This window comes from Dasypus novemcinctus, chromosome 7 (assembly GCF_030445035.2).
Source record: "Dasypus novemcinctus isolate mDasNov1 chromosome 7, mDasNov1.1.hap2, whole genome shotgun sequence".
NCBI classification, from domain to species: Eukaryota; Metazoa; Chordata; class Mammalia; order Cingulata; family Dasypodidae; genus Dasypus; species Dasypus novemcinctus.
The window spans coordinates 126,266,443-126,408,263 of record NC_080679.1 but is presented as its reverse complement, the minus strand read 5'-3'; the positions used below and the strand labels follow the sequence as shown (position 1 = coordinate 126,408,263).

Here is a 141,821-nt window from a genome sequence, read left to right as displayed (position 1 = left end):
CGGGCTGCCCCCCAGCCTAGCCGCCGCTTTCTCTGCGTAAATGATGGGACCTGTTGAGAAACCTGCCTTCCGCCCGATTCCAGTGCCCACACAATCGGAAGAGAGGTTGCCTAGCTCTCCCCAGCGAGGCTTCAGCAATCCTGGCAATCCCACGCGGCCCGGCGATGGAAGCGGCCCGGGGGCCCCTCACGCAGGCGCGCGCGCGCGCGCGCACACACACACACACTCTCCACCGGCCCACGTATTTCAACAAGCACACACATTTCCATCCACACTGCTAAGCCTACACTGCGATCGTGGGAAACAAAAACATTAAGCAATCACCGAGCAAGTGCCCGCGGAGCCAGGGCTGCCTGCATCTGCCAGGAGGGGGGTGGGGGGCGCGCCCCGAAAGACGCTGGAGCCCGACTGCGGAGAGCCGCGCGGAGAGCGGGGCGTTTGGCGGCTGGGGGGCCGGGGCCGGGAAGGGGTCTGCGGCCCGGAGGTAGAGGAAGGCCGCCAGGACGCACAGCGCAGAGCACCGCGCAGCAGATTGCCCCCGGGGCGCGCTGGAGGCGGCAGAGCAGGCAGGGACAGGCAGGGAGCCTGGGCCTCGGCTGGACCCACCTGTCTCAGCGAAGCTGATGATCTCAGACATGCGCTCCTGGCCGTCGGTGCCCGGGCTGGCGTGGCCGTCGAGGTGCGGGATCTCCACGCGGCCGTCCTCGCGCACTTTGCCCGCGTGCAGCTTGCGCAGGGCCGTGACCAAAGCGGCCTTGGGTACGGCGTGCGTGATGTTAGGCCGGCCCCGCATCTGCAGGCGGCTCAAGATGTGCCGCTTCACCGCCTCCAGGAAGTCGCCGTCCACCCGGCCCCGTTCCTCCGGTCGCCGGAAGCCGCCGCACGACGTGCAAGTGTCCTGCGGGCCGCCGGGCACTCCGGGCGACGCGGGCGGCGGCGGCGCGGCGGGTGACGGCGGCGGCGTGGGCGAGCCCCAGGCCTCGGGCCCCAGCCAGCCGGCCGCCAGCAGCAGCAGGCAGGCGGCCCCCAGCGCCCGACCCGGCAGCCCGTCCATGGTGCGCCGCTGGCGACGAGGGCGCCCGCAGCGAGCCGAGCCGAGCGCAGGGCCGGGCTCCGGGCTCCGGGCTGCGGGCTCCGGGTGCGCCGCCCCGCCCCCGCCTCCGCCCCGCGCCGCCCGGGCCTCCGCCCGCCGCCGCCGGCTCGCAGGAAGAGGGGGCCGGCCGGGCCGCGGGGGGCTCCCCGCGCCGGGGAGGGCAGCCGAGGGCCGCGGGGCCGGAGGGGCGCGCCCGGCGGGCCAGGCAGCAGCGGGTGGGCCGCGCGGGCAGGTGGGTCACTGGCGCACGGGCGTCTCGGGGCGCCTGGGCATCCGCAACCTGCTCCCCATCCTCTCTCTCCGCGTCGGGGCCCCGCGGCCCGGCTCCGGGGAAGTGAAAGCGGCGGCGGCTCCTCGTCCGCTGGGCGGGGACGGAGGCGACAGGACCGGCCGAGGCAACTTGGCAGACGACAGAAGAAGACGCCCGAGCCCCCGGAGCGAAGGCCGGGAGCGGCGCTGCGGCGGGCGCTGCGGCGGGCCCCGCGCCCGCACCTGAGCGCCTCGCCCGAGCCCCTCGCGCCCAGGCAGAGCCGGCGGCGGCGGCGCAGCGCGGCGAGCGCAGCTCCGGGAGCGCCGAGGAGCGCCGGCCGCGCGGGCTCGCTCAAAGGCGGCGCCGAGCCCCGGGCCGCGGGCTCTGCAGTCCTCCCCGCGCGTCACACGGCAAAGTTGTCTCCAGGCTCGCGGGGCGCCGCATCCGCGGGCGGGCGGGCCGCCGCGCGCTCCGCAGGGGCCTCCGCTCCACCCGCCTGCGGGCCGCCTCGCTCCCTCCGCCGCCGCGGCGCGGGGCCGGCCGGGGCGCGGGGTGCCGGCAGGGAGGCGAGGCGGAGGCTCGGCCCGCTCGCCCCGCTCTCTTCGGCCTGGCGCGGCAGCGGCGATTTCGGCTGGAGCGCCTCAAAGTCTCGCAGCGGCCCCGGAGCGGGTGCGGCGCCTCCGCTCGCGCTCGCCCTGGCACACGCCGCAGGGCCGGGAGAGAGCGGGCGGTGGCGGCCGCGGCCCCGCGGCCCCGGAGTGCAGCGCCCGCCGAGGAGTTCTTCTCTTTGCCCTCTCTTCTCTTATTCTCCCCGTTTTTCCTCCCAAGGCGGGGGGGGGGGGGGGCGGGGGGGGCGCACAACCTCCGTATGTGCGCGCGCGTGAAGATAGACGTTGGCAGAAAAAAAAAGGGGGGGGGGGAGCGAGTCTCGTCCTGGCGGTGCGGGAGGAGGCGATCCGCGCCTCCCGGCTCCGGCTGCCCGGGGGGGGGGGGGGGGGGGGGGAGGAGGGAAGGGGGAGGCGGAATCTGTTCAGGCCGGGGCTGCCCGCTCCCCCCGCCCCACCCCCGCTTCCCTCCGCGTTTTTTCCTTTCTGCCTTGGCGAGAAGGAGGGGCGAGCCGGCCCTCCTTCCCCTCCCCCCCCCCGCAAGGCCGGGCCACTTTTGCTGCCCCGAAACTTTCCCACCACGTGGGCGCCCGGGACCCTCACCCAGCTGGGCGGCGGGCGGCACCGACGGGCTCCGGGAGGAAAAGCCGGCGCTCGCCCCCGTCCGCCGCCCCCTCCTCGCGGTCGCGCAGCCTCTGCCGCCGCCGTCCCCGGCCGGGAGAAGCGAGTCCCGCGGCGGCGGCCACCCCCGGCCCTCCCGGGGCTCTCCCGCCAAGCCCCGCGGCCGGACGCCGCTCCCGGGCTGCGGCGGCCTCGGCGTGCGCGGGCCTCCCGGCCGCTGGTGCGCTGGGCGAGGCGCGGGCCCCGCGGCCTGGGGGCGCTGGGGGACCGAACGAGGCCCGCCAGCTCTTGCCTCTGCCGGGTCCTGGGCCCCGCGGGCTCCTGGGTTGAGCCGGGACGCAGCCTGGAGACCTCAGAGCCCCGGAGCTTGGCGGCCGTGGTGGGGGGGGAGGTCTAGCATCCCCCAGTCGGGGCCCTGCCACTGCCAGCTCTGGAGACGCGCCCTTCGGCGGGGTCCTCCCCTCCCCTGGGCTCTACCTCCTCATCTGTGATGGGGGAACAGTAACAGCCAGGTCGCACCGAGGGGCGCTGGGCAGGCCCCCGGGGCAGTCTCCTCGCACTCAGAACCGGATACGGGATGGTTCCAGGCGCCAGAGGTATCGCCACCAGGCTTGCCCTGCCGTCCTGGCCGCCAGACGCTGTCCGCGGAGAGCTGACCCCAGCCCCATCCAGAACCTTCGGCCCCTCCTAACGTCCCCACCTGGGTCCGGCGCCAGGAACATGCTCCCACCCCCTTCTCCTCCCTGCTCGCTGGCACCCTAGCCCACCGCGGGCGCCGCCGAGACAGGCCGGACTTCAAAGGGGAGGTGCTGGGAGGGCATCCTAGCTTCCTTAGCGTATCGGGGAACCCGGAGGGCCGCGGAGGAGCAAGGCCTCCGGCGCGGGGCTCTCCTCCCCCCTCGCGAGCCTCTCGGGCCAGCCCTGCGGCGGAGCAGCTCGGCCCTGGACCGCAGTCCCGCCGAGGCCCGCAAAGCTGGAGGCGGAGCGCCCCCTCCCTCCCGGTCAGAGGAACCGACCAGAAGGTGCCCGGGCGGCTCCCGCGGGGCAGAACCGGCGCAGGTCTGGGGTTGCCGACCTGGAGTCAGAAGCAGGGGCCAGGAGTGGCGAGAGAGGAATGCCCTTCTGCCTGGCAGGGCCTCTTCCCACCCCTGCACTCAGTCCTGTCTCCGTGGCCTTCCACCTCGTCCCTGTTCTGAGCCTGGGAGCATCAGGTAGGAAGGAGGGCCGCTCCACCTGGGCAGACCGTGTAAGCAGCTCCCGGCCCAGGCCTTGCCCCCACCCCACCCGTGCTCTGGCTGGCGTCTTCCCAGCGGCCAGGGGGCTCTCCACCCGACAGCCACCAACGCCGGGCAAACTCATCGCCCTCCAGCAAGCCCTCCCCGGCCCTCTCACGCCCTGAGTAGTTCTTTGCCTTATTAGGCCAGTGCCCGGCTGTTACGTGGTCAGCGCTTTGTGTCCTGTGCTGCGTCTCAGGCTCCTGGGCCCTGAAGGGTGCCAGTCTGGGCAGGGGGTGGGGGACTCGATTGAAGGAAGAGTTGATGGAATGAGTGAATGTGAGAAGTCGTGAAGCTGGAGGGGATTTAACCGGCAGGGGAGGTCCCCTCTGCCCAGCCCCAGCCCTTCTTCCTGCTGCCCACCTGGGCTGGCAGGGGCGGGGGGAGAGGGGGGCAAGGCCTCCGCCCCTTTGGGAAGGGGCGGTATCTTACCCACTGACCTGAGCTGGCGGGGCCTGGCCAAAGCCAGGTGTCCTTGTGGGTAGGAGGAGGGGAGGGGAATTGAGGGGAGGGTCGCGCTTTGCTCCCCAGGTGGAAGAGCTGCCAGCCCCGCTGCCGGTCATCTGCCGGGAGGGAACTGGGTCAAGCGGTAGTCAGAAACCATCTGCTCGAGAAGCTGGGATTATCCCGCCCTCCGCTGATCCCCCAGCCCGCAGGAGCCGAGGGTGTAAATTGAGTTCTTCCAGATCACCTTGTGCTTCTGGGGGGAGGGGGCTCCCCGTCCCCTCCTGAGGGGCACGGACCTGTTCCTGGTGCTTCCAAGCCTCATTTAGCCCGGGGCCGCTCCTCCGTCCATCGATGACCTCAGCCCTCAATCTGCTGCGCTGTGAAGGCGCCTGTTGGATTTGAATACGCTGGGGCACATCGTCGTCGGCGCCAGCGCCCACCGCCCGGCACGCGGGGCTGGCGCCCAGCTGCCACCCAGGAGCTCCAGCCCACCTGGGATGACAGGACGCAAGCCTGGCGATCCGAGGGCTCCGGGTGGAGGAGGCTTTCTCTGGGCACTCAACGCAAGTGGTGTGTGTGTGTGTGCATAACCCATCATTGTCAATTTGGGGATGATGAAAATGTCCAAGTGTGACAAGGCAAACCATAAACACAGGAGCCTTCGGGCTCATGTGGGAAAAGGATTGAGCACCCAGGCACGGTTCCCAGATGCCCATGTGGCCTTAGACGGGGGACAAAGAGGAGGATCTCCCACCAGGGGGTGCTCAGGACACGGGTGGGAGAAGGCAAAAAGCAGGGCACAGGGGCCGGTGTTCCCTTTGATGCCACTGCAGGCCATCACATCGCACAGCACGCCTCTCCAGAACAGCCCGATCGCTGGAAGGAAGGAGCAGCACGCCAGGCCTGACCTGGGGTCCTGGGGGGCAGCCCCCGTGTGGATCCAGCTGAGGGTGTCCCCAGGAGTTGAGGGGCCAGGTTTATCTTTGTAAAAACTCCGGCATCAAGGTGGAGCCACACAGAATGGCTCACAGTGACCCCATGCCTTTGAGGTCCCGGAGTCAAATCCTGACATATTGGGGGGGGGGCCGGCTATATTGGTAAGAGACCCCCACACTGCCCACCTCGTGAGGCCACTGCGTGGTTTGTGGACTGTCATCTCTGGCAACCAGTGAGCCCCAGGGACCGAGACGCCCACGCTGGGCTGGGGAATGCACGTGAGCTGCAGTAGAGCCGCCCCGTACAGTGGTGCCTGCGTGGCACCCAAAGGCAGGCCACCGGGCACCAACAGCTTGACACAAAGCACGCACAGCTTTCCACGCTCCCGCTCAGTGCCCTGAGCGAGGCTTCAGGGCGATCCTGCTTTGCCGGGCTTCTCATCCAGCGAGTCACTCTCGAGGGGACCTCCTGGGCACCCCACCCCCGGAAGTCTATCGCCACTCAGAGCACGGGGTACCCGGCCCCGTTCTCAGGAAGACCAAGCTGGAGGGGAGCCCAGGGGAAGGAGGCTGGGCCAGAGGAGCGCCTCAGCGGTTCTGAGCACTCAGGAGATATTTTAACAGCTGGCCCCACGGGGGTGGCTGTCCAAGCTGGTGTATTTTCTAGAGAAAAATAGAGGCGCTAAATACAGCAGTTGGTTAGTGGCCCACTTCCCATTGCTAAGCGCAAACTATTTGTAGCGCGGAAGTCCTTCCCATTCATTCAATACTCGTGCGGAACAAGCCGCTGGGGGTGCAGAGTGAGCGCGTGCAGCCCCTGGCCCAGCAGCCCCCGCAGGCGTCCGTGGCTCAGGGAGATCACTGGGGTGATGAAGGAGCGGTGGGGGCAGGGGGGCGGCGCTGAGCCTGGGCGCGGAGGAGGCGTTTTCCCGGTGGACAGGCGGTCAGGGAGGTGGCCGGGGAGGAGCGCGCTGAAGGGCCGAGGAGTAAAGTGGAGGTGAGCGGCAGGGTGGAGTTGAGGAGAGAGCCCAGGGTATGTGAGGCCTTCGACAGCGTCGTAGGGGCTGAGACACCGCTGGAGGAAGGCGAGGGCCAGGGGTAAGGGCGTGGCGGTGAGGACCCAAGGGCAGGCGGGGGCAGGCCTGGCCCCCTCCCGTCAGGTCACCAGGACAGGGTGGCCAGTGGCAGGTGGGAGCTGAGGAAGAAACCTGGAGGATACTCCCCCCCCCGTTTTTGCTGGGCGAGTCCCATGAATGGCATTCAGGTGCCACGGGCAGCTGAGAACCCCACGGGCTGGCGACTTCGCCAGCCACAAACAACAGGAGAGCATTTCGACGGTCGCGCTGCTCTGGCTCTCCAGCGCCACCTCTGTCCGCTTTGGGAACGCCTGGGTTCAAGTCCCAAACTAGCGTTGCTCGGGGGTGCATGGACTTCAGAGCTGACCCCTGCAGCCCACTCCTTGGAGGACAAGAAACAGCCCGCCTGTCCAAAGAGGCGCCGTCTAAGGACAACGCAAAGCCGACCCACGACAGCGTTTCTTTGGCTCGGAGGCGGGACGGGCACAAGGCAGGAAACGCGAGGAAGTGGCTCTTGTGTGCGGGTAAAGACCAGACACCCGTTTTTGCTTTTTTTCAAGGAAACCAGTCTGCTAGTGCCCATGACAGCTGAGGACCCTAACCCCCGACGGCCAGCGCATCCCGGCCGTGCGTCTTTGGGAGGCTCCCACGGCACAGGAGCTCAGAAACAGGGGCCCCGAACGTCCCCTGCCACGCAAGGGCTCCCCTTCCTTACATAAGACTCTAATTGAATTTTCGCCATCAGTAAAACGGTCTCTGTCGTGCCATTGAAGGAAACTCTGTGGGGGAACCGCTGTGGTTGCAGGAGAAAAAAAGACCCGGGGCCATTACAAACTTAATCTCCCTCCCAGCCCGGGGCCATCACCGGCTCTTAAAGCTGGGCTAATTTGGGCTAATTTCACGTTCTCTCAGGCCTCGGCCCCGGTGGGGGGGGGGGTGCGGGCCGTGGGCGGGCCCTCACTCACACTGGGGTCCCCCTCTTGGCTCCCCACGCCTGCTGCCCACCCCCGCCATCCCCTCCCCTCCCCTCCCCAGGCCGGAACAGTCAGGTGCTGATCTGAGAAAGGAGCCATTTCTCACACATTGAGCTCTTTCAGCGCCTTCCCTTTCCCATCCACTAGATTATGGGTTGAAATGCTGGAGAGGGAGGGGAAAAAAATGAATGAAAAGGGAAGGATCGGATTTTTGCCTGGTGGATAAGTATATTTATATCTAATTAGGAGACCCCACTGGGAAGGGGGTAAAGTGTTTTAGTTCTGGCCTACTGAAGGACAAACACCTATTGTGCAGCTGCTCTCTAAGTTGGTAAAAGATTCCCAGAGTCAGTCTGCGGCCAATGGAGGCGTGAGCAGAGCCCAAGGCCAGGCCACCCCCTCCTCGGGGCTCCATCTGCCAGCCCGCTGCCGAAGGGACCTCAGGGCAAACTGTCTCAGGGCAGAGATTTGAGGATTTGCCCTTAGGCACCTTTCTAAAAGAAAAAAGAAGGGCGGGAGGGAGAAAAGAAAAGAACAGCGCATTTAGGATGAAGACAAACAAACCAGTTGACTTTCATTTCACCCCCTTAGAGGGTCTAAGGCTTCGTATACCCCTAACTTCCTACTCCTTGGAAATAAAAGCACAGAGCCAGGAGCCTAATTAAAAATAACCTGCCAGCGCCTTTTTTTCATCCAGGATCCAGGCACTGAAACACTGACCAGCTTTCCCCACCACTAGCCAACAGAGGGCAAGAATACGCGTTAGTATAAATCTCTGGGAGGCAGGGCTGGCCCCTGTGAGCAATGTTGTAACACTCATCTCCCTGAGCTCGGCTCCCCGAGGGGAAGCAAGGCTCGCTCCTGGACAGCCTGGCTCATCTTGTGCATTTTGGGGTAACCAACCCCGTCCAACCTCGAGGGCAAGTTCTGGGGTCAGGGCCCCACAGCGGGACCCCTGGCCCTTCCAGACCCCTGCTTCTATTGCTCTTACCCAGCGCCGTGAAGCCTCCCCCAGCAGGGACAGGGCTGCCCCTCGGCAGGGAGCCCCCCCGCAGGCTGCAGGAGCAGGGCCCCCAGCCTCCCTGCACCGCGGGATTGGCAGAGGGTGGAGGGAAGAGGTGAGCTCAGAGGAGTGATTCACAGCGCAGCCCTGAGCAGGGAGGCAGCCCGGCAGGGTCGGGGGGGCTGTGTGGCCGGGGCCTCCAGACGGGGCAGGCTCCCCACAGAGAAGGGGCGGCAGCAGCGTGGAAAGGCCGGCCGGGTCACGGTGACTTGGCCGGCGCCCGCCAGCCCTGAGCGTCCTCTGCTCCATGCCTGTGCAAGAGAAGAAAACCTGGGGTGTCTCTGCTGCCCTTATTTGGGTTTTCTCTCATTTGCAGTCACATCTTGATGTGAACTGATACAAGGCGGTGGGGACGGCAGGAATCAGGGGGCAGGGATGCACAGAGCTGCAGTGGCCTCGGGGAGGTCCCCGAGTTAGCACACTGCCAGGGAGAGGGGGACCCAGGCTGCAGAAAGGACCTGCCCCCCTCCTGGCTCAGGTCAACCCGAGCCCAGAGCCTCAAGGCGCAGGGTGTCTTCAGCCGGACAGCCCCAAATGAGTGCCACGGGAAGGCGGCCGCTCAGAAGCAGGGGCGGGCAGGCGCGCGGACGGGGCTTCCTGGGCAGGGCAAGGTACCAGTGCCCGGGGCAGGCAGCAGCCCCGGAGGAGCGGAAGTGGGGCCACGCCGAAGCCTGGCCACGAGCTGGGGTGCACGGGAGGGCGCGAGCCTGAGAAGGACAGTTCAGGGACCGAAGGCAAAGGACCAGAATGGGGGTGTGTTGGTGTGTTGGTGTGTGTGTTGAAGTGTGTTGAGTGTGTGCTTGTTAAGGTGTATGTGTGTGTATTGCATGTGTGTTGAGGTATGTGTGTGTTGAAGTGTGTGTGTTGTGTGTGTTTGCTGAGGTTTTGTGTATTGTGTGTGTGTTTGTTAAGGTGTGTTTATGAGTGTGTTAGGTGTGTGTGTTGATTTGTGTGTGAATTGGGTGTGTCTTGTGTTTCTTGAGATGTGTGTGTTGGGTATGTGTGTTGAGATGTGTGTTGTATGTGTGTGTTGGTTTGTGTGTGTTGGGGTGTGTGTTGGGTGTGTGTGTTGTGTTTGTTGAGGTGTGTGTCAGTTGGTGTGTGTTAGGGTGTGTGTTGATGTGTGTTAGGGTGTGTTGGTGTGTGTGTTGGGTGTGTATGTGTTAAGTGTGTGTTGTGGTGTGTGTGTGTTGGGGTGTGTTGGGGGTATGCGCTGGGGTGTGTGTTGTGTTGTGTTGTGTTGTGTGTGTCAGTTGGTGTGTGTTGGGGTGTGTGTTGGGGGTGTGTTGGGGGTGTGGGTGTGTGTTTGGTATGTGTGTTGATTTGTGCGTGTGTTGGTGTGTGTTAGTTTGTGTTTGTTGAGGTGCGTGTGTTGGGGTGTGTGTGTTGAGGTGTGCGTGTGTTGGTGTGTGTTGAGGTGTGTGTGTTTGGGTGTGTTGGTGTGTGTGGGTTGATTTGTATTTGTTGCAGTGTGTGTGTGTTGGTGTGTGTTGGGTGTGTGTTGGGGCGTGTTGGGGTGTTGGGGTGTGTGTTTGGTGTGTTGGTGTGCGTTGGTGTGTGGTGTATGTTGGGGTGTGTTGGGTGTGTTTTGGGTGTGCGTTGGGTGTGTGTTGGTGTGTGGGGTGTGTTGGGTGTGTGTTGGGTGTGCGTTGGGTGTGTGTTGGTGTGTGGGGTGTGTTGGGTGTGCATTGGGTGTGCGTTGGGTGTGTGTTGGGGTGTGTGTTGGGTGTGCGTTGGTGTGTGTTTGTGTACATTGGAGTGTGTTGGGGTGTGTTTGGTGTGTGTTGGTCTGTTGTGTGTTGGTGTGTGTTGTGTCTTTGGTGTGCGTTGGTTTGTGTTGGTGTGCGTTTGGTGTGTGTTGGTGTGCGTTGGTGTGCGTTGGGTGTGTGTTGGTGTGCGTTGGTGTGTGTTGGTGTGCGTTGGGTGTGTGTTGGTGTGTGTTGGGTTGCGTTGGGTGTGTGTTGGTGTGCGTTGGGTGTGCGTTAGTGTGCGTTGGGTGTGTGTTGGTGTGTGTTGGGTTGCGTTGGGTGTGTGTTGGGTTGCGTTGGGTGTGTATTGGTGTGTGTTGGTGTGTGTTGGGTGTGTGTTGGTGTGCGTTGGTGTGCGTTGGGTGTGCGTTGGTGTGCGTTGGTGTGTGTTGGTGTGTGTTGGGTTGCGTTGGGTGTGTGTTGGGTTGCGTTGGGTGTGTATTGGTGTGTGTTGGTGTGCGTTGGGTGTGTGTTGGTGTGCGTTGGTGTGCGTTGAGTGTGTGTTGGTGTGCGTTGGTGTGTGTTGGTGTGCGTTGGGTGTGTGTTGAGTGTGTGTTGGTGTGCGTTGGGTGTGTGTTGGGTGTGTGTTGGTGTGCGTTGGGTGTGCGTTAGTGTGCGTTGGGTGTGTGTTGGTGTGTGTTGGGTTGCGTTGGGTGTGTGTTGGTGTGTGTTGGGTTGCGTTGGGTGTGTATTGGTATGTGTTGGTGTGTGTTGGGTGTGCGTTGGTGTGCGTTGGTGTGCGTTGGGTGTGTGTTGGTGTGCGTTGGTGTGCGTTGGGTGTGTGTTGGTGTGCGTTGGTGTGCGTTGGTGTGCGTTGGGTGTGTGTTGGTGTGTATTGGTGTGTGTTGGTGTGTGTTGGGTTGCGTTGGTGTGTGTTGGGTATGTGTTGCTGTGTGTTGGGTGTGTGTTGGTGTGCGTTGGTGTGCGTTGGGTGTGTGTTAGTGTGCGTTGGGTGTGTGTTGAGTGTGTGTTGGTGTGCGTTGGGTGTGTGTTGAGTGTGTGTTGGTGTGCGTTGGGTGTGTGTTAGTGTGCGTTGGGTGTGTGTTGGTGTGTGTTGGGTTGCGTTGGGTGTGTATTGGTGTGTGTTGGTGTGCGTTGGGTGTGTGTTGGTGTGTGTTGGTGTGCGTTGGGTGTGTGTTGGTGTGCGTTGGTGTGCGTTGGGTGTGCGTTGGTGTGCGTTGGTGTGTGTTGGTGTGCGTTGGGTGTGTGTTGGGTGTGTGCTGTGTGCATATTGGCCGAGGCACCACAGCCCGGGCTTGGAGAGCTCTTGCCAGTCGGATGAACAGGGCGGGCTGGTGGCTGCCGGCGCCCTGGGCCCTGGAACGTTCGCTCCTGCCCTGCGCTGGACGCAGTGGGCTGACCGGGGCTTGAGAGTGGCGGAGGAGGAGGAGGGGTGCGATGGCGGTCCAGGCCTTGTGTGCCTGTGGGCCCGACCAGGGGCCGGAAAGCCGAGGGCGGGCCGAGGCGCCCCTGCTGTCCCCGCGTGCCCACGGCCACAAGACAGAAGGGTCTCCCGGGCTCCCCTGGGACGACGCTCCCCGGGACCCAAAGGCCGGGGGTCGGCAGAGGGAGGGCCGCAGGAGCCGCTGAGCGACACGGGGGCCTGCGAGACCCGCTGCGTGCGCCGGCCCGAGCGCGGCACCTGTTGGGGCTGCAGTGAGAAGAGCCGTCGGCCCGGGAACGGCGCTGCCTTTCCTCCTGCCGCCCGACGCCCCCCCTGCGGTCGTCTCCCACGACTCTCCACCGCCCAGGAGAAAGTTCCGGCTCCTCGGGATCCCGCCAGGCCCTGGCCGGCTGGCCCCGGCCTCCTCCAGCCCCTTGGTCGCCCCAGCAGCTCCCTCCCTCGCCCCCAGCTGCTCCCCCACTGCTGAGAGCCCCTCCTAGTGCCCCCAGAAGGCCTAGCATGACCACCCGTCCCCGTTTGCTTGGGGCTGGGGGGCTTCCAGGGACGTGGGGCTTTGAGCCGTGACACTGGGACATCCCAGATAAAGAGTGGAGCACATCCCCTCAACACGGGGGACAGTTAGCCCCCCATCTCCCGCCTCCAGGTCTTTACTTGTGCAGTAGCTCAGCCTGCAGCGCCCCTCCCCTGGTCTTTGTGTGCCGGGAAAACACTCTGCTCCGCCCAAAGCTACCTCCAGCACCACGGCCTCCAGGAAGCCTCCCCTGATCAGCTCCCCACCTCCAAGAAACCCAGAGGCCCTGCCGCCTTGTCTTCCACCTCCCGGAAGCCTGCCGAGAGCCCCGCTCAGTGCCTCCATTTCTCACTCTGTAGAGGAGCGAGGACTCGCCTTACCCACTAGACTCCGTGCTTTCTGATACCCACCTCCCCGCAGCTGTCACGAGGCCCGGCAGGTCACGGGTGAGCCGCAGAACTCGGCTGAACAGGTTTCACCTAGGGCGGGAAGGATTCTGTGATGCCTGGTGACACCAAGGCAAAGTTCTTTCCTAAAGGGTCTGAAAGGCCGTGGCGTCCCATTCATTCATTTAACAAATATTTACTAAGTACCTACCGTTTGCCAGGCCTAGATGCAGCAGTGCACAGACAGACAAAATGCCCTGTCCTCGGGGAATTTATAGGCTAAGGGGGAAATGGACAAGAAACATGTTTTTTTAAAATGAATAATTTTTACTTTTTAAAAAGGGAGGTAATTAGGAAGTCGACTGTTTGGGGACAAGACACACCAGGGAGGGCCTCTCTGAAGAGGTGAGATCAAAGGATAGAAGGAGGCATCACAGAGATAGCCAAGGGAAGGGTTCCAAGGTGGGCCTACATTTAGAAAGTCCAAGAAACAGAAAGCAAGCCAGTGCGGCTGGAATGCGGCCCAGCAAGCAGGTAGGAGAGGTGGAGGCCAGACCACACTGAGCTCGATGCATTCTGCTCCCTCGGGAGTAGATATGGCTTCAGTCAGTGGCTTACGAGGAGCCCAGAATTAGGAAGTCTGGGCCTGGCATGCTCAGTTCCCTGGTCATTAGAGAACCCGACACTTTGTCTTTCTCATCATGAAATTTCCATTGTCAAGGTTGCTTCATGATCACAAGATGGCTGCTGGAGAACCATCGATCACATCTCCATTTCATGAAGTAGAAAAGAGGAAAAGTGGAAGAGTCAAACCTTACATCCTCCTAGTTGAGTCAGCTCCCTTTAAAGAGCAGTTCCAGAAGCCCTACTCAACAACTCTGCTTCTTTCTCCTACACCACCCCTGGATGTAAAGGAGATGGGAAGAACAGACATTTTGTTGGGTGTGTCATTGCTTCAAATAAAAGAAATTTCCATCAGAAAATAAGAAACACAGCACCCATACTGGATGGGCACAAAGGGCATGGCCGGGAGTTGGGTTTCGTTCTAAGTGCAGGTTCTACCAAGTGCTGACACGATCTGATTTCCACCGGGAGAAGAAAGTATAAACGGGAAAGAGTGGACGTGGGGAGATGAGCCGGGTGGCTGTCGTGACAATCCAGGCGAGGGATGAAGCGGGCTGGAGGCGTTTCAGGAGCGGGTTGCACGCAGTGGTTGAACTTGCTCCGTTTGGGAGCCGGTGCTGCCAGGACTTGCTGGTGGATTTGGGTGCTGGGTTATGAGGGAAAGAGGGGATCAAGGGAGGCCTCCCGTGCTGGGGGCTAAGCTGCGACGAGCACGGGGTGCCGTTGATGATTTCTGTTTGAATGCATGGCTTTCGAGAGGCCCGTTAGGCAGCAGGAGGAGCGGCTGAGCAGGCGAGGCTGGAGTCGACACACTTGGGAATGTCCAGGGTATAGAAGTTACTGGAAGCCAGCCTTGGGCTCGAGGTGTGCCCCGAGGAGAAGAGGGCCGAGGCCTTTGCTCTGGGGCACGTCCGCCTTCCTTGGCCGAGAAGGCACCAGGAAAAGGGGTGAAGAGGGAGTCACTGAGCAATGCTGCGAGCAGGCAAGTGGGGGGAGCGGGGAGCAGAGCGCTTCCCGGGGATTTGGGGCCTGGAGACCCTCGTGGAAACCGAGAGTCATTTTGCTGGGGAGGTGGGAGGAATGGCTGATGAGAAGGCGGGCAGCCAGAAAACCCCTCCCAGCAGTTTCCCCGTGGAGGAAAGCAGAAAATGGGGCCCTAAAGGGGACCCAAGCTCACAGCATGCCAGCCGAGGGGAGGCAGGGAGCAAAGAAGGTCAGAGCTTGCCTTGTGGCTGAAAGCTTTGGCCCACGGACCCCCCATTTCAGGGCCAGGCCAGCAAAGCCCCCGAGCCCCCCCAGCGCGCGTCCCCATGCTGCCCCATCTCAGTTCCTCTGCATGAGAGGAGAGGGGCCATGCAGAGGGGAGTGGGCCGGGTCCTCTTTTGTTTCACCTTAGTCACAGAAATGCCCACACCCACACAACGGGACAGGGGTAACAGGACCCCTGAGTGGGGCACTCGGTGGACGGGGGGTGGTCCCTGGGGCCTAGAATTCATTTTGCTAACTGCCTACAGCAGAGATTTCCAAACGGCAGGTCGTCAAGCACGAGTGGATCGCCAATCCAATTTAATGGGTTACAGCCTATGTTTTGTTTTTTGTTTTAATACAATAGAAAGGACGGGAAAAGAAAAATAACAGAAAAAAAATCACACATAAAAAGGCAAGTAGGGAAGCAGTTGTGGCTCAAGTAATTGAGCTCCCACCTACCACATGAGAAATCCCGGGTTTAGTTCCCGGTGCCTCCTGGAGAAGACGAGCAAGACAGTGAGCTGGCACAATGGGCAGGTGCGGCGAGCTGATGCAACAAGATGATGCAACAAGGGGACCAAAGAGAAAAGACAATGAGAGACAAGAAAGACAAAGCAGGGAGCTGAGGTGGCTCAAGCGACTGAGCGCCTCTCTCCCACGTGGGAGGTGCCGGGTTTGGTTCCCGGTGCCTCCTAAAGAGAAGACGAGCGGACACAGAGAGCACACAGTGAATGGACCAGGGAGCAGACAGCAAGTGCAAACAATGAGGGAAGGGGCGATAAATAAATAAAAGAAATCTTTAAAAAAAAAAAGGCATGCACTCTTGGGTGGCCTTGGGTCTCAGAGGTGTCTGCGTCTGTCCCCTGGTGCACATGTGTGCGGGGTCACGGTGTCAAGTGGATTTGCCATGTTGAGTGGAAGGTCAAAAAGGTGTGCAAGCCGCTGGCCTCCTCGTGTCCCTGCCCAGCCGTGGTGCCCTCTCCTCAGCAGCCTGCTGGGCTGGTCGCCGCCCGCTGGTCGGGGCAGTTGTTTCGGCACACTGGTGGGAACCTCCTGTGTCATGGATGGACACATTGACGTGCTGGAGAAATCCTGCATCAAAGTCGTGGTAACTCAAGCTGTGTTTATTTGGAGTCTAGTGCAGTTTAACCCAGCGGAAGAGGTCCTGAGAGGACAGGGCCACACAGAGGCCGAGCGGCCGAGCCTGGTCCGATGGTGCCAAGACCAGCAGTCCCCAGGCGTGGCCGTGCACCTGAAGACCGGGGACGCGAAGACTGCTGGGAGCCCTGGGCCCCGGGAGGCCACCTGGGCGCTCGGATTTCCGAAAGCTCCCCGGGTGGCACTAAGGTCCGGCCAAGGACGGAACTGCCAGCTGGAGGGAGCCTGGCGCGCAGGCCCATCGCCAGGTGCCCAGGAGCGCAGCGGGGGCCACCCACCCTGCCCGCCGCGGGAGGCGCGTGCGTCTTGTGGCCTCAGCATTGCCCTGGCCGTGGCGGGAGACGGAGCGAGATCTCGGGCCAGTCATGCAGCCCCCTTTGCCTCATGCCCAGGAACCCAAAAGCATGCCTTTGAGTGAAAACAGCCCAGCTCCCGAGCCTCGCAGCGGCGCAGGGGTAAGCAGGGAGCGGGCTCACCGCGAGCCCTGCTCCGCCGCGTGCCTCCAGCCCCGCGCACATTTAGAACCGCCTCGCTCTCCCAGGCCTGCTGGCAGCCGGAGCTCCTCAGAACTGCACCTCCCACCCCGTCCTGTCTCCCTCGGTACCCCCAAAACAAGGCCGGGGGCTCATCTCCTTCTCCTTTTCGGAGGCACCAGGAACGGAACCCGGGGCCTTGTGCATGGGAAGCCAGCGCTCAGACCATGGAGCTGGCACCTGCTCCCTCATCTTCTTTGGATTGCCTATGAAAGTTTCCAAGCACCCGCAGGGACTCAGGGAGAGCAGTGTGGCGCAGCCCCCGCCCTCGCCTGGCTTCCAGCTGTCAGCACGGGGGGCAGCGTTGGGAACAGCCACAGCTGCATCCCCGCCGAGCCCCGCACCCCGCCCCCCGCGTCCGGGCCCTTTCCACCCGCGTGCACCCTCCGGGGGTCACAGGAGAATGACGGGGCCCTCCTGGGCGCATGCCCGCCCTCGGGTGGGGGCCCGCCCTGCGCTCTGGCTCGGCCAAGAGACACGGGCACCAAGCCCCTGCCGGGTCTGGCCTTAACGCCCTCGAGGAAGGATGGGAACCGAGTTTGCGGGGGAACAGGGAGGCGCTCGCCGCCCGCCTGCAGGGAGGCTGCCGCGGGGTCCCCAGGTCCTCGCTGGGTGCGGGGGGCTTGTTTCCCCCACTCAGCACCCAGCGGGTCGATTCGGCGTTGGCCAACCACCCCGGAAAGCAAACAGAATTGCCTCCAAAGCCTGCGTTGCAGAGGTCAGCGCCTCCGCGGGGGGAGCGCAGGTCCTGAAGCATATTTGTTCTGGCGGGGGGGGGGGGGTGGAGAGAGAGGGGTGCGGCAAAATGGTCCGTTTCGGGCTGGAGGGCCTTTGTCCGGGTTTTGCTCAATCCCAGGCGAACGGCTAAACCGTCTGAACTCCCAACCAAAATAAATACACCTCTGAAGTTAAACAATGTTATTACATCAGGGCTGATGTAATGGCTCCAGCCCGTGAGAACATCGCCTCCCAGCATAATGGGCGCCTCTGTTCAGCCCCGAGAAAGGCCGGCTGCGGCCCTCGCGGCTGAGCTTGGTGGTTTCCGTCAGGTGGCGCTGGGCGTGCGTGCTGCCACCCAGTAACGAGGCCGCGGGAACTGTGGGGTGGGAGCGGAGAGACAGAGATGAACGCCCGACCGAGGGTGCAGCGCAGGTCCCTGGGCCAAAACCAACAAGGCTCCCCAAACGGCCAGCGCCGGCCTCCCCGCCCCCCCGCCCCCCGAGCCCCTGCCGGGCCCGCTCCTGGGGGCAGGGGGCGTTTAGGATCCCAGTGGCCTCAGGGGGGGGGGTTCGAGGACCAGAGAAAGGTGGAGGCAGCTCCAAGGCGACTCGCAGACAATTTCCAGATGATAGAAAGGGACCTGGTCCTCGGCCCCAAGAGCACGTCTGTCCCTGCTCCCCGGGGTCCTTGGGGTCCACTGTCGGGACAGACACTTCCGGGGGCCGCACCAAGTGGGATGCGGGCTGGCAGGGAAGGCCTCGCTGCGCTCTCGGAGCCCACGCTCCCGTGGGGCCTGCCCTGCAGCCCTCCAGCACGGCCTTGGCCATGGGCAGGGCTGGGGACCGGCCCCTCCAGCCTCCGCACCAGGCCCCGGGCTGGCGGAGAAGGACCCAGAGAGCGGCAGCGCGCACCCCGCGTGTCCTCGGGCGCGGCCCTCGGAGCCTTGCGTGCCACCGGCCCCGCGCGCAAAGCCGCGGCCCGGCCCAGGCACCTGCCCTGCGCAGGGACGTGCGGGCAGAGGGCCGCGGGCCGGGCCGCACGAAGCTCCGCAGCCGCCTTCGCTGAGTTCCCCGAGGCCGAGGCGTGGCCGGTGGGGCCTGAGCCCCTGACCCCGCTTCTGCCTCGACTGCACGGGCTTTTGTTTCCTCCAGCGGATCAGCACCAGCTGCCAAACCACGTACAGACCTGAATCACCCGCCGAGGCTCCAGCGGGAACTTGCTGGGTCGGATCGCACGGAGTCCTGATCGCAAACCCCCCGCCGCACCCGCCTGCGCAGGAGGAGGCGGCGCCTCGCCCACCGGCCCAGGGGCCCCGTGCCGAGGCCGCCCGAGCTACCAGCCTCCTCCGTAGGCGAGGCCCGGCCTGCCCGCACTCGAGGGCCGGGTAGGGATGGGGAACAGCCGCTTCCATGGCCCCGCAGCCCGGTGCCGCGTGCCCACCGCTGCGCGCCCCGCGGGGTAGGAAAGGAGGGGGGGTGCAGCAGGAGCCCGCCGAATGGTCCAGGGGAGCCGGGGGGCCAGGGGGGCTCTGCAGATCTGCTCAGCCACGTCGCCGGGGCCGCCTCCAGCAGGCCAGTGGAACCCGGGCCGCGGGCCCCACCGCGCGCGCAGGGCGCACCCGCAGGACGGAAACGATGTGCTGAAGGAGCGAGTGGAGAAATGCCCGTTCTGGCCAGCTCCTGCCCTCATTTCTTCCTGCGGGGAGACTTCGTTTCTTCCAGAACATGAACCCACGCTCGAGATGGGGACTCCCCGTCCCCCAGCAGGGACAGAGCATGACAGAGCAGGGGGTGTCAGCTCACAGGTCCCTGCTTCCCCTCCCAGGCTCCAAGACTAGAAGATCGGGTAGCAAAACCCCCTCACCGCGTAGCCCCTCGAGCTGCTGGCTTGCTCTGCCCTCACAGCCAGGACATGCGGGCATGCGCCTTCCCAAACACACCGGCAGATGTTCAACAGGAGGGCGTCCAAAAGCCCTCTAGGGACAAGTCGAAGCAGGGAGCGGATGAGGCTCAAGCAGCTGAGCGCCCGCCTCCCACACGGGGGGTCCTGGGTTAGGTTCCTGGCATCTCCTAAAGAAGACAAACAACGAACAGACATCGGGGGCGGGTATTAATAAATAAAAGAACAACGAGCAACGAGGAAAAATATAGTCAAAGCAAGGAAGCATGAGGACTTCCTGACTTTGGTCCGGTCTGGAACAAGTCACCTGGGGGGCCTCTCCAGAGGTTGGAGGACCAGCCTGACCCGCAGCTGCACGGATGGGCTCAGGCAAGACAGGGAGGACTCCACGCCCTGCGGGTCCTGCCCTGGGGTGGCGGGCGGACTTAACGTCTGGGGGTGGGCAGTAGCTGAGCGCCTGGATGGCCACACGCCAGGCGCAGCAGGGGGCCCGGGCCGTGCCCCTGGAGCGACCAGCTGGTAGACCTGCAGAGAGCGGCGAGGCTGGCAGCTGCCAGGATTACCCGTTCGACAAGGCCGTCGGGGGTGCGCGGAGCCGCTCAGCTCGGAGGGAACGGTGGCAGGATCTGCGACCGCGTGGCGCAGGCGTGAGCCCGCACCGGGCTCAGGAGGCGCACACAGGGCATGTGGATGCGAAGGTGGTGGAGAGGCCAGCTTGGGAGGTCTGCTTTCCTTCTCGTCCGATGCCGGATGGGAATCGTGGCTTCCCAGCCGGAGGTGTAGCTGCTTTAGCCCTAGCACCTCATTTGTCCTCACAGCATCTTCTAAGCAGCCGAGGCCAGGGCAGACCTCCCCGCTGTCAAGACTGCACATCAAAGAGGCTGCCAGGCCCGCGGGTGCCTGTGGACCACTGCAATCCAAGGCTTTCCTAACTCGCTTCCCCCCTGGCCATCTCTGAAATCAGACTGACTTTTTGCCCGGTAAGCCTGGGGTGTGATAGCACTTTATAAATCACCCACCAGCCTTATCAGTCAGTCAATCAATCATTCGGCCCCCACAGGCATTTTTGAGGGCTCAGAATGCAGACGCTGTGGAAGACACCATCCCTTCCTTTGAAGTGCACAAGACAAACAGAAGAGAATCAACAGCTTGGTTGTTGAGAGAGGGCACCCAGCAGGGCGGGGCAATCAGGGCAGGCTGCACGGAAGAGGCCTTGCAGAAGGCCTTTGGGGTTTAGGAGTTGGGGGCGGAAGGCAGTCTGGGCGAGGTGTGGTGGAGCCGTGGGCAGGGAGGGGCCCCAGAAGAGCACAGGCCTGAAGCGGGGGGCTGCGCAGAGGGGAGCAGGCCCCGCCGGCTACAGAGAAGAGACTCGACTAGAAGGCGTGGCAAGTGGGAGCTACGGCAGGTTTCTGAGCAGAGGAGGCCCTCCTGGAGGCATTTCTGAAGTGACTGTCACGTGCAGCGTGTGCCGTTTTCTGAGCACAGAGTAGGCCTTCAGCAGGTGTGCAAGCCCTGGCCCTCGGAACAAACACCAGCGCTGCAGCAGGTGGGGGCTCCTTCCCAAGCTGGGAACACCTTCACACGAAGCGCGGGGGACGCCCTGCCCGTCTCGTGGACTTCCCAGCGTATTCCTGCCGGGCGTGTACACAGACACAACCGCGGTGAAGGAGGGACACGGGAGTGCATTCCCTGACTTGACATTAGTTGAAACCACGTGTTTAAAATCGAAGCCCCTAATTCGAGCTCCGGGAAAGGGGTCTGCCTCCGGGAGCTCCACTCGCCCGCTCTGACCCTCTCCCCGCGCCTCCCAGGCTGCTTCCCCTCTGCTCGGGAGCCTCCCGTGCTCAGGGTTCACGGCAGCCCCTCGCCCAGCCCCTCTCCCGCGCCCCCTCCAGGTCCCTTGGCTCACCCGCTACCCCCGCAGGCAGCTGTCAAGCCCTTGCTATGGCCTGTGTCGGATTCCCCAGATGATAACTACTGAAACCACCTAATAGGCCCAAAAGGGCAAGTTGTGATCTGTTATTAAGGAACCAAACGAGAGAGAGAGCACAGCTAGGCTCTAGAGACGCCACGTAAGACGAGACCTGAAGGAAAAGCGGCGTGACGTGTGAGGACGAAGATCCACGTACAGGGAGTGGCCTGTGCAAAGGCCCTGGGGTAGAAAGAGCTCGGTGCCATTAAGGGCCTGTGAGCAGCCCAGGGGGCTGGGGCATGATGAGCACGGCCCCCAGAGGCGGTCACGCAGGCTTCGAGGGCCACGGGCTCCCCAGCCCACGCCTCTCCCTTGCCCACGAGCCTCAAGGCTTTGCCCGCCTCCCCTCTCACCTTCAGTTACCCTCAAAATCCTCCTGCCTCCACTGCCGGACTCACCCCCGGCCCTGGGGAGGACAGTCCGTTCCTCTGCCCAGATGGGCACCGAGCCCCAGCACCGCCCCTGCCCCTGCTCCAGCCCTCCCCAAGGGGCCCCACGTGCCACCGCTGGGCCGCTGGAGGCGCAGACGGGACCCATGCGCTCTGCCTGCCAACGCACGTCGGCAGCCGCTGTCAGAGCCAGCGGCAGGGCCTCCGGGTCCACGCAGTCGTGCGCAGTCCCCACAGCGACCAGCACAAACCCACGACAAAAACCACCAGAGCCTGCCCTCGTGCAGGAGGTCTTGTCCTTGGAGAAGCGGCACACGCAGGTTATTTTGTGGGTTTTCCTGTAAACAGACTCCAGAATCCACCTGCTGTGCGTTCTTTGGAGTCTCGTCCCAGCCCCAGCCTGGCACAGCCCGCGCGGCCGCTGCTGCCTCCCACCCCACGCCAGCCCCCTTCAGCCCCTCTGGCTTTCGCGGGTGGGTCCCTCCCTCGGCACGTCCCCTCCCACTCCGCCCTCGAGGGGTTTCTGCTCTTTTGTCCGGCTCGGTTCAGGGTCCTCGGTGAAGGGTCCTGTCCCTCCCCGCCCTTCTCCTCCCTGCTGGCGCCGCCACCAACCCTCCAGCCCAGGGGCCCCCCGCGTCGCGACGGCAGAGCGGGCGTCGGGCCTCGGCGCCAGGGAGCGCGCCAGGGTCTCCCCCCCCCCCAGGGAGGGCGGCACCCGCGTCCCCGCGTCGGGGCAGAGGGTCCCCGGGGCTGGACCGTGCGTGGCCTGGGCGCACCGCCCGCTGGCCCCGTGCTGGCCACGTGCCTTCCTGCCTTCTCCCCCAGCACGGGAAGCGGGGGGGGCGTCCCGCTCCCGACCCGGGGGCCCCCACGCAGCCCCGTGGCCGCGCCCCCGCGAGTCCAGAGGGGAGGGTTGTGTGTTAGGAGTTCCCAAGATCCCACGCCCCCACCGATGTCATCTCCAGGCAATTTAACGTGAGGGCCGTACTTCACCGCGTCCTCTCAAAAAATGAAAGCAAGACCCAAAACCACGGAGGACGGCGCCCCGACTTGCCCCTGATGTAACGTTAACCACACCCACTGCTGTACTGTTCCCGTTTGTTTTAAAAATGTTTTTCAGAAGAGCTCATGTTAAAAAAAAACCATCTTAAGGTATAATTTCTCCCCTGTGCTGCAGCTGAGCGTTCCGGAGGCTACGGATGAGGATGACAACAGCGCCCGACACCTCCCCCCGACCCACCCGTGCCAGTGGCTTCCCACGGCGGCAGCTCTTTGTAAGCAGAAACGCGGGCTGGCGACGGAGTGGCCCAAAGCCAGCTACAGGTGACACCAAATGCAAAGACTTTCTCCCAGCCTCGTGTTAAGCTGGTGCAAACCCCTCTGAAAACAAGCACGGCCAGTGGAGTCTTCCTTCTTTTTTTGAATGGTCCCCGGGCCGGGAAATGAGCCCGGGACCTTGCGTGTGGGAAGCCCGGCTGCGATCCCTGAGCCACATGAGCTCCCATAAGTTGGTTTTTGTTCTTTGTTTGCTTGTTGTTTATTCATTTTAGGAGGCACGGGGTCCGAACCTGGGGCGGCCCGTGTGGGAAGCAGGCGCTCAACCGCTTGAGCCACATCCGCTCCCCTGGATTCCCTTACTGCCGCCCGCACGGAGCCTGTCCCCATGGAGACCCCGTGGCTTCTAAACCCCTGTCCTCCCGCTGTCACGTCTCTCCTGGCACTTTCCCTCGGGCACCTGCTGCTGGTGGCAGGCTCTGAGTTGGGGATGACTCTGGAGAACGAAGCCCCGGAGTCTGGAAGCAGCTGGGTTCTGGGATTACAGAAACCCGCTCTGTGCCAGGGGAGAGGCGAAAACTCCAACGAGCAGCAGGCGGTGCCTAAACCACAAAGGCCGCTCACCTTTCCATCCGGGCGTCTGGTTTTGCTCTTGGCTTTGAAGCTTTCCTGGAAATCCGAAGGTAGGGAGGAGCGAGGGGGGCTGGTGGCAGGAGGGCTGCGGCCGCCCTGGCGGGTAGCGCTGGGATTAAGATCAGTGACGGCATCGAGCCTCGCCCGCCCTGGGGGAGAGGGGGGGATTGGGACAGCGAGGCACTGGGCACCCGGGGGCTGGGCCCGAGGCAGATGGGGGTGCCTCGCCGCAAAACGGGGGTCGCCAGCCCTTCCCCTGCACGGGGCTGTCGTGGGGTGCCCGGCCCGCCAGCCCACGTGAAAGGGGGAGATCCTTGGGCTTCCAAGGTGGGGGTGTCCTGGGCCAGAAAGCCCTGCAGTGTTTACACCCCGAAGGCCGGACCTCCTCGGCGGCTGGGAGGACGAGCAGGCCGGCCAGCGAGCGGGTGCCCATGTGACAGGCAAAGGCCTGAGAGGTGCAGGGCCTTCTCTGCCAGCTGGGCCCCTTTGCAGCGGGCGCCGCGGCCGTGCTCGATGCTCGTCACCATTTAGTCCCTCGGTGGGCCTGGCTCGGGGAGATGGACTTCCCCAGGCTCTTGAGAGGCGGGCCCCACGGCCCGCAGTGTGACCGTCGCCCCGGCCTGGCCCCAGCCACGCCCCAGGGCCCCGCAGGCTCCTGCCGGCCTCGCCGCTGCGGTGGCTGGAAGGTGATTCCGTGGCCTAAGTTTCTCCCAGGGAGTAAGACGTCGGGCTTAGAAGAACCTACCATTAGGAGAAACAAGAGACAGGAAGAAGGGATGAAAAGAGAAGCGCTTCGGGCCGTGGGGCCCTGGACAGGTGAGCGGGGAGTGGGACGCTGCGGCCACCTGAAGGGCAGGGAGAGCGGGCTTGCTTCCTGACCCCCCATGGCTCAGCTTTCCCTCAGCAATCCCCCCCCCCCCACCCCCGCGCTTCTAAGGGGCAGGCGCACGGCAGCTGGTGCCCGGGGGCTCCGAGTACCTCCCTGGTTGGATTGCCACAGCAGCCCTGTAAAAGCAGGTGCTAGCACCATTTTACAGATCAAAAGCCAAGCCTCGGAAAGATCACGGAAGGGCCGAAGTCAACAGGAACCCAGGCCACCGCGCCCTCGGCCCACGCACACGCAGTCCCGGGGCTGCGCCCAGGAGCGTGGTGCACTCACACGTTCTCCCGGCCCAGGGGGCCTGGGCTGCTCCGGACCTTCAGTAAAGACACCTGGAGAGGGACGGGCCAGGAAAGCGCCGAGTGGTTGAGGACAGCCGGCTGGAGGGGGCGCCAGGCCAGAGGCCTCGGGGGCCGCAGAGAGGAGAGGGCGTGGGACCCGTGAAGGGGACCTGGGAGCTGGTCGCCAACAAAGCCGTGGGCGCGCGAGGACGGCAACAAGCCGAGTGAGGGGGGCTGAATCTGAGGAGCGGCAGGGGAGACCCGCTTCAAAACCTCTGACGTTGACAAGAAACAGACACACGAGTAACACAATCAAGGCGGGGGATGTTAATGCTAATCCTCGAAGCCAAGGAGGAAGGGAGCCAGTGAAAGATAAAGATGTGACCTGTACGAGAGGAACAGGATTCGTTCGGGCCAGTTGAAGACGAGTTGGGGGTGAGTGGGATCAGAATCAAGGGCACGAGCAGATGAGCTTGGACTTGAGAGGAAAGGAGACTTCATCCTCTAAGATCGGAGAGAAGGGGCGTTAGAAAGGGAGAGATAATAAAGTGAAGGGGCTGAGAGTCACCTAGATGACACCAAGCAACCTAATAAAGCGTGAGACAAGGCCACCCGTAGAAAGTAAGGCGCTGTGGGTGGGTAGAGGATTTGATGGGTCTGTATTAGTCAGAGTAAGCAGTGCTAGCTGCTGTAAAGACAATCCCCCAACCTCAGGAACCCAGCCCAGTCAAGGTTATTGCTCTTTCATTCCTCCAACAATAATGTTCCTGGACAGTAGCAGGCTTCCACAGGGACCCAGGCTCCCCACCTGGGGATGGCGTGGGCAGGTTTATGGGCCATGCCTGGAGGCTGTGCTCAAGGCGACAACCGACATTTCATTGCGGAGGCCCCAGTTGCATAGCCATGCCCAATTCCAGGGTTCCCAAGAGGAAAAGGAAACAGGTTTTGGTAGAAACCCAGTCACTTCTGCTGACTGGGTGAGGGATGAAATAAAGAAGGGAAGCCCCTCCCAAAATGGATTCACCCTGTGGGTAACACGAAATGAACTACATGCCCCCCGACCCCAGTCTTGGCAAATCTTCTGAAAAACTCATAAGATGTTGAGTATTTTATTCTCCAGGCTGGATCTATGCTTCTTCCTCTCCACCCCCTGAAACAGCTCCCTTGTCTGTCTGCTCGTTGTCTACTTGCTGTCTCTGCTTGTTGTCTCTGCTTGTCTTCATTTAGGAGGCACTGGGAACCAAACCCGGGACCTCCCATGTGGGAGGTGTGTGCCCAACCTCTTGAGCCACATCCACTCCCTACTTGCTGTGTCTGCTCATTGCATCAGCTTGTTGCGTCTGCTCATTGTTTTTAGGAGGCAACTGGAAAAGAACCCAGGACCTCCCATGTGGGAGGTGGGCACCCAACTGTTTGAGCCACATCTACTGCCTGGACCTATGCTTCTGACATCTGAAACACAAAGGCTTTCTCAGGGTCTCTTTCCTAGGACAACCCCCAGTGTGGTTTGTGGGTGGCCAGGACTGGAGACATTCCACAGCCGTGGTGAGGCCTCACCCCACCTTCACCCCATGGGAATAGAGGGCCACGTCCTGCTGGTCTACCACAGCCCAACACCTACGTGTAGAACGGCGGCCGCGCAAGACCAGCGGCTCTGCAGGGGAGCTCAGTGCCCTTCCCTCGACGCTTGCGCTGGAGATCGGCTCTTTTCAACCTGAAACCCTAAGTCCCCCGTACCCTCCATTCCACACAAGAAAGATACTGGACACTGTCCTCCCTAAAAGGTGAGTGAAGCTTCCCCAGGCCTGTTCCAAGAAGGTTCCGTGCTCCCTCCTCTCGTTTGCCCGCAGGGGAGGCTGCCTGAGCCCTGTTCAACCCTGGTACTTTAACCCAGCAGCTCCGTCCCGGGCAGCCCGTTAGCACTGAAGAGAGCCTGGCCTGACAGCTCCAAATGACCCCGAGGGAGCCGGGCCACCAACACGTGGCGTGTGCATCTTGCAACATCTGTGGCTGTGGGAAGAGAGGGGTGGAGAAGGAAGACGGCCGCCGAGCCCCGAGGCACCTGGAGGTGAGCGCCAGCCTGGGCCTGGCTGCCGCCAGCGGGGACTGCCTTCCCAGGGGCCTCGCCAGGCACAGAGAGGGCCAGGCCCCTGCTGGAAGGAACACGGGGGGCTGGGTCCAGGTGGCGGGGTCCTCGGTGCGGCAAAAGCTGCGGCGGATGCCAGGGCGCGAGAAGGGCATCTCCTCCCTGCGCGCACGGTGAGCAGACAAGCAGCTACCTGCACAGGCGTGTTTACGGGAGGGAAGTTGCCTCAGACACGTGTGGTTGGGTCAGAGAACAGAAGCTCATTCATTCCCGACATGCCCCGAGGCCTCCTCCTCCTCGGTTACCTAGAGCCAGGGCTGCCTCCCAGCGGGGCCCGGGAGTGGTGGTCTCGGCACAGCCCCCTTTGCCCTGGAGAGAGCAGACAGGCTCCCAGACATGCCCCCCAGAGCCCCTCTCTGCCACGCCTCGGCCACCCTGACCCAGCCTGCCGCACACTCCACCTGCTGCCCTCCTAGCAGCCCAAGCGGAGGCCAGCAAAGGGGAAGCTGAGGCCAGGCCGTCGGGCGGCATGAGTCCTGGCAGGAGTGGTGGGTCTAAGGGGGCTGTCAACACGGGCCGGAGGTGTGCAGGAAGCGGCCACCCTCCCGGCGGCTTTGAACTCGGTGGGCCTGCTCGGCAGTCTCGGCGGTCAGGGAACCACGAATGCCTCTTCTCGTTTTAGCCAGGCCCGAGCTGGCGTGGCCGGGCTCCTGGCACGGGTGGGGGCTTGCTGGGCAGAGCAGAGTCCCCCGTCCTCCAGGGATCCCACCCCAGGGGAGCTGGGCACAGCCTGGACACGGCGGTTGGTGGCCCCTGCTCCACACTGGGCTTTGATTCGCTGTCTCGGGGACTCCAGGCAGAGTACTTGGCTCGGTTTCTTTATCTATCGAGGGGAAACAACGAACAGGCGCTGGGCTGCCCCGTGAGATGACCGGGGCTGGATCCTGCCTCTGGAGCTGAGCCTGTGGACTGTGGTCCCCAGAGGCGCAGGCGGCTCTGCCCCGTCCCGGGCCGTTCCTCTGAGTGCCAAACCACACGCCCCTCCTCGCTCATCCCCACCGTCTCCACCGTCTCCCGCCACTCTCAGCCAGACGACAGGTAAAAGTGGGGCTAGTCCTGGCCCCAGGAGCTCGAGATGCAGCAGGAGGCACAGGCGAGGGGGTGGGGGCAGGGGGGGTGGAGGGGCCGCGGCGGGGTGTTTGCGTGTGAACAGGGCCATCTCTCACCACGGGAAACACAGGGCCCAGGCCCCAGGGGCCGCTGGCACCCCAGCTCTTGGTTTCCAGGACAAACACGCACAAAAGGCCACCAGCCGTGGTTTGGCCAGGTCTGTTTCCACACAACCCTCCCATTATATTTGAAAACAGTTTCCCATCTCCGCACAGTTTCTCAATCTGCTTTTGAGCTCCTCCTCGAGGGCGGGGTGCGGGGTGTGTGCCAGGAGGGGGGCTGGGCCGCTGGGCGAGGGTCTGGGGAGGGTGGGGAAGGGGGGCAAGAAGGACCTGATGTCCCCACCCCAGGCTCCCCACCCCCGGCTCTTCCCCCCCAGGGAGCAGCCTCCTCCACCCCTCCCAGCCCTGCCTCTCGCACTCAACTTTGTCTCCCCTGCACCCCCTGACCGGTGCATCTGCACACAGCCCCCCGCCCCCCAGCCTGCTTTCGGCTCCTGAGACGTAAAGTTCTGGAACCCACAGAGCACGGCCTTCTGCGGGGGGCCAGGGGCAGGCTCGGGGAGGAGGGCGCTGGGCTCTGGACCCCCACCCGCCTGGCTTCACAGCCCTGCCCTGCGCCTTTCCCGGGACAAAGAATGTAACGCCCTGAGCCGCCAGCTTCCATCTCCTGGCTTTGCAGAGATTTCGCAAGAAGGCCACGGCGCCCTGTTTCTGGAGGGGGTGGCACTTAGTTGGGATTTAGGAAGCGGCAGCTATTTTTATTGTCACCTTCCCATGCAGGATAGGACTTAGGTACATTTAACAGGGGCCATCTGGAGATAAGCTCCAACCCCAAGGACGGAGAGGGAAGGTGTTTTGGGGACGGGGCCGGCAGGGTCCTTTACTCCCAGGGGAAGTGGTGGCCGGCCTAGTAAAAGCTCAGAGGCCCTGGACGAGAGGGCGGTGGGTGCGTGCTGGAGACAAAGGCGGTGCAGGGGCTGCGTGCATCTGCGTGAATACAGAGGCAAGGGGGGAAGGCCAGAGCTGCCGCCCTTGGCCTCCGAGCCACGGGCCTCGCCTTGCCCTCCCTCCCGCACCCAGGGCCCCACTGGAGCCCAGGGCAGGGCCCGGGGGCGGTCGTCTTCAGTGCCCGGCATGCAGGTGCCCTCCCGTCCAGCCCACAGTGAGGTGGGACGCCTCTCCTGGGACAGGAGGACGAGGGAGGCCACCCGCCGTGTAGACGCTGGATGCTGAATTGCTAAGAAGGGAGGGGTAGGAAGAGGGAGCTGGAGGCCCGTTTTCCGTGCAGGGGAAGCGGGCTTGCCGGCCTGGGGTCTGGGGAGAGGGGGGCGGGCAGCGGGGCCTCCGTGCCCGGCACGAGCGCGGAACGGGCTCTGGTGGAGCGCGGGCTGAGGGAGGACGGCTGGACGGCGCAGGGCGGGCCGGGCTCCGGGTCGGGACAGGGCGGCAGGGCCCAGCAGGCCAGCGCGGCTCTGGACAGGGCAGCTGCGCTATGGACATGCCAAGTGGGAAAGGCTCCCAGAGAGAGCCAGGCCTGGGGCTATTAGGCTGTGAGAGTTTTGATGGGCAGGAGCGAGGGCGGCCGTGAGGGGACCCCCCAACCCCGCGCCCCCTCAGGCCTCCCTCCTGCCCGCCCCGGGAACCCCCCTTCGCAGCCGCAGCTTAGCTGCTCCGGCCGCATGTCTCCCCGGGGGGCCGCGGTGCCCTCGGAGGCCCCCGCCCGCCCCCAGGCCAGCCTCCCGCTCTCGTGTGGTCCACACTCGGTCCATCCGACCCCAGGGAGAGCAGCGTCTCCTGAGCCAGCAGCAGCTCTCGAGGCGCCTCCCGGGGAGCCAGGCCTCAGCCTTGGCATTGGGGACGCCCTCCCTGGCCTGCCGCCCCTCGCCTGCTCCCGCCTTCTGCAGAACGTTCCGAGCGGAAGCTCTGGAGTCAGACCCACCGGTCCTGGGAACTTGGGCAGCTGACCCAACCTCCAGAGCCTCAGTTTCCTCGGCTTTAGGGTCGTGCTGCAGCGAGTCCGTGCCGAGGCAGCTGCGGGACAGGGGGTGGGGGGCCGGCACGTGGAAGCCCGTGGCAGGCGCCCCATAAGCGTTAACCGTCCTGATCACATCCCCCTGCTCGGGCTGCTGGGCTCGCTTTTGTCCCGTCCCCTAAGACTCAGGGAGAGGAAGGCCAGCCCTGCCCAGGCACTTGGGAGTAGGGAAAGGCCTTGGGTGAGCTTGAGCCAAGAATCACATTACAAGGTGACGATGCTGGAGGCGTTTGCCAAGCACCGTGGCAGCAGAGGAACTGGGGTCCAGTTTTGCCTGGGGAAACAGAGAGAGCGGACAGCTGGTGAGCTGTGGGGCAGGAGCAGGGAGGGGGGCGGAGGGGCAGATGCCTCCCCCGCCTGCAGATGCCCCGTCCTCCACACGCGAGCTCTCACCTACCCAAGCGCAGGGCACGGGCGCGGGGGCAGGCTGTGGCGGTCTGGCTGGCCGGGTGGTGGAGCAGAGCTCCACGGCCTTTTCAGGGTCGGGGACACGCAGGAAAGGATGCTTTTCTAGGGCACTCTGGAGACCTTCCACGAGAAGAAGGGCCTGAGCACACCTGAGCTTCAGGAAGCTTGCTCTAGCTCTAGTGTAAGAGGCTGCTGGAGAGGCAACGCACAGAAAGAGAAGCTGCTGGTTGCCTGGGATGAAAGTCGCGCAGCCCAGGACGAAGGTGGCAGAGGTGACACCGGGAAAGGACAGCAAGATCAGTGACCAGCCTCGGGGGGCGGGGATGAGGGAAAAGTCAGGGTGCCTCCCCTGCCCCCCGGGATGGCTGACCCTGGCGCCGTGGCGCTCACGGGGCAGGAGGCTGCTCTGAGTTGCAGGGAAGAGAGAGATGATTCCAGAACCCTGGGCTGGAGGAGAGGAAGGAAAGGATTATGGTTCAAAAGAGATGGCATAATGATGGAGAAAGAAGCTGGGTCGTTCTCTGGGTGTGCGAGTACTGGGGTTAAGGGGGGGGGAAGTAGGTGACCACTGCAGGGCACCCCAGGAGGAAGTCCTTGGGCAGGAGAACATTCGAGATAGAGATGGAGAAGATTTGAGGGTGAGGAAAGACTGTGGTCAGTTGTTTAAGGACAGAAGAAGTTAGGAAAACACTGCCCTGGGTTATTTGCCTCCTCCACAACAAATGTTTTATCCAAGGTGAGTGAGCACTGGCCCGGAGCCCTGGGCGCTCTCATTAGCTCAGCCGCACCGGCTTGCGCGGTTTTATTACCTTGACGTTGCCTCAGAAGAGCTCGCTCCATCTGGCTGCGGCTGTTAAAAATGTGCTTGGCTTTCTTCTTAAAAATAAAACCCCAATCAGGGGATGAAAGGAAGTGCTTTGGAGACAGTCCAGGGAACCGTTGCCCACAGGTGGGGAAAGAGGTGGTGGAAGGAGAAGTGATGGAGGAGGGGGAGAGGGCGGAGGGGGCGCTGGGGGTGCTGGGGCGGGCAGCGTGACACGGGCCCTCCCACCGGGTGACCGGGCTGGACCAAGGCGTGCCTTTTGGATGCGCCAACCCGGAGAGGAGCAGCCGGGTAGGGAGCGCAGAAGGAGCGGCCCGGGGGCAAGGGAGAGAGGTGTGAAAGTATTCCGGCAAGAAGCACGCAGCTACTTTTAGCTAGGTAACAAGAAACTATTAAAAGTCTGCTTTGAAATTTAAGACAGCATATGGTCACAATTTAATTATGCGCGAGCGGGTTTCCTCTGCCAGCCAAGGCCCGAGCCACGGAAGGCAAGGCCGGCTGCCGGGGCGAGAAGGCCGGCAGGTTTCCCGGAGCCCACCCCCTGCCACTCGCTCTGACACGGCCTGTCGGGGCTCGGGACGCGGGTGACCCCAACGTTGGGGGCGATTCCGGATGGCTCCCTCACCTCCCCACACCGCCTCCCGAGGCCGCGGGCCTGAGCAGCGCAGCGTGGGGACTGCCGCCTCGGCCCCCTCCACCCGGCTTGTGGGGACTAAGAAGGGGAGGCCTTGACGTAAAGGCCGGCGCGGCTGCAGCCTGTGTGGCCCGCGGCAGGGGCGGGAGTTCTTGAACCAAGGTCTGGGTGCCCCTGGGGGGCGCTGGCTCCTTTCCGCCAGGCTCCCGAGGGCTGGTTTGCTCAGGGCGAAGGGAGAGTTTGCCCGGGAAAGGGCCAAGGCTGCCCTTGACTTTCCAAATCTTTTCTCAATCCACAAAACTCAGTGTGGGAACGGAGTTCCTGTAAATTGCGATACAAATTGATGAATGCTATAAAAATGTGGCTGAAACCGCCGGCCCTTACCAACAGTGCGGCTTGTGTTGTCTGCTCCTCTCTCTGAAGGAAAATATCACTTAGGAGTGTGCATTGTTCACCCTTCTTCTTGGCACACGCGCAAAATTCAAAGCCTGTAATAATGCAGGTCATTAAACTAAACAGCGGTGTTTGGACCTTTTTCAAGGGAGTGATTCAGACAAGGGCTGCCTCACATGATCATCACGCGGTGAGTTATCAGATGTTGCCCTTCACTGGAAAGGGGAGACGGGCCACGCAGCTTGCTGGATGAAAGCGGCTTTCTCGACGCCGCTAGGTGGAGCTGTTCACCAAAAAGGGCCGTTTGGGCCCTGGCGCTGCCCAGGATTTACCAAAATGTTATGCTTTGCACCTAAGTATAAATGGGAGAGGGGCCCTGGGTTATGACCAGCCCCTGGAAGTGGCACGCTGGGGGCTTTCTGTCCTCTCTCACGTTATCTGCGCAGACAGGAAGGAAGAGCCAGGAGCCTCTTCAGAGGCTTCAGCCCCCTCCCAGCGGGAGCATTTCTGGGAACCTGAGCCCACCTGGAAAGGGGCTGCCTGGCCTGTGCTGGGTGCCCGTGCCCACGGGCCTGCCTGCTGCCCAGAGCTGCCGGAGGGCCCCACGGGGCAATCCAGAACAAACTTTTCTGAAAGATAAAACAGATTTCAAACATACGCTATTGCTGTAATTTTCTTCCATTTTTTAATTTTTTTTTTTCTGAAGCTGCATAGATCACACAAAATGTTACATTAAAAAAATATGAGGTTCCTATATACCCTACTGCCCCCTCTCCCCACTCCTCCCACATCGACAACTTCCTTCATTAGTGTGATATTCATTGCACTTGATGAGCACATCTTGGAGCACTGCCATACAGCATAGACTATAGTTTATGTTGTAGTTTACACTCTCTCCCGGTCCATTCAGTGGGTTATGGCAAGATATACAATGTCCTGCAGCTGTCCCTGCAATATCATTCAGGACAACTGCAATACCCCAAAATGCCCCAATATCATGCCTCTTCTTCCCTCTCCCTGCCTCCAGCATCTCCCTTGGCCACTGTCTCCACATCAATGACACAATCTCTTCCATTGCTAGAGTCACAATAATTCCACAACAAAATACCAGGAAGTCTACTCCAATCCATATTTTATTCCTCCATCCTTAGGACCCTGGGACGGTGATGTTCACTCCACCTCCAAATCAAGAGGGGGCCTGGATCCCACATGGCTGATGGATGGAACTCTCCCACCCACAGCTGTAGACTCTCTTGGCTCCCTGGCACAGCAGTTGATCATCCTCACCTCCCCGCCAGCTGACCTGGGTAAACCTAACAAATTGGAGAGTAGGTGTTGCAACTTCACTGAGGCCCAGAGCCCAGCTGGCACACAGACAATCCAGAGAGTCAAGTTTCCTGAGCATATACCAATCCTAGCGCCAACCACAGTTCAGTAAAAGTGACAGAAAAGGCATGTGTAGATAGATCATATCTGAGTCCAACTCCATCACACTCAGGAGCACAAATTCTAAAGTAAGGCCTACTGGCAAAGCACTGAACCCCAGAACCATCTGTCATGACTGTAGGACCTGGGTGTCTCCATAGCCCTCAGGAGCATCCCTTCCTGGGGTTGTATCTGTTTTGGCTGTCTCTCCTGCTGAGATGTGCATAAGCGCAACCCCTCTGATGAACTCCCAACTCATTTTGAGGTCTCTTAGCCATATAAACTCATTTGTCTTCACCAATATCCCCTTTTATTCAAGGTCTTTTCTAGTTGCATCACCAGATGGTGCTTGGTATTAATCCCTTGGCACCAGGGAGGCTCATTTCTGGGAGTCATGTCCCACTCTGGGGGGAAAGGTGCTGAGTTTGGCTTAGAAAGTGGCCACATTCGAGCAACATGGAGGCTCTCAGGAGGTAACTCTTAGGCACCCTGCAGCTCTGGGCCTAGTTGAAATTTCAAGCAGACAGGCTCATCAGCATAGTCATCAGTCTCAAGGGCCCATCATTGAACCATCCTTCTTCACAGGTCTTTGCACTTGTACTCTGGCTATGAAAGGTAAGTCATTTCCAGACTCTTGTTTTCTGATGCTTTTAACCTAAATTCTCCTCTTCTGATCAAATTCATTTTTTAGGTATCTTTTAAAAAATAAATCATGGCAAAGCACTTAAATATGTGACCATCTCAAGTATACAAGATAACCAAGGCTGAGAAAACCCTATGCCACAGGCTCACTAGGTGCTGGAGTCTGGGGAGACAGCAGGGCCAGGTGTAGGGTGTCTGTCTGTGGTAAGATAAGGGGAAGGGTTAGATGACCTTGAAATAGCTTCCAATTTAAGGATCTCTGGCTCGGTTTTAATCATGAACTGAAGGGAAAGCTAAGGTTCCAACCTAGCTGTGAAAATATAAGGTGTTTATTAATGTAGTGTATGAACATATTTTTAAAAGCAAGATAATGTTAAAGGAATCAGATCATTGAATTTAAGCAGCAGACTCTGGTTTCTTTTAAGGCAAATGTTCAAAAGAAAGTAATTCTGTGTCCACAAACAGTATTTGCCAAACCACTGTCCAGAGCTATAGGATGTTATGTGTTTTGTTAAAGCAAATGTTTATGAGAAAAATAAAATGTTTCTTGTTCAAATAAGCACAGAAAACACTTACAAATAGTTAAAGTGCACTAAGTAGCACTCTGAAGCTCTAAAAGATGCAATCTAGCAGGTAGTATTTTTTTTAAAGACTTACTGGTTTATTTCCTGCCCCGCCCCCCACCCATTGTCTGCTTTCTGTGTCCATTCGCTGCATGTTCTTCTGTGTCTGCTTGTCTTCTCTTTAGGCAGCTCCAGGAACCGATTCTGGAAACTTCCAGAGTGGGAGAGAGGTGCTTATTCTCTTACGCCACCTCAGCTCCCTGGTCTGTTGCATCTCTTGTTATCTCTTCTCTGCGTCTCTTTCTGTTGCATCATCTTGCTGTGTCAGCTCTCCACATGGGCCAGCACTCCTGGCGGGCGGCACTCCTGCACGGGGCAGCACTCCTGTGTGGGAGGGCAGCTCTCTGCGTGGGCCAGCACGCCTTCACCAGGAGGCCCCGGGAATCGAGCCCTGGGCCTCCTATATGGTAGATGGGAGCCCAATGTCTTGAGCCACATCCGTTTAAAAAAGGAAATTTTAGGTTGTATATATGTTACAATTTTTCAAAATTAGGACTGCCTCCCCCCCCACCAAAAAAAAAACGATATAAAAAAGTCAATAAGAGTGCTATTTGGAAATTGGGGATGATGGAAGATGAGAAAGGCTTAGAGAATGTCCAAAATTATCCACTTTACTCATTAAACAGATTATCCAAAGTGCCTGTGTAACTGAACAAGCAAGCCCCTAGAGTGTCGCAGTCCTGGCCCCGCGTCTTCCCACAACGTCCCTGGAGGGAACCCCTGCGCCCCGCTGGGCCTCCACTCCCAGGACAGGAGCGCAGCCCGGGGCTCCCTGGCCCTCTGGAGCCAAGCCCAGAGGCAGTCCGCGGGCGGCCGCCACCTGCAGGGAAGAGTGGCTTTGCCATCAAGCCCACAGAGTACGGCCTGGCCTTGGGGACCCTCTGGGGGCCACCTTCCTGCCAGCTCCTTTCCTTGCACGTGAACAGGACTGGGGACTTGGCAAAGGGGAGGGGACCTCACCCCGACTTGCCCGCGCTCTCGGAACCCGAGGGCGCCTCTGGCAGCTGCAGGCAGCCTCTGGTCAACGGCCCACAAAGCCCGTGGCTCTCGGTCCCACAGCTCAAGGAAAGGGCTCCCACCAACAGCCCGAGGCAGCGTCCCCAGCGGAGCCACCAGATAAGAACACAGCGAGTGCCGAGGGCCAAGCTGAGCTGGCTTCCGCCCACGACCCACAGAGGCTGGGAGGTGGCACATGGGTGCTTTTTAAGCAGCCACCCAAGTCCAGCGTTAGAGTCTGGAGGTGAGAAGCACAGGGAGCGGGTCCCAACACAGTCAACATGGAGATGCGCTCAGTCACAAGAGAAGAGGTGCTGGCAGCGGAGGGCCCGGCGCGCGGTCCCCAGGGGAGACGCAACCACTGTGCCCCGGAGCCCCGGGCGTCTGGGGGGCCCCGGGCAGGATTCAGGGTCTCCACAGCAGCCTGCCTCCCCATCTTCCCCTGAAGCCTGCACCTTCTCCAACGTGCCATCTGCCTTCCCTTCACCCGCGGGGGACACCAAGGCGCCTTGGCTTCCTCCACCTTCACTCTGCCCATCACAAAGTCTGTCTAATTTTTACCTCTCAAAAATTCCTCAATCCCAACAACAATTTCTCAACTCCAAGCCCTTCTCTGCCTCTCCGTGGTCACTGTTCTGAGTCAAACCCTCATCATCAAATGTCTCAGTTAGTCAAGGGTAAGACTGACCTGATTTTCTCCAGTCTTATATGCCTTCTAAAATATTACTAATAGATTAACAGCAGTGAATTATATGTGAATATGGTTTAAAGGGGAAATTTTAGGCCAAATACATGTTATTAGAATAAAAATTACAAGACAAGGACTGTACCACACAATGTACCCTATTGTAGATGATGGACTATAGTTAATAGTTCAACTATAAAAATGTTCTTTCATGAATTGTTTCAAATGTACCACACTAATGCAAGGTGCTAATAATAGGGTGGTATGGGAACTCTGTATTTTATTTATTCTATGCATTCTATTTCTGTAAACCTACAACTTCTCTAACCAAAAAAAAAAAACTATTAGTAAAAAAAAACCTTGAATTGATAGAGATGAGTATCATCATATACAATTTTACTTATCATCTACTATATGCTAAACACTGAACATATATTTTTCACACTCACATATTGATTAAATCTTCCCAAAGGCCCTCAGGAGAAAAATGTCATTTTCTCCATTTTAAAGATGAAAAAATGAGGTACAGAGAGATTCGGCGACTCCACAGGGCACAGAGCTTGTTACAGAGCCAGGACTTGACACTCCTCTCAAGACCCACATTCCTCCAGAAGGTGCCCCCAAAAGAGAAAACCCTCACCCCAGCTTGGCAGGCAGGCAGCAGGAGGCGGAGGGGGGGCTGGCTGAAGGCTCAGGGGCGCCCGCTGCCCCAGGACAGCCACCCAGGCCCCCGACAGGTAACGGAACCCAGCCCCTGCCCTCAGCCTCCCACGATCTGGCGTCTCCACCTGCCTCCTCTTCACTGGCCTCCCCATTTTCCTGCCAGAAACATGCAACTGTTTGGGCAGCTCCCTGTACACTGCTGAGTGGCGTCTCTAATTCCGCTGTTTTCCCGTTGCCCCTGACACACGCCCTTCCTTCTTTGCCTGGCGCGCTCCTCTCTCATCGTCCAAGGCTCATCTCATTGCCACCTCCTCCAAAAAGCCTTCCTTGTCTTCCCAGACCGGCCATTTATCCCTCTGGCCTTTCGCCTTAACACAGAACACCACGTTAGCTTCCATTCCATGCCTTCACCGCCCACACGTCAGCCTCCTGCAGCCGTGTGGGAGGCTGCGGGCAGGGCTGTGCGCTCTTCAGTTGCGTGCCAGGGGCTCGGCCCGAAGCTTGGGGCGGCGCCGGTCGTTGGCCGAGGTGGAGTACCTCTGCCCCCAAAATAAGCACCAGCACCAGCCACCGCCACCGCCACCGCTCCCCGAATTAGGAGGCTGCCGACAGGCAAGGCGTGTGGTCATTGAGTTTTGAATCCCTACTGTCACCCCCTTCAGCTCCTGGCGCAGGTAAAACTGGAAATATTTGTTGAATGACTGCGGGTCCTCTGCCTTCCCTGGAGCCTGCTGATCTCCTGGTCCTCCTTCCAGGGAAGGCGAGTCCACAGCGGGCCTGGCTGGCTGGCCGGCGCCCACGCACCCTGCACAGGTGAGAGCCCTTCCGGGAAGGCAGCTGGCCGAGGCACAAGGCTGGCCCCTAGTGGTCCTCTCTGGACTTGCTGGTCCATGAAGCAACGGAACACGGAAGAGTTTTCCGTGGGAAAAGATGCAGTCATTCAAAGACTTTACTGTCTACAAAGAACACTTAAAAAAGGATTCTGGCGGGGTGCTCGGATGTCGCTCAGTGGTTGAGCACCAGCTCCCCGTGTACTAAGTCCTGGGCTCAATTCCTGGAACCTACTAAAAAAAAAAAAGATTCTGGCAATTGTAATAGATTATGGGGCCGCGGAACTGTGTAGTAAGTACTAAACTTCTCTATTATTGGTAATATACCCATTTAATGTGGCAGGCTCATACAATCGATTTTATAAATGTTTTTAAGTCTATGAAAGTACTTTTAAAAACCCTGTTGAACATTCCAAATAACAGATACAGACAGCAAATCTACTTAAAACAGGATTCTAGTTCTACAAAACCCATCCAGAGGACCTGTATACACCCTTTCTAAAAATAACTTAGCCCAGCTGCCATCTTCCCACCGGCAGTTTGTTACCATGTAAATTCAAAGTTGATCAAAGCAGTCTTATACTCATTTTCTGATTCGTTTGTGTCTGTTTCCTTTGCAGGAAAGTGGATGTGCTTGTTCTGATGAACAGAGTAGAAAAAAGTCGAGTTCCTTTTGTTAAACAGGTCTCCCAGAATTCCTTGCTCCATGATTCAAGGAGGAAATAAGATTCGTAACTAGCTCATGTGGCAACGGTGAAAGGTGTTTGCTGCGCTGTGTGCTTAGAGACCAGGGCCTCGGAAGAACGGAGGCACACACTCTTCACCACGAGGCTCTCTTTCGGTAGCTGACCTGCCCCGGGCTTCTCCACCACCCACTCAGTCCTCGCAGAAACCCCGGGCCCAGCGCCCCTGTACCATCAGGGCAAGGGCTCTGGCCCCTCGATGGCCCCGGAGAGCAGCAAAGCCAGCCCCTGCCCCTCCCTGGACTAGGAACCTACCGAGTGGAGAGGATCCATATAAAAGGTAATACCACGCCTGCCCTGCCCAGGAATAACTCCTATTCTTTGCAGATTTGCACAGATGGGGACGCTCAACCATCTTTCCCCTCTTAGGCGCTAGGCACCCTGCCAGTTTATTCTTAGGGTAAGACACGTATGGTACACACGCATTTCAAGAGTGGCCTTAGAAAGAATTTTCAACTTTTAAAACTGCTTTCCAGTCACAGTTGAGTGGTGGCTTTGAAATATAAATTTCCTTCGTCCCATAAAAATGGAAAGATGGTTAGAAAACATTTTATAGAAGAGCCAGGCTGTGGTGCCTACAGCTCTGTCTCCATTCAGCCCATTTCCTGGGAAAGGGCCAGTGGCACCGGCGCCACCTTTCCAGACGTGTCGCAGGCTTCTCCAGAAGATGCTGGGTAAGGTGCCATGTGGGGGCCAGGAGTGGCCCAGCCTGGCCCACAGATGGTCAGAAGGAAAGAGGGGCACAAAGGGGGCGTGGGGTGAGGGGAGGTGCAAAGGGGGAGACTGGGCAGACCTGTGTGGGCCTGGACAGGCGCTCGGCGGGCGGGGGCCGGGGCGAGAGGAGCAGCTTGGAAGGGTGGGGTCCTGGACGGATGGGTGGCCCCTGGCCATCGCCAATTACAGAGGTGCCCAGGTCCCGAAGCTAACGGCGGGCAGAGCCAAAATTCCACCACAAGGGTGTCTGGTTGCCAGGCCAGACCAAGCCCGAGGGCAAGGACGGGGGCTTCTCGGGAAGCGTGGGGGTCTGAATTAAGGGTGCAGCGCGAGGCGCGGCGTGGGCGTCGACATGGCTGGGGGTATGCCGGCTTTGACAAGCAGCTCCATAATTTTACCGGGGGAAGGGGGGTTCTTACAGCTGCATTTTCCTAGCACTGAAGTAGGGTGATTTCAACTCAGGTGGCTCCATCAACAGCTCTGAATGCTGGTTAAACCACTTGTCCTTACTTCCGTGGGCAATGGGAGGGCCACGGTGCCGGTGGCTTTGAGCCAGCTGCCCAGGCAGGGAGAGGAGTGGGGAGACCATGAGACCACTGTGGACTGGTTATTCCCGAAGTGTGTGAGGTCAGAGGGGGAAAAAAACAGGAAAGCAGAAGGCACAAGAATGGAGAGGAGAGGTAGAGGTGGGTTAAAAATCACAATTGAGAACTTCTACATTTTGGAGGCTACTGGGGAGAAAGCAGAGCAAGCAAAAAGAACAGGGCAGAAAAGAGGAAGGCTAGCCCACTAGCACAGAAGCCAGGGGTGGCACTCAGCTAGGCAGAAAGCTCACAGGTGCGGACTGAGAAAACTGAAGTCTGGATTTAGAGAAACGTATCCTTGCCAGACTTTCCAAGATAACTGCTCTTGCCCTTATTTCACTTTGCTTCTTGGTACCAGTCTTTAAAAGATGCGAGCCACTTTATAAAGAAACTCTGATGGCATGCCTCATCAAGCCTATTTGGCTTTACATTTAGGCTTCTTAATTCCATTTAGCAAATACTGATTAGGATCCTGCAATGATTAACTCAAAATGGACCAAAGACATAAATATAGAACTAAAACTCTTAGAAGAAAACATAGGGAAACATCTTCAGGACCTTGTGTTAGGTAATGATTTCTTAGACTTTACACCAAAAGCACAAGTGACAAGATAAAAAATGGATAAATGGGACTTCGTCAAAATTAAAAACTTTACTGCATCAAAGGAAATTGTCAAGAAAGTGAAATGACAACCTATAGAATGGGAGAAAATATATGGAGACTATATATCTGATAAAGGTTTTAATATCCAGAATAAATAAAGAACTGCTGCAACTCAACAATAAAAAGGCAAATTAAAAAGGGGGTAAAGGACTTGAATAGACATTTCTCCAAAGAAGATATATGAAGGGCCAGTAAACAAAGGAAAAGATGCTCAACATCATTAGCTATTAGGGAAATGCAAAACAAGATACTATTTCATTCCTACTAGAATGGCTTATATTAAAAACAAAGTTAAACGGCAAGCATTGGTGAGGAAGCAGATAGAGAAGAACCCTTGTACACTGTTGGTAGAAACGTAAAATGGTGTAGCTGCTGTGGAAAGCATTTTAGCAAGTTCTTAGAAAGTTAAAGAATTACCACATGACCTGGAGATCCCACTTCTATGTATATACCCAAAAGAATCAAAAGCAGGCACCTGAACAGTATTCACACACCAACATTCATCGTGGCATATTCACTGTCGCCAAAAGGTGGAAGCAACCCATGTGTCCATCATCAGAAGAATGGACAGAGAAAACACAATGGAATATTATCAAGTTGCCAAAGGAACGAAGTTCGGATACATGCCACAACCTGGATGAGCCTTGAAGACATCGTGTTGAGTGAAATAAACCAGGCACAAAAGGACAAACAAAGTATGTTTCCACTTAGTAGAATAATTAGAATATGCAAATTCATGGTTAGAAACCAGAATACAGGTTACCAGGGGCTGGGGAGAGGGGAGGGAATGGAGAGTTAATGCTTGACAGGTACAGAGTTTCTCTTCGGGGTGAAAGCTTGGTACTGGACCGTGGTGATGGTAGCACTACACAGTGAATGTAATTAATACCAGTGACTTAGCTATTTGAATGTTGTTAAAAGGCAAAACGATAGATTTATATATATTACCAGAATAAAAATTTTTAAAAGCACCCATAGAACTGCATAACACAAAGAGTGAATGCTAGTGTAAACCATGGACGATAGTTATAATATTGCTTTATCTATTGTAACAAAGACACCACCAGCACGCGACATTTTAAGAAGAGGGAAAACTGTGTGAGTGCACGTGGGGGACGTACACAGGAACTCCATTTTCTGCACAGTTTTTCTGTAAGCCTACAACTCCTCTAATAAAAAATTTTTATCCTACAATGAGCTGGAAACTTCATCAGTTCTAGAGATGAGAAGTTGAACAGTGTAGTCTTTGGGATCGCACAGCTCCTGACAGTTTCCATGATTAAGGGAACGGAAAGAATGAAGCAATTAATCATTAATTGTGTGAGAGGGACAATAATGAATGTCAAGAAAAACCATGAAGAAGTGAGTGGTACTGGCAAGACCTGGGCATGTCCAGGATGCACTTGTGATCAGGAGACCCCGGAGAGCGAGGAACGGCCGGGAGAAGGTGGGGGGACGGCCACGGGCAGGCCAGTGTGCCAGGCCTGGGCGCGTCCTGCAGCGCCAGGCAGTGAAGGGCGAGAAGAGGGTCAGATCTGGGCCTGCGAGAGACACCTGGAGCAGAAAGCGACCTGGTAGAACTATCCTGTGTCTCGCCTGCGGTGGTAGTACACGACTGGATGCATCTGTCAAGACCCATGTACCCAAACGGGGGGATTCTATTATTTGTATATTAAACCTCGATAAACCTGAATTTTGAAAAATGAGTGGGCAAGGCGAAGCCAGTTGTGGGGGATTGAACCACACCCCATACACACCAGATGCATTCCAGTCTCTACGTGTGGTGCTGTGGTGTGAACCCGTTGGTAACTAGGACCTTGGAAGATGTTATTAGTTAAAGTGTGGACTCATCTGTGGACTGACTCTTTAAAGATGAGGCCAAGTTGAATCAGGAGTGGGCCTTAATCCATGTGTGAGTCCTTATAAGGCAGAGGAAATTCAGACGCAGTCTGAGAGAGCCATGAGAGGAAGCCAAAGGGCCAGACCTCCATGTGATGGTGGCAGATGCCAGCCAAGGAAGCCAAGGAGGGTGGCAGACAGCGCCAGAATGCTGCAGACTCGGGGAGAAAGCGTGGCCTGTCAAGGCCTCGATTTGGGGCTCTAGCCTCCCAAACCATGAGAAGTAAATTCCTGTTCTTTAAACCAATGCATTGGGTAGTATTTGTCATAGCGGCCCTGGCAAACTGAGACACCAGAGAAGGGATGAGACCAGAGAAATCAAAGGAGAACCTGGAGAAAGCAGAGTCATGGAGATGAAAAATGGCCCTCTGGTTTTGCAAGTAGGAAGTCACCAGCGACTGGGCCCAAAACGGCTTGGCAGAAACAGAAGTAGATTGTGCTGGGCTACAGATTGGTGTTTCTGGAATACTAAGCTCCCTTCTTCCTGCACAAAGTAAATTATACAGTTTAACCATTAACAACCAAAAGAAAAAAGGGAGCAACATTTTCTATACCAATATAATCCAAGCATCTCTGCAGAAAAACACCCAGAAGCATATCAAAAGCAATTTATCCCTGGGGAGTGGATGTATTTCAAGTGGTTGAGTGCCTGCTTCACATGAATGAGGTCCTGGGTTCAATCCCTGCTCCTAAAAACAAACAAATGAAAAAGCCAAGTCTCATTGGGGAGCAGATGTAGCTCAGTGGATGAGCACCTGTTCCCCATGTACAAGGTCCTGGGTTCAATCCCCAGTACCTCCTAAAAACAACACAAAACAAAAAAAGCAATTTATCCCTGGTAAGGAAAATTATGTGCACAGCATGAGGGGAAGAGATGGCCAGTCTCATCTGGGCAAACGCTGGCTTAAAGTCAGGCAGGCATCGTGACCACGGGATGGCAGAGCCCGTATGGAAGCCGCACTGTGCTGCCCACAGCACGTCCCACCCTCGCTGGGCACTGCCCGACACTGCACCACTCTGTCCCAACACCCTGAGGAACACTGAGCTGGCACTACCTTCTCAGTTGTGCTGAAACGAAGAAGTTTTACAGGCCAAGGCAGCATCTTGTCTTAGTGGTCTCACTACGACCAAGTTGTGATTAATTAGTGTAGATCACAGGCTACGTAAACATATAGACTTAAAGTAATACGCATTTATCTTCACTGGGCAAATCAGATGTGGGGGAAGCTTTTCCACTTGTTACTTCTGACAATACACAATTATTTTGGGACTGAGCCGTTAAATTAACTAGAAAGTGGATGTGGCTCAAGCAGTTGAGTGCCTGCTTCCCACATGAAAGATCTCAGGTTCAGTTCCTGGTGCCTCCTTAAAACAACAACAAGCAAAACAAATGGAAAAACCAAGTAGGGGGGGCCAATGTGGCTCAGTGGTTGAGCACTGGCTTCCCACATACACAATCCTGGGTTCGATACCCAGTCCCTGGTACCTCAAAAAAAAAAAAATTTAACTAGCTCATCCCTTTGATTCCTGGCAGTACTCTACTCACCTTGAAAAGAGGTGTTGGCTTAACTTCTAGGAATAATTACATTTGTTTTTAAAGATGAAGTTGAGAGAAGCTAATTTCCTAAAGAGTTTGGAACTTAGCACCTGGTCCTTCTTCGATCCTACCTGAGAAGTGACATCTTGCAGAGAAAAGACCTTCCCTTCCCACCCTTCCTCCCCCCAGGCATGAGGGGCCACCCACGCTCTGAGGGCTGGGCAGGGTTTGCAGCGCCTTCACCAGACAGATGGGGTTTGGATCCTCAGCTCTGCCAGGTTCCTGAGCTTCTCAGATGCCATCACAGACCCTGTTCTGACTTCACAAATTCCGTGTGTGGCCATGAATCACTCTGGCAATGCTTCTGACACTGCTGCCAGAATAACTGAAGATACCTAGCTTGGTGGCACTCTGCTGAATGAGCAGAAATGAAGAGCGTGCTCTGCTAAGTTAGAACATGCACTTGCATTCAAAGGAGGCAAAGACTTGGGAGGGGGCTTCATTTGCATCTACTCCAACAGAGATCAGCCATCAACACATTTAAATTTTACTACATCCTTTCCAAAAGTCATGCATACAGTGGAACTTATGTAACACTTCATAAAAAGAGTAAGTCAGGTGGTCTATATTAGCCATACACATTACAAAAGGAGTGTTGCAAAGGAGCAGGTAAGACACTGGCTACAACTAGCAAGCAGAATATTCCAGAGCCCAGTAACAAAAAAATATTCCAGAGCCCAGTAACAAACTATCTAAAAAATCACCAATAGCAGAATTAGGTTAATTCAGATTCTTGGACTATACTAAAACAAGGAAACATCCAAACCTAACCATATTTCAAAAAAAAGATAGGCCAAAGAAGGAATTACTATGTTACACAACAGGTAATAAACCCATCACCCAAGAGGTAAAGGTAAAAGGTCTAAATAGAATCAAACCAGGCTTTATCTCAGTTTCCTCTCTTAAAGGAGGGTGGAGAGGACAGATGAGGATTTCCGCTCCTGCAGAACAGGGAATGCAGCAGGCCCCCAAGTTCAAAGGGAACCCTTCCTAAGGTCAAATCAATAGTTTCACTCTAACCTTTATTCAACAGTGATCGGCAAAAAATAAAACAAAACAAAACCACTCAATGAAATAAAAAGGAAACACTGGTATTTAAGAAAACAAATCCACATTTACCAGATCAAAACGGGAAACTGAGTTCAAACATTAGTCTTTCCTACTCCCTGGAGCCTCCATTCAAGTAAGAGTAAAGAAAACCCCAAAGGGCCAAGAGAATGGGAGGGGGCCCCTAACTGATAAGTAAATTTAACAAACCCAGAACAGAGCTGGTACATGAAAAGGGGTTGCAGGGAGAAGAGGATGGTTTCCCCAGCAAGGCCCACGAATGGACAGGCTGAACAGCAGGCCTGTGGGAGCTGACCGAAGACACTGAGACCAATTAGCGGTGCGCCCAGGAGCTCCACTCTACCCCTGCAGGCTGCGTGGGGCCTGCCGCCAGCACTCTTCTCTCTAAAGAAGCTGAGGGTCAGGAGAGAGGCCCCAGAGCAGCCCTGCCCTCCGTCAGCGCGAGGCCTGGCGCCACGCCCCATCCCCCCACCCTTCACCCAGAGCCCAGCCTTCCATCCCGCACTGCTCCTGTACACAGCGCTCCCGGCCCATCTTCCTCTTCCCTTATAATTATACCGCTGAACAACCAGGAAGCACTAGACATATGAGGAAAACATGTAGCTTAGAAGAGAACAAAGAACAGGGTAGAGAGGAAAACAGAATAAAAATTAAAAGGTGAGGGAAACGGACTTTGGCCCAGGGGTTAGGGCTTCCGTCTACCACATGGGAGGTCCGCGGTTCAAGCCCCGGGCCTCCTTGACCCGTGTGGAGCTGGCCCATGCGCAGTGCTGATGCGCGCAAGGAGTGCCCTGCTACACAGGGGTGTCCCCCGCGTAGGGGAGCCCCACGCGCAAGGAGTGCACCCATAAGGAGAGCCGCCCAGCGCGAAGGAGGGAGCAGCCTGCCGAGGAATGGCGCCGCCCACACTTCCCGTGCAGCTGACGACAACAGAAGCGGACAAAGAAACAAGACGCAGCAAAAAGACACAGAAAACAGACAACCGGGGGAGGGGAGGGGAATTAAATAAATAAAAATAAATCTTTAAAAAAAAAAAAAATTAACAGGTGATTCTAGGAACGGAACTTGTTGAAGATCTAACATCCTCAGAAAGTCAGGAAGACATTGAAACTATAAAGCTAAGAACAGTGGAAAAGGAACAATTAGAGGCAAAGCTTTTATATTCTCCCTCTCTCAGACACACACACACAATGAATTAGAAGATAAAGTTGGTACCGCTAGTAAGTTACAGGAGGGCAAGGAGGTGTGTCCGTTTTGTTCACTATGTACCTGCAGAACCTGCAACAGTGCTTGGCAAATAGTAGGCAAGAGAAAGAGAAAGAGGAAGGAGGAAAAGACAAGGAGGAGGAAGGAAGGGAGGATAAAAAAAGCAGGGGAAGAGGATTTGGCTCAATTGATAGGGCATCTGCCTACCACATGGGAGGTCAAGGGTTCAAACCCAGAGCCTCCTGACCCATGTGGTAAGCTGGCCCACACGCAGTGCTGATGTACGCAAGAAGTGCCGTGGCACGCAAGGAGTGCTGTGCTGTGCAGCAGAGCCCCACGTGCAAGGAGTGTGCCTGGTAAGGAGACCCACCCTGTGCAAACAAAGTACAATCTGCCCAGGAGTGGCGCCACACACATGGAGAGCTGATGCAACAAGATGACACAACAAAAAGAGACACAGATTCCCAGTGCCACTGACAAGAATATAAGCGGACACAGAACACACAGCGAACGGTCAAAGAGAGCAGACAACTAGGGTGGGGAGAAATAAATAATAAATCTTTTTTTAAAAATTTGATGAGCAGCATTAAAAAAAAAAAGCAGGAGGGATCATAGGTAAGTTTAAAAGAAAATAAAAATGGAAAAAAATAGGAAAATAGATGAGGCAGATAGGAATCTTAGAGATCCAAAGCTCATAAGACACATTTCTAGAAAGAAAGAACAGAAAATAGAAGAGGACTAAACAAAGAAATTTCAGAAATACATTTTCTAGAGCTGAAGAGAGGCAAGCTTCATTGAAAGAATCTACTGAGTGCCAAATAGAATGAATCATGAAAAACCTTCATTTAGCTCCATCACTATGCCAATTCAGAATACTGCAGATAAGGAGAAGATCCTCAGTGATTCCAGAGAGAGAGAGGGGACAGGGGGTGGGGTGGGGGGGTCAAACACCCTCTATGAAAAATGGGAATCAGAACAGCACTACTTTTATCAGCAACAACAGTGTTAGAAGATAGCGGAGGAAAGATGAAAAGATGATTCTGAATCCAGATTTCTATTCTAAACCAAACCAGCAATTAAATAAAGGATAAAAGTAACAGCCCTTTCATACACTGCAACAGGTGGCAAGATTCTGAAAGTTCCCCTCCAATGTACTCTCCTTCCTAAAAATGTGCTTCAGGAAAAAGAGAGTAAAAACCGAGAGAGAGGGAGATGTGGGGCTCAGGAAACAGAATTAACCCAGGTATCCCCAAAACAAGTCTCGGCTCAGCAGTTGTGCAGGAGACCTAGAAAGTAATCAGTCCCAGTGAGATCCGGCAATCAGTAACCTGTAAGCAGAATGTTTTCAGAAGGGTGGCACCACATTCCAAGCAACAGAAAGAGAGCTAGAAACCAGAGTCAAGAATAATAAAAAGGCCATCAAACTAGGGACAACCGGGAAAGGTGGGGACCACGGAGGAGTCACATGCAAAGATGAAAGGAAAGCATGTCAGCTGTGGATCACATTTACATAAGGCATGGTACGCAAATCCTTGTGGCCTGGAATCACATTTTAGAATTGATCCATAGATAGAGTATGAAAGTCTTAATTATGGTTACAGGCTGGAATGAACTTGACATTCACCTTGGTCATGAATGTCAAGGAAGTGTGGACAAGCTGGGAGGGCGAAGGGGAAAAGAGAGGAGGGAAGGGGTGCCAACAGCTTCAGCTTTCAGAGTGGGGAGTCAAGAGAGGCTGCCGAAGCGTGACAGAAGTTTAAATAAGGAGTTGTTAGAGTTTACAAGAGGCAGTAAGAGTGGAAGCAAAATTGGGCATGTCATCACTGGTAAGGTCTGGATTGAAAAATCAAGAAATAAAGGCATAAGGATCTCTTTTAGATATACACCTAATGAATGGCTTGACTGCAGAATTGGTTAAACGGGACTTTGTTCTAACGGGAGGAGAAAAGGTCCAAATGGGTCATGACGAGGAAATATGAAAAAAATTGGAATACAGCCTGGATTGTAAGCTCTCTATCAATGTTAAGTTGCTTGACGCGGACAACTGCACTTGCACGGTTACGTGACTATTCTCGTCCTTAGGAAATGTACATGGAAGTGTTAAGTGTTCAAGGAGCATGATGGATACAATCAGAAAATAGATTGATAAACAGATATATAGATGGATAGATCGGACAAATGTTGCAAAATGTTAAAATTGGTGGATCTGGGTACCCAGGGGTGTAGTAGGGGTATGTTCCATTTCTATGTATAGGGTTTGTATTATTTTTGTAACTGTTCTGTAAGTTTGAAAGTACTTCAAGATAAAAAGTTTAAAATGTGACTATGGGAAAATGAACACTTTTAAAGTATTGGAATTTTAAACCACGTACATTTATAACTTTAATGAGTAGTAAAAAATAAAAATATCCAAATCAAATTTACTACCATAACACTAGCTGTATATAATAGCACTTCTCCACTGGAATTATCCACTATTAAGCTTCTATGATGCTTTATTATAATGAGATCCTAGACCAACAGAGGTGGATTTTTGTATTTTAGTTGCTGCCGTTTATTTAAATTCATATAGCATAATTCAGCAGTCCTAAAACATTTTTTTACATTTTTATGTCACTGAAATCAGGACGGATTAATTTAATTTTTTGGCAGTGGCAGTTTTCTTAGTGGTATGTAAATTACGGTGATGTCTCTGTAATCAACAGAGGTCTTGAACTTTATGAAATGCGATACTAACAGAGAATTACGAATACAGAATGTTACATCATTTGCTAACACTCTGCCCCTCCCTCATTAGGCCCCAGCCATATACTAGGGTTCTGTTTGCTTTTTCGTTTTCTCCTGAACACCTCAGAGCCTTTGGACCAGCTGTTTCCTGGCCTGGAAAACTCCCCCCACCCCCCATCCCCACCTATTCCTCCAGGGCTGGCTCCTTCTAATCAAGCGGTCTCTGCTTATCTGGGCTTAAACACTGTCCCTTGGAGAAGGCTATTGAGCAACCCATCTACATTAGCTTCACCCCCAGAGACCCTGCCCAGCTCACCACTCAGTTTTATTTTCTCAGAGCACTTACCACTCCCAGGTATTCGCAAACCTCCATCTTCTTCCTTGGTAAAGCCCACGCTCCGGGCATGTAGATATCTTGCATGTCTTGTCCATGCTCGGTCCCAGGCACCCAGAAGAGTCTGACACAGAGCAGGGACTCAAATGGCTCTCTAGCAGACACTTTAGAGAAATAACGCTAAGCCACGGATATAATGCCGAATCGCTTAGCAAGTAGCTATGTTTCAGACTGATGAACAATGTAACTTTCTTATTTTTTATGCAAAAGAATCTCACAAATATAAATCATTTTGATAGAAGAGCCATTGCTGACTGCTATCCAGTTAAATATAATTTTGGAAATATATTACTAGCATATACCAAGAATAATTTCTGCAGCATAAAAAAAAAAATCATACTATCTTTAAATCATTTGTGCATATTACAAATCTACTTCCTTTTGACCAGAACTGAGATAAAACAGGTAGTGACCTAAGATGAAAAGAAAAAAGGTTGCTTCAGAAAACTCATGAGGCTATCTATTTTGGCTTTTAAATTTTTAAGTAAGAAGAGTAGCCAGCTCTCCCAAAGGAAAGACAAAATTAAAATTACTTTTTATACTTATACTCTTATTTCCTGAAGCCCAAGTCAAAGGAATAATTGAAATAAGGCTTGTCTGATATTGTACAGCTCCAACAAGAATGGCAGTCAGTATGTGACTGTCAACTCCTTTAGTACCCGCATTTGTGTATGTGATAAAAGGATCAAATAAAAAGGCTGAAATCCTGAAAAGTGTTTGTTTGCTTTTTTTATTCAAAACAGCCCATGATTCTTTGGGAAGTGATACAAGATTGTTTTCCAACCCGATCATAATATCTACAATCTCTGTCATTAACCACAAATTCAAAAGGTCCTGCTCTCCCCACCCCAGTTCCCTTTTGGCACCTATATGTGAAATGTCAATTCTGAAAAATGAGGGAAAAATATGCTGTGTACTGGGCTTTTATCATACTACTCTGATGAAAAATTTTCTGCTTGTTAAATTTAGACCACTGATACAACAAGAAGGATTAGCGATATCTCCTTAATAAAAATCTTTTTTCTAACTAACTCTATGGCTATCTCAGAAGAAAACTCTATTAAAAACAGCAGCCAATTCTCAGAGGCAAGGGGGCCATGGCCTGTTTTGCTTTCCCCACTTCTTTTCAATTTAACCTTAGAATTACTGAGCAATTCTATGAGAGGTAGCAGAATGTCTGGCATAGGCTCTGCCTTCATGATTTTAGAATACAATTTTAACTCATCACATTCTCCAGAAGAATTTGCATTACACGTCAAGAAACAAGAGAAGAGGATCACTTGAACTCGGCCCGCAGAGAGAAGTCTGTTGGATGATAGTGTGTTCTTAACTAGTGGAGCAGGTGCACCGGCAGAAGACGGCAGTGTTAGGAGAGGACTTGGCCATGGGACGGAAACACGAGAACTATACCCGGATTAGAAAAGAGTGTCATTTATAAAGTATATGACTCGAGTCTTCACTTAGTCTACAGAAAATAAGGTCCTACACAAAGTCAAGAGGCTACAGGAGAAAGAAAGAGCCAACACAGACTATAATTGGCCAATATTTAAATATGAAGAAAATAACAGAACTTTCGCTTTTCATGAGAAGGATTTATGAGCTTGGTGACCTATTGGCCCCATTCAAACTCATGTTTTCAGCTGTGCTTCCAGTCTACAGGGTACTGAAACTTTTAAAAATCTCTGAATTTTTCAGTGTCAGTAGAGCTTAATATTCTGAGTAGTAAGGGGGAGAGAAGAGTCTTCTCTAAAACCTAATAAAATAAGACTGTTTTATTTCAAAACAAAAGAGGGTGAGGTTATAAAACTAGGGGAAAATAAAATGCTATGCCAGTCTTTCTTTTTGTAATTAACACTTGACTATTTCCTACCCGTAGCATTGCATATGTGGCTAAGCTTTTGGAAGAGAGGGAAGGAAGGTGGAAGGAAAAACAGAACTCTGAAAACCTCCTGATAAAGCAGCTGTTCCATTGCATGGATAAGGGCTCATTTCCTCTGCCAGCCACTGATTCACAGAAACTTTTTTTCCATTTAAAGACAGATGCGTGGATGCGGTTGGGGAGAGCGCCCGGCACAGCCAAGGAGTGGAGCAGTCTTCTCTCTACAAACCCAGTCCTGTGTCCTCAGTGGCCACTTCGCCACATCTGCTGGCTCAGTATTCACAGCAAGCAACATCTTTCTTTGAAACTTTTCTTGTTCTTGCTGCTTTTCTTGCCATTCTTGTCTTTGTTCTCTGACATCTTCTTTGCTCTGATTTCTCTCATTAGGTCAAAAAACACCTGGGGATGGGGAGGAAGGTAGTGAAAAGAACAGGGAGGAAAAAGCCATTTAATGATAAGGAAACAATTTAAGGGGGAAAGGTAGTGATACTTTAATGCATAAAGCCACATTTATTTTTATTAACCATGTACCATCGAGCCCAAAGAATCTGGAGTAAATAAGATTAATTAACCGAAAAATGCTCACTTCACAAAGCAAGCATCTCGGTTCATACCATTGCACTGGTCAAGCTCAAGAAAGAATTTACCATTCCACAGTTTATTTCAATATGATAAAAATCTTCTCTTACAGTAAGTATGATGGAGGCTAAAAAATATTTTAAGCATAGGACAGATGCAGTAGTGTGTAAAATTTACAAATATGGAGACTGACAGAAGCAATCAGCCTTCCTAGCATTTCCAATCAGCAGAGAAGAAAAGGATGGTACACGGGCACCTGCTATAAGGTGTTGTGTTATACAGTGTCTCATCTACTCCTCACATCAACTCTGAAAGGGCAGGACACATGCAGGACAAGCACGACAGCTTCCCCAGCCTAACTTCATAAGAGCAGGCCTTGGAACGTGGGGGAGGAGGGGGTAAAGCATAAATAAAAGAATGCTCCTGTAGGGTGAAATCAGGAACAACCACCCCTCCATTCCTTGCAAGGTTAACTGAAAGGAACTTTATCAAGAACTGATGAGACTTGTCCTTTGAATGCCAGTTTGCTATTTCGATATGGATTATCATTTGTCACAGCAGTTTGCACTTTGCCCTCTGCTGCTGGCAATCATGGCTGAATACTGATTACACCCAAGCAGACAAAATATGCGTCTTAACAAAGAGACAGCTGAGATTTCTCATGGAGAATGACGGAGACTGAAATTGGGAGATTAAGCATACATAGGCTTTTATCTCTAGACATTCAGGCAAAACCAGGAGCCCCTATCTTTTATTTTCATAGATACTTTCTTCTTGGTGAAAAAGCAAGCTCAAGCTCGGGTGTGGGCATGCAACTGCAACTACCACCAGCTCCAGACACCGAAAAGGACTTCCCCATCGGATCAGGCTGACCTAAGCACTTCTTACCACGCTACCCAGGACAGCGCCCCTGAGCAGCTCCAGCTATCACAGGTTTTCCTTTGTGTACTAACAGCGAAAGGCAGGAGGAAGGGAATGCAGTGCAATTTAAATGAGTCATCTGCTGATCTTATCAACAACCTTCTTGTAAATTGTTTACCGATGAAAACAATGCTGCCAGTCACAGGTTTCTGCTGGTTCTGGTTTGGCAGGTCCAGCCGGCCCAGCAGAAGGGGTGGGGGGGATGAGCCACTGTGGCCCCTCTCCTCTCCATTCCCACCCTGTCAAAAAAACACACAGCTATCCCTGCTGAGGAAGGTCGTCCTGGTTTGTTAAAAATGAAGCCTCTGCCTGGATCTCCTGTGTGTCTTCCATAGCTAGGAAACAAGTGGATGGAAAGAAAGAGATCTGGAATAGCATGAGAATCACCATGAGAGCTGAGGCCAACAAGAGGCAGCTGCCCACCAGCCGCCACCCATTGCAGACCTGTGTTCTTGCAGCTGCTGCAAACACCTCTAAGATGAATCCCAACTTACATCAATATTGCAGACAGCACTGCTCTCCCAGAATCATTTCAAGCGAGAGTAAAACCTGCTTAAAAATTTCTTCCTTCAAGTCAGAAGTGAAGAATTATTTTTTCCTTAAGAAAGAGAAACTTCTGTGGAGCTACACAGGTGTAGCTCAGTATGAGGCCCCGGGTTCAATCCCCCATAGCTCAAAAAAAAAAAAAAAAAAGAAAAGAAAGAAAGAGAAGCTTCCATAATATAAGAAGAGATTTCAAACACTGATGTTGCAAGAAGACACGGCAGACAGCCACTGTTGGGCAGCCAAAGCGATATGCATTTTTCTTCACAGGAACATGGATTAGGAAGGAAAAGCTAGGAAACTGAATGAAGGCAGAAGGGAAAACTTTACCTTCTAGGTTTCCTATTTAAGTTATGTGGCAAGAAACGTGAACCTTAACTTACCTAACATTAGCAATCTCTGATAGGTGGATTTTCAGACTGTCAAAATTCATCATTGCCAAGGTCAGCCTTTCTTTAGTTTCAGAGATTTGAATGAAAAAGTATGCTGGGGATGGAGCAAGAGAGAAAAAAATCCCTGGAGAATTGGTTCTTGAGTACAAATGCTTTTTATTACCTAAGTTATTCAGCCTTGGCTCTGGCAGTGAGGTCAAACAATAAATCTAACCAACAACTAAATGAGGGGAAAAAAAATTTTAAGCCATGTTTTTTTCTGGGCCCCTTTTGGGGAACCTCCTAAAAAGCAGCCTGAGACAGTGGCCTGAAGGACTAGAGGTCAAGGAAAATGAGAATGATGTCATCAACATGGCAATGTAAGGCATCCCCTGAATAACACGTCCCCAGAGAGACAGAGAATTTAAGAACAAATCCCACTTGCTTAGAACTTTAGAGGACAGCAGAAGACTGGAGGAGGACTCCACAAACACTGACTAGAAGAAAGAGAAAAATATCAAGTAGGAAACTTTCACCCCACACCAGCCAGTCCACTCCCTCTACCTCACTAGGTCCTGTGCAACTTGGCAGTTGCTCAGACAGGGTCCTGGGTCCCCCCACCTCCCACAGGGGACACAGACTATAGAGCCCACAGCAGGAAGTTAGAATCGCACACATATTCAGGAACAGGGACCACGTCCACAGAGACCCAGGGCGGAACACAAGCTGCTGAGGAGTGCTGCATATAAAAAGCCCCAGGAAAAAATTTTAAAAATGAAAAAACAAAAAGACCCCAGGAAGGAAAAAGAGAGCGACAGAGAGATAGATCACGGTGAAACTGCATCTGGAAAGTGCTGTGCTCAATCCACTTTCTGGATCACCTAAATGCAAAAGGGACTTCTCTGGAGTGACCCATCTTTATGGATTGACCCTACCTGGCTCCCCGGAGGGGAAACCTAATGGGGAAGAAACAAAAAAATAAAAGGGGTGGGGGCTTAAGCTGCAAGATAGGAGGGTCCCAGAACTTTAAAGAATGAGGAAAACAGGGCACAGGTTGAAGAGAGAACTTAAAGACATTGTGGGCACTGGGGAGGAAATTCTGCACTAACACAAAGCAGATCAAGACTTCCAGAGACAGAACAGAGGAGAGAAGTTTTCTCCTGGAGGCAAAACAACTGTACAAAAAGTGCAATCTTAAGAATTGTACCACATATCAAGGATAAGAATCAGATGATGAAGAGGTGAGAAAATCTGATCAGTTAAACACAGGCTGTGATAAAGATCATGAACAGGTTGGACCAAGCATCAAAAAAGAGACATAATATAAAGTCAATCATCAATAAAACCATAGACAAGGAGAAACTGACTTCCAGAGTTAACTCATCAAGAAAAGCAGATGCGGAGATATTAGCAAAAAATTACAAGCCATACCAAGAAACAGGAAGATATGGCTCAATCAAGGCAACACATTAAAACTTCAGAGGAGACACAGAAGTTGGAACAACTAATCAAAGTTCAAACAGATCTCCTAAGTCAACTGAAAGAGATGAAGCAATATATGCATAAAGAGATAAAGGATAGGGAAACGGATGTGGCTCAAGCAATTGGGCCTCCGCCTATACCACATGCAAGGTCCTGGGTTCGGTTCCCAGTACCTCCTGGAGAAGGCAAGCTGGTGCAGTAGGCAGGCACGGCAGGCTGAAGCAACAAAAGAGACACAAAGAGGAAAGACAATGAGATATAACAAGAGACACAACAAAGCAGGGAGCTGAGGAGACTCAGGTGATTGAGTGCCTCTCTTCTACATGGGAGGTCAGGGTTCGGTTCCTGGTGCCCCCTAAAGAGAAGGCAAGCAGACACAGAAAGCAAATGGACACGGGGAGCAGAAAGGAACTGCAAACAATGAGGTGGGGAGGATAAACAGATCAAATTAATTTTATTAAAAAATGAGAGAGATAAAGAATATTAAGACAAAGTGTGAGCATTAAGAATTTGAAAGTATAAAAATATGTAACAGAAATTATGGAGATGATTGGCACAATAGTAGAGATTAAAAATACACTAGAGGTATACAATAGCAGATTTGAACAGGCAAAAGAAAGAATCAGCGAATGAAAAGACAGGACAATTGAAATCATACAGTCAGAAGAACATATAGAGAAAAGGATAGAAAAAATTCAACAGTGTCTCACAGATTTGAATGACAACGCAACACAAAGCACACAAACATATGCATCATGGGTGTCCCAGAAGGAGAAGAGAAGGGAAAGGAGCAGAAAATATTTGACTAAATAATGGGTGAAAATTTCCCAACTTTTATAAAAGATATAAATATACAATATCCAAGAAGCACAACATACTCCAAACAGAATAAATCTAATAGACCTACTCTGAGACACATAGTAATCAGAACGTCAAATGCCAATGATAAAGAGAGAATTCTGAAAGCAGGGAAAAAAAAAAAAGATAATTCATCACATAAAAAGATCTTCAATAAGACCAAGTGTCAATTTCTTATCAGAAATCATAGAGGCAAGAAGGCAATGGTATAATTAAGGTATTGAAAGAAAAACTACCAGCCAAAAATTCTTTATCCAGCAAAACTGTTCTTCAAAAATGAGGGACAGTTTGAAATAGTCCCAGATAAATAAAAACTGAGTTTGTCAACAATAGACCCACCCTTTAAGAATTACTAAAAGGAGTTCTTCAGGTTGAAAGGAAAAGATAGGAAAGAGTGGCTTGGAGTAATGTGAAGAAATGAAGATTATCAGTAGGGATAACTAAAGGGGTAAATTTAAAATCCAATAGTTCTATATCTTTAATATACAACACTACTCTGTAATTCCTGTAAAAGTCAGAATACAAGTGAGGGAAGTGGATGTGGCTCAACTGTTAGAGCTTCTGCCTACCATATGGGAGGACCTGGATTCGATCCCTGGAGCCTCCGGGTGAAAAAGAAGAAGAGAAAGCGTGCCCATGTGGAAAGCCAGTTCCTGCGCGAGTGCCTGTGTGCTGAGCCAGTGCCCTGCACAAGTGAGTCACGCAGGAAGATGATGACGCATCAAAAGAGACAAGGGGAGAGTCAAGGTGAAGTGCAGCAGAAACCAGGAACTGAGGTGCCGCAATTGACAGGGAACCTCTCTCCCCATCAGAGGTCTCCAGGATCAAATCCTGGTGAATCCTGGAAGACAGAAAATGAGAAGAGAAGACAACATAGACTGAAAAAAACAGCAGGGCGGGAGAAGGGGAAGGGGGAAAATGAATAACTAAATTTTAAAAAACCACAAAAAACAATTGAACAAGAAAAAAGAATATCTCCCGATAATGAACATGCTAAACATAAAATGGTAAAATGGGGAGGGGGGCTACAATGTAAGGAGGGGAAACAGAGGGATATAGCAGGAGAGATGTGTTGGCTATCGAAGCTAACTTGGCATATTTTCAAATTAGTAGCTTACAGATGAAGGTATATAATATAAACCCCAGGGTAACCACAAAGAAAGTATTTTTAAAATATTCGGAAAGAGAAATGAGAAAGCGGTCGGATATATCACAAAAGATCAATTATATATATAAGGAAAGGAGGTTGCAATAAAGGAAAAGAGATGAAAAAGAGATATGATATACAAAAATCAAAGGACAAAATGGCTAAAGTACTGCCTTTATAATAACACTGAATGTTAATGGATTAAACTCCCCATGCAAAAGATGCAGAGTGGCAGAATGGATAAAAAAGCACAATCCAGCTATAAGCTGTTTACCGGAGACTCACCTTAAACCCAAAGATACATATAGGTTGAAAATGAATGTAGAAAAAAAGAAATTCCATGCAAATAGCAACTAAAAAAAAAGCTGGAGTAGCTATACTAATATCAGACAAAACAGACTTCAAGTCAAATACTATTATAAGAGATGAAGGACACTATATATTAATAAAAGGGGCAATCCACCAAGAAGAAACAACAATCCTGAGTATTTATGTACCTAAGCAGAGTGCCCCAAAATACACTGCAAGTTAAACTCTGGCAAAATTGAAGGGAGAAATGATGCCTCTGAAATAATAGTTGGAGATGTCAATATACCACTCTCATTAACAGATAAAACATCCAGATAAAAGATCTATAAGGAAACAGAGAACTTGAATAATATGATAAATGAGTCAGACCTAACAGACATTTATAGAGCATTATACCCCAAACAGCAAGATATACATTCTTTTCACGTACTCATGGATCCTTCTCCAGGATAGACTATATGTTGGGTCACAAGACAGGTCTCAATAAATTTAAAAAGACTGAGATTATACAAAGCATCTCCTCTGACCATAATGGAATGAAGCTGGAAATCATTAACAGAAAGAGAACTGGAAAATCCACAAATATATGGAAGTTAAATAACACACACTTAATCAGTAGATCAAAGCAGAAATTGCAATATCTTGAGAAGAATGGAAACGAGAACACAACGTATCAAAATTTATTGAATGCAGCAAAGGCAATGCTGAGAGAGAAGTTTATAGCCCTCAATGCTTACATTAAAAAAGAAGAAAGCTAAAATCAAAGACCTAACTAACTGCACACCTGGAGAAACTAGAGAAGAACAGCAAACTAATCCCAGACGTAAAGAAATATAAAAGGTTAGAGGAGAAATAAATGAAATTGAGAATAAAATTTTAAAAATAGAGAATTAACAAAACCAAAAGTTGACTCTTTGAAAAGATCAATAAAATTGACAAATCCTTAGCTAGACTGAGAATGAAAAAAAGAGAGATATAAATAAAATCAGAAATGAAAGGGGGAATATTACTACTGACCCCACAGAAATAAAAAGGATCATAAGAGGATAATAAGAACAACTGTATACCAATAAATTAGACAACTTCGATGAAAGGGACAATTTCCTAGAAACACATGAACAACCTACACTGACTCTAGAAGACCCCAACAGAACAATTACAAGTAAAGAGATTGAATCAGTCATCAAAAACCTCCCAACACCCCCATTCCCCCTGCCCTCAGCACTGGCTGTTACTCAGGCCATTTTATTTTCTGATTTCCAGGACTCAAAGTCCCTGCCACATCGCCTGAAGAAGGGGAACTCTTCGAGGGAGGGCTCAGCTTCAACACGGGTAAGCAGGTACTACAGGACCACTTCAGCTCGGGCTATTGTCCAGGACCGGGCGCCTCAGCGGTCCTGGGGTTTTGGCTTTGTGGCAGTTTGATATTATCTGTGAATTCCAAAAAAGATGTTATGTTTGTAAATGGTCGGTTCTTCTGAGCGTGATGCCCCCTGAATGTATCAGATTTGGCTGCCATGTCTTTGATTAAACTACATTAAGAATGAGGCTTTGTCAGCCATGTCATGAGGGTGTGCAGGGCTGAGTCCCTACCCCTTGGTGGGAAAAGACGCTCCCATGAAAGTAGACAGACGGAGAAAATATACAGAGGATGCTATGGCCCTGAGAAGAGCCTGGCAGTCTACAGCTGACCTTGTGAAGAGAACAGAGCAGCTGAGCCTGGAGAAGAACGAGCCCCAGGAAGAGTCGGGTGTTATCCCGGCCTACAGCTGGGACCACGGAGCCTGAAGAGGAAGAGGGAAGGCTGAACCCTCACAGACACAAGTGACTTTGGGTGAGAAAGTACCTCTCATGGTACCTTGAGTTGGACTCTTTAGGGCTTTGTGACTGTAAACTTCTACCCCAAACAAATACCCTTTTAAAAGCCAACCAGGGAAGCAGATGTGGCTCAACTGATAGAGCGTCTGCCTACCACACGGGAGGTTCAGGGTTCAATCCCCAGGGCCTCCTGACCTGTGTGGTGAGCTGGCCCACACGCAGTGCTGCCCACGCAAGGAGTGCCATGCCATGCAGAGGCGCCCCCGTGTAGGGGTGCCCCACGCACAAGGAGTGCGCCCCGCAAGGAGAGCCACCCCATGTGAAAAAAGCACAGCCCGCCCAGGAGTGGCGCCACACACAGAGAGCTGACGCAGCAAGGTGACACAACAAAAAGGAGACGCAGTTTCCTGGTGCCACCTGATAATGCAAGTGGACACAGAACACACAGTGAAGGGACAGAGAGCAGACAACAGGGAGGGAAAGGGAGAGAAATAAATAAAATAAATCTTTAAAAAAAAAAAAAAACCAACCAATTTCCAGTACTTTGCACCAGCACCCTTTGGCTGATAGGGGCTTCATCGCCTTCACTAACCCAGGGCATGTCTCGAAACCATAAAGGTCTTGAATGGAGAGTCCCTGGACGGCTGCTAGATGCATGTGGACCACACAGGCAAGGCAGCCCGGGGAACCAAAGGGCGTGCACTTGGGGGCCGTGAGCATGGCCGCAGCTACTGTAGAGGTGTTGGGGACAAGGGATAGGGGAGCAGCCAGCCTGACAGTCGCCTTGAGGATAGAGATATGGATACGGACGCTCTAGAGACAATGGTGGCAAAAGCTAGGGAAGTTACAACTGCAACTCTGTAAGGAATTATAGAAACGATTTCAATGATTAAAATGAGGCATGCACACATTACATAGATACATAAGGAAAAAAATTCTTCTGATCCAGCATCATCCTTCCAAATGGCTTGTATTTATAAAGATTTTTGGAGCTGCACTGAATCATCTGTTAGAACATCAACTTCTATTTTTGATTGAGCTCCCAGGGTAGCCTGTCAAAGACCTTTTAGAAAGCTCCATGTGTTTCAAGATTTTTCTTTCCACTTAAAGACAACTTCTGAGATATTGTAAAGTCTGGGTATTTTTCTTTTGCTAGTTTTTTTAGTTTCAGCTCTCAAGATTATGGGTTCTGGCCAAAAAAAAAAAAACGTTGGTCAGAGATATTTTTTTTTCAATTAATGTGCATCAAGGGACATTTAAAAAATATGTAAACAATGTTTTCTTGCCACAGTTAGGGAACAACTTCCAAACTACACACAAGTACTCTCCATCAAGAACATGACTGCTAAGAAGTGTTTTTTACAATATGTTATGAGACACAGGAAACGGACTTGGCCCAGGGATAGGGCGTCCCCCTACCACATGGGAGGTCTGCAGCTCAAACCCCAGGCCTCCTTGACCCATGTGGAGCTGGCCCATGTGCAGTGCTGATGTGCGCAAGGAGTGCCGGGCCACAAAGGGGTGTCCCCCGCGTAGGGGAGCCCCACGCGCAAGGAGTGCGCCCCATAAGGAGAGCCGCCCAGTGCGAAAGAAAGTGCAGCCTGCCTAAGAATGGAGCCACCCACACAGGAGAGCTGACACAACAAGATGACGCAACAAAAAGAGACACAGATTCCCGTGCCGCTGACAATAACAGAAGCGGACAAAGAAACAAGATGCAGCAAATAGACACAGAGAACAGACAACCGGGGTTGCGGGGGGAGGGGAGAGAAATAAATAAATAAATCTTTTTAAAAAAATGTTATGAAGACTACCACCCTGATTACATAGAAGAGCTTCTTAAAAATGTTTGTGAATGTCATCTTTTTAATACTGGAAGAAATATTCTGTTGTGTCTCACATAGTGTTTAGGATATCCTTCATGAAACTGATTAAAAAGATGGAATTTGGGGGAAGCAGATGTGGCTCAAGCAATTGGGCTCCTGTCTACCATATAGGAGGTACAGGTTCGATGTCCAGGGCCTCCTGGTGAAGGCAAGCTAGCCCGCGTGGAGTACTGGCCTGCACAGAATACTGGTGCAGAGTACTGCCCCACGCAGAAATGCTGCCCCATGCAGGAGTAGTGGCCCACGTGGAGAGCTGTCTCAGCAAGATGACACAACAAAAAGACACAGAGGAGAGATAATAAGAGATGCAGTGGATCAGAGAGCTGAGGTGGCACAAGAGAATGATCACCTCACTCCCACTCTGGAAGGTCCCAGGATCGGTTCCCAACGTCGCCTAATGAGAATGCAAGCAGACACAGAAGAACACGCAGCCAACGGACAGAGAGAACAGACAATGGGGGGGAGGGGCAGCAGAATAAATAAATAAATCTTTAGGAAAAAAAAAGGTGGAATTTGGGAAGCAGATGTGGCTCAACCATTTGGGCACCCACCTATCACATGGGAGGTCCCAGGTTCAGTCCCGGTGCCTCCTGAAGAAGACAAGCAAATGCCCACACCCCACCACAACGAAAGCTAGACACCCGCAACTGCTGCAAGGAAAGCTAGAAGCCACACCCCACCACAATGAGAGCTAGATGCCGACACTTGCCACAATGAAAGCTAGACGCCCACTCCCTGCTGCAACAGGAGTTAGATGCCACACCCCACCACAACGGGAGTTAGATGCCGTTACCTCCCAGCAATGAGAGCTAGGCGCCTACCCGCTGCAATGAGAGCTAGATGTCGCACCCCATAACAACGAGCAGACTCCCAAAGGGCAGATGCCACCAGCAGACCCCACGCCTGCGGAGAGCAGAGTAGCTCAGGCCGTTAAGCATACGCCACCCATGTGGGAAGTCCTGGGCTTCGTTCAGGGTGCCTCCTGGAGAAGGTGAGCAAACAATGAGCCGACAGACAAGAGTACCATCTGGGAAAGGAGGGGATACATTAAAATAAACAAACAAAGTTAAATTAATAAACCTTTTTTCAAAAAGATGGAATTTGACTTTGGGAATTTTAGTGTTTGTATACAGAAAATGTTAACTCACTGTGGTTCTGATTTGTTTGTATTCATTCTTTCTTAAAACTCTTGCATGTATTTTTTATAATAAAAATATAAAAATAAGCCCAGCACATGACTGTTTGCTTGGTAAGGAGTAACCCTTGGTATGACTTCTCTGCCCAGTGGTGAAGGGAGTTAGAGGAAAGTGTGCTCCACGGGAGAGTCACGTGCTGGTGATGTGAGCCTACTGCAGGGGCAGCGCCTTACAGAGTTTGCTTATTTTCCAGATGCTTTAGTGATATCAGATAACATGAAGTGCCAATTAGTCCTTACAATTGGATATTTTATTTATAATTACTGTCCTTTAAAAATTACATTTGACAACTATTTTATCACTCCTCGTTTCTTTTTAATTAACTATGACAAACATAACTGATATTTATAAACAACTCTGTCTTGCCCTTCTTTAAAAAAAAGAAGGAATTGGAAAACAAAATAAAACAAAAAAACTCCCAACAAAGAAAAGCCCAGGACCAGATAGATGGCTTCACAGGTGAATCTATTCTATTAATCATTCCAGGAAATATTAATATTAATCTTGCTCAAACTCTACCAAAAAATTAGAGAGGAAGAAACACACTAATTCATTTTATGAGACCAACATCACCCTAATACCAAAGCTAAAAGAAAAATAAATTACAGAACAATTTTTTTATGAATACAGATGTAAAAATTCTCAACAAAAATACCTGCATCTCAAATCCAACAGCACATTAAAAGAATTATACACCATGACCAAGTGGGTTTTATCCCAGGTATGCAAGGGTGGTTCAACATAAGAAAATCAATCAATGTAATATACCACTATTCACAAAATGACAGGAAAAGAAGTCCTTTTACAGTTCCATTGATGCAGAAAAAGCATTTGACAAAATCCAGCCTCCTTTCTTGATATAATAAAAACCCTTTCAAAAACAGGAATAGAAGGAAACTTCTTCAACAAGATAAAAGGCATATTATGAAAAACCCACAGCTAACATCATACTCAATGGTGGAAGACTGAAAGCTTTCCCTTTAAGATCAGGAACAAGACGAGGATGCCCACTGTCACCACTGTCATTCAACATTGTACAGGAAGTTGTAACCAGGCGTCCAGATTAGAAAGGAAGAAGTAAAATGTTCACTATTTGCAGATGGCATGATCCTATATATAGAAAGTCACGAAAAATTACAACAAAGCCTAGTAGAGCTAATAAATGAATTCAGCAAAGTGGCAGGGTACAAGATCAACATGCAAAAATCAGTAGTGTTTCTATAATGGAATGACTACTCTAAGAAAGCAAGAAAAAATTTCATTTACAATAGCAAATAAAGAATCAAATATCCAGCAATAAATTTAACCAAGGATGTAAAGAATTTGTACATCGAAAATTATAAATCATTGCTAAAAAAAAGTTCTTAAAGACCTCAGTAAATGGAAGGACATCCCATGTTCATGGATTAGAAGACCAAATATCATTAAGATGTCAATTCTATCCAAAATGATTTTACAGATTCAATATAATCCCAATCAAAATTCAAACAGCCTTTTTGCAGAAATGGAAAAGCCATTTCAAATTTATATGAAAGAGTAAGGAGCCCCAAATAGCCAAAAACATTGTGAAAAAGAACCAAGTTAGAGGACTCACTTCCCGACTTTAAAGCATATTACAAAACCAGTGGTCAAGCATGGTATGGGCACAAGGATAGCTATATTGACCAATGGAATCAAATTCAGAGTTCAGAAATAGACCTCACATCTATGGCTAATTGATTTTTTTTTTTTTTAAGATTTTTAAAAAATTTTTATTTATTTCTCCCCCCTCCCTCCATTGTCTGCTCTCTGTGTCCATTCACTGTGTGTTCTTCTGTGTCTGCTTGTATTCTCATTAGGCGGCTCCGGAAACAGATCCTGGGACCTTCTGGAATGGGAGAGAGGTGATCATTCTCTTGCGCCACCTCAGCTCCCTGGTCTGCTGTGTCTCTTATTGTCTCTCCTCTGTGTCTCTTTTTGTTGAGTCATCTTGCTGCACCAGCTCTCCACATGGCCAGTTCACTACATGGGCCAGCTCGCCTTCACCAGGAGTCCCTGGGTATCAAACCCTGGACCCCCTATATGTTGGACAGAAGCCCAATTGCTTGAGCCACATCCACTTCCCACCAACTGATTTTTGACAAGCCTGCCAAGCCCACATAACTGGGAAAGAACAGTCTCTTCAACAAATGGTGTTGGGAAAATTGGATATCCATATACAAAAGAACGAAAGAGGACCCCTATCTCACACCATATACAAAAATTAACTCAAAATGCATCAAAGACCTAAACATGAGAACAAGGACTATAAAACTCCTGAAGAAAATGTAAGCGAACATCTTCAGCATCTTGTGTTCAGCAATAATAGTTTCTTGGACTTTACACCCAGAGCACAAGCAACAAAAGAAAAAATAAATAGGACCTGCTCAAAATTCAAAGTGTTTGTGCACCAAAAGAATTTGTAACAAAAGTCAAAAAGACCAACTCAATGGGAGAAAATATTTGGAAACCACATAACAATAAGGACTCAATATCCAGAATATATAAAGAAATCCTACAACTCAACAATAGAAAGACAAACCACCCAATTAAAAAATGGGTGAAAGACTTGAACAGACTTGAAGACCCACTACAATGGCTACTTTAAAAAAAACAAACAGAAAACTACAAGTGTTGGGAGAGGATGTGTAGAATAGGAACACTCATTCATTGCTGCTGGGAATGGAAAATGCCATAGGCACTGCGAAGACAGTTTGACAGCTCCTCAAATGTTCATAGCGGCATTATCTACAATTGCCAAAGCATGGAAGCAACCCAGGTGTCCTTCAGCCAATGAAGAGACAAACACAATATGGTCTATGCATACAAGGAAATATTACTCGGGTCTGAAAAGGAATGAAGTCCTAATGCTACAACATAGATGAACCTTGAGGACATTATGTGGAGTAAAATAAGCCAGACACAAAAGGACAAATATTTCATGATCTCACTAATATGAGCTAATTAAAATAAAGTAAAATCATAGAGTTGGGATCTAAAGTATAGGCTACCAGGTGACAGATTGGGTTTAGAGAACGAGGAGTTGATGCTTAATTTGAACAGAATTTCTACTTAGGTTGACTGTAAAGGTCTGGAAATAGATGGTGATAATAGCACATAATTGTAAGTGTAATTAACAATACTGAATTATTTACATGAATGTGGTTAAAAGGAAAAACTTTAGGTTGTATATGTTACTAAAATAAAAATTAAAAGATAAAACATAGCCCTGTAAAACACAGTGAACCCTGCTGCAGACTAAGGACTATATTTAACACTACAAGAACGTTCTTTCATGAATTATAACAAATGTGTGGCAATAACACAGGTGTTAATAATAGGGTGGTATATGGTAAAAATACACCTAATGTAAACTATGGATGATAGTTAACAGTACCGTTTTAACAATTTTTCATCGATTGTAACAAAGGTAACAACTTTTTAAAAAATGAGAACAATTACCAAAAAAATGCTGTTATCACTTGTAATAAACGATCCATGCCAATGTAAGCTGTTGGTTGTGGGGTGGTATATGGGAATCCTGCATTTTATGCATGATTGGTAGGTAAACCAATCACACCCTACCTCCAAAGGTAATGTCTACCTGAAACATACTCTGACAAAACCTGATCACAAAGCAAAAGGATTCTGGGTACTTTTAACTTCAGAGTCAAATCCTCCCAAATATTTCCCATTGTAAGTCTTCAGACCTCTGGAGAAATCAGCCCTTGCCTCGTTCCCATAAATGGCTCCCATGAAACCAAACAGGGAACAGCCTGCCTTCTGCGGCACCTCACCGCGAGCCTCTTCCTACCTTGTCCACGTTGGCGCGGGTCTTGGCCGACGTCTCCACATACTGCACGCCCCACTCTTCAGCTTTACTCCTGGCCTCCTCGATGGGCACCTGCCTCCGCTCCTCTAAGTCAGACTTGTTCCCCACCACGAGCAGTGGGATTTTATCTTCTTCAGCCTTAACGCGGAGGATCTGTTCCCTTCAGGATTACATCCAAAATAAAGCAGCTAAGAAAGTCATCTTAAGAACCCAGTTTTGTCAGCACACCTAAAACAAAAGGCTTTCCTAAGGCATAAGAAGAAAGTTCTACATTCGGGCATGTTTCAAAGAAGCACTCCCGAAATGCAGCCATACACCAGACAAGTGCTTTTCAGCATCTGGTTCTCAGACTGCCTACATTAGTATCATCTGGGTGGCTGTTACAAATGCAGATGCATGGGCCCAACAGTGTCTGGATAGGGGCCCTGGAATCTGCATTTCAACAAAGCCTCCAATTTATGCTTAAGCACCAAAAGAATTTTGCTCGAGCCTCTGGGGTAAAAACAGGTTAAAAGAAATATCTCCATAAAGTGCTTAATAATTCCTGAAGAAAAAAAAAAGATTTTTCCTGAGAGTAAAAGCTAGGAAATCCAATGTTTTTCATATGGAGGGTAGCAGCCTATTAGTGGATCATGAAATCAATTCAATGGATCACAACCAGGTCTTGTTTTGTTCTTTAGTGAAATAGAGTATTATAGAACAGAAGAGAAACATCCGAGAGAATCTAAAGTAGTAAAGATAAATATTGCTATGTGAAACTTCTGTTTCAATTATTTAGGTATGTGTGTAGACTCCCCCTCCCGCCCCATCCCCACCCCCACACAGAGTTTGCACTTAGACACAAAGACACGGTAAATGTTACATTCAACACAATGGGGACAGATATGTTAGGCAATAATCATATTTCAACGTGCAGTATTTTTCTACAAAATAAGAGTGAATAAAAGAAGGGACATGCTCCAAGCTTTACGGAAAAGTACTTCAAAATGCTCTTAAAAAAAAAAGTTTCTTGCAGCATATCAAATTTTATCTCTACTAAAATAAAAATAACCAACTATCTAAAATTATTTATCAAAAACCGAATACTAGGGAAGTGGATGTTGCTCAAGCAGCTGGGTACCCACCTACCACATGGGAAGTCCCAGGTTTGGTTCCCGGTGCCTCCTGGAGAAGATGAGCAAGACAGTGAGCTGAGACAACAAGATGATGCAACGAGAAAACAAAATGAGAGACACAACAAGCAGGGAGCAGAGGTGGCTCAGGCAATTGGGTACCTCTCTCCCACATGGGAGGTCCTGGGTTTGGTTCCCAGAGCCTCCTAAAAAGAAGACAAGCAGACAGACACAGCACACAATGAATAGACACAGAGAGCAGACAGTGAGCACAAACAATGGGGGGAGGGAGGGGGAATAAATAAAATAAATCTTAAAAAAAAACACAAATATTAAATATTCTGCTTCCAAAATTTTGGTCAATAGGGACATTTTCACTTCTACATTGCAACACATTCTGAAAAGAGTGCTCTTAAAAAAGTGTATGTTATGGAGATTTGCATTAATTTTTATATGATACAGGGTAACATTTCACAATGATAAAAATATACAAAATTACCCCAGGTAGTCAATTTAAATATTAGATTTAATAAATAAATAACAAATATCAAATATTTTAAGACAAACAAAAAAAAAAGGAAAAAAGGAAATAGATATTTGAAATACCAGATAGCAAATATTTTAAGACAAGTGAAAAAGGAGAAAAGCAATTAATTAGACACTTGGAATTTGCCTCTCAAATGGCTTTATGTTTCCCTACATTTCCACAGGGGTCAAAGAACCTGATGTATTTAGAAGTTATGTGATCAATAGAAGCTATGGAAAATAAAAACCAATTGCTTCTGGCTCCTTAGTCCTGTAGAGGCCTGTCAAATCTACCTCATTAGTAAGCATGCCAGTCCCAAAAGTGGTAGTGCTGAGTTCTGGTTTCTGGGACAAGTCTGTTCCCCTAGTTCATGGAATGCTGTCCAGGAAAAGTTTCAGGGAAGATAGAATGAATTAAAATTCCTCTATATTGGGGCCTCTCCCTTTGGCAAGATAAACACAAAAAGGCTGCATTTTAACAAAGGTTCAGGTGCTCCACCTTCTAGCCTTCTGTTTCTAATGAGATGAGAAAGTGGGGCAGCTCTGAAACTTTGATCTAAACCTCAAGAGTGCAAGTCAGAAGAACTAATTTCCTCTTCTTTTTGTTTTGCTTTCATATGTCTGTACTTTTGCTTCTAAGGACCTCTCCTGTTTTAGTTTCCTAGCTGCTAAAACAAATACCATACAATGGGTATTGGTTTAACAGGAATTTCTTGGCTCATGGTTTCAGGGACTAGAAGGCTGCCTTCCACTTGGGGCTGGTCTCTTCCGGCTGCCAGCAATCTTCGGGTTCCCTGGCTTTTCTATCACATGGCAATGCACATGGCAGGATCTTCTCCTTTCTCTTCCTGGTTTTGTTGACATCCAGTTTTGGCTACTCCCCATGGCTTCTCTCTCTATGACCTTCTCTAGAAGACCTCTAGGAATAGGATGTAGGGAATCTTAACCAGGGGTCCATGGACTCAAAGGTTTCAGGGGGTCCGTGAGCTTGAGTTGAAAAAAATCAATGATCTTTATTTTCTCTGACCTCTAGCTGAAATCTAACATTTCCTCTACTTATGAACACATACAATAAATAAATTACAGAAGTATTCATTTCACCTGACTGGTAAAAGGGACCGTGGGACAAAAAAGGTTAAAAACTCTAAATTTTTAAATTTTAGACCCATCCTGATTCAGGTGGACCACACCTTAACTGAAGTAACCCCCACATGCAAAATGCATTCATTCCATCACAACAAAGCCTTAGCCACTTTAGAACTTTAGAGCAATGCTAAGTTCAAAGTCTCATCAAAATCAGTTTATGGACATTATCTGTCCTGGGTGATGGACCCATGAAACCTAAAAACGAGTTATTGCTTCCAATACACAAATGTTGGGATAGGCATAGGATAAACATTCCCTTCTAGAAGGGAGAACTGGAAGGAAAACAGAAGTCAGGGGCCCCAACCAAGTCCAAAACCCAGCAGGGCAAACTCCATTAGATTTCAAGGTCTGTGGGATCACTGTTTTGTCCTCTGGACCAGATGGAGTGGCAGCCCACCCCTTCCAAAGGCCTGCCCAGCAGCCACACCCCCAGGGCCCACCATCTCTAAAAAATGAGGAGGCAGCACTCTCTCTAACAACAGGAGGCAAGACCTGCCCCTCCAAGCGCAGGGGAGGACCCGCCCTTTCTACACCATGGGTGGGTCAGCTCTCCTGGCATGAAGAGATCTTTTCTTCTGAGGTATGTCCCTGAAGCCATTCTTCCTTCAGTTCATCTCTTCTCTGTCCCATTCAGTCCAGGCTGGCAATGGTCCTGCTCATATAAATTCTGTAAAAATGTTATTTGGCTTTGCATCTAGTATAAGCAAGTTTAAACCATCAGATAATAGCACTTTCCACAGATCCTTTGTGAATAACTGCATTTCCAGTCCTGACTCCCCTGAAACAGTTGACTGGCTTTATGTTCAATCCCACCCTCTTCAGCAAAGGGCTTTTCAGTTAAACCCTCATATGGAACCCTGTTCTCGGGGGAGTTAGCTTCCTGAAAGCTCAGGAAGGACCCTGAGAGAGCCGCTTCTGGTCCCAGTTTCAGAGCACACTATCAGGAGAGCTGAGAATTTTCAAAATGATCAATTGCTGGTTCCTTTGTGCTCAAGAATTTAATTCTCAGCTTACCCATTACCTCTCACATTTCACTATAAGCTGCCAGGAGAAGCCAGGCTACCCCTTCCACACATACTTAGAATACCTTCAGCTAAATATCCAAGGCATAAGGTCATCGCTTACAAGGTCTACCTTCCATTCAATATCAGAATACAGTTTTGCCAACTTCTCTGCCATCTTATACCAAAGACCACCTTTCCTCTAGCTTTCAATAACATATAACATAGTCATCATTTCCTTCTAAGGTGTCATCATAAGTACATGTAGCATCCATATCTCTACCAACAGTCTCCACAAAGCAATCTAGGCTTTTTCTATCAAGCATCTCACTTCTTCCAGTCTCCACCCAATTCCAAAGTTATTTACACATTTACTTGTCATAGCAGCACCCCACTTTCCAGTACCAAAAACTTAGTTCTCTAGCTGCTAAAACTAATACCACACAATGGTCAGTTTAACAACAGGAATTTACTGGCTCACACTTTCACAAGCTAAAGGGCTGGCTTCCCCCCTGGCCGGTATCTGCAGGCTGGCTGGCAGTCTTTGGGGTGCTTTGGCTTTAACATCTCATGGCAATGCACATGGCAGCATCTTCTTCCTTCTCCTCCGGGTTCCACTTCCAGCTTCTGGCTGTTTCTCATGGCTTCTCTCTCTGTGGCCTTCTCTGTAAGGCCTCCAGGAATAGGAGTAAGACCCATCCTGATTCAGTTGGGCCACACCTTAACTGGAATAACTCCCTTGAAAGTTCCTATTTACAGTAGGTTCACACCCACAGAAATAAAGATTGAAAACATGTTTTGTTGTTGGTGGTGGTGTTTTTGTTGTTTTCTCAGGGGTAGGGGGTAGGGGGCGGGGAGTGCACAACTCCAAGCCACCACATCTCTTCTCACATAATACACAAATCCCTTCTCCCAAGACACTATGAGACTGCTCTGGTTCTTTTAAAGCGTGTGAATATTATCTGTGTGTGTGTGTCCCGGGGGGTAGGACATGGGCAGCATTCTCAGTTCTCTGGAGAGAACTCTGCTACTGCCCAACACTTCCTTTTTTGGCAAGTGCTGGGACAATGAGAAATCAAAAGCTCAGGACAGGGAAGACAAGGCAGTGGGCCCATTTGTCGTATTCCCCACCCCCCCACACACACACACACCCAGATGTCTGCTTTCTGTGTCCATTCACTTTGTGTTCTTTTGTGTCTGCTTGTCTTCTCTTTCAGTGGCACTGAGAACCAATCCTGCAACCTCCCAGAGTGGGAGAGAGGTGCTCAATCTCTTGCTCCACCTCAGCTCCCTGGTCTGCTGCATCTCCTATTGTCTCTCCTCTGTGTCTCCTTTTGTTGCATCATCTTGCTGCACCAGCTCTCTGCTCAGGCCAGCTCGTCACGCAGGCCAGCACTCCACATGGGCCAGCTCTCCACTCAGGCCAGTTCACCATGCAGGCCAGCTTGCCTTCACCAGGAGGCCCTGGGAATTGAACCCTGAACCTCCCATATGGTAGACAGGAGCCCAATCGCCTGAGCCACATCCGCTTCCCCATTTTTCCTGTTTCAGTCTCAAGGAGGCAGGCAAATAGGATTCAAAATCTATACATTATATAGCTGCAGACACAGTTATGAAGATATGGGCTACATCCAAATAAAGAAACCTCCTAGATATGTCCAGAAAGTCTAAAGAACAATAGGACCTCTCATAACAAGTCCTACTGATTTAACTCATCACCTCGCCACATGCACAATAGTTTCAGAGAATTAAGACAGTCCACTTCTGAGACATAAAACCCAGCATAACGACTGTTACCTTCCACTCACTCTGCTGATTTACCTGAGTTCACCCCTTGAGGCCTCCCTGGCTCAATAATGCTTCTTTCCAAAGCTTGGGGGTATATTAGCTTTCTCATTTTTATCTTTGGTTGATCACCTCACTTTCTGACCAGACTTGCTAAGAAATGGGGAAAAGATTACTGTTGTTTTGGACTTTTTTCCTGCCTTTTTAGTTCCATGTTAGACTCTATATCTGATTCTTAAAATAATTTCAGGATTACTCAAAGTCATCTGGATAGATTTATAAGGAGGGTAAAGAAAAAATACAATTGTGTTTAAGAGAAATGGGAAATTAGAGAGATACAGAAGATAAAGATTATATCTTAAAGGCTTAGTATTTCTTCTTAAAAAGAACTTTTAAGATCTTTAAGAATGGACGCTAACAGTGAATATTCTACTTGCCACATAAAAGCACCATGTGCCCTGGGCTTAGAGAGGGCCTAGGGACACAACACAGTGGCAGGTGGCTGCAGTCCTGCCTCTACAGGGTTTCCAGTCTCATGCAGCATTCCATTTCATTACCAATAAGCACATTTTCAGATAAGAAACAGAATTTCCCAAGTTAAGGCCTCAGCCACAAGGCTGGCTAGTGGCAGAGCAGTGACCCATTCTGTCTGATTCAGAGCCCAAGCGTGCTCCACCTGAGAACCTGGGCTTTGAATCGAAGTTCTTATAGCAGCAAAATGTCATTCTGACTTTTCTTTCATTCTCCTGACACTGTGCCATAAACCTCACAACACATAAAAATTCTTACTTTTCTAGTAAGTTTTTTTAAAAAAGATAAATACCATTAAGTCTTAATGATCATTGTACCTCATGATTTATGTGAAAACAAAATTACAGTTTCTTCAGTATATGGAATATCTTCGTCTTCTTTCAGAGACAAGATTTTAATCATAAGGTAGGGACTTATGATTACAAACAACTGGTAGAAGACAATGTGACAAGATTTCAAAAGTTCCCCAAAAAAATTTTTTTTTTAATTCTTCCTAATAACAAGCTCAATCTTCTTGGTGGTCCACAAAATTCCTTCTAAATCCACGATATATAAAAAGAAGGCAAAAAGTCACCCCTTCGTGGCACTGGCTGCTTTCAGTTGAACTCACCTGAACTCGGCAGTCGCTGTGAAGGATTCGTGTTCCGTGATCGAGAACACCAAGAGGAACCCTTCCCCGCTTCGGAAGTAGTTGTCGCGAATGGCTGCGTAGTCCTCCTGCCCGGCCGTGTCCAGGATGTCTATCTGCACTTCTTCCCCATCAAGGACCACCTTCTTCCTATAGCTGTCAGCCTTGGTAGGTTCATAGTCTTCTACGAACTGAGGAAGGAGAGCACATCTTCAGTCAGCAACAGTGTTTGAAGGGGACTAAAATCTGCCAAAACATACTACTCCATTACGGATACCTTGCCTGTAAGAAAATAGTCTTTATTGTGTGCCCCTAATTAGCACACTACATGCAAGGAACCATAAAATAAAAATAACGCTTAAACACTTTCAGTTCTTTATTGCTATAGGTTCTATCTTTTTTTTTTTCAATTTTTTATATTTTATTTTTATTTATTTTTTTTAATTATCTTTTTTTTTTTTAAAGATACATAGATCACATTCACTTTGGTTTTAAAGCATGGGCAGATAAGCCCATTTCACAGATGAGGAAATAAAGCACAAGGCAGAACATTTGGCAAGATTATGATCAGTATAAAATTATAATACAAATACCAGCACAGGTAAGAAACAGGACCTTTTATTCATAAATAGAAGTATAAGACTCATCTCAAAAGTAGTTTAGCAAGAGGTACCAAGAGGCTTAAATATCTGCACAACATGATAAACTCCAACTGGATCAAAAAAGTAAATGTAACAATTAAAACCACTCAAGTATTTGAAAAAAACATGGGGGTATCCCTTTATTATCTTGAAATGAGGAAGGCATTTTTAACAATGACTCAAAATCTAGAAGCCACATAAAAAATTGATATATTAGACTATGTGAAAATTTTTTTAAATTAAAAAAACACTTCCATATGGTACCACATACCATAAACGAAGATAAATGACAGAGAAAACATATTTGAACCCATATCAAAAGAGCTAATCTCTTTAATATAGAGAGTTCCTAGAAACAGGAAAGGAAAAAAAAAAGTGGCCATCTGACATAAACAGCTGACAGAAAAAATAAATCCACATGACCTCATAGTAAAACTACAATAAGACACCATTTTTCACCACCAAACTGATAAAAATCCAAAAGCCTGACAACATACTCTGGGGAGAACATAAAAGGTTATTCCTCAAGGTACTACGTGTGATAACAAAAGGTGAAAAATCACCCAAATGGCCGACCACAGGGACCCACACGATGGAACACCACGCAGCGCTGAACACAGAGGAAGACAGCCTTGGCCAGACAGGGAGAGACCTCCAGGACGTAAGCCAGCCTTCTGCACAAGGAAAGCAGGGAACGTGAGAGTAAGCGTGTGTGTGTGTGCACGCACACCCACGTGCATGGGCAGGTGTGAAAAACACACCCCAGAAGAATAAACAAAACAAAACAAATGTAAAAGCTATTAAATTGAAAAGCTGAGGCAAAAGAGTCTAACTGCATGTTAAACTGATAATGTGGCCACAGGGAAAGAATTCGATTCAGAGACTTTAGAACAGGGTATTCTAAGAATGCCTTCCACTAAGGAAGATGAAGGACAAGAAAACTTCAAAAAATCTTAAACTTCCCTCAGAGATTGTATTACTTAGTAGTAATGATATTAAAATTTAAAAGGCATTTTTATATTGTATTGCAAATCAAATAATTATGTTAATGATGTTAGGAATCTAGGTATTAAAGAAAAAAGTAAATTAATAATAACAATGTACTATTAAAATTGTATTAGGGAAGCAGACTTGGTCCAGTGGTTAGGGCGTCCGTCTACCACACGGGAGGTCTGAGGTTCAAACCCCGGGCCTCCTTGACCCGTGTGGAGCTGGCCCATGCACAGTGCTGATGCACACATGGAGTGCCGTGCCACACAGGGGTATCCCCCGCTTAGGGGAGCCCCACGTGCAAGGAGTGCACCCCGTAAGAAGAGCCGCCCAGCGCGAAAGAAAGTGCAGCCTGCCCAGGAATGGCACCGCACACACCGAGAGGTGACACAGCAAGATGACACAGCAAGATGACACAACAAAAAGAAACAGATTCCCGGTGCCGCTAATAAGGATAGAAGCGGCCACAGAAGAACACACAGCGAATGGACACAGAGAGCAGACAACTGGGGGGAGGGAAAGAGGGGAAGGGGAGAGAAATTAATTAATTAATTAATTAAATTGAATTAGTATTGGAATATCTGGATACCCATATGCAAAAGAATGAGGTTGGACCCCTATCTCATACCACATACAAAAAGTAATTCAAAATGGTTAAAAGACCTAAATATAAGGGTTAAACTATAAATCTCTTAGAATAAAACACAGGCACAAATCATGGCCTTTCATTTGGCAATGGTTTCTTAGATATGACACCAAAGGTACACGTGACAAAAGAAAAGGTAGATAAATATGACTTCATCAAAATTTAAAACTCTCATGCTTCAAGGGGACACAACTAAGAAAGTGAAAAGACTACTCACAGAACAGGAGAAAATATTTGCAAATCATATCTCTGATAAGGGATACCTCCATGGAAAGTGTGCCAATTATTACAGCATTACGTTACAACCCTGATGCGTACGTTTTCTTCAGTGAGGAGGAGAAATCACCAGAGTCTCTGCACCATTAGCACTGACCACACTGACCTTCTTTTGGCCAAGCAGAGCTGCATGGAATTCAGTTTCCCACACCCACAACCCACAAAGCAAAGACACTGCGCCAGCCCCCTTGTCAGTGAGGCCTACTTGGCCAGCAACTGGATGTTTGAAGTGGCTGCTGCCAGAGCTTCACCAGCACCGAAACTTCACTTTCCCAGAAAGACAAAAAGTTAAGAAAAAGCTTCAAGTATCTTAGGCCAAAGATTTAAAGGTTAAAATTCCCCTCTGCTGCACTGGCAATTCCCTCCAATCTTCTCAAAGTCAGCACTAAAACAAAAATAAAGTCTTCTGGGACCATGGCTCCTTCCATAACCCAATTTTCAGGAAAAATCTACCATCTAAGCTAAAATTCTTTTTATTTATTTATTTTTTTTTTTAAAGATTTATTTATTTAATCCGCCCCCCCCCCCAGTTGTCTGTTCTCTGTGTCTATTTCCTGCATCTTGTTTCTTTGTCTGCTTCTGTTGTCATCAGCTGAACAGGAAGTGTGGGCGGCGCCATTTCTGGGCAGGCTGCACTTTTCTTTCGCGCTGGGCGGCTCTCCTTATGGGGCGCACTCCTTGTGCGTGGGGCTCCCCTACGCGGGGGACACCCCTACATGACGCGGCACTCCTTGCGCGCATCAGCACTGCACATGGGCCAGCTCCACACGGGTCAAGGAGGCCCGGGGTTTGAACCGCGGACCTCCCATGTGGTAGACGGACGCCCTAACCACTGGGCCAAGTCCGTTTCCCTAAAATTCTTTTTAAAACTAAGGGTGAGACATTGGGCCAGGATCAAAGTCCTAATGGCCCATGAGACTTTAGACAACTGGCATCCCCTAGCCTATGACTCAGTTTCCTTTTCTGCATCAGCCTTGACAAGATGATCTCTTAGGCAGGAATTACCACATGTCAGAATTACCAGGAAAGTTTCATCAAAATAAAGATTCCCAGTTCTCAATTCCATCCAGAAATGTGATTCAGAAGGACTTGCAAAAAAAAAAAAAAAGAAAGAAAGAAAGAAAAGAAAAAAAATTCCCAGGTGATCATGTAAGATTCCCAAACCCAGCTGAGGTCTCTTCAAGCTCCAAAATGATGCCTTTAGAGCTATACTGCCCAAGACGGCAGCCACTAGCTACTTCTCAAGGACATGATACCCGCATGAAGCTGATGGAAAAGCGTGAAGCTTGACCGTTTTCATCATTGCGGGAGGTTCTGTTAGACAGCAACGTTGCAGAAAGTCAATTAAGAGCCCTCAAACACACACCATTTCATCCTATTCCTTCCTGGCCCTGCTTTTATTTTATCATCTCTCCAATAACTGTTGACTTCTGGTCCTCAAATATGTTGGCCCCTGAGAAAATTATACTAAAGTCATTTTTGCTTCAGTGAAGAAACTAGGAAGGAAAAGAGAGAAAAAAAAACTTATTGACTTGTCTGCATGCACCTTTTTCCTGCCCTTCTTGCCATATATGAACATACATAATAAAAACGAAAATTCCTCACCAGCCTCTCCCAATCTCCGGTGGTGTCAGCAAAAGTGCTGAGCAGAAGGGATTCTGGTCTCAAAGCAGAGATGGGCTCAGTTTCTGAGCTTGCTCTTGGGTTTAGTATCCTGGGGCTGCTCACTCACCAGCACTGCCACGGCATTTTCCCTCCTCAGATCTGCCAAAGCTCTGCCTCTTATCCAGGGTTTTTCAACAGCAGCATGATTACATTTTGGATGGGGTAACTCTTTGTTATGGGGGGCTGCCCTGTGCATTACAGAATGCTGTGGTGGACCCCAGAAAATTATGTTCTTAAGTTGGTCCCTTCCCGTGGGTGTGACCCTACAATAAACCTTTGAGTAGATTAGATTCAGTATAGGCTGTCTTATTAGATGATGCCAGTAAGGCATAGCCCAAGGTGGGTCTTAATTCTCTTACTGGAGTCCTTTATAAACTGGAAACAGAGGCAAACTCCTAGAAGCTGAGAGAGGAAGCCCTGGAAACCAGAAGCTGCAATCAGTGGAGCTGGAGAAGACAGAGTCCGGCAGACGCGCCACTGTGCCCCACCACGTGCTGACTGCCCACAGCTGCAGCTCGGAGAGGACGCATGCTCTGACGATGCCTTGATCAGGCCACTTTCAAACCTCAGAACTGTAAGCTTCTAAGTTAATAAACCCCTACTGTGAAAGCTGACCCATTTCTGGGGTATTGTCTTGGCAGCCTTTAACAAACTACAACAGCATTTAGCAGAATCCCTGGTTTCTACCCTCTAAATGCCAGTAGCATCCTCCTCAAAACTGTGACCACCAACAATGTTTCCAGACACTGCCAAATGCTCCCTGGGAGCAAAATCCATCACGAATTTTTAAAAACTGACAAATACTGTGGCAGACACACCTTCAAGTAAGCTCAACAAGCCTGGTATATTATCCTCTCCTTGAGTTAACAGAACCTGTGACTTGCCTCCAGTCAAGAGAATAGGACAAAGGTGATGGGATTGTCCCACGATTAAGTTTTTCTAGAAGATTCTGTCATAGCAGACTTAGAGACTTGCCTGCTGGTTTTGAAAAAGCAAGCTGCTACGTATGAACTGCCTACAGAAAGGGCCATGAGGCAGGGAGTAGAGGGAGACCTCTCGGAGCTGAGGGCCTCTGTCCTGCAACTACAAGGAACTGACTTCTCACAAGCAGGAAGCCAGGAAGAAGACCCCAAGGGAGAGCACGTCCTGCCGATACCTGACTGCAAGCGAGTGAGCCAAGGGCCCAGCTGATCCACACCCAAACTGGTGGCCCGCGGAAACTGTGAGATGAAAAACGTCTGCTGTTTTAAGCTGCTAAGTTTCTGGTGATTTGCTACACAGCACAAAAGCTAATAGGAATAACACGAACACCACAAAACCCAGCCAAATAACACTAACTGTCTGACATATCTCTAGAATACCTTTCTTTTCTTTTTCTTCTTTTTTTCTGTATATTCTCTGATTACCTTGCCATATGTCAAGGATTTGGTAATATTTTCTGAAGAGACTAAAATAATTCAGACTTTCCTCTGAAGCATGGTTGGTTGAAAGTTTTCTTACACTGACAGTTTAGAAAAGATTTCTTTCAGCTTTACAACTGTATGACATTGCTAGTAATGAAAGTTTTAGGACTCTCATCAAATTAAGGAAACCTCTACCACATTTCACTGTAAGAGCTGTAAGATCCAGAAGAACTTTCCAGACCAGCCCGTTTCAACCCTGGCTTCTCACTGCCCACACTCTCTCAGTGCCAGGGGCCACAGGACATGTTCATACAGGGATCCAACCCCGGCCTTGCACCTGTCACAGCAACAGTAGATGGCAGGAGGCTTTCTGGAAGGCATTCCTACACCAGAAGGCGAGTGATAACTACACACAAAAGTGACTGCAAACCATATAAATATATGCCCTAAACCCAAACTGTAGGTGTCTTTAATTTAGCTCCTCTCAGCTACATCCTCAAGATGCCTATGGCCACTACAACGCCCCACAGCAGGGGAAGTTAGAGGGAGGGAAGGTCCACCAAAAAGAAATGGCGGTCTTAACCGACCATGGCCAGGATACCTTTCTGCAAATTTTACAAAACACATGTCCATGTGCATGAAAGGCAAGTGAGAAGCCTTGCAATTCCGTTCTTGTGTGAACACTCTGCCCGTAGTACCCGCAAATGACAGTCAAGCAGAGACTCTTGTTGCCACAGGAATCAAGGCTGTGCCGTTGGACTCGACTCAATATTAGTTACATCTCCATGTTAAGAAAAGGAGGTAAATACTGTCAGGGAGGGCGAGAAGATACAAGCCAAGCTTGATCCTGCCGTAAGGGAGAAGGGGAAGAATTTGACGTCTATCACTTGAGAGAAGATAAGTACTTAAAACAGCTCAGCTCCCCAAACTGATGAGTCACAAAGCAAAATATCTGATCTGTTCTTCAGAAATACCTGTACAATGTTGCCTTCTTGCCTCCATGCTCCTGTCAGAAAGCAAGCTCAAAGGACAACAATGGTACAATGGGAGCAGGGACATTACTTACCTAAAATCAGCAGTCCCGATCTTAGGCTGGCTAAGAGCCACAGAAACCTGTGAAGGAGTCCAGAAGCCACCTTAACACAAGTTTTCCCCACGACCTTCTACACACACGGGAAGGCGGACAGAAGCAGAGCGGGAGAGGGGACCCTGCCTGAGGAGGCGCCGCGGAGCCGGCTGTCTTACCTCGTCATACATGAACTGAAGCGTCAGGGCCGACTTGCCCACCCCGCCGCTGCCCACCATGATCACCTTGTGCAGGGCCAGGGAGCCCTGGCTCTTACTCTTGTTGGCCGCCATGGCGCTGTGTCCTTGGGCGGCCCGCGGGCAGGAGAGCCAGGTGAAGAGCTGCCGGGGAAAGAGACGAAGACTTAGAGGCAGTTTGGTTTCGACCACACGAGAGCAAATGAAATCTGTACCCTTCAAAAACATCTGAACCCAGACATTCCAACAGAGTAATCCTTCTGGGCTCTGGGCAGAGGTAAAAGCCCTGTAATACGCCTGGAGGTCCTTCGAGGCCAGACCAGAGTGAAGCCAAGACATGAGAGAAGAAATGGCAACGAGCATCCAAAGCCTGCACACGGCGGAGAATGGGAGGACCCGTCACTAAGAAGCAGCGCGTCTTCCGCAGCACTTCACTAAGGCAGAATGATCCAACAGCTCTGAGTCTCGTTTCCTAGTCCTCCCCTAGTCACCCAAGGCCACAGAAAACAGCTCCGAGGCCCCCCCTCCATCTGCTTCTCTCTTGCCTCACCTAGCCTCGCCTCCTACCCTCTACCACACACACACACGCGCGGGGATGAAGGAGACGATCTGAAGAGGGATAAGGAAATGTGTTTTTTATATTAGATACCCCTACCTGGGACTTAAAGGAATGAGAACTAAATGGTTTACTCCAGGTTTACTGAAAGTGATAAACTAAAATGAGTTAAACTTGTCTAAAACCACAATCCACTAGTCAAAATCAGTTTAATTTCATCAGAAATGAGATAAAATGAGTCGTGCCCCTGGCACTGTGGAAAGAGGAAGTATTCTGGGAAGTAAATTGAACAGACGCTTGCCAAATTTTATTGTAACCAACATGTATGGGAAACTCTCTCTCATATAACACAGCCTAAGGAAAATGGACATACGCTCAGCCATCTCACGGGTCCGAGCCTGGTTCAGTCGCTTGTGAGCTGGGTAACTTAGAACTAATTACTCAATTTCTCCAAGCCAATCTGTTTATCTGCAAAAATGAGGGGAAAAATTTAAAAAAATAAAATGAGGAAACCACCTGTTGATTTGCAAGATTTTTCTGAGGATTAAATGAGATAAAACGTGAAAGGCCCCAGCACACAGGAGGAGCTTAATACGTGCTGGTTTCCTTTCTACCTAACTTCAAGAGGATTTTTTCCCCCTAATTACAACATGACTGGCTATTTCCATTATTGCTGACAAATAACTTGAAAACACTCACATGTATAAATATACACACTTAACACTGGGTAAAATAAAACCAGCATCATTTTAAAGCAGTGGTTCCCAACCTTGGTGGCATACTGGAATCACCTAGGGAGATTTGATTTTTTTTTTTTTTAAGTTACGAGGGTCTGGGATTGAACCCTGGACCTCGTGTGGGAAGCCAGTGCTCACCCACTGCAGATTAGCTTCCCTGAGTTGGTTTTGTCGTTTGTTTTGCTTGTTATTTGTTGTTTTTAGGAGGCACTGGAACTGAACCAGGGACCTCTCATGTGGGAAGCAGGTGCTCAACCACTTGAGCCACATCTGCTCCCTGGGGAAATTTTTAAATTACAAATTCCTAAGTTCCACCCCATAGATTTTGATTTAACTGCTCTGGGGTATGGCTCAGGCATGAGAACTTTACTGTACAACACAGAAAATCACATGGTAGACGACGGACTGTGGTTAACAGCACAAATATGAGTGTTCTCTCATGAACTATAACAAAAGTACAATACTAATATATAGTGTTAATAGGGGGTGTGTGGAAAAAATACACCAAGTGTACTCCCTGGATCACAGTTAGTAGTAATGGTCTGTCTGATCATATTCTTCCATAACCTGTAACAAATGTTCCACAACAGTGTACCTTGTTGGTGGAGAGGTAATGTATGGGGATTTTGTACATTATGCATGATTGTTTTATAAGCTGACAACTTCTCCAATTAAAAAATAAATAAATGCACAGCTGAACTTACACAAAAGTAAGAAATCTCCCAAGTAGGGGAGAAAACAAAACAAAGCCAGGCAAAACAGCAGAAAGCACTGCTGTGCCTATACCCTGGATGGCTTGTTAGTCGTGGAACCCAGGGGTTAAAAGGCACATGGGGTAGGAGACTACCACTGATACACAGTGGAGTCAGAACTAAGACACCCACCCCCCTGCAGCCTGTAAAAGGAGCACACCTGCAGGTGAAGGATGAAAGAGGAAAAAAAAATCTGTCACCAGCAGAGGAAGGTAACAAGGACACCTGTGTGCCTGAGCTCAGGAGTATCCCCTGAAAATCTGTAACTACAGCACTCAGGCCAAGCCAAGAAAGGACCATGGAAATGGACCACAGAAGTGGACCCAGACTGGCCGAAGCCATGGAGCACCAGGCAGACAGCTGAGCAAAACCACCTGGGGGGGGAAGGAGGCGGGGGTGCAAAGAGGATAGCACAGGAACCTCGGAGCTAGCGCCCTCTACTCCAAAGTCTCCAACAAGTGAGAAAATCACCATAAACCAGAGTCAGCACCCCAAAGTAGGACACTTGCAGATAGATATTATAAAAAGTATCATTTATCAATTTTAACAAAGACAAAATCAAAATATGAGAAAAATGACGTTATCCAAAGACCAGGTAGATGTGGAAAAGAGTCACTCTTAATGCCTACATTTTTAGGTATTTAAAATGAAAAGCAGTGATGCTCATTGTGGAAAATCCCTAAACTATACAAGAACTATGTTTAAAGAAGAAAAAAATAAGTATGATCTCAACCATCAGGGGTATTCAATTTTGACAGTGTATTTCCTCCAGTATTTGAATCTACAGATGCCTGTATTTAAAACCTGCTTGAGGTCATACTCATGTGAACTTTTGCACATTAATTTTCACTTATTATACCTACCTGCCTTCTTAAAGAGAGGAGACTGAACATACCCAACCTTTTCTTGGGACCATCAACACAGGTACATCATGGATTGGGTAAATGGTCTTGGGCTACCTCAGTGGGGACTCTGCATCTGGCGGGTTCTGTTTTCCTTCCTCACAGCTGACCATCAGTTTAACCAGCTAGACCGAGCAGTCTTACCACTCCCCCTTTTCTAATCCTGTGCTTTTTATAATAAGTGAGCTAAGCAATTAATTAGATAATTAAGCACATTTGTATTGGGACTAAAATAGATTAAATGGGATCAGGGCTGGCCTCCCCAAAAGGCTTTTGTTGAAGGAATGTGAAACTACTTTTGGCCTAATTTCTGGCCCACAACTGCTTTCTGGAAAAGGGAAGTTGGTGAAAGAGGTCGGGGCCACCGCCTGTCAATCTGCCGCATAGAATTCTTTCAAGCAACCTTGCTTCTAGGAATTACTGTAGTTGTATGAAAAGAGGTAAGTATTTTTCCAGGAAGGGTCAGGGGGTATTTTTGTTTGCTAAAGTGGTGCCGATGCAAAGTATGAGAAATCTATTGCCTCTTATGGAGGGGATTTATTTGGGAGTAAAAGCTTACAGTTCCAAGGCTGTGAAAAGCCCAAATGAAGCACCATTTCTCACCAAAGTCAGCTACTGTTGATCCAGCATACTACCACGTGGTGGAGCAAGATGGCCACTGAACGCTACAAAGTTTCAGCCTGCCTTCCTGGCTCACCATCATCTCTGGAGCTGCTTCCCCGGCCCAGCCTCTTAGCACTTTGTGCTTAAACAACCCTGTAGTCCTCTCTCAGGGCAGGATCAAACATGGTAGCCTCCTTTTCCTGTCTCTGTCTGAGTGAGTCTCTGTGTTTCAGGTTTTATCAGACCCAGTAAGGAGGCAGAGACTCAACCTGAGTCCCACTTCACTGACATAGTCCAATCAAAAGCAATCTTATCAAGCCATCTAATCAGAGACCCCAAAACTGAATTTGATGCAATCAAAGGGTATCACATCCAGAGGAACAGAGAACAGATTAGTTTATAAACAGAATCTTTCTCTTTTGGGGATTCATAAAATAATTTCAAACTGAACACTAGAGGAACAACTGAGTTAGCAGTTGGAATTAGATGAGCTCAAAGTGCCTGAAAAATAACTTTTTACGAGTAATGTTTCCATAACTTGTTTAGCTGCTTTTTTACATTTTTTAAATTTTTGTGAATTTGAAATAAAGTTAATTAAAAAAAAAAAAAAGATTAAGAACAGGTCTAAGCTGGAGCACATCATTCAACCAACCACAATGGGGACGACAGAAGGACTACAATGCCAAGTCACTGAACCCATCCAGGTAATAAATCCCTGTTTGTTTAAGCCACTTAAGTCTGCTTTCTTGTTGTTTTTATTTGTAGCTGAAAGCATTCCAGAAACATATTCCTTGCCCATATGAAGAAATGTGAATTCTAGCAGCTCAGGCTGATTAGTAGAGTAAATGATTAGTAGAGTACAGGGTGGTAAGTTTTATGGCAGAAGAATGCAGGACGTGCTCTGAGAACATGGAGGAGAGGTTTCTAAGTCAGAGTAGGTCAGAGAGTTTCCAGGAGCGAGTGACATATAAACTGAGACATGGAGGAGTTGACTAGATAGAGAGAGAAGAAACACCAGGAAGAAAAAGAATCGGTGAAGCTTAGGAAGTTCACATTGATGACTTAATGTTTACAATGAATCTGCCTAGCCAATAAATGCGATCTTAACACAGTCATCCTTTATTCCAAACTTTTATTATGAGGAGTTTCAAACATTCAAAAGATGAAAGAGCTGTACAGTGAACTATATATTCACCACTTGGTTTCTACACTTAACAATTTTGCTACATCACATATCCATTCATCAATCTGTCCATCAGCCCATTTTATTCTTGCTGCATTTCAGTAAGAAGCTGCATATAGCATTCCCAAATTCAGCATAGACATTTTTCACAAAGCAGTTATACTTCCCCACTGACTTCACAAACAATTTCACAGCTAAATCTTTGGATTAAATATCTCATCTATTCAATGAACTGTTTGGGTTTATAGCTAATATATGGCAGCCATAGTACAGACCTTACAACAAGGGGAATTTTAGCCCCTCACAACAAATTCTGGGATGACCCTCAGGCCCACCTTAGAGTTAGAAGTCTTTTACAGGGGATTCAAGAAACATACCAACAGGCATCCTTTACTATGTGTCCATCCACTAGAGGGGGTGGGGTTCATTTTTGTTCAAAAATCACTTATGCACGACTCTGAGCCTAGCTCTGCCCTCAGAAAACTCCATCTCCTAGGAAAGGCTATATAAATGAAACCTTCCAATATCATTTTTTTTTTGAAGATTTTATTTAGTTCTCCCCCCCCAGCCCCTTGTTGTTTGCATTTGCTACGTCTGTTCATCTTTCGTCTTTCTTTAGGAAATACCAGGAACCCATCCCAGGACCTCACTTGTGGGAGGGAGGTGCCTCATCACTTGAGCCATCCCCATTCCCTGCTTTGTTGAGTCTCTCATTATGTTTTCTTCTTGTGTCTCTTGGTGCATCATCTGATTGCATTAGCTTGCTGCGCCTGGTCATCGCGCCAGCCTGCTGTCTTCTTTAGGAGGAACCAGGAATAAAACCAGGGACCTCCCATGTGGTAGGTGGGAGCCCAATTACTTGAGCCATATCTGCTTCCTCCAATATAATTTCTTAGGTGCAATGATAAAGATAATGCAAAGCATAACATAAATAATAATAGACTCTGGGTAAAGCAGCTCAGGAAAGGCTTCAAAGCTGAATAAGAGTCAGCTCAGCACATGGGGATGAGAGAGGAAAGCATGCCAGGCACACTGGAGCCAAAGCAAAGTAACAGAGGCAGGCCACACCACAGGGGTTCAAGAACCAGGTAATACGGGAGCAGAAGGTCTGGAGTGGGGAAGTGATTGGGTAACGGGGCTCGAAAGATATGTTCATATACAAATGGGCCCAAATTGCTGACTTAAGAAACTCTTTTAGCCAAGAGAAAATGGGGAGTCTTTGCAGGTCTCACTGAGCTCATAAAGCATTATTTCAATAAGAAGTAATGCCCTCAGATAGACACTTCAGCTTCACTGAGACAGCTTGGTGGGAAGACAAGAGAGCTGGGAAATGGTTTCTCTATCTAATATTCTCTAATATAGTAACATTAGCCAAGGCTCTCTACCACTTAGCATAAAGCCAAATGCCAGAACACATACTTGCCTAAAAAGTAACATGTATTTTAAAAGCAAATCACAGTATATAAAACCATGCAAATGTGGAAGGGAGTAACTTCTACGGAATTTCAGACCCCTAGTGTAGCAGTTTAATATTATTGATGAATTCCAAAAAGAACTATTTGATTATGCTTGTACTCTGATCTGTACCTGGGCATGATTGAGTTATGATTAGGGTGTTAAGTCCCCACCCTTTGGTGGGTGGGGACTCACAGACAAAAGGCATGGCAAAGGACAGAGTTGTGGGTTTCTGATGTTGGAGTTTGATGCTGAAGCTGGAGCCCCAGGGAAAGAGACAGAGCCATTTGCCTAATAGTCTACAGCTGACCTTGTGGAGGAACCAGAGACGCTGAGCCCAGAGTAACCCGGAAAGCCTGAACCCTCACAGACGTCAGCAGCCATCTTGCTCCAATACGTGGAAAGAGACTTTGATGAGGGAAGAAACATATGCTTTATGGCCTGGTATAACTGTAAGCTCCTACCCCAAATAAATACCTTTTATAAAAACCTACCAGCGGCGGACTTGGCCCAGTGGTTAGGGCGTCCGTCTACCACATGGGAGGTCCGCGGTTCAAACCCCGGGCCTCCTTGACCCGTGTGGAGCTGGCCCATGAGCAGCGCTGATGCGCGCAAGGGTGTCCCCCGCGTAGGGGAGCCCTACACGCAAGGAGTGCACCCTGTAAGGCACACACAGAGAGCTGACATAACAAGATGACACAACGGAAGGAAACACAGATTCCCGTGCCGCTGACAACAACAGAAGCAGACAGAGAAGACGCAGCAAATAGACACAGAGAACAGACAACCAGGGTCGGGGGGGGGGGAGGGGAGATACATAAATAAATAAATAAATCTTTAAAATAAATAAATAAATAAAAACCTACCAATTTCTGGTATTTTGCGTCATCATCCCTTTGGCTGAATAATATGGCTAGGCTAATACAGTTATTAGTCTTCTGTTAATCTTGTGTTTGGAGAAAATGGGTTCATAGATAGATTCCAAATGCCACCTTGCCTCTATCATAGGGTTGTCATGAAAATCAAATGCACAGAACAAACTGTCACTAGACACATGCAAAGAATTATATTTAGCACTTTTTCCTCCAGACAGTACAACTTAAAGGTAACCTAAATATTACTAATAGTCCATAATCATATATCCATGTTTTTAATTCTTTAACTAACAATCAAAAAGGAAGGCAATCCTAAAGCTGGGAAAATATAATCACCAAAATAATTAAGGACTAATGAAAATAAACCATTGAAAAAAAATTAGAAATCCATGAGTCCATACCTAAAAGAAATATTAAACAAACAGGGGAGAAAGGAGGATAAAATGTAGAGGGTATGTCTGAGTCGGAAAGTTTTCATTTTGCCACTATTATAGTAAAGATTAGTTGGGGCAGGAATCATTAATGAACGCTAACTCAAGAGGGGGGGGGTTGGAGGAAGAACAGGGTTTGCAGGTCTTAAAGTATCTCCCATAGGTTACTTATTAGTTGCAAGGGGGAAAATATTTTGTCCAGCAGCAAAATTGGATAATTCGTGATCAAATGATCAAACAACGTTACTGATGAAGATGGACACCATATGCCTCCAGATATGATGCTCTGAGAAGGGCATCTAACCATGCAGAAACATCAGACAAACCCAAAATGATGAGCAGTCTAGAAACGGGTGAGGGGTGAACTGTAGCCTTTAAAAATGTCAATGTCATAGAGTGTATGGAATTGAAAACGTTCCAATTAATGGACACTAAAGAGACTGACAGGGAAGCAGATGTGGCTCAAGCAATTGAGCTCCCGCCTACCATGTAGGAGGTCCATGGTTCAGTTCCTGGTGCCTCCTAAAGAAGACAAGCTGGTGTGATGGGCAGGCATGGCAAGCTGACACAAGATGATGCAACAAGAAGAAAAACATAATGAGAGACACAACAAAGCAGGGAATGGAGGTGGCTCAAGTGATTAGGCACCTCCCTCCCATATTGGAGGTCCCGGGTTCAGTCACTGCAGTATAACAGAGATACTGCAAATACGCCCTGTTCCACCCATTCATTCCTCCCTCCCTTCTCAACCCCTGGCAACCACTATCTTTATATCAATATTACAAGTTCTTCTATTCACACAACTACAATAACAATAAAGCTACTTTGGTCTGTGGTTACAGTACCTCCTTACGTTTATTCATTCCTCAATCTTGAGGGATTTGGGATGATGTCTGCTCTGACTCCTTCAGGCTGAGAGGGGTCTTAGATATTACGGGGCAGATGGAGGGAGCTGTTTTGCTTGCAGTTGTAGATATCTCTTGTTTTTGGGGATGGGATTTGTCCATCATCAAAATTTTGTTGGTGTCCAGGGCATGCCCAAAGAATTGGAGAGTAGGTATTGGCTGCTACTCTGCTGGGATTCAGGGCTCAATGGCATATGAACAATCCAAAGACATAAGTTTCTGAGAGATATATTTTACAAGTACATTGAGAATTACAGGTTCAAACAAAAGAAAAGAATCCTGAGTAGGGAATTACAAATGAGTATAACTATGTTACGTTGGGGAAATACACCAGCATATATTCCCAACTAGGGCCCATTGAGGGGTGCTGATGTCATGAGGCCATGTGCCTTGCCTCTGGTATCCGGGCGTCCCTAGAGCCCTCAACCCAGGTGATTCTTTATCACATTAAAAGTGATTAACTGGAACGCGTGTGGCTCAAGTGATAGAGCTTCAGCCTACCATACAGGAGGAGCCAAATATGGTCCCTGGGGTCTCCTGGTGAAAAGAAGAGAAAATGTGCCTGAGCAGAGAGCCAGTAACTGTGTGGCGAGCTAAGTGCCTGCGTGGTGAGCCAGTGCCCACACAAGTGAATCACGCAGCAAGATGATGACGCAACAAAAGAGAGACAAAGGGGAGAGTCAAGGTGAAACGCATAGAAACCAGGAACTGAGGTGGCACAGTTGACAGGGAACCTCTCTCCACGTCAGAGGTCCCCAGGATCAAATCCCAGTGAATCCTAGAGGAGAAAAAGTGAAAAAGAGAAGACGAAAAAAATAGATACAGAAGATCACATAGCGAATGAACACAGGCAACAAAAACAGCAGGGCAAGGAGAGGGGGAAAAATAAAAATAAATCTTGAAAAAAAAAGTGATTAACAAGGGAGCATATGTGGCTCGAGAGGTTGAGCGCCTGCTTCCCACACAGGAGGTCCCAGGTTGGTTTCCAGTACCTCCTAAAAAAAAAAAAACAAAGACAGGGGAGCCAAGGTGGCTCAGTGGTGGAGTTCCAGCTTCCCACATAGGAGGTGATTAACAAGGTCTGGATGACCTTTGCAGGGACCGGCCAACCTCTGGTGCTGGAAATCTCATCGCTCACCCACCTTCCATAACACTCAATTACCAAGGGCGTGGGAAAACAGATGGGAAGAGCCCAGAGGAAACTTACTTCTCTAGTCCTCTCATAAAATACCAGCATCCTAGGGAATATGGTAGGTTTTCCCGCTTTCACAAGGTTTAATTAATTGCCCCTGGTGTGCCCACAGCCCCGAAAATGTTACATGTTACTCTGCAGAAGTTTAAGGAACCATTTCTTTGCCCTGCCCAGTGTACCAAGAACATGGTATGGGGCGAGAAGGCGTTTCTTAAGCAATTGCTTTCAATTATTTCAAGTTCAGTAATATCTCATGTAGACTGTATTTGTCAGACTATAAGAGCAAGCAATGTATTGAAATATTTTAAAAGGAGACTACAAGGAAAATTCGGGTCTACTTAGGAAAGCTCAAATTCAACACAGGAAATAAAAGCTCAACTTTCTGTATTTTTCTTTCTTTTTCAAATAAGCATTCCCAACAGGAAGCAATAATGGAAAAATGTAGAAAATCAAACATGGTAAAAAAAAATGTTTTTTTCAAAATAAACAGCTAAAAGAGTGAAAAATGTTTTAATAGGAGAGACTTATTAGAAGGACTGAAAGACAGATTGGGAGAATTTGCAACACATCACAAAGTAATATCTGTAATATATTTAAAAAGCTGCTGCAAAGCAGAAGGTCAAACATCCCATTTTTTAAATGGGCAAAAATTGAAGAAGTAACTGAAAGAAAAGGAATTGAACATGGATAATAAATAAATATATGCAATCATACTCAATTTCTCAAGTACTCAAGGAGATGCCAATAAAACATGAGCCTGACCAAAATTTAAAAGTACAGTCAAGAGTTTAAGGAAATAGATACTGCTGGTAATATTAACTGCTACAACCTTTTGGAAAAATAAGATCTATTAAAATTTAAAACTCTTCTATCAACAAAAAGAGATGCAACAAAAAGAGACACAGATTCCCAGTACCACTGATAAGGATAGAAGCGGTCACAGAAGAACACACAGCAAATGGACATAGAGAGCAGACAACTGGGGGCGGGGGAGAGAAATAAATAATTTTTTTAAAAAATCTTTAAAACTCTTCTATGAACTTATTCTATAAAAAGCACTAATATATAAGGATAGACTTGTAATGATTTTGTTATTATACAGAATGCTATAATGATCTGGAAAATATATATTCATCAAAAGGGGATGCTTGCAGAAATTATGGCAGAACCAAATTTTAGATTATACAACTATTGGAAATAATAAGGAAGAGCTATATGTACTACTTAGACACATGCCCAGGGTATGTTATTAAGTGAAAAAAATCAAGTTGCAGAAGACATACGATTTTTTTAAAATTATATGTATTTATTAATAAAGAAAAAATTATGATAGGACACATATTGGTAAGATTGGTACCAAGGAATCAGACTTCAAGTGGGTTAACTTTAATTTTACTTTGCACACCTCAACTGTATCTATACTTTTATGACACGAATTAGATTAGAAATTTAACAAAATCAATAGATAAAGTTGGTTTAAAAATTAAACAGCTGAACTGCATGTGAAGGTAGGATTTTTTTTTCCATACCTCCCCTGAAATAAGACGATGTTTATATTTGGAGCTTGGTCTGTGTTTTCTAAGTCCTTGCCACTCAAAGTGTGATCCACCCACCAGCAACATCAGCAACACCCAGGCACTTGTGAGGAATGCAGAACCTCTGACCCTACCCCGGGCCTACCAAGCAGAACCTGCATTTTTAACAAGATCCATAGGGGACTGCTCTGCACAACAGGGTTGAAGCAACCCCGTTCTAAGTGCCAAGGATATTCCCAATCACTCATACCACCCACCTCCTGACTCAATACAAATTAGGAACACCCCAATCTAAAACAGGGTCATGAAGGACCCTCCCCCAAAAGCAGTTCTTTCCAAAATGAAGTGACACAGGAAACAGATGGACCACAGGGTTCGTGAGTGTTGAATAATGAGAGTTAAACGTAGTGAGAGCCTATTGAGATATCATTCCCCATTGGTATTGAGAGTCATCACGGAGGCCTTCTATTTCTTAGCAACGAACACCACATTATGAAATACTTGTGACCAGATATACAAACTGACGGGCTGTGTATACATCTGCTGCCATTTCCTCCTCCCGCCCGGAATCGCTATGACCCTCCCATTAGAATGACCCACACAAACCCTGTAGTTATTGGTAAGAGAGGATGGGTCTTATTCATATGCATGACCTACAGTGTGTTACAGACATAGAAATTCCCAGAGAATGCATTAAGTTTAAGAAATAAAAATGAGGGCATAGTTAAACAATTTTCCATAACCCACACTATATCACATTTCTCACTGATGTTCCATTAAGGAAATGTCTCTTGAGTGTTCTGGTGTGAACACTGATTCTGAAAGACAAAGCAGTCTTCCTTAGAGGTTGTTGGTGTGGCTAACAATAAAATGTTAGCTATGAAAATAACAATTAATAATACACATACACACACACGCACATGCTCGGGAGCCAATTTGAAGAGACTGGTCAAAGATGGACAGAATCAGTGAAGATAACTGCAATGGAATGAAACATCAAATTTGTGTATATTGATACTTTAAAAAAGCACCTGGTTGGTCAGCTCTGAAGGACTAGTGAACCAATTCATTATTTTAAAAATTGGTATATAAAAAGAAAGAATAAAAAATGTATCTTGTCTACTATACAAATTGTACTACTGGGTAACCAAATAATAGATGAGGCAAAGTTTCCATATACAGAAAGATTTCAACAAGGAAAAGGAATGATGGAATTTGGGCTATTATCATTTTGTGATTCCTTATGAATTAAAAAATCTAGGCATTGAGCATCAATGGCTACTAACATCACACGCAAAAAAGAGACAACCTAACATTATGTGCATCTTGAAAAAAACACAAAACCACAATGATGCAGCTTTGCCAAAAAAACTTCTAAATCTAACTACTGATTTACAGGAACTACAAGGGACAAAGATTTACCATCAGTGATAAGTAAACTGTAGGAAACTCTATAGGACAAATGGTTCCGCTTATTAAATAAATTGAAAGAGAGAGAATGGAGAGGGAATCTATAAATTTTGAGACCTAAAGAAATATATCAACTAATTAAAACACATGGATCTTATTTGGACCCAAATTTGAACAAATACTTTTATAAGAAAAGTGGGAAATCTTGAACACTGACTGGATTCTACATTTGGTAATTCTGAGGAAATATTGCTTTAAAAATTTGAAGTATGTGGTTTTATCTTTTAGAGGTAGAAACGTACTTATTTCAAATGAAGTTAAATGATATATAGGATTTGCTTCAAAATAGTAAAGAGGAGGACGTGGATGTGGCTCAACAGATAGAGCATCCACCTACCATATAGGAGGTCCAAGGGTTCGATACCCAGGGCCTCCTGGCTCATGTGATGAGCTGACCCACACACAGTGCTGCTGCACACAAGGAGTGCTGGCCCCCGCAGGGTTTCCCACTGCATAAGGGTGCCCCCCCCCACGCAAGGAGTGGCCCCTGCACAAGGACAGCCACCCCGCGCAAAACCACAGCCCGCCCAGGAGTGGTGCCACACACATGGAGAGCTGACACAGCAAAATAACAGAACAAAAAGAGACATAGATCCCTAAGTGCTGCCTGATGAGAATACAAGCAGACACAGAGGAACACACAGCAAATGGACAGAGAACATACAACGAGGGCGGGGGGCAGGGGAAGAAATAAATAAATCTTAAAAAAAGAAAATAGTCAGGTGAAAGAACGATGTACGATTAGCCAGAAATTATTGAAGCTGAGTGAGAGTACAAGGTAGCTCATTATATTATTCTCTGTGTTTTCATATATGTTTGAAATTTTCCACAAAAAATTATGAAAAATAATAAAGACAAATATATAGGAGTCTGGGTCCTTCTCCCCTGGAAATTCCAGTTTAGAAGTGTGAACCCCTGGCCTATGGTTTCTCAGGCTGCCCAAATGATTCTGATTCATGCCTGGATTGAAAGTCATTGTGTTAGACTTTTATGAAATTTGTGAATAGATTCTGTATTTTGTAAACCCTGTTTCACCTCATTTCCTGTTAGAGAAAACATACTTAAACATTAATTGAATTAACTAACGTTGGAGCCATTTTCTAACCCTAATTCTGTAAGAAGCAAAATTCTCACCTGACAGACGTAGGAGGCTAACCTCAGGTGGGAACTTACTTTCTAATACCCAGTAGCTGACAGTCCCACAATCAACATTTTGAAAGGGAAGTGGTACTTTGCCATCTTAAGAAAACTGATACGCTTTTCAAAATCTGTGTTTTTTGGCTTGCTTCCTAGATGTAGACAATGAAACACCATCGCTCAATTCTTTGATGCCATCTCTTTATCTTTCAAGAGGATCTCTTTAGCTTTAGCTTTTCATCCAGTCCTCTTTATATTTACCTCCTAATACTAAGAACCTTTTATTAATCATGACAATATTATAATTATCTTCTGTCCTTCAAATTTAGGTATAAGCATTTCCATATATTTACTACGCAGCTTTAGAATCTTCAGAAATAAGGTAGCCCCAAGGAGCTGATAAAGAATTTTTTTAAAAACAATAGTTTGTCTTGAGGACATTTAGATATTTAACTAAAGACAAAGAAAAGCAATGAAGTTATTTAAAACAGAATCCTCACTTCAGGTAATGAAATAAATTTAAAGAAGGAAAAAAGCAATTCTAATTTGAAAATGTATTATTGGATTTTCACATTTTAAAACTGAATAGAAACCCCAGAAATTAGAAGACAAGTTTTTGTTTTTAAGGTACTTTACCAAATTCTATCAATACCTAAATTTTAATTTTAACTAAATAAGGTTTGGTGGATTATTCGCATATTTGTTACAACTTTTTACAATTCTAGCTTGCCTTCCATTAAAAATTCATAGATCAGCCATGTCATAACCTCCCACTGAAATGTTTATTTTTGATGGACATAGTTCCAGGGCTGAAGTATTACTTTGGTTTCTCGAGGATCTGAACAGAAGGCCCATATGGCAGTTTGAGATTATTTATGAATTCCAAAAAGTGAGATTTTGTTTGTAAACTGGTCTGTTCCTCTGAGGCATGATACCCTTTGATTCTATTAGATTCACCTTAGATGTCTTTGATTAAATTATGTTAAGATTAGGGCTTTGATTTGACCATGCCAGCTGCGAGAAAAGAGAACACACCATATAGGACTTGGATCCTGCTGCCCCAGGAAGAGATGAGCCATTCATCTGACAATTTGCAGCTGAAGAGACGAGAGCCCTGAGCAGCTAAGAAGTCCCAGAAAGAAATGAGTCCTGCAGCCTACAGCTGAGATCAGAAGAAGCTGGGCCCCAGGAGCCTTAAGAGAGGAAGGCTGAACCCTCGACCGCCATCTTGCTTCAAAGCATGGCAAAAGACTTCAGTGAGGAAAGTCACCTTGAGCTGGGCTCTTTAGGGCCTTGTAACTATTAGCTTTTACCCCAAATATACACCCTTTATAAAAGCCAACAGATTTCTGGTACTTTGCATCAGTACCCCTTTGGCTGACTAATACAGCCCAATTACCTTCTTTACATTGAGAAAAATAGTACAAATTGCTCCATCTTCTATCAACAAACCTGGATATTCAATTCAGAAAAAACATTTTCAAGTTTGCTTAAACTCTCCAAATCTTCCACATGATGTAGCAGGGATTCTTGATCCTGGATTAGGTGTTGTCAAACCATATTTCTATAACCCCATAAAGAATAGGCACATATTTTCATATATTATTTCATTTCATGCCCTACATCACTAAAGCTTCTCTGAAGTCCTCCCAAAACTCCTCCAAAATCAAAAAGCAGATGCCTACTTAAACAGCATCTCATCTACACATTAAGAACAACAGCAGGGAAGCAGTTGTGGCTCAACTGATAGATCGTCTGGGTTCAAACCCAGGGCCTCCTGACCCTATGGTGAGATGGCCCACGTGCAGTGCTCCTGCGCGCAAAGAGCGCTGTGCCATGCAGGGGTGTCCCCCGCGTAGGGCAGCCGCATGCGCAAGGAGTGCACTCCACAAGGAGAGCTGCCCCACATCAAAAAGCGCAGCCCACCCAGGAGTGGCACCAACACACAAAGAGCTGACGCAGCAAGATGACGCAACCAAAAAAAAGCAACACCACTTCCTGGTCCCACATGACAAGAATGCAAGCAGACACAGAAGAACACATAGCGAATGGACACAAAGAGCAGACAACGGGGGGAAGGAGAGAGAAATAAATAAAATAAATCTTAAAAAAATAAAAAAGAACAACAGTAGACCCTTGCAGCAGAGGTTCACCTGGGAAAAATGAGTTGAAAACAGACCTCACTAAGGAATACAGTTTTCCAAATACCTCATTTAAGGCACTGTCTCCTAGCATCCCATTTTCAGGACTGGCTCCTGTCCCCCTTCCTCACAGTTTTGAGGGATGGGGGTAAAAGTGGGGGGAGATAAGACTCACCAGGTTAGGGAGTGGCCCCTTTCCCTTGCAGAAACTGACCCTAAGGAGGGCGCTTGACTGCAGCCAGGGTGATGAGTCTTTTCTGTAGCTGGGGTAGCAGCTGGTCAAGCAAGGAGGGACACAGGCCAGGGTGAGAGCATGGCAGGACTTCAGTGGCCTTTTAGATAAGGTATGCCCCTTCTAAAAGGGACCGCCGCTCCCCAGCACCAGGTGACCACTGGGATTCAGGAGCTGCAGACCCTCGGATGTTTTTAAGAAACACCAGAAATTTAGACTTTAATGTCCCTTTTTTAAAGGCTAAAACTAAATCAGTTTATTTTTTTATTATTTTATTTTTATTTTATTTTTACTTCAAATTGATACACAAAATTCAGATTTTAAAGAAGTGCAATTTCAAAAGACTATATTGTATGTAAACCTCAAAAAGGGTTTTGAAATTGCCTAAGAAAACAGGGGTCTTTCCATTACTTTCATCAAGTTTTAAAGAAAAATAAGTCAAATTTCAACAAAATTACTCATCTTTATCTTGCAGCCTATGACGTCGAGGCTGTAGCTTGTGTTGTAGGCAACAATGTAGCCTGGTGGAAGAAAGCATTTGAGCTCTAAGACACAAAGGAATTGAGGTCTGTGCTCTGCTTTGGCATTCTCTAGCCAAGGGGCATTGGTCAATTTATCCAAACTTAGGTTTAGTTTCCTTATCTGCAAGAGGGTGTCCTTCACACTTTTAAAACATTCTCTCTTTAATAAAATACATTAAAATAAAATTAAAATATTAACCTACAGAATATCACTTCCATGCAATGCTTAATGTACAGTACTTCCCATTGAGCACCAGCAGTATTATATTTTCTCTCTAGTATTATCCCTTTTTTCTTGCCTTCTTGAGCTTACAGATGACAGTGAGTGAAAAGATCAGGAGGGTAAACACTAGTTTCAAGTATAAATATTGTATCAGTTAAAGGATTTATATTGGTTTCCCGGCTGTTAAAGCAAATACTATACAATGACAGTGGGAAATAATTGACTAATGCTTTTGGAACGATAGAAGGCCAAAACTGAGGCATCGGCAAAGTGATGCTGTCTCACATCTCTGGAAGATGTTACTTCAGTTAAATCAGTTTCTACTAGCATGGTGTGAGCAAACAAAGCATGCTACCTGGTTTTACAAATGGGCAGCTATGTTTCCTGCCAAGCAGTCAAGGTTGATCCTCAGCGAAAGAGAGCCCCAGGGCCAGCACACGGAGAGGTGCGAGGGTGGGCTTTGCAGTGTCTGGGTCGCTGGCCGGGTTCCTGCTGCAGCCTCTGTGCCTTCCTGTGGCTTGGCTTTTCGTTTATTCTTTGCGTCAAGGACATACACAGGTGTCCTCCCAACAAATCCCCTGTCTAAGCCCGTTTACCTTCCATTGCTATCACCTTCAACAAAGTGAGCCATATGGCTTTGAATATGCACATCCCATTCAAGTTCAAGTAATTGGACACAGGCAGAGGCGGAGAGGATAAAGTGTCACCAAAATGCTTCATTCTGAATGAATACAGCAAGAACACAGGATAGGGAAGCTGCCCTAGTATATAGTTAAGACTCCTGCCCACAATGAAAGAAACCCCAGATCAACATGGGTTCAGAAAAAAAGCTCTTGACAGATTCACATACCTCAATGTTCAGGAATGCAGTCTGTCTCTGGGGCTCAAAGGATGTCCCCAGGACCCTATCTTCCTCTCTCCACACTTTTAGTCTCCACCTCTCCACTTCACCCCTAACCACTCTTCAGGCTACCCCACTTCCCCCTCCAACCCAAGCCTTTCCACAGCTGGGCTGCTTTAATGCCTCAGAGACATCAGAGCAAGCACGTCACTGTTCTGAAAGATTTCGTGGATGACTGAGTGATGGGAACAAAACAGCAACAGCTCTCAGCGCCCAAAGCTCAGCATCGTGCCCTTGCACTGGATGGACAGTTAGCTGGCCACTCTTTTGGCAGACACAAACTCACTCAGGTTACTGCGGAATCTTGGTTTAACCTCTGTATTAATGAAGCTATTTGGTAAATTTGTATTTTCTTATTGCTTTTCATTAAAGGGAACATTCCTGTAGTGACTGTCCTGGCAAAAAACAACTACAACAAATCATCACTGTTCTCCAAGCTTCTCCTTCTGTTAGTTCAGCCTTTCCTATACACATTCACTTAAAGAAGGAAGGACAATTTTCCCATTCCCTTGTCCAGCTGATATTGTCATGAGCAAAGAAGAGATTATTTTTATATTCTCATGCAAATATGACTCAAGTTCTATATCTATAAAAATAAGGAAGTTGAATTAAATGATCGAAGTTCCTTTCCAGTTGTTTGCTGGGTTGTTTTTTCCCAGAAATTTGGTCTATAAAACAAATTAGTGCTCCTGTGTGTCTAAGGAAACTTGTTTTAGGTATTTCTGTTGCCTAATTAATAATTTATCTGCCCCCCCCAAAAAAAAAACAACACTAAATTAGCTAAAATAAAAACCTGAAGCACGCATCCTGCGGTAAGGACCTGCGTCTGGTTTGTACCTCCATGTATGGCACTGCCCTTTGCCCTGATCAAGTGTCTCCTGCCAGTTAGCTGAAGTATTTCTCCACCACCATCTGAGCGCTCCCCAAGATGGTTGTCCCCAGTCTAGGGGGACCCCCATGCCTGTCAACAGCACCCACTGTTGCACTTCAATTAACCTGTCTTTCCATTCCCAGGAGGTCTGTGAGCTGGCTATTCCTCTTTGTGTGTTCTGTGAGCCTTGTAGATGCTCAATAAATGCTGCGTTAAAAAACATAGCTCTCCATCTGGGCTGTGAGGCTTCAAGAAGGCACGTGAGAGCTGCTAGGCTTTGTAATGTTCATTCCCATATGTGATGATTTTTCTGAACTACAGAGCAACAATAAGAGGTGGGAGGTCATCTGCAAGCTCTGATTTTTTAAGATGTATAGTATTTCTTCTTAAATATTAACTCCCCTCTCCCCATGTTACCAGGGGAATTCTCTAGCCTTAGAGAGGGTCACTGATTTACGCAGACTCACCGCGAGGTGCCTTCCACGTGCGCAGGTGCCGGGCTGCTTTAATGCTTCAGAGACATCAGGGCAAGCACTCGTGTCACTGTTCTAAAAGGCTTATCCAGATACAGTCCTGTGGAGAGGTCTGCGTCTCAGTGTCTGCAAGACTACTGTCTGCACTCAAGCAGGGCTTGTCTAACTTGTCCAAGATCATTTAGTGAATGGCAGGGCTGGGATTGGAACCCCAGCAGCCCTGCTTCAGAGTCCACCCTCTGCTGCTTCCTTGGTGGGCTGGAGTGAGATGGGGAGGAGCTTCAAATATGGTGCTAAATTCTAAAACATTTCTCAAGGACAGGGACTTGCAGGTCAGAAGCTCATTAAAGAGGCAGAAATGCTACAGGAATCATACAGCTCAAGAGCTAAAACAAAGACCTGGGAGGAAAGGGACAACCATCAGTAATTATTTACAACTGCAGTGGGGAGCAGGATGAAAAACACTCAACTCAGGCCTGGGTTAAGTTACCTAAACTTTCTTGACTTCTATTTGATTTGTAAAATAACAGACCTATATCCTCAGCATCAGTGTGCAGATGTATGAGGAAACACCCACCTGGCACCGAGGAAGCCCGTCCCTGCTTTCTGAATGTCATTCTAGTGTTCCAGAAAGCCTTGAGGAAGAAAGTAGCCCAGGAGTCCCCTGTGCTAAGGCAGTCCCCGAAAGAAGGAAGTCGAAGGCAGGAGCCATTTCCCTGCTCAGGGGCAAGCTGAGGGAATAGCTGGCCAGGATGCTGCACCAGGAGGAGGCCGCCTGGGCTCCAGCCTGCATCTGGCCAGCTCACCACATGACGTGGCAGGTCTCGCGGCCCCTGGGCCTCAGTACAGCTTCAAAGGACAGGGCAAAACTGGCCTTTCCATTCTCACAGGGCAATTGGGGAAGCAGGTACTAAAGGCTTTGGCGGTCTCAGAGAGCATTTCAACGTGAAAACAATGCAGAAGAGCTATCATCTTCAGCGGGCCTTTAGAACCGTTTTCCTTCTCTGTCACCCCACATTGACATGCCATTCGCCTCCAGAGGCACTGCCAATGGGCATTTCAGGAACTTCTGAATTCTAATAGAAACAGCCTTTCATTCTCTTCCCTGCTGTGTCAGTGCTGAAGCCAGAAATCGGCTGGAGGAAGTTGCCACCAACACCACCAGGGAGCCCCTCCTCTGCTAGGGCAGCGCCCTGCTAAGCAGTTCTACTTCCCAAGCTGCCACCTGCAGGGCAGCCTCCCTGCTCCCCATCAGGTCGAGGACTCTCATCCCATTGCCAGGGCATCCGGGCATCCAGCCCAGAAAGGACTCATCTGCCACACCCTTGGGGCCATCAGCAAACTCTTCAAGATGCTCCAGGCCTCTTCTAAGAATGTTCCTCAACCTCTGGCTTTGCCTGAGACCTAAGTTTGCCCTGGGGACACTTCTGAAGCAGAGGCCGTTTTTCCTCCCATGCAATGTGCTTTCTCACTCCACTGTCACTTTCAACTCAGTATTCCCTTACTCCACTAATCGCCCCATTTCCTTGAGGCTTATGTTTTCTGGCTGGAATGCAGCATCCCCCAAATCCCCTTTTCCAGTTGCTATTATTTACAGACACTTCCCTCATTTATGGAAGGCATCTGCTTGTGGTTCAGACTTGCTCTCTGACCTAACTCCTGTCATCCTCTTCGGTGACTTCTAGGTTCTTACAGATGACCCATCCAGTAGCCTGGCCTTTCAATTCCTTGACCTTCATTCTGCCTGACACTGCCATGGTTGTTTCATGAACTTCATCTTCAACAGAAGTGGTATCCCCTCTAACCCTCTCATCCCTGCCTGCCATCCTCCCAGCTCACTCGCTCAAACACCCCACTGGGCAATCCTCTGACCTCTTGACCCCCCACAAGCATTGACCCCCAGCATTACTCTCTGTACATCAACCCCTTCTGGGCTCCACATCCCTCCTGACCCAGTGTGATGGTCTGAAGCTGTATGTACCCCAGAAAAGCACGTTCTTAAACTCTAACCATTCCTGTGAGTGTGAACCACAGTACGGAAGACCCTTAGATGAGGTTACTTCAGTTAAGGGGTGGCCCAGCTTGGGATTTATTCCTATTACTGGAGTCCTTCTAAATAGAACGAAATTGAGAAAGAAAAAGAGAAAGCCATAGGAAGCAAGAGACTGAAATTCAAGAGAACCCAGAGTCCAGAAGAGAATGGAGAAGCCAGGAGACACCACCATGTGCACTAACACGTGACAGAGGAGCCAGGACCAAGGATTGCCGGCAACAGACCCAGAACACCAGTCTTCAGAAAGAAAGCATCACCTTGACGACATCTCTATTCAGTCATTTTCCTGGCCTCAAAATCATGAGACATTTAATTCCCATTGTTTAAGCCAGATCTTCGCAGGGTATTTGCTTAAACAAGCCGAGGAAACTAAAAGCCCACCTTAGATTCCTCAGCCGACATTATGAAAGCCCTCTTGCAGGTCCCCTCGCCTCCTTGCTCCTTTCTCCTGTCACACCCCCTAGTCCTTTTCAGGGCCTGCACTCAACAAGCAAATTATGATTGGGGTGGGGGGGGAAGATCACACAACAGGCCTTATGGAACTTCGCTTTAAAATCACTTCCGATCACAAATCTGGAATGGGCGCTCAAGCTGCACTTCCTGGATATCTTACTGTGACTCTTCCTTCCCTGCCCCCAGGCTGGCTCTCACCAGATGACCTTACCTCATTTTCCCCTCGGGAAAACAGAAGCCATCCGGTACAAACTGCTTATGTGGCTGTACAAACCTATGGGCATTTACACCCACCTGCTGCTCCATTTCTCTGGGCAAAAGCTCTAGACCCACCCCATCTTCCAGACCCACCCAAAGAATTTCCTTCCTGCCATTATTCTCTTTTTCCCGCATCACTAATCAGTCTTTATGGCTGCCATGACAAATACCACAAACTGGTTGGCTTAAACAGCAGGAAATTGTGTCGTGTTTTGAAGGCTGTAAGTCCAAATTCAAGGTCTTGCCTGATGCTGGCCTCATCCCCGCCTCCGTCACATGGTGAACTCCATCTCCTGGCATCGCCCTCTCTGGCTTCTCCTGACTCACTGCACTCAAACTCCCTCTGCTTATCCTTATAAGGAGAAGCCTTCAGCTGTACTGGATTAAGGTCCTCATTCAGTTTGGCTTCATCCAAATAAGATCCCTGGAGGTCCTATTTACAGATGAGTTTGCACTCCAGAACCAGGAGTGAGGACCTGAACAGGAGTCAACCTCCCATGGCCTCTCTACAGCACACACACTCCACAGTCTTCATCTTGGCTCCACACACGCATGCACGCACACCCTCCTTTACTCCCACATATCCTTCCAGCTAATGACCCGAGTCCACTATAGTCCTGGTTACTATACCAGTACTTCTCAAATTTTAATGGAGATACAAGTTGCCTGGAAAATCCTGCTAAAATGCATCTTCTGATTCCGTAGGTCTAGGTGGTAACTTCTGCATCTCTAACACATTCCCAGGCGGTGCTCTTGGGCCCAAGATCCCACTTTGCCTAGCAAGGCCCTGTGTTTTCTCCCCCTCACTTCATTCCAGCCTGGCTTCCTCCCCCCGTATAACTTCATGGAGACGATCCTGTCAAGGTCACCAACAAACTCCATGTTGCAAACACCAATAAAAACTTTTCTCTTTCTTGTCTTCCACCTTCCCCTTTTTAAAAATGAACATGTAGCAGTTGTGATCAAAAACTCTGCCTGGAAAGTGTGAGGCCCCTGTTGGCCAATTCCAAGATCCCCACCTCTGGGCTCTCCCTCTGGGTAAAGATAACCCCACATTCTCCCACAGTTCCTGGGACGTCTCTGGCAGCTCTTTCTTGGCATCTTTGCCAAGCTTCCTAAATGCCAGTACTCCGCAGAACTAGGTCCTACACACTTCTCATCTCTACCTTCTGCCCCTGGGTGATCTCGCCCGCTCCAGTGGCTTTATACAGCTTCCAAACCTTTAAACACAGCCCAGACCCCTCCCCTGGACTCCAGTCTCCTCTCCCTCTGCCCAGTTGCCAGCTCACCTACTTGGGTGTCCCCCAGGAATCTCAAATTTAACATTCCGAGACAGAACTCTTGGTTCTCCCAGACTCCTTAAAATCTGCTCCCTCTCCACCATTCCCCATCAAGTAGTTACTAAAGTAACTAGAGGGCATGCAAGTTGTTACTAGAGCCAGAAGCCAGGGCATAAGCCATTCATCCCTTGCCATTCCCCTATCACAATTCATGACCACCTCCATGGATTCCATCATGCAAATTATCTTCAACTCCTCTTCCACAAGCCTCCCCTGGACTACAGCCACAGCTTCCTAACTGACCTCCTCAGTGCACACCAGCCTCTCTTTAATCTCTTCCTCACGCTCCGCCCCAGTGACTTCTCCAAACACATAAATGAAAGCATGGTCCCCTGGAAGAAATCCAGGTCCGCTGGTCGCCATGGCTAACAGGACCGGGATGTGCCTGGCCTTCACCAGCTGGGCCTTCTCTCTCTGGGCATGCCTCCCCTCTTCCTGAGCTGTGTCTATGGAGACTGGAGGCAGGAGGCAGCAATGCCTGGGCAGGAGATACAAGCCAGCCCTCTGAGCTGCCCATGCAAAGAGGACTGGGGAGGGGCCTGGGCAAGATGAGACCAGAGAGGGAAGAAGGCAAGATTACTGGTTGGGAAAGTCAAGTTTAAGGATTTCAGATTTTCTCCTGAGAGCACTAGAAAGCCACTAGAGTGTGTGGAGCAAATAGGTGACATAATTACACTTGCATAATGGAAAGATCATTCTGGCTACCATGTGGAGAAAGAGAAGAATGCAGAAGTAGAAGAGGCAGCAAGCCAGGCCACAGACAACAGAAGCTCGGGGCTCAGATGAGTGGATGACAGTGGGCATGGGGAAAGAGGATGGAGTTTGAACTATTTCGGAGGTTAGAAAACGGCAGGCCTTACTGAACGAGCCTGAACGAGCAGGTACAATCTGCAATCAAGGCACTCAACATGCTGAGGTCCCGCACTGACTAGAATCCATTCCTAACAACAGGATATGTAAGCGGCCTCCAGTCCTTTCCTGTTTGTATTGGGGGGGGTGATTATGGAAGAAGGACGAAAGGAAAGAAAGGCACTAGTTCATAAATCAGGACAGCAGATGGGAAAAGGACTGAAAATAGGAAGCAGAGGAAAGGCAAATGTGCTGATTTTTCAACTCTGCCTAGCGGTGACTAACGACCTTCAACTGGGTTGGGACTAACAAAAGCCATTCTCAGAAGGCTTGGTCATCTGAGGTTGCAAACTGTCATGATTTATGAACCTTTTCTTAGAGCTATGCTTGACTCAAAGGAGAATTGATAATATGAAAAAAAAAATAAAATATTAAAGTCAAAGAACTTTTAAAGATGAAACTTGGAGGGAATTTAGCCAAAAACCCTCCTTTTACAGATGAGGAAACTAAGGCTGGAGGACAGGGGTTGTGTTACACAACTTACCCAAGGTCAGATGAAAAGCCAGGCTTCAGGCTCAGGATCCCAGCACTTAATCCTAAACCTTTCTCTAGATTTCACCTAGAGGCTAAAAGAATAAAACCCTTCTATCAGGGTGGATAATTAAAAGGTATGCTGGTTTCAAAAGAGAGCTGAAGAACTGCTAATCAACTAAATTTTAAAAATAATAATAATGGGGAGTGTGGGGGAGGGCAGGGTTGAGGTTCTCCACAATTTTTTCATCCATTTGCCAATGAGTTCTATTCTGAAGAATACACAAATGATTACTGAATAATTTTAAGCTGTTCATCATAGAGGTCATGTTGGCAATAATTTTTTACCAATTTGTTTTTGGGTGAAAAAAAAACAAAATCCATTTGGTTTAGGAACCATCAAGATTTAAATTTCTAATTCCCAAAGCTATTGCATATTTGGCTAATTAATCCTAGCATCTGACTATGAAGAACCGTAAGAAAGAACATAAAGTCACAAGTAGAATATTAAAAGTTTCTAGAAGAGTAAAAACTCCAGCTGTATTTTAATCTCCAACAGTACAACATACTTTGGCAAGCATCTGATAAAAGTTTCTCAATAATGACTAGTCTAAACCTTAAAAAAAATAAAATAAAATAAAAGATGGCCCTCAGTCTCCCTCTTGTGTAGTCCCCTCCCATATTGTACCAGGGTTGGCTGGTGTGGCAGGAGAAAGGGACCATATGTCACTTCCAAGATCAGGTTATAAATGACACTGCAGCTTCCATCTTGCTCCTTTCACTCTCAAATCGCTGGCTCTGGAGTAAAGGTTAGCTACTGTGTTGTGGACAGTTATATGGACCGCCCCTCTGTGGGGAGACTGAGGCTCCGGCCAACAGCCTGTGAGGCAGCCTTCTTGGGAGCCCAGCCTGCAGACTATGGCAGCCAGGACAGCCCTGGAGCAGATGCACCAGCTAAACTGCTGCCAGTTTCCGGAACCTCGGGAACTGCTTGCAATACGGTCTGTTGTTTTAGCAGAAGTAGCCAGCCACACGGGATGAAACTACTGTACTTCCTTCAACTCATGCAGCATACCAAGTAAAATTATGTAGCTTAGACTATGTTAATTTGAATAAGGCCTAACTTAACATGTTCTATGTCAATTCCCAATCTAGCGAGCCTGTACATCAGTATCCTGTATACCAGCTGCCCACGAAGTATAGACAAAAGCCAACAATATATTAGTAACTATCAACAGCAACTTTTCCTGCATTTAGGTTTCAATTTTTTGAAAAATCTTTAAAAACTCCATCAAGATTCATCTACAACCATAACAGAGTACACTCAGGAGAGTTATTAGCAGTCACTTTTTCTAAAGGACATAAATGAGTAATGGAACCCTAACTGGCATTTTGCACTTGCTGGACTTAACCACATGCATCTGCACTCTTTGACACTAAGCCTCTTCATTCTCTTCTTTTTTTTTTTTTTTTAATTTCTCTTTCCTTCCCCTCCCCCCACCCCCAGTTGTCTATTCTCTGAGTCCATTTGCTGCGTGTTCTTGTTTTTGTCCACGTCTGTTGTTGTCAGCGCCACGGGAATCTGTTTCTTTTTGTTGCGTCATCTTGTTGTGTCAGCTCTCCGTGTGGGCGGTGCCATTCCTGGGCAGGCTGCACTTTCTTTAGCGCTGGGTGGCTCTTTTTATGGGGGGCACTCCTTGTGCGTGGGGCTCCCCTGTGTGGGGACACCCCTTCATGGCACAGCGCTCTGTGTGCGCATCAGCACTGCGCATGGGCCAGCTCCACACAGGTCAAGGACACCCAGGGTTTGAACCGCGGACCTCCGGACACCCTATCCATTGGGCCAAGTCCGCTTCCCTATTCTTCTCATCTTTGTATCCATCCAAAAACACCCTCTTCCTTCAGCCCCCTCTACTTTTTGGAGCACCTATGAGTATGTGCACATATATACCCATATTAATGTTCCAATACATATACATATATACTATACACTACCAAAATAACCGAGGTGCTAAAAGAGACAGCTAATGGTCAAATCCCCAGAGCCAAATAATCATCTTGTATTGGTCATTCGGTGGGTCTGTGCCAAGTGGATGGCTGATGCTCCATAAATGTTAGGCTTCCCCTGAGCCAGCAGCTTCAGGAAGAGCCCCATTTTCCCTGGTTACTTTCCACCTTTGATGTAACACTAAGACTTGTGAGCAACACACATTTTTTTTTTTAAATCTGCCATATATCTATAAGAAGGGGCTGTTGGTTTTGAAGTCATTGAAGCCAGTGAAAAGTAGGACTTTAAGATATCTTCTTGAGACAAGTTACACTGGAACCTTAGGAGCATTCACCAAGATCTCTTCCAACCTGGAGTTCTAGGTTGTTACAATGTCTCCAAATCCAGTTTTCCAGGCAAGGTCACCAATGATGTTCCTAGCTTCTGTAAATTAGAGGAGTTGTAAGAATTTAGCAACTGAAAGCAGAAAGGCCTAGTGGGATTGGGTGATGCAGTACAAAGGATTATCTCAACCCTAAGATTTTAGAAATGTGTTGCTTTTTGTATTCATTTTCTAGGTCTGCTGTAACAAATTATCTCAAACTGGTTGGCTTAAAATAACAGAAATCTATGGTCTCCCAGAATCAAGGTGTCAGCAATGTCATGTTCCCTTTGACATCTGTAGGGAAGGATGTGTCCCGTGCCTCCCCCCACTTCTGGTGGCCCCTAGATTTCTCGGCTTGTGAAGCAGCGCTGCCATCTGCCTCTTTGTCACGTGGCCACCTTCCCTCCACGTCTCTCTTCACCTTCCCTCCATGTCTCTCTTCACATGGCACGCTCCTCTCCATGTCTCTCTCTGTCTCTTCTCTTCTCTTAAGGACACCAGTCCATATCCTGGGGAAGACTAATGCCGTCGAATAGAGAGAACTGTATCTCTCGTGAGAAAGGACGGCTCCCAGGGTATTAGATTGGCAGGCGTTGTGGGCCCTAAGGGGAGGGGAAAATGGATGTGGAATGGATGGAACAAAGGTAAATAAGGGGGCAAAAGAGGAGTTATGTGAGAGTACACGAGGATGAATATAAAACAGCTAATATTACACCAAAAACATATAGGGGACGACAGACTAATAATGAAAACCATAAGACAAAACATAGGATAACTAAAAAATTTAGAAAACTGTACAGCCTAAAATATGGACCACATAGTAAGCACAAATGTCACCTTGTTTGAAAACTATAGTGTTGGAATCTGTACATCAGTTTCAGGAAATATGATATGAATAAGTTAAAAGATTATTGCTGTGCAAGGGAAAAGGTTTTATGGTGGATCTGGGGAAATACTGTATATTGTATATATGAATTTCAGTGATCTAAGACTCTTCTGAAGCTGACATTATGTTGGGATTCACTTTACGGGAAGTTTTGGATCACAGAGTGGTTCAACAATGGCAGCGGAGGAATACTGATATGGGATGTTATTGACAGGATATATATGGTTGACAGGGAGTTATACAGGGCATATGCCCAGGGTATATGGTAATGTCTATATATACTCATAGTGGAAACAAAAACAACAGCTGGGGGGGTACTGGGCTCCTGGCCGGGGGGTCACTGTTGTGGGCCCTGGGAGAACAGCGGCAATCCTCCAGGTGCAACGGCAAGAACCAGGAAGGAAGGAGGGCCCAACAGTGGGCTCGTGATACTATTGGTTACACTTTTGAGCCTATACACCTGCAATAAGAACAAGGCCTAGAGTAGCATTGTGCCTGGGGGTTTCCTCCTGACAGCCTGCATGTTACTCAAATGTGGCCACTCTCACAGCCAAACTCAGCGTGTAGATGCGATGCATTCCCCCCAGCGTGGGACATGACACCCGGGGATGAGCCTCCCTGGCACCGAGGGATCACTACCACATACCAGCTGAAGAAGCAACTATAAAATAACCTTGAATTAAAGATTCAATGCGGAACAGCAGAATATACCTATCTACATATAATAACATGACTTCGGGAAGCTGTTTGACCTAATGTAAGGGGGAAATGGAAAGGAGAAATGAGATTATAAGGCTGTGAGTCTCTAAAAAAGAGTCTGGAGGTTGTCAGAAGGAATACCCCTATGTACAACTGAACAGAGTCTAAGAGACAGATAAGGTAGATACAACCCCAGGTATTGGTTCTTTTGAGGGATAAAGAGACCCACGGGTTCTATGGTCATGGCAGAAGGGGTTCACTGCCATGACAGATAGCCCTTCTTTGGACCTGGTGTTTCTGCGTGATGGAATTGGACTCAGAGGGGATCTCTTTTCACAAGACTTGCATGCTACTTTATTGGAATTGTAGTCGGTGCTGGGTTTAAGATATATGTAGGGGATTTGAATCTCTGGACTGATAATATGACACCCAGGCCCAGAGCCTCAACAGACTTCAGCTCCTACACTTTGATTTATTGGACTTACTCCACTCAGCTAACATGGAGTTGAAGAAGGTCAGCCACCACAACATAGAGTGTCTACAACTGGAAGCGGGAGGAGTGCATCCAGTACCCATATGGAATCTAAGCCCTCACTTGACATAGATGTGCAATGGACACAACCAATCCAATGTCCACAGAGAAAATGTGGAATGGGTGTGGGAACGGTAGCCATGGTGGCTGCTGGGTGTGGGGAACGGGAGGAAGAGATGAGATGTGGAGGCGTTTTCGGGACGTGGAGTTGTCCTGGATAGTGCTTCACGGACAATTACGGGACATTATAGATCCCCCCAGGGCCCACTAGATGGAACGTGAGAGAGTCTGGGCTATGATGTGGACCATTGACTATGGGGTGCAGTGATGCTCAGAGATGAACTTACCAGGTGCAATGGATGTGTCATGATGATGGGAGAGAGTGTTGCTGTGGGGGGAGTGGGGGGTGGGGGCGGTGGGGTTGAATGGGACCTCATATTTTTCATAATGTAATTTAAAAAAATAAATAAATAATTAAAAATAAAATAAAATAAAATAAAAATTAAAAAAGATAATAAAATTTAAAAATAAATAAACAAGAAAAAAAAAAAAAAAGGACACCAGTCATACTGGATTAAGAGTCTATTCTGGGAAACGGACTTGGCCCAGTGGTTAGGGCGTCCGTCTATCACATGGGAGGTCCGCAGTTCAAACCCCGGGCCTCCTTGACCCGTGTGGAGCTGGCCCGCGCGCAAGGAGTGCCCTGCCACGCAGGGGTGTCCCCCGCGTAGGGGAGCCCCATGCGCAAGGAGCGCGCCCCATAAGGAGAGCCGCCCAGCGCGAAGGAAAGTGCAGCCTGCCCAGGAATGGGGCAGCACACACTTCCGGTGCAGTTGATGCTGACGACAACAGAAGCCGACAAAGAAACAAGATGCAGCAAATAGACACAGAGAACAAACAAACGGGGGGGGGGGGCGGGGGAATTAAATAAATAAAAAAATCTTTAAAAAAAGAAACGAAAAACAAGATATTAAAAAAAAAAAAAAGAGTCTATTCTACTCCAGTATGACCTCATTATAACTATTTGCTTCCACAACGACCCCATTTCAAAATAGGGTCACATTCTGAGATAGAGGGATTAGGACTCCAATCTTTTGGGGGGACAAAGTTCAACCTTTGACAGTTTTCATGGAATCTCAAGCCTTCTTCAGCCAAGGCCAGAACCTAATAGGTAGATTTTAGAACTTTCACTTCTTCTACCCACTACCAAGACCTCTTTAGACCCCATTTAATGATCTAATTCATGTTTTTCTGTTTTCAGGTCCCATATTTCAAAAAGAAACCTAATCTCCTATACCTACACTTTCTCCACACAAAATCCTGGGGAAAGGTTTGACTCATCAGGCATGAAGATTTCTTGCCGAAATCTCAGAAAAAAGTACCCGCTGTCTCCAGTGGGAAATAAGGTGACCAGAAAAGGAAGGAAAGACCCACTTGTAGTGAGAAGAAAGTAGATTAGTTGACAGGACTTCCATCACACACAAGGAAACACCACGAAGCTGCCCCACTCCCAGTCTTCTTCCCCCCCCTACCCCCTACACCATTTTAAACAGTCCTTACCTTAACTGTATAACCATTATCACCTTTCCAGAGTTGTGAAATCCTGGGCTCAGAGAACTGAAAACCCATGCTCAAGATGACATCCTGAGCGTAACTTCAAAGCCACCGAATCCAGCATTCCCGGGCTTCCCAGTGTCCAGTGCTACCTCTCCTGGCCACACCATCTCTGAGAACTTCCATAGTTTCATCCCCTTTGCCCCAGCTTTAAGGAATATGCTTTCACCTGTTCCCAGCTGTGACACCCAAGAATCTCACTGCTCTGCCTAAAACAGGGGTCATTCACACCCCTCTTATAAAAGACACTCTCCCCTCTGACACTCGGTGCCCACTACCCATCCCCAAAGCTTCAGAAAAGGAAGTGAGGTTAGGAAACTAGGACGAAGCAGGAAGTTCACTGCTCTACCAGGGAGCGGCTCCAGCCCTCGGCCAAGTCTCCTCTCGGGCACAGGAGACTCACCTGACGAGTTTAAAGTCCCAACATTTCTAGCATTCACCTGGAAACTAGCAGAGAGGAGCAGCCTGAGCCCAGCTCTGCCTGCGGTCGGCGGATCCCCTGAAAGCACCCAAGCGGGCGGAGGGGGGGTGGGGTGGGGGGAGCCTGGTCGCGGAAACAGGTCAAGGCGTCCCCAGAAAGAGGCCGCAGACCAGAGAGCGGCGGGGAGGAGGCAGCTCGACCTCCCTCTGCAAGGCGGGGCCGAACAAAACTTTCCGAGCGCGACCCCGCCGGCCGCCGGCCCAAGTTCCCAGGCGGCTCAGAAGTTTGGGCAGCTCCCCGCGCGGCGGCGCGAGGCCGAGGAAGTGCGCCTCGCTCGGGCGGGAGGCCCCGGGCAGGAAGTGCGGGCGGAGGCCGGCGGTGGGGAGGGCAGGGGCCGCGCCGGGGGCACCCGCCTCTCCGACCCGGCCGCCAGCGAGGCCGCGGCCCCTCGGGGGACCCCGGGCCCGGGGCTCACCTCACGCCCCCGCCCGCGCTCCCCCCTTCCCGCCCGCGCCAGGGCCCCGCGGGCCGCGGCCTCACCTGACCGTCCCGCGGCTCCTCGCCGTGCGCGCCCGCTCTAGGTTTCCCCCGCGCCCACCGCCGCCTCCCGGGGCCGGACCCCTGCCGGCTCCCCGCCCCACCCCTGAGCGCGCCCCCGGCGTCGCCTAGGCAACCCTCCAGTCGAGAGCGCGCCCTCCCTTCCGTTCCCGCCCTCCTTCCGCAGGCCACGCCCGAAAGGACGCACTAGCCAATCCGAGCGGCAGGGGAAGGGGGAGGCCGAGCCAATGAAAAGCCTCCTCGGGCGGGAGGGGCGGTCTCAGCAAGTCGGCCCCGCCCACCCCGCGTCCTCCCCGGGGCTGGGAGGGCAGTCCGTGACCGCTGCTGCGGTGGAGGCGCGAGGGCTGGTGCCGGGCTACTCCCGTCGTGGGGTCTGGGCCCCGGCGCGGCCGAGGTCGCGGAAAGCAAAAGGGAACTGATAATGAAACCGGGGCAGATGACGTAGCGGCGAGGTGTGCTTGCGCGCGGGGCGGGCGTGGGCGGGCGTGGGCGGCAGGAGGGAGGCCAGCTGAGGGCCCTGGGGCCACCCGCCCGCCGCCGCGACGCGCTCAGCGGGTGACACCCCATTAGCGGTGGTGCAGCCGCGCCCTGGTCTCACACTGGAGGCAGGAAGTGCAGCGGGCAGGCGCTTGGCCCACAGGTTTTCTCCCACAGCCTGCCCCCCCTTTGCCCTGACCATCCGAAGCCCCGAAACTTGTTGTTTTCTATCCAAATGGGGCTTCCCCTCGGGTTGACTTTTTCTTTTAAGAAACCAGTTTTTCAGTTTTTATTAAGGAGGCATTTCAGACACAAACAAGTGGGATGCGCCTACTGCCCAGCTTCCCTTAATCCGGCCCTAACCACCGCTCACCCCCCCTCACCCCCTTTTTTAAACTTTATTTTGTACATTTAATAATTTAAAATATAAGCAAAAACTAAAAAGAAAACACAGTTGAATAAAAGTATTCCTCAAATGTACTGGATACCTATAATTTTTTAAATCATACTATGTTACACAATATATTTGGTTCATAGTAACACAATCACAGTGTCCTTTTGTGTCTGGCTTGCTTTGCTCACCATATTGTCCTCCAGGTTCCTCCATGTTGTCATATGTTTTACGACTTCATTTCTCCTTACAGCTGCATAATAGTCCATCATGTCACTAGGCCACAGTTTGTTTATCCATTGATCTGTTGATGGACACCTGGGGCTGGTTGACTTTCTGAACTGCCCTTTCTTAGAGTTGACTTTTTACACCCTCACCTCAACCAGCTTGTGGCCCCACTGCCCCCTACTACACAAACCTCTTGGTGTGTCACTCTGAGTCACAATGATTTGATCAAAGGTCTGCCTCTATAATCTCTAGGGAAGGGAACTAGCTCCTATTCAATTGTATATCCACAGCAGCTAGCTCTGAGTCTGGCATAAAAATATTAAATTAATCCATCCTTTGATCATTGATAGTGACACAGTAAGGTACATAAGGTTTTGTGCCTTGATTAGAAGCAATTAACCAATCTAGCCATCCACCAACACCTATGTCAAAAAGTTCAAAAGCTTCACCTTCATCTTAAGTAATGGGCTTAACAAAAACAGAGCCAGAAGAATATGTTAGCGTTCTCCTAGCCTAACTATTCTCTTTGTACCCGTCTCATTCATAGTAAAGACTTATTCACCGTGCTTCTCAAGAGTATCTCTAAAAGGGGAATTAATCGTTTTCCTATGGAGGAACATAATTAAATGCACAGGTTTGGAGTCATGAAGCATAGGTTCAAAAAATGGCTCTACCTTATAACTAGCAGGTACTTCACTAGGAAGTTAACCTTTCAGGGCCTCAGTCTTCCCAGCTGCCCAGTAAGGGCAGTACTTTCCTCATAGGCTGCAAGTAAGGCTCTGGGTAGAGTGCTGGGAACTCGGCAAGTGCTCAGTAAATGTTTGTTGGAAGATACCTGCCACCAGTGGCCACAACGTACACCCATGTGTGTCAGAACCACCCAGCATTTCCTCCCAAGGCCCACTTCTACCTGGGAGCGTACAGCACCATCATTACAAATGATAATGCTGCCTGCCGCCTGCTGGAAGGGCCTGCAGCGATAAGCTTTTATCAAACACACGTTCAGGCAGGAGGGCTGCCCACTGCAGCCTGCCCCAGGGAACAGGAGCAGGCTCACAGACAGACCAGGATTTTCCTGTGCCCAGCCCCTCCAGTGTCCACAGCAGGCACAGGCAGTTTCCTCACCTTTCCTGGCGTGCATGCTTGCCATTCCTTAGTACAGTAACAGGACGCGACACGGATGCATTGGGCTTTTAGAGACATGCTACACTTATTCCCTGCCCACCCTTCCACCCTGTCCCCGACTACCCACCTCAACCCCTAAACTCCAATGGACCCTACTGGGACTCCGCCAAGACCCACTCAGCTCTTGGAACAGGACAGGGCCCGAGCTGATCATAGCAGACTCAGAGAGCACTGGCAGGACCCTGGGAGGGTTGTCTCTCAGAGGACGTCAGCCTGGGCAGCAGGAGAGCAAGATCCCAGCAAGACCCTGGGAGGGTCTTCTACCCCACAGCAGCTGAGGAAAAGCCTTCTAGATACTCCCTCCTCCAGGAGTATGGACCGAGGACGGTGCGAGTCCTCGGTGCCGCTTGTTACGTATTTCCTCCTCGTCCTTCTGAGCACTGGGTAGGATTGGCCTTCTTAGCCCATGTGGGTGGGTAGGGTCAGGCAATTGACTCTGCCCAATACATTGTGAGTCAAAGTGACACATAAAGCATTTCTGGCCGGACAGTGTAATTGCCAGTGTGGTTTTCTCTCCCAAGTGGCCACTGGGAATGCCTGAGAGGATGGCTACTCCGTCAGCCTGGGTTCCTCCAACGAGCAGAGCCCCCTGCCAAGCTGTGATGGCCATTTAGCACGACTGAGAAATAAGTCTCTCTTTTTTATTAGAGAAGTTGCGGGGGGAGAGGTTACAAAAAGTCATGCCTAAAATACAGGGTTCCCGTATAACCCCCTATTATTAACACTTTGCATTGGTGTGGTACATTTCTTACAGCTGAAATGAGAAATAAATCACTGTGGTTTGAAACACTATGACTTGGATGCCATTTGTTACCAGAGCGTAGCTTAGCCTGCTCTGACCATTAGTCCTAAGGCGTGGTAAGCCTGGAGCTGGGGACACAGCAGTGAACGACTCAGTTAAGTAGACGGGCGATAAACCAGGAGCTGATTTACCCGTTACTGCCACTGACTTACCCATGTGTAATTACAAATGACTTAAGAATGACTGGTCAAAAAGTGCTCTCTTTGTTGGTGACTTTTAAGCTGAAACCTAAAGTAGGAGAAGGAGTTCATTTTAGAAAGAATTAGGGTGGGGGTGCAGGAGAGCACTCGTCTGGCAGAGGAATGAGCATGTGCAAAGCCCTAAGGCATAAAAAATGTGGCACTCTGGGAAACAGACAGGGTGGGGCGGGATGGAGCAGCTGGGTGCAAGGGTGAAGTGAGGCCCCAAACCGGAGAGAGTGAAGCAGTGATGATAAAGAGTCTGGAATTTATCCAAGTGTGACAGGTATCTACTGTGGGGGCTCAAGCCAGGAAGGCAATGAGATTTTAGTTTTTAAAACATCGCTCTACTCTGTGGAGACTGGGCTGTAGGGCAGAAGATGTGCGAACCTAGGTTAGGAGGCCCAGGCAAAGCTGGGCTGGAGGCCAGGTAGGGCAATCTGCCCCCAGGCACAGGAAATCTCCTGGGAGCCTGCAGGAGGAGGGAGTAAGAAAACTGAAGACTAAACCAGGAAGCCCCTCCCGCCCCATGCGGAGGAACCTGGGGCAGGGTCTGCCACTGGAACCCCAGGGGTGCTTTGGCACCGGGGAGATGCAGATGTGTGCCTTTGACGAGGGGGTGGAGAGGGATGGCTGACCAATTTCCTAGAGTATCAGCCCCCTCTAGAGACTGGGTACTTGTCTCCAAGAGCCAGCAGTAATATCTAAAGAGAGGGCATTATTAGAAAGTGGCATCCCCCTGAGCATTTGATACCTGGTGAATGCCTCAGTTAAGAAAGGCGAGGGGCCACCAACCTGCAGACAGGAAAAAGCCATTCTCGCCTTCATTTGGTATTGGAAGAATCTGCGCCAAGCACCCAAAGTGGACTGCGTGCTTCAGTCTCTCCCTAGTGCTTCAGTCTCTCCCTAGCTGATGTTTCTCCACCCGTCCCTACCCAGATGTTCTCTCCCCACTTCCTGTTATCTAATCCTCTTCCCAGGAAAGGGTCCCCTGGGCTCATTCACTTGCTAGAATCAACGGCAAAGACAACTCAAAGTGCATCCTTCCAGCTAATCAAAACCTGAAGTCCTGCAGAGCCGATGAGCACCTGCTTCCCATGTATGAGGCCCTGGGTTCAATCTCGGTATCTCAAAAAACAAAAACAAAAATCCTGAAGTCCTAAGCCAGGGGCAGTGTTTGGGTGACAGTCCGTTCCTGCAGGAGGGAGAGATGTATCCCTCCTTGGGAAAAGGTTCAAACTCCCAAGTTCTCACCCGAGGCCCCAGGGAAGGCGAAGGCATTCTCGGGATCCTCCTGAGAAACCTGGTAATATTCCCAAACCGGCCTTTCCTCCCAGCCTTTGGCTGGCAGTCACTTATTCCCAAACATCTTCAACACCTGAACTATTTTGCTAAATTCAGCAACTGCCACCGTCACAGGTTTACTGGGAGTTTTTAAAGCCACTTTTTGCTAAGTGCTTTGTGAAGAGCTTCTCCTTCCCTATTGCCGTCTTTCTATGCGGTCCCGACAGCCGTGGCCAGCCCAGGCGAGCTCACCAGATGTCCCTGGGAATTGCTCTGCTGGAATGTCAGGGGCCCAAATAATTAGCTGGAGGATGAGCTCTCAGCTTCCAAAAGAAATTAATCTACTTGGGAGACACACTGAGACACACGGGGATTCTATTTTAAATTACTGAGCCAGGCTTATCTTTCTGCCATCAGAGTTTACAAAGAGTCATCGCCCAGAAATGAAGTCGAGGCTGCCTCCTAATGGAGTAAGAGGTCTTCCTCCTTACAGCTAATGCCCACTTCCTGCCTGTCCCTTTTCTCCCCTCATGGCTTCGTGGAGACGTCTGCTTCATGCTTCCTAAAAGCCGCACAGCTACAGATCTTGTACCCACCTCCAGGGAACCAAATAAAGTCCTTGCAGGCTGATGGCGGCAAGGCATTCGCCTAGATTCAAGATTCTAGACTCTGTGCTGGTTGCTCTCCAAAGGGAAATATTATCCGCAGTCTAGGAGGAAACCGACCTCGTCCAACAACAGGAGAGAGTGATGTTGAGTGTCTACTTGACATAGGCGCCCTCTTGGCCCCTCACCATAATCCCATGAGGCTGCTAAACCTCAAAGGGCCCAGGGGTCACGCAGCACTGGAGGGGTCGAGCCAGAGGTCAGGCCCAGGCCTGGCTCACTCTGGCTCAGCTCTTGTCCTTGCCCAGGAGTAAGAGCACCCTGGCCTCCTCCCGGCGGGCCCCCGCTCCTCAGCCCTTTAGTGGCCTTTCAGTGCTTGAAGCAGATTCCAGCTCCCCAAGAAGAGGGGGTGGGGTGCGCCTCAGGGAGCGCCCTGCCCAGCCCCTCCGCAGGCCTTCGGGGAACGGCTGCCCTCCCTCGGCACCCCCCAAGTCCCTCCCCGTCCCCCACCCCATCCCCAGGCCGGCCCCAGCAGCTGGGGAGGGGCCACCCTGGGACGCGGGCTGGCCCCTCAGCCAACCCCCACCGCAGCCTCTATCATTCCGCCCCTCCCACCCACAAAGGCCAAACTCCTTCCTGGTGAATTTTCATTAGCAACTTAAAGAAAGGTCAGTGGTTTCTCTTTCTTTCTTAACAGCCCAATTTCTTCCCGGCACCTGCTCCAGCGGCCCGGGCAGGACCAGAGCTCCCAGGTGGGAGGGAAGCAGGGTGGCCGGTGGGGGATAAGGAACTCCGGGCCGGGAGACCCCTGCTCAGGGAGGAAGGCAGGAGGGCGGTCGGCAGGCTTCTGTGCTCAGCGCCCCTCCTCCTCTTTAAAAACGTCCTGCGGAGGCAGGCTCGCCAAACCTTCAAACGCCCATCGCGGGCTGGGCGGCGGGGACCACTCCACGTCCTAAAATAGGGGTTTACGCTCGTACGTGGCCACGGAACGTGGCAGGCAGGAACACGAATACAGCCAGAATGCTGTGGCGTGAGGGAGGCGGCGCGGCGGGTGCACCGCGGAAAGGAGGCGCCCTCCGCAGGCGCCCACCCGCCCGCGGGGCTTCCCGGGGGCGGGGCTTCCCGGGGGCGGGGCTTCCCGGGGGCGGGGCTTCCCGGGGGCGGGGCTTCCCGGGGGCGGGGCTTCCCGGGGGCGGGGCTTCCCGGGGGCGGGGCTTCCCGGGGGCGGGGCTTCCCGGGGGCGGGGCTTCCCGGGGGCGGGGCTTCCCGGGGGCGGGGCTTCCCGGGGGCGGGGCTTCCCGGGGGCGGGGCTTCCCGGGGGCGGGGCTTCCCGGGGGCGGGGCTTCCCGGGGGCGGGGCTTCCCGGGGGCGGGGCTTCCCGGGGGCGGGGCTTCCCGGGGGCGGGGCTTCCCGGGGGCGGGGCTTCCCGGGGGCGGGGCCCTGGGCTCCCTCCTTGCAAAACTGCGCGGGCGCCACGTCCAGTCCAGGTGTTCAGAGCCTTAAGCCCAGGACGCTCCCGCACGGCGGCGTTTACACGCCCGTGGTCAGCCCTCGGGAAGATGGGAGGGGCCGACAGCTCTGAGGTCGGATTCCCGCGGCCTGCCCTGGGGGTCCGCTCCTCCCTGCCCTCACCTCAGGCCGGTGGGCGGAGAAGCCGCCACCCCCACCCCGAGGAGCGTACCTGGGGCAGGTGAGGCTGCGGGGACACCTGCCGCTCACACCTGGGGCTGCCCCTCCCCTCGGCAGGTCTAGCCCTCTGTAGACTAGATCGCCCGCCAAGCACCTTCAAAAACAGCCTCTCCCAGCGTCGTCACCGCAGCACGGGGCGGGAGGGAGGTGGGATTACGTACTGACAGATGAGGCCCTGCAGGCTGAGAGAGGTTAAGTCTCTTTCCTATAGGTAGCTAGCTGGTGAGCAGCCCCAGCAGCCGCCCTCAAATCCAGGTGTGCCTGAGGACAAACTCTTCCTGCCGGTCTTTCTCCCGTCTCCACCACCTCCCGCCCACCTTAGCGAAGCTATGTGACCTTGCACCTGATGCTTCCCCGCTCTGGACCTCGGCTTTCTCACCTGCAACGTGGCATCAGTCAACAAGTCTCTCCTGAGCCCCTGCCTTGGGCAGGTGCCGTGCCGGGCACCCATGGCAGAGGAGAGCTCCCTCCAGGTCCTGCAGCTCTAGCGCCCATCCCACGTGGGCGCTGGGCACCAGGGCGCCCTGACCAGATGAAGGCCCCCACACACGCCTCAGCTCCCCAGCCCTGAAGCCCCAGGGCTCCTGCCGTCCCTGCCCCTGCCCTGTGAACTCCCGTAGAGGGTGGCTGGTCCCCTGGTGCTTGAAGCTGAGCAGCTGAGTCCTCTGGTTCCCAAGAAGTTTCTGGAGAGCTGTGGTCAGACATTCACGTTTAAATGTGAATCCTTGTAATCCCTCCTGGCAGCCCAGAGTTGCATGTTAAAGCGCCTGCTGCATAGGAAGCCTCGACAAATACCTGTAGGGGGTGGGGGGTGGGGGGAGGGTGATAGGAAGCTCAAAGCTGAGGGAGTGCCCATCAGACCTGGAGGTCTGCTGGTGATGTAAGTAGCCTACGACGAGGGTGCTGCCCCAGAAGGTTCCAGACAGCACTCCCACGTGGTGGCTGAAAGGAGACAGTCTCACTGGCTCGTGCAGGAAAAGGCAAATCTGAGACTGAGGTTAGGACATAGAAATGGTAAGCTCTGATGGAGGGAAGGCTTGGAAGGATCAAGAGCAAGACCTGGGATGGCAGGCAATCCCAGCATGCTGTGTGACCCTGGGCAAGTTCATTGGCCTCTCTGAGCTGGTGCTACGTCCTCTGTCAAATGGGGTTACTGAACATCTGAGAACCAGGGTCCTGTGCAGCTTTGCATCTGGGCACCCACCCCCTGCACCGGGGAGCTCTCACCCACCTGACTGCCACTGTTTGTTCCAGAAACTCCCCTCCTTCCATCCCCACCTCCTAGCTACTGAAATCCCAGACACATTCAGACCAGCAGTTGGAGAAAAAAAACAAACATTAAGGGGAGCAGCCGTTCCCATTTCTGGGCTGCTAAAACAAATACCACACAATGTGGCTTAACAGCAGGAATTACTGGCTCGGGGTTTCAGAGGCTAGAAGGCTTGTTTCCTCCAGCGGGGAGGGGGTTCCGGCAGTCTTTGGGGTTCCCTGGCTCTTCCGTCCCTTGGCAGTGCACATGGCAGCAGCATCTCCTTTCTCTTCCGCGCTCCGCTGACCTCCAGCTTCTGGCTTCTCTTGGTGGCTTCTCTCTCTGTCCACTTTCCTTCGCTTGTCAGGCTGCAGCGGTACTGGATGAAGGCCTGCCCTCCTGCAGTGTGGACACACCTTGACTCTTCGAAAGTCCTATTTACAACAGGTTCACACCCGCAGAAGAGAGGAAGCGCGTGTTTTTCTGGGGTACAGAACTCCAAGCCACCACAACAGCTTTCCTTCCCCTGACACGAGCTGGGAGGAAAACAAGCCCACTCTGCAGCCCCACCTCCACCCCATCCTCTCTTTGTGTTTGGGCTTGGGGGAAACAAAGCAGTTCGTGGTGATTTCCTCTCCGGCTCCCTCCTCCCTCCAGAAATTCCCCAGGGGCTGCCAAGCTTGGTGATAAGAAAAGCCAGCAATTTCCAGAAAGAGGCCTGCGCAGGGCAGGGACACAGGGGCATGGCCTCTCCCGTGCCCAGCCCCCCCCCCCCCAACGCTCCCAGGTCCCCTGGCCCCATCAGCATGTGGCCTCTTGGAAGGCAGCGTGGAGCACTGCGACCTGAGCAGGGGTAGTCTCTCCACTGTCGCCCCTGCCCCTGCCCCAGTATCCCGGGAATTGAGACCGGAGGTGTGGGTGTCATGCGGTCAAGGCTCTGCCGTTTACCGAGCACTCACTGAACGATTATTTTTGACCAGCTGCCAGGCGTTGTGCTGCCTATCGGGGCCTGAGTGTGAGCAAACCGACTTCCACGGAGCACACGCTCTGCCTGGCGTCCCCAAAGCAGCCCCCAGGCTGGGGCCACCACGCAGGGCTTGCGGGTCTGGCCCACCCTCCTCCTCCCTGCCCCCTGCCACGTGGCTGGGGTTAACAGCCTCACTTGGCCAAAAGTGGTGGGAAACCGAAGAGCCAAGTCCAGGAAGGGTGACGCGCCCAAGACCAGACAGGCGTCAGGCATCTGATCACAACCAGGAAGGCCGGGCAACGGGGACCGGGCAGGGAAACGGAAGCGGGGGCCCTCCTCAGGAGGGGCGTATCCGGCAGCGCTCAGTGACAACCCCAAGTGGCACACTGCGAATGGCCACCTTTGATTCCAGGAGGGGCGACGCGAGGCTGCAGGGGCAGGGAGACCCGGAACCCGGTCTCTGACATGCCTGAGTTGGGGCCATCGGCTGCGGCCCTCCCTCCACCTGCCCCGTCCACCACCTTCAGTGGCTCCCGCCACCCCCAAGGCCCATCAGATAGCACCCGGACTTCGGTCCTTCCCGCTGCCGGGCTCCCCCTCTTGTGCCCTCTGCCCTGGTGCTCCTGACTGTCTCCTTGTCTTTCAGACTCAGCCCAGGTAGTGGGTCCCCCAAGAAGGCTTCCCTGCCCCCCATGAGCGAGATGCCCCTCCTCCCCCAGGCCTCCCTGGACCCCGGTCCTGCTCCTCAAGCCGGGAGCTGCATCTCACCCCCGTATCCCCGTGCTTGGCCTAGAGCAGGAAAGGAGTGACGCGTGCAGAGAGTGCTGACAGTGTGCAGCCACTGCTGGCGAGAAACCCACGGCATCCTATCATGCCATTTGAAGGCAAGAGACGGAGGCCACAGAAGCAGAGAGGATTTGGAGCACCACAGAGCAAGGAGGCATCATGCTAGAGCAAAGGAGGCAGCCAGGTATTTCCTGGGACACGGAGCCTGAACCGGGCTTGAAAGAGGAAGAGGATTCCAGCCCGCACAGGAGGGAGCGAGGGGAGGAGGGCATTCCAGGCAGGCTGCTGAGCTGAACACAGGCCCGCCGCGGGAAGGCTCTGGCTGGGCTGACTAGGACTGTTTAACAGAGGAGTCACGATGTCTAGAAAACTCCATCAGGAGCAGAGAGCCCGGAAAAACAGGAAGAACACCTGGCCTGCCACAGACACAGAGGCTCTCCGAGCCAGGCGAGGCAGTGCTTTGGGGAGGGGAGCCCGGTTTACAGCCTCCAGGAGACGCCGATAGAGCTCTTGCAGGACGCTCCAGACAGGCTCCGGGAGGCCAGCTGGCCGTCCCCACCCCGTGACTCACCTCTCGGGGCTCAGCCCTCCGTCCCTGCCCTCCCCCAGCCCTTGCTCAGGCCCTTCTGGAGCTGGGGAGAATGTCTCTAAGTGCAGTGTGTGTGTGTGTGTGTGTGTACAGCATGCGCAGACACACACGTGCTGGGACTGTTATACCCCGGGACCTGCGCACAGTTCGATCCCCCAAAGGCCCAGCTCCCTGAATGGCTGCAACCAAGTGCTCCTGCGCTGACAGCACGGGGACAGCACGCCCTGCTGAATTTGGGGAATTACACGGAAGTCATCAGGGAAAGGGGGGCCATTAGCCAGTGACGCATAAGGCCCTTGTCGAACACTGGCTGCCAAACCCAGTCGAAGGACCCGAGCCTTAAGAGACAGAGGAAAAGGGCAGAGGATTACAATTTGGGGGTCCCCCCACTCATGCTCACTGCACCAGTTCCAGAGGGACCCGAGGGGAGAGTGGGTTCCTGCTCCGGCCCCCGGGCCCAGACCAGCCCAAGCAGGAAGCTCACCGTGGCCTCTGCCCCCACCCCAAGGCCCTGCCAGGTGGCTGACCACCCCCAGCTGGCCCCTCGCCCTCCAGTTGGCCGTGTGATCTGGCACCCTTGGAATGGACTGCGCGCCTTCACGGAGGCTACTTCTGCTAAGGAGGTCGGGGGACTTATGGGAGAAGTGGAGCTGCCCCGAGAGCCCCTTCTCCTGGCCCCAGACACAGCCCAAGGGCGCATGGGAGGAAAGACTCCACTGGGGTGAGTGGAACAGGCATTGCAGGGGGCCCTGTCACCCCCCCCCTGCCCCGCGGCAGCAGCCAGCCCTGAGCTGCAGCCACCGCACACAACCTGGCTCTTCCTCTTATAAGGGATGGAAGAGTCAGCCAAAGCACAGGGCAGCAGACGTCCCCGCAGCCCCAGGTCAATTGGCTGCCGCGCTCCTGGGTGTCCCACTAGGGCCCTGATGTGGAGGCCGTGACCCTGAAGCTGTCAGGTACCTGGGCCATGCTGCCGGCCAAGCCTGGGAAAGCAGCCCTGGGGTCTGCGCCCGCGGTGCCCGGCCTGGGAGCGTGCAGGTCAGGGAGGCTCGGTGGAAGGGACCTCAGCCAGCCACCTGGCGGGCAGGTGTGTGTGCAGCTACCTGCCTGAGGGGCAGCTGCACCTGGGCCCAGAGAGCTCGAGGCCGCCTGGGACTTCCGCAGCCTCTGTGGTCCCTCACTGGGACAGGCGGGCCCTGAGAGCCCCTTGGCCACTCCAGCCTGGCAGGATCAGGCAGAGCAGGCCAGAAGCACCTGCTGTCCCTCCTTCCCCATCTCTCCCTGCCAATCTTCCTTAGGCTTTGATCAGGGATTAGCTTGGAAGACCGTAGGTGCTCAATAAATGCCACTTCCTCCTTACGTGGTGGGAGGCGTGTGCCTATGGCTCAGAGGGAACCCTGGAGGCAGACTTCAGCTGAGGGTTGAGCCTGAGCAAGTCCAACCACCGGCCTGGGGGGCCATGGGGCCTGAAATGCAGAAGTGCAGAGGAAACTACAGAGTTTGCTGTTCTTATCCTCCATCTGAAAAGAGGGAGCCAGCCAACTTCAGGTGAGGGGCAGGAACAAAACAAAACCTAGAGCCTGGGAAAAACACAAGTAACGTAACTTACAGACTATAGTTAACAGCAATATTGTAAAATATTCTCGCATCGGTGTCGAAGAAGGTACTATACCAGCACTAAGAGTCGATAATGGGGGGTATGGGGTTTTTTCTTTTGGATTAAGGAAAAATGTTACAAAATTTACTGGGATGATGACTGCAGAACTCTGTGATGAACGTGAGAGCCACTGAATAGACACTTTGGATAGAATGTTCAAGGCTGGGGACCGTATGACACAGCGAGCCACATGGCGGAGGATGCGCTGTGGTTGACAGTACAAATAAGATGAGAAGCGGACATGGCTCAACGGATAGCATGTCCACCTACCATGTGGAGGGTCCAGGGTTCCATACCCAGGGCCTCCTGACCCGTGTGGAGCTGGCCCATGCGCCGTGCTGCCACGCACAAGGAGTGCCCTGCCACGCAGGGGAGCCCCTGTGTAGGGAGCCCCACGCACAAGGAGTGCACCCTGAAAGGAGAGCCACCCCGCGTGAGAAAAGCACAGCCCACCCAGGAGTGGCGCCGCACAAAGAGCTGATGCAGCAAGATGATGCAAAAAAAAGAGATGCAGTTTCCCGGTACCGCCTGACAATGCAAGCAGACACAGAATAACACACAGCGAATGGACACAGAGAGCGGCCAATGGGGGGGAAGGGGAGAGAAAAAAATAAATCTTTTTTAAAAAAAACATAAAACAAGAGTACAAACAAGAGAGTGTTCTCTCGTGAACTGTAACAAATGTACAATACCAACAATACAGGGTGTTAATAATAGGGTGTGTATGGAAAAAAATGCATTCATACCAGTGTACACTATGGACCACAGTTAGTGGGAATAGTCTGATGTTTTCCTAACGATGTGGGGTGGACGGGTGATGTATGGGAATTCTGTACATTATGCTTGACTGTTTTGTAAACTCACAACTTCTCTAATAAAAAATTTAGATTAAAAAAAAATAACATAAAAGCTGGAGTCCAGTCTTGGAGGTGGGGCTATATGGTCTCCACCCTGACCTCTGAATGCCATCTGGAGACGAGTTAGATCCCCCGCCCCGTGGACGCGCCACAGTGCCACCCAGTGGGGGGTTGGTTTTCAGCACACACCCAGTTAAGTGGCCTTTCCCACCAAAGAGGCAATGAAATCACACTCCCTCCTCCAAATCTCCACGCCAAACGCGGATGTTGACGGAGGTTAGAAGGTGGCCTCCAGCGGTCCCTTTCCAGTCCAAGAGAGAAGGGCTCCCGATGGGTTAGAGGGTCAGCCAGCGGAGCTGGAGCCCGCCAGCCCCTGCTGCGTGGACTGCGTGGAGGGAACAGGCAGCTGGGCTGCTGTAGGAGGCGAGCCCTTTCCAAAAGAAGAGCGGCTGGCCTGACGGTCCTGGAAGGCTCGAGGTGCCGCACACCTCGGCTCGGTAAGTCCACAGCGGCCCTGGCATGTGGGTTTACTTGTCGCCCCAGCGTACAGTCAAGGGAGACCGAGGCTCAAAGACCAAGGTGTGGCCAGGAAGTGGCAGAGGTGGGATTCACCACCCGGGCCACCCCCCCGCACGGGGCCCAGCTTTGAATCACCACCCAACCCTGCAGAAGGCCGAGAAGCCGCCTCCCAGGGCACGGGGCTGGCACCCGGCCTCGCCAGCTGGAACAAGGCCAGACAAGCAAACGGGGCCGCCCAAGGAGCCGGAAGGAGAAGGGCCTCAAACGAGGCCCTCTGCCAGCCCCGCTGTGGGTTACGGCCCCTGGTGGGAAGGAAGGTGCCCCGGGCTGGTCCCGTGCGTGCTGCCCAGGCCAGGCTGAAGACACAGGGGAGCCCGCCCAGCCCGGCCAGGCCTCACAGGCCAGGATTATGCTCAGGTTCTCTCCGGAAAGACTGGGGCAAGTGTTGGAAACTGAGGCACAGTGACCTCACAAGGAGAGACGTGCTGTCTCCACGCTAGTGCTGTATCCACGGCTAAGCTTGCAACCTAAGGAATGAGGTAATTAAGAGTTCCGGGCAAATGGGATGAAGCTGTTAAAGGCTGAAAGAGAAGATGAGCACATACCTTTTGTAGTGAAGAGACCACTTAGACTTTGTACCTTGAGATAAGATTTTAAATTCCTTAGACTACGGGTAATGCTGATAGTTAATACATGTCCTGCTTGATGACAGGTAGGCTATGTGTTTGCTTATTGGCACGCAGGCTACGTATGCCTGTTGCTTGTCACGTACACTGGGGTATATAGAGAGCCCCTTATGAAGAATAAAGTTGTCTGAGGAGTTATTACTCACAGACCCCTGATGCCAGCTCTCTCGTTCTTTCTCTTTGTTTCCTTCTCCCTTTTCTCTTTCTTTCATTCCCGATACCCTTCGGGTCCAAATCTCCAACAGCAAGACAGCGGCTCGGGCAGCCCTTCACTCAGGGGCCCTAAGCAGAATCTGCTGGCTGGGTTGTAGCAGCCACGACAGAAACGTGCGTTTTGGTTCAGCGCCCTGACCCTGGCTCACGAAAATGAAGCAGAACCAGCCGCTCCGGAGCAGTCGGCCCACCCATCCCCACCCCACTCGCGGCCACAAGCAGCTGGGAACTGTGCGCGCCAGGGCACCTGCTGCTCCAGGTGTGTGCCGAGGGCCCCTCTGGGCATCAGGCCCCTGCAGCTTCAGCAAAATCCCACTGCCCTGCTCGACATTGCCAAGTGCATCCAGGTTATTACATCAGAAAGGGGGGTCTTATCCAGAACTTTCGCATTCATCCATGGTCAGTAAGCACAGGGCTTTGTTTTTTTAATGGTCAGAAACTGGTTCCTTAGGAAATCTTTTTTTTTTAAGATTTATTTATTTATTTCTCCCCACCCCCACATTGTTTGCATGTGGTGTGTCTGTTTGTTGTGTGCTGGTCTCTTTCTAGGAAGCACCGGGAACCAAACCCGGGAGCTCCCATGTGGAAGGGAGGCACCTAAATGCCTGAGCCACCTCCACTCTCAGTTTTGCTGTGTCTCTCACTGTGTTTCCTCTTTGTGTCTCTTGGTTGCATCATCTCACTGCATCATCTTGTTGCATCAGCCCGTTGTACCAGCTCACCTTCTCCAGGAGGCACAACCCGGACTGCCCATGTGGTAGGCGGGAGCTCAGTCACCTGAACTACATCCGCTTCCCAGGAAATCATTCTTTACAACAACTTGTAGGGAGGCGGGCTTGGCCCAGTGGTTAGGACATCCGCCTGCCTCATGGGAGGTCCGCGGTTCAAACCCCGGGCCTCCTTGACCCATGTGGAGCTGGCCCATGCGCAGTGCTGATGGGCACAAGGAGTGTCTGCGATGCAGGGGTGTCCCCCGTGTAGGGGAGCCCCACGCCCAAGGAGTGCACCCGTAAGGAGAGCCGCCCAGCACGAAAGAAAGTGCAGCCTGCCCAGGAATGGCGCCGCCCACATGGAGAGCTGACACAGCAAGATGACGCAACAAAAAGAGACACAGATTCCTGGTGCCGCTTCTAAGGATAGAAGCAGTCACAGAAGAACACACAGTGAATGGACACAGAGAGCAGACAACTGGCGGGGGGGGGGAATAAATTTTTAAAAAAACAACAACTTGTAACCAGCCATGTGACAGCAACTGCCCAGGGATTTCCTACCTGTATGTCCAAGAGGAGCATTTTCCCAGCACTACTGTGGAGATGGGGAGATGGGGTCCAGGGGGGCCCGGGATCCACCCCTGGCTCTGCCACCCTGCCCAGGCATGGGCCCTCAGAGCCTGCCTCCCTCTGCAGGCTGCTCAGAAATCCCCGGCCTGTGTCCCTCAGCAGGACAGCCTCAAGCTCATCGATGCTGCCTGGGCCAGGACGTGACTCCTCTTTCCGGCCAAACGCTGCTCCATCGTGTGCACAGGCTCGATTCTGGGTGTCCGCTCATCGGCTGACGGAGGCTTGGGGCACTTCCATCTTTTGGGAATTATGAAAAATGCCACCGTGCGCATCGGTGTGTGAAGAGCCGTTCCAGGCCCTGCTTGTGATTCTTCTGGGTGCCTCCCTCCACCCAGCTCCCACTCCAAGGTCCCTGAGGCCTGGCCTTCTCCCGCCTCTACTGTCCCAGCGAAACTCCACAACAGTGCGGGCGACAGGCCTGGGCCACAGTGACTTGAGGGTCCTTCCTTCTCTTCAGGGTTGACTTTGGATTAAGATGGGGATTTTTAGTCAATGAAGAAAGAAGTCTTAAAAACTCTGGCAAGGCGGCCCACGCTCAATCAGCAGCCGTTCTGATCACTCTCGTCGCCATCATTATTACTCCATTTTTTTCTTTTGGCCTCCCTTCCAAAGCCCCTTTCAGTCCCAAAGTGGAAAACTGGGCCATCTATTACTTCTAAATGTGTTCCTATTTTGTTGTTAATTTTTTAAAAAATTTTTCTGTGAGTTCCCCGTATCTCTCGCTCCCCACACATCCCCACGCTCACGCCCCAGCCTATCTCTACGACTTTCCTTTCTGCTGATGTATCTGTTATTCTGGTACTAAAGGCTGTAAACCACTTCCACAGAGTTTTTTAAATCACCCCCTTAGAAACTATAAAACAGACCCTCTTTCTCCAGCCCCTCTGCTCCCTGAGAACACTTGGAGCTCAAGAAATTACCCATCTTTGCAGGGGGATCTGGTAACGCTGGATTTGCGATAGGAACTCATTAAGTGAACAGCAAATCACCACCCAAAAGCCTCCCTAGATAAGGCCGGGACGTTTATGGCTGTTTCGGGCAATTTGGAAAGAACCTCCGATGGTAAATAATTTCTATGTTCTTACGGAAGAAAAATAAAAATATAAAAAGACCAGCAGGAACTCTGTGGATTATCAATTTCTTTCTCAGGGAGGAAGCCACTACCCAAGGAGCCAGGGACTGCTGGGTCAAAGTTTTAATCCTATAATACGTCACCAGCCCCAAGGATTCGCTTTCTGTGTTGATGCAGCTGACACGGGCGAGAAAGCGTCCCAGGCCTCAGAGGCTAGCTGCTCCCCTCCTCCCGGATGGCCTCCAGAGTCGGGAGCCGGACAGGGGCTGGAGATTTATTTCCAGGCTTCGTGGCCTCCTCCTGTGGTTTAATGGTGGGAGTCCCTACCAGAAGGGTTTCCTATCTCTGATGAAAGCAGAAGACGAGCTCTGGACCAGACACCGTGGTGCGGGGCCTCCCACGGGGGGAGGCACCGACCGTTTGACAGAGGATTTGTGAGGGCTAAAAAGGCTTTGCAGGGGCCATCTGGTTGAGAGGTCCTGAAACTTGGTTGCATGCTGGCATCATCTGGGGGCTTTTTAAAAATTTGGATTCTGATGCGGTGGGTCTGGGTTGAGCTAGGAACCTGCCTACGGTCAGCCGGCAGTCCTGCTGCTGCGCGTGGAGACCCCTGGCCCACCCTCCACTCCCTTAGTTTATAAAGCCGAACTGGACCCAGCAGGGAGAAGTGAATGGGGTGCCAGGCACCCGGATTATTGGGTGGAGGAATATAAATTAAGTTCTTGTTTAGGCATACCTGATATACCCCACCTACATCTCATACAGCCCTGAGGCTGGGCCCACTGCCCCGCCAGGCATTCTCTCTAGCAGCCGGCACAGGGTGTGTGTGTGTGTGCAGGGGCGCGTGTACCTACGCTGAGCATCGACTCAATGTGCCAGGCCCTGTATCTCATTCAATCCTCACCTCTATCCTATGAAGCATTTTACAGATGAGAAAAACCAAGGTCCAGAGAGGGGGCCCCATTTGCGCAAAGACACACAGCCGGTTGAATGACACAGCTGGGATTTGTGTCCAGGTGGTCCCATCTTCAGCTCACGCTTGAATACACCAGAGCCCTCTCAGCATTGGTCTAGTGTAAAGGTCTGTCCCAGCCAATCGCACGGCCTTCTCCTTTCATCACCCAGCTGGCCCGATCCCTCACCCTGGAGCTTATTTCCAAAGCTCTTTATTTTTTTCTCATTTCCAGTTGACTTTTAATCCTATTCAGCCCCACGACCTCCGGTTCACGCGGGGGCTTTTTTAGAGTTGTTTGATGTTGCATGCTTGTGCTTTCTGAGCACAGCGGAGGACGCGGTCCTTGGGGCAGGGACGGCAGGGCACTGCTTTCCTCCCCAGGTCCGAGCAGGGGGTCTGAGCAAAAGCCTCCGCACTCGAGTAGACCCAGGGTCTTTTGTTTATAGCTCCCCATAGAGGCATTCATCTAAATGCACACATCGAAAGTCTGGGGGCTCGAAGGTCAGGCAGCAACAGGTGTGGCCTGAGGAGCCCAATGAAGGTCGGAGACATGGGTTGCGGCCAGAAGGCCAAGGTAAGGCATCTGGGTTTTGTCTGGAGAAAAGAGAGCCCCTGAGGCTTTGACGTAGAGTGTGCCGCGCTTGCGTGGCCCGTGTCAGTCACCGCACGTGCCCGTCTCCTGCACTGGAGCCCGTGCTATTCAACCAGCAGCTCCAGGGCCTGGCTCTTTGTTTGTCTGTTATTTTTTTTTGTTACTTGGCACCAGTCAAGGAAAGAATGAAAAGCAACCCAGAATGAAATTAGGATTCAAGGTTTACAAATGTCTGTTTCTGCCCCGGTAAACACATCATTCATCCGTGGTAGGCTGACTTGGAAATTATAACAAAATCCAGGTGAGAGCCGGCCTGAGGATTACCTTTTGTTTGATGAGCAAATCTTTTGCTAAGGCAACTAATGGCACAAACAAGACTGGGGAAGAATGCTTAAGTCACACGTGGGAACTGTTCTAAATATTTTAGCGGCACCCAGTTAAGTACAAACAGTTGATTCTTGAATTGCCTAGCATTCATTTAACAATATTCCACCATTCAGGAAGCTTCTCACCTACCCCCACCAAAAACCACATTAGTTTGAACTAATCTATTTAACTCTATCTGGATGCCTCCAATTCCACAATCCCCTCCCATTTGGAGGTACCTGGAGACCCTAGGAACTGCCCACACACGCCCATGCACATCCACAGATGTGTCAGAACCTTTCCTAATTTTATGTCAACCTTTAATTGAGGACAGCTGCTACACACTGACCAACCTCTGCTTTCAGCCTCTGAGCCGCTCACTTTAATTCTTCACCCTTGCGGAGTTTTCCAGAAGCGGCTGTCAGGAAAGGCAGATTTGCCCCTGGCTTGTGCTGGCTGCGGCTTCACGTCTGCAAAGACAACACGGTAAAGAGAAAGAAAGAGCATCGGCCTCCTGCAGCAGCGGCTTTGAGGATCGAGGGGCTTTTCGGCAGTCATTCCTTTAACCCAGCCACTCTGTTTTCTGGGAATCGACCCCAAAGAAGCCACCCAGCATGTGAAGCTGCGGGCGATGGAGTACTCAGGCTCCTCGTTCTGGAAAAGAACAGAAACCACCAGAGTGCCCAGTGAGGGAGGGTTTGCTGAAGGACTGGGCACCCGTGTGGTGGGAGAATCGCATGGCCACTCAAAAGATGCTCACGATGTGCTTATGAGAACCCAAGAAGAGGCTCCACTTATGGTACTTCACATTTAAGACGCCATTGGTGGTGAGGCACCTGCTACTTCATGACGTTCGGTGTCCCGCTACAAAAGAAAAATTGCGGAGGACAGGGCTTCTAATAGGAGGCATCTGAATAAAGCTGGGACACTAAAGGCCTCTCCCTTGCTGTGCGGGTAAATGATAAATGGCCCCGCCAGGCAGAAAGAGGCTACGGGGAACAGCCACGCTCAGCCTTGGCCCCAGGGGAAAGGAGAAGATTCCGTTTCCCCTGAGAATAAGAACAAGCCAGCACTCAGGCAGGTTTGAGTCTGAACTGGTGCTAGAATAGAGTCTGGAAACACCTCAAGCAAACACCGTAAGTGAATGTAATTTAAAGTCATCTCAAGTTGTCAGTCCCGCGGGTGACGGCCAGAAGCAGCCCCGGCTCTGCTCTGGAAGGGCCGGGTGGCAACACAGGCTCGCAGGGCCCGAGGACGTGAAGATGCCAGAATGTGAAAATGCCCGTGTCTTGGAATTGATGTTAAGCAAGAGAGCAGAATAAAATGGCATTTGGAACGTGCCCTCTCTCAGCCGAGAAGGCTATAATGCTTCTAAGGAAACACATTAAAACATTCAGCAGTGGTTCTCTGCAGATGGTGAGATTTGGCTTGTTTTTGTTTTTTTTGTTTTCCTTTAAACAACTCTGCAATTTCCAGATTTTCCAAATTGAGCATGTATTTAACGGCCAAAAGGAAGAGAGAGAAAGAGCAGGGTGCCGTGACCGGGGTGGGGGGAGGACACCCTTAGATGGTAGGGCTGGGGAGCCCCTGAAAAAGCCAGCTCTGGAGGAGCCAGGGAACAATTCGCCGCTGTACCCCGCACCCTGCATAGCCTGGTGGTGGGGAAGAAGCTTAACCCGTATTTCTTAAATACATAAATGAGTTCAGCGATGGACACGTGGGGGTGGCTACTAAAAGACCAGGCTAAGCCTCAAGGGGCTCGGGGCAGGGTCCGGCAGGGCTTGAGGGAAAGTGTGGCTGCCAGCTTAGCTGAGAACGGTGGCTGTGGTCTTGGCCTTGGATTTCTCATCCGTAAAACGAGGTCAGTGCCGTTGCCACCTCAGCCTCCCAAAATCCCCTCCAAAGGACATGGTACCTGGAGGTTCTGAGCCCGGGCCCCCCGCCAGGAAAGGCCCCCACATGACGCGCCCCGCGAACTGAGAGCCTTCAGCTCTGGGCAAGCTGCTTTGACTGGGAGGCCGCCCTGGCTCTGTGCTCTGCCACCAGCGCCAGCCCTCCTGCCTGCCTGCACTGTCCTGGGTCCAGGCCCCGGCTCGGGGCTGTGGGTGCAGCGAGGCAAGGCGGCCGCTGCCCCTGGGAGCCTCCCGTGCGTGCGCAGGGGAGTGAGAAGAGAGCACCCCGGGACCGCCCAGCCGGAAGGGGAGGCTGCCCAGGGTGGGGGCCGCAGGCAGGAACAGGAGCCACCACCAAGCCGGGGACACTGGGCAGATTTGCGGCTTGCGCACACTGTTTCCTTTTACCGCCACAATTCTGGGAGGGCAGCTCCAGCTCCCGGGTGAGACCGTGGAGGCTGTTACCTGCCACTGTCAAGGCGCTTGCAGATAGCAGGGCAGCGTTTCCACCTGCCTCGGGACGTCACACCCCACGCCCCTGGCACGCTGCTGCTGCAGAGGGGTGTTTGTGTGTGTGTGTGTGTGTGTGCGCGCGCACGCGCACGCTGGGGGCTGCTGCAGGTAGAGAGGCAGGTCTGGCTGGGGCTTGGGGGCTGCCAGGTAACGGTGGGTGCTGAGTCTGGCCCCAAGGGCTTCCTGGAGAAGAGCGGAAGTGGGCAAACCCGCCAACTCAGTCCGAGGGGAAAAGCTCCCTGGGCTTTCTGTAAGATCCTCCTCCCGGCCCCAGCCACCCACACGGGAGGATCGGCAGCGAGGGGATCCTGTGCTCCCACCCAGATCCCACACGCTCAACGTGGCTGGAAGACCGCCCGGGTCTGACTCGCACAGGAAGGGCTCAGGAAAGGAGGCCCACCCTCCCGCTCAGGGCAGAAAGGGGAGAAGTGGGCCTGAGGCCGGGACTGGGTGGAATTCTATAGATGGTCCCAAGATCCCTGCCCCCTTGGTTATCACTAACCTGGCTACTGCTACGAGGGGGCTTTGCTGATGCAACTGAGGTTGCTAATAGGCTGACTTTAGAACAGACTATCCTGCATTGTCTGGGTGGCCCCGACATAATCACATGAGCCCTTAACAGAAGAGGATGGTAGGAGGGTTGGTCAGAGAGATTCAAAGCACAATGGTGGGGAAGTGGACTTGGCCCACTGGATAGGGTGTCCGTCTACCACATGGGAGGTCCGCGGTTCAAACCCCAGGCCTCCTTGACCCATGCACAGTGCTGATGTGCGCAAGAAGTACCCTGCCACGCAGGGGTGTCCCCCACATAGGGGAACCCCATGTGCAAGGAGTGCGCCCCGTAACGACAACCGCCCAGCACGAAAGAAAGTGCAGCCTACCAAGGAATGGCGCCGCACACACGGAGAGCTGACACAACAAGATGACACAACAAAAAGAAACACAGATTCCTGGTGCCGCTGATAAGGATAGAGGCAGACACAGAAGAGCACACAGCGAATGGACACAGACAGCAGACAACTGGGGGAGGGGAAGGGAGGGGGGAAGGGAGGGGGAGGGGAGGGGGGAGAATAAATTTTTTTAAAAATCTTTAAAAGAAACCAAAGCCCAATAGTGGCTTGGAAGGGGCCGAGAGCTAGTGGTGTGGGTGGCTCGAGGATGGCCCGTGCCAACAGCAAGGACATGGGACCTCCGTCCTACAGCCACGCAGACTGAACTCTGCCAACAACGTGAGTGAACGTGGAGCCACCAGAGAGCACCACAGCAGCCTGCCAACACCTTGACCTCAGCCCCGGAAAGGCGAGCAGAGAACCTGCTGCACCAGGCTGGCACAGGGTTCCTGCTGAGCCACCAAGCTCGGGGCACTCGCGCGTGGCAGCAACAGGAGAGTAACCCAGACTTCCCTCCTCTGAAGAAAGACCACGCTGGCTGGGGTGGACAGCAGGGAGCCTGGGATGCTGGTGGGGAGAGGCTGCAGGTGTGGCCGCCGGGCCTGCCCTGCCCACAGGAGCAGGGGAGGAAGGTGAATGCTGGATCCGGGACAGGAGCAGAGTGGAATTCATCCAGTCACTCACTCACTCCTTCAAGCACCTGCTACGGGGTAAGCCCTGGCGGGGCACCTGGAACTCGAAGCTCACGGGCATGCAGATGGCCAGAGACCAAACCTGGTGAAGTGTGTCCCGTGGTGGAAACAGGGGCCCTGGTGCTGTGGGAGGTCAAAGGGTCCACACGGGGCCGAAAAGGTTCCCCAGGCCTCGAAATCCTGTCCTAGGCCTTGGAGGACCAGAAGGAGAGGCTGTGCGGGAGTGGGTCGCCCCCGAGGACAGCAGGGCCACAACAACTCAGGGGCGGCCGTGGACAGGCACGACTGGCATGCGGACCACCAGAATGGGGCTCAGCCGGCAGGTGGGCCCCACAAGGGAGACTGAGGATGGGGACAGCTCGGGATGTCCCCAGGCCTTCGGGTCAGCATCTCTCAGACGCGCCCCTCAGGGAAGAGGCCAGCCCACACCGGCGAGCTGGAGCATCCAGCCACGTGGCTTCTGTCATGGATGAGTTGACGCTTTGGTTTGTGGACCTGCCTCGCGGTCACTGTGTCGTCCAGCCCCTGGCACACAGCAGACAATCCGTGTTGGCTTAAGCAACAAAAAGACGAGGGCAGGCCCCCAGAGAATGTCCGCGCCAGGGAGAATCGCAGAAGAGGGTGTCCCATGTACAGAACCAGGGGCCCAGGCCTATGGCTGGGAAGGTCAGCTGAGGGCACGGCAGCGGACTGGGCCTGGCCACAGCTGGAGGCTGGCTCTGTCCCTCCTCGGGAGGTGTGCAGTGAAGGGAGCAGGGGTGCATGGCTCCACGACAGGCCACGGCGAGGCCACCTCCTGCCATGAACAGGGCACTCTAGAGATGGGAAAACAAGCTCCCCATTCCTGTCTGTGCCTCGAAGCTGGCGGCAGAGGCACCGAGGTCACCTGGCTAAGGAGGCGAGGTGGGATGAGGGAGGGTTTATGGTCACCAGAATAGGGCCGAAGGAAGCCCCCTGGGGCCAGGCCTGGCTCAGCCACCACCGCCTAGTGGTGCCTCCAGCAGGTCCCTCCCCTCCACAGGCTTATCTTTCTTCAAGGTAGTAAAACGGAGTTCGCCCTTCTTTAAATGCAAAGTCTTCTCCCTGCTTGCTTCATCTAATCATCTGTGCTTTCATCCGCCCATTTTACAGAGGAAGAGTTAGTGGAACAGGTTCAGGGCTTTTCAACATTAAGCTGACAAATCCTTTCAAGAAAGGAAATAGTACAAGAAAGCCCAATGTGGGAACAAGTGAGAGCCGCTTTGGCAGGGCTCTGGAGGCAGGACGGCTGGGGCCCCCCTTAGCTGGCGTCTCCCCACAGTGATTCCTATGGGGTCTTCCTCTATGAAATCGGGGTCCAGGGTTGAGCCTAGGGGTATGGCAAGGCCCACTCAGCTGGGAGTCCCTCTGGCTGAGACGGGGGTGAGTGAGGAGGGGATGTCTTTGACGGCAGGGCCTGCCCACCCTGCAGCATGCACCCTGACCATCCTGTTGACACCGGCTTGTCTGGGAGGGCAGGTCCCAGGTCCAGACCAGGGCCCCACTTCCGTCCGGATGGGCCAGGGCAGGGCCTGGGCGTCCCTGGCAGCACAATTTATGCCTTCCTTCTAAGCCCACAAAGGCCTCGACCCTGGCACATTCCTCTGGTGACCTCTCTCCACGTCAGGGCCCATTGCTTGTATGTCAGCATGCCGCATCCGGGCCACGGGCCCTGTGAGGCTGACAAGCAGGAAGGACAAGCAACAGGCTATGCAAAGCAGGGGACAGTGGGGAAGAGGCAGGGAGCCTCCGGGGGGCCCAGCTGGCCAGGGCAGGGGTCCATCTCCCAGACCACAGCACAGCTGGCCCCTGGAGACCACGATGGCCAGCACCCCAACTTAAGGGGCTGGGAAAATGAGGCCCAGAGAGAAGGGGTTGAATTTGCCAGGGTTTCTCAGTGGGTGGGTGGCAGGGCCCGGATGAGAACTCAAATTTCTTGACCACCAGGTCCATAACCCTTTTCTCCAACACGGGTTCTTGGGAATCAGACTGAGACAGGGCCAAAGACATCAAAGTGAGGGTCAGGGATGGAGGCCGGGAGCTCTGATTTGGAGTCCCGATTCTGCTCCCATCTCCAGGGAGAGGACCTGGCCGTGGGAAGCACCCCTTCTCTGGGTCCAGTTTCCTCACCTGCTGCCCCGGAATTGGTCTACGGGGTCCTGCACCTGGCTTCCCCAGCACCTGGCAGATGTAAGCCCGCAGCCACGTCCCACGCAGCCTGGGAGTCGTCCTACCCTGGGAAACCCCTCCTCACCCCATCCCATACCCTGACCACAAACATGCTCCACCCCTCAGTGGACCCAGGGACACACCCACCGTGCCTCCCTCACGCACACACGCACACCCCGGCGCTGCCCACACAAGCACGCCCACCCAGGTGCATTTTCACCGTGCCGGGCGCCCCCTCCCTCGCCCACAAAACCCACGCTCGCGGGCCACCCGCTCGTGGTCACTCGGGCTCCCGCACTTGTGCCCCCGCCGTTCCCACCCGCCACCTCCCACTCCAACCCGCATGGCGCCTCGCACTGGAGCCTCACCACGGGCACCGCACTCCCGGCCACTTTCGGGAGAGCCCAGGGAGCGCCTCCCACGCCTCCCCGCGCCTGAGCCCCGCCCCGAGGACGTGCGCTCGCTCCCGCTTCCCAGAGCCCCGGCCCCGCCCCTAGAACCTGCACTCACTCCTGCCTCCCCTAGCCCGAGGCCCCGCCCCCGCCGCCCAAGGGCCCGCCCCAGGCCCCGCCCCTAGAACCTGCACTCACTCCCGCCTCCCCACGCTCAAAACCCCGTCCCGGCCGCTGCCCGAGGCCCCGCCCAGAGGACGTGCGCTCACTCCCACCTCCCGTGGCCCGAGGCTCCGCCCACGCCCGAGGGCACGCCCTAGGCCCCGCCCCAAGGACGTGCGCCCCCCCCACTTCCGAGGCCCCGCCCGTGCTCGAGGGCCCGCCCCAGGCCCCGCCCCGAGGACGTGAGCTCACGCCCGCCTCCTCCGCCCGGCGCCACCAGGAAGTGCCCGCCCAGGTCGGCGCCCGCTCGCAGCCAACGGGCCGGCCGGGCAGTCTGCTCCGCGCCCAGACCCGGGCCGGGGCCACCCGCCCCTGACCCCGACCGCGGCCCCGACCCTCCCGGCGCCGCCCGCAGTCGGGGCTCCCGGCGCGCACGGAGCGGCGCCGGCAGGCCCAGCTGGCTGCGCCTCGCCCCGCGGCGCGCGCCCCCCAGCCCCTCCCGCGCGCCCACGCCCACCGCGCTTCCGGCCGCCCACGTGGCCGCGCGGGCACGTGTTCCGGCGGGTGGGGCCGGCGCCTGCGGCCTCCGCCATGAACCCCAGGGGCCTGTTCCAGGACTTCAACCCCAGTAAGTTCCTCATCTATGCCTGCCTGCTGCTCTTCTCCGTGCTGCTGCCCCTGCGCCTGGACGGCGTCATCCGGTGGAGCTACTGGGCGGTCTTCGCCCCGCTGTGGCTGTGGAAGCTCATGGTGGGCCTGGGCGCCGCGGTGGGCGCGGGCGTCTGGATCCGCAATCCGCGCTACCGCGCCGAGGGCGAGGCCTGCGTGGAGTTCAAGGCCATGCTGATCGCCGCGGGCATCCACCTGCTGCTGCTCCTGTTCGAGGTCCTGGTCTGCGACCGGGTGGAGCGGGGCTCCCACTTCTGGCTGCTGGTCTTCCTGCCGCTCTTCTTCGTGTCGCCCGTGGCCGTGGCCGCCTGCGTCTGGGGCTTCCGGCACGACCGGTCGCTGGAGCTGGAGCTGCTGTGCTCCGTCAACATCCTGCAGTTCATCTTCATCGCCCTCAGGCTGGACAGGATCGTGCACTGGCCCCTGGCTGGTGGTGTGCGTGCCCCTGTGGATCCTCTCGTCGTTCCTCTGCCTCGTGGTCCTTTACTACGTCGTCTGGTCCCTGCTGTGCCTGCCGCTCCCTGACGTGGGGGGCGAGCAGCGCAGGGCGCACGTGACCATGGCCGTGAGCTGGGTGGCGATCGTGGTGCCGCTCCTCACCTTCGAGGTGCTGCTGGTGCACAGACTGGACGGCCACAACGCGTTCGCGTACACGGCCGTCTTTGTCCCGCTCTGGCTGTCCCTGGCAACTCTGATGGCCACGACTTTCAGGCGGAAGGGAGGCAATCATTGGTGGTTTGGCATTCGCAGAGACTTCTGCCAGTTTCTGCTTGAGATCTTCCCGTTTTGAGAGAGAATATGGGAACATTTTCGTACGATCTGCATCACGAAGATAGTGAAGATGCTGACGACACTGCGGTTCCAGAAGCTCCTAAGATCGCTCCAATGTTCGGCAAGAAGGCCAGAGTAGTGATAACCCAGAGCCCTGGAAAGTATGTCCCCCCACCTCCCAAGTTAAATATTGACATGCCCGATTAAGCTCTACGTCTAGGGAGGCTGTAAGTGGGCTCAAAGCCATGCATATGTGCACACACACAAGTCCACCTTACTGCTGCCTCTCTATTCATCTGTCCCAAGCTGGACCGGTAAACGGGGCTCCAGGCACCTTCATCTCATGCCTTGTTTGAGTTTGAGGCTTGTCGGCACCATACATGTTGGTGTTTATTTGAATATACAGCTGGGGTGTGTGTGGTGTGTACACGTGCATGAGAGAACTCAGCTCTCCAGGTCGGCAGCGCTTGAAGAGCTAACTGGGAGCAGTAAGGTTGAATTGTTCTAGTAGTCTTCAAAGGAGTAACTACACAGCTGTTTTATTTTTTTTAATTGCTAATGTACCTATCAAAAGTATTGTTTAAAAGAGTATTTTTATACACTGCTAGTCTTAAAATTGTATTTCAGATTGCTCCTCTTGTGACCCAGTCAATAGCAAACGTAAAGAACTCTCTTTGCCACCATTTGTTTATAAACCTAGTAGTTCCTGTTAGTAGTCCGACTGTTAAAGTGTTTTTTTCTCTTTAGGCTTTACTGACACTGGTCTTTAAATATCCAAATAGGGTATGTCTTTCTAATGGAGTGAATCCGTGCATATAGAGTATTTATATGAATATTTTAGCAATGTAATATATTATGTTGAGCTCTAGTTCTGTGCAGTAAAATGTATTGTTATTTTTAAAAAATTTATATGTGAAGATATATGTCTCTTGCAGATGTCCTTAAAGATTGTTTAAAACCTTTCCAGGTACCCAGTGTGGGGTCTTTTTGAAGTAGCCAGCATGAATTTAGGGAAACACGGTGGACCTCAGCAGAAGGGGGAGGGTGGCTTAGGGGCTGCACGGCACCCGTCAGTGGCGGGAGGAGCTGCTGCTCTTCGGGAACAGGTGGCACACCTGCCCTAGTCACTAGGTGACGCTTACTTAGCACACTGACTTTTTCCACACAGGTAGTAGCCTCTCTTCAGGAACAGCCAAAGCAGCAGCAAGTAGATTATCCATTTCTCAGAACCTTACAGTAGGCAGTTGGCCACAGTAAAAAGTGGCCCATCTGACAGCAACAGGAAAACAGAACGGTTCAGTTTGTTTTTTAAAGGAAGCACAGGGTGTTTTAGGTGCTGTTGGTAGACTCAAAAGGGAGAAGACAGGCCCTGCAAGAGGAATGTTCTGACTGAGACCAAACAGAGACTCTAAAAGGTTCACCTTTAAAGGAGGATTGCTAGTATTGGGAGAAGACTGGAGGGCAAGCATTTGGGTTATAAGCAACTTCGAAAAAGTTACCGAAATTGAGATGGATCTGTGTGAATTAAGTAAATACACCCTTTGCCCTGCTCATGGGACAAACCTGCTTGGTTGAGTAAAAAAGGAAAGAGATAAACCTGAAATCTCTTCAGTGGGCCAGTGGATGTAACATTTCATCAGGAAGACTTCATTTGTTCTCTCACGCAACAGGCTCCCGAGCACCTGCGAGCGGAGGTGGTGCTGGGCAGGGGGCCGCTGTGGAGAATGAGGCGCACGTGGCCCCTGCCCACCTGAGCTTACAGGTGAAGGTGGGAGCCATGTTTCTTTTGGGCAGTCAGAAGACTGCGCTGCATGGCAGCTGCCTTGCGGTTGGAGGGACCCGACCAAGAGCAGGCCACGGCTAAAGGTGTGGAGGGGTGCGGCTTTCACCCTCGCAGCAACTCCAGACCCATCTTTGTTCTCAGGAGCCTCCTGCCTGCCCTCCACCCCCAAGGAACATCTCAGCCACCGTGGCTCACGCTTCAGGAACGTGCAGGCGTCGGGGAGCTGATAATGCCAGAGGAAACGGGGGGGCAGGTTTGGGGGCTGCAGTGGGGCCACCAGCTCTCCTGGCTACAGTTCCAGGCTGGGGACTCAGACCCCTGGCAGCATCCTTCCTGCTCAGACGGTTTCCCTTCCCATGTCACCCCCCCATGTCACCCCACCTTCTCATCCCCTCACCAGCTTCACACCCCAGTGCCCCACCCCCATCAGTTAAAAAGAAGGGGGAGTGACAGACAGCTGTAGCGGCCCGGGACCTGGGGGCCATGCCCCCCAGCGGCAAGCCACAACATTGAGCCTGGGGCATTCTGCAATCCTGGTTTCCCACGTGAGGAGGTGCATTCACCAGCCGCTGCTGCAAAATGATCTCAAAGATCTCAGGGCTTAACAGGGCAACTCCACCACCAGGGCCCCACATGAGGTGCTGTGTGGTCCCCCTCCAGGCTGGGGATCTGATCAGGCACCCCTTATTCAGGGCGCTGGCTGCAGGAGCAGCGTTCCCTGGGGCAGAAGCTCAAGAGGCCAGGCCAGACCTGCACACCCCATTGAGCGACGGCCCCAGTGGGCGGTGGGCCCGGTCTGCGCATCGCGCCCAAGCGCATCGCCTAACCCCTCATCCGCGGGGGCCGCCAAGGAGCGACCCTGGCGCCGCGCTCCAGGGAGGTTTGGGGTTCCTGGAGAGGAATTTCTTTAGGCTGGTAGATGGTGAGTGATTTTATGCCCCCGCTATTTCACAAACATTCTGTCACTTTTTATAAAATTGTTTTCGTTAGAAGGGCGTCTGTAGAGGGTGGTGGAAGGAGGGGGTGGAGATTAAGGCAAGAGGAGGAAGGCGACCCTGTGTCCAGACCCCCTCTACCCAGGGCAGAGTCCCCGGGGCTCGGCAGGCCAGGCTTTGTGGACGCGCCGCCCCTGGAAGGCGTCTTGGGGGGCCTGAGCCCGGGCCCAGGGCAGCCCGCGGGGGAGGCGCCGGGAAGGGCAGGGAGACTGCCCGGGAGGGACGCGCGGCGCACGCGGCCCGCTCCTGCTCCTGGGCGGCCAACGCGAGGCCCCACGGCGCTGGCTCCCGAGCCGAGCGGCGTCGCAGGCCGGGGACCCGGCCGGAAGCCCAGGGCGCCCGGGCTCAGGGCCGTCTGCGGGGGGCACTGTGGCCCGTGCCGCTGCCGCGGGTAAAGGCCCTGCCGTCACCAGGAGCTCGGGCTCCAGCCACCAGGAGGGAGCTTCCCAGGCGGCCGCTCGGAGCGCCCAGGACGTGGGGCGCGGAGGCGGGGTTCCGACCCGGGTGGGGGCGCGGGGCAGCCGGGCCGTCGGGCCGCCCGGCCCCCCTTCCTGCCGCGGGGCGCGCCGCCGCCTGCGCGCTCCTCACAGCTGGTGCTCCCCTGCGCTGCACGCCGGCCGAGGGGGCCCGTGGCCAGCTCCCCACACGGGCCAGCAGGCGCTCGTCTAGGCTGGGGGTTCCGCCTCCAGCTCTGCTGTCACCCCTGGATATTCTGGAGCCTACGAGCTAAGTGACTACCGGAACCTGTGCCATCCAAGTGCCCTCGAAGAACCTAGGGTTCCGCCAGGGCCTCCCTCTCCCAGCTCTACCCCCCGGGAGGGCCAGGTTTTCTTCAGGCGCCTCAGCAGCGCCCACACGCTGCCACAGGTTGAGGCAGCTGCCTTCTTTTAGGGCACATCTTAAAGGGCCTTGCAGGAAAGCGGACTTGGCTCAACAGATAGGGCGTCCACCTACCACATGGGAGGTCCAGGGTTCAAACCCCCAGCCTCCTTGACCCGTGTGGAGCTGGCCCATGCGCAGTGCTGATGCGCGCAAGGAGTGCCCTGCCACGCAGGGGTGTCCCCCGC

At 51.3% G+C, this 141,821-nt stretch overlaps 3 protein-coding genes and 1 long non-coding RNA gene across 7 annotated transcripts in view; 1 reads left to right on the top strand and 3 right to left on the bottom strand.

The window, feature by feature from the left end:
• The window catches only part of INHBB (inhibin subunit beta B), a 6,572-nt gene extending 4,270 nt beyond the window's left edge, over positions 1 to 2,302 (bottom strand). The window contains exon 1 of the mRNA XM_058301158.2: positions 607 to 2,302. Coding sequence (XP_058157141.1) covers positions 607 to 1,054 — 448 coding nt within the window. The 5' untranslated portion in view covers positions 1,055 to 2,302. The remainder of the gene's footprint in view (positions 1 to 606) is intronic.
• A 47,420-nt stretch (positions 2,303 to 49,722) lies between these two features.
• On the bottom strand, positions 49,723 to 111,215 carry RALB (RAS like proto-oncogene B). Of its 4 annotated transcripts, XM_058301157.2 has the most exons (6): positions 111,103 to 111,183; positions 98,549 to 98,654; positions 79,442 to 79,603; positions 72,558 to 72,766; positions 65,830 to 66,007; positions 49,723 to 51,286 (listed from the first exon to the last, which is right to left on the bottom strand). In XM_058301157.2, the coding sequence occupies exons 3-6, from the start codon at positions 79,553 to 79,555 to the stop codon at positions 51,167 to 51,169; spliced, it is 621 nt and encodes a 206-aa protein (XP_058157140.1). In that variant the 5' UTR covers positions 79,556 to 79,603; positions 98,549 to 98,654; positions 111,103 to 111,183; the 3' UTR covers positions 49,723 to 51,166. The 4 variants fall into 4 exon arrangements, with proteins under 4 accessions (XP_058157140.1, XP_058157139.1, XP_071072597.1 ...); XM_058301156.1 differs by lacking the exon at positions 98,549 to 98,654 and having other exon boundaries at positions 111,103 to 111,215; XM_071216496.1 differs by lacking the exons at positions 98,549 to 98,654; positions 111,103 to 111,183 and adding an exon at positions 110,545 to 110,922.
• Positions 111,216 to 119,132: 7,917 nt separating this feature from the next.
• Positions 119,133 to 131,061, bottom strand: LOC139439328 (uncharacterized). The gene is made up of 2 exons (XR_011649298.1): positions 130,162 to 131,061; positions 119,133 to 119,643 (listed from the first exon to the last, which is right to left on the bottom strand). It is a non-coding gene; the product is annotated as an uncharacterized lncRNA (long non-coding RNA).
• Positions 131,062 to 136,858: 5,797 nt separating this feature from the next.
• On the top strand, positions 136,859 to 138,691 carry TMEM185B (transmembrane protein 185B). Its single transcript, XM_004484984.5, is given in 3 exon segments — positions 136,859 to 137,625; positions 137,627 to 137,990; positions 137,993 to 138,691. Coding segments are annotated over 3 exon segments (1,053 nt in total). The 5' UTR covers positions 136,859 to 137,127; the 3' UTR covers positions 138,184 to 138,691.
• The last annotated feature ends 3,130 nt before the right edge of the window (positions 138,692 to 141,821 follow it).

Coding starts and splice junctions, on each gene's coding strand:
- RALB (XM_058301155.2), bottom strand. CDS start 110,156: ATGGGTTTTCAGTTCTCTGAGCCCAGGATTTCACAACTCTGGAAAGGT. Junction 66,008..72,557: donor ACAGCGACTGCCGAGTTCAG/GTGAGTTCAACT, acceptor GTAATCCTGAAG/GGAACAGATCCTCCGCGTTA. Junction 51,287..65,829: donor CCCGCGCCAACGTGGACAAG/GTAGGAAGAGGC, acceptor CCCCATCCCCAG/GTGTTTTTTGACCTAATGAG.